This window comes from Grus americana, chromosome 4 (assembly GCF_028858705.1).
Source record: "Grus americana isolate bGruAme1 chromosome 4, bGruAme1.mat, whole genome shotgun sequence".
In the NCBI taxonomy this organism is placed as follows: domain Eukaryota; kingdom Metazoa; phylum Chordata; class Aves; order Gruiformes; family Gruidae; genus Grus; species Grus americana.
Window position 1 is genome coordinate 56,640,560 of NC_072855.1, and position 144,179 is coordinate 56,784,738.

The 144,179-nt window shown below is 40.5% G+C and overlaps 1 protein-coding gene across 3 annotated transcripts; it reads right to left on the reverse strand.

The window, feature by feature from the left end:
• Nucleotides 1-16,318: 16,318 nt before the first annotated feature.
• On the reverse strand, nucleotides 16,319-78,610 carry DKK2 (dickkopf WNT signaling pathway inhibitor 2). 3 transcript variants are annotated; one of them, XM_054824284.1, is made up of 5 exons: nucleotides 78,576-78,610; nucleotides 59,140-59,348; nucleotides 20,672-20,822; nucleotides 19,867-20,016; nucleotides 16,319-19,341 (listed from the first exon to the last, which is right to left on the reverse strand). In XM_054824284.1, exons 1-5 carry the CDS (start codon nucleotides 78,580-78,582, stop codon nucleotides 19,091-19,093), a joined length of 768 nt encoding a protein of 255 aa, XP_054680259.1. In that variant the 5' UTR covers nucleotides 78,583-78,610; the 3' UTR covers nucleotides 16,319-19,090. The 3 variants fall into 3 exon arrangements, with proteins under 3 accessions (XP_054680259.1, XP_054680260.1, XP_054680258.1); XM_054824285.1 differs by lacking the exon at nucleotides 78,576-78,610 and adding an exon at nucleotides 61,273-61,312; XM_054824283.1 differs by lacking the exon at nucleotides 78,576-78,610 and having other exon boundaries at nucleotides 59,140-59,973.
• Between the last annotated feature and the right edge of the window lie 65,569 nt (nucleotides 78,611-144,179).

The window sequence follows — 144,179 nt, forward strand, 5'->3', positions numbered from 1 at the left end:
ATCAAGCACCAAGGAGCTCTCTTTGTGTCATTCAAACCTCTCCTTGAAACAACTTGCTTCTGTGCAAAACATTCCCAGTAATACTGTTTTCCTCTATGGTATTATGCTCCTACTTCTTCAGGTGTTTTGCATGTTTATGTAGTGAGTAAGATGTGACAGTAGTTTAGATTTTAGTGTCTTTAATCATGTCTTTATCTTGGTGAAATACTAGATACAGTTACATTTCTCTACTCCTTTTATTTCTTGTTTCTTTGATTTTCCATAAAAACCCACAGTGTCAAATCATGACGAAAATGAACACATAGTCTTTGAAGAAATAGTATCCTAAGAAAGGATTTATTCCCATTGCAATCAAAGGAAGTCTTTAGTGTCATGTATAGGCACAAATCAAGATCCAAAGATTTTTATGATGCATAACCTTCATAATAGTCGTAGATGGTGTCAAAAATACTGTTTGATATGATAAGGCCTAATCCTATGTTTGACAGCTCTCTTTCTGCATTGTGTTCTTTTTTAGACACTTGATTGGGAAAAAAATAATGACCAACCAAAACAAGCTCAAGAACAAAGACCCAAAAAGCATGAGAGGAAGGAAGAAGAAATTTAGTCCCTAATAATGAGGTGAGATTAAAATACATAAATATTTAGTGATGATGAAAGAATGATGTGCCTGCAGCCTACAGATTTTGAGGTGATGTAGCACAGAGAAGTGGAAACAAGAACAAGGAAGAAAAGCTAAAAAAAAGAAGCATATTGGGTAAACTGCCTTATGGGAAGATTCATCGACTCTATTGTAGGAAAGGGTAAATGTATACTGAAGAAACAATATAAACAAGTGAGGGATTAGCTGTCTTAGAAAACTCTTATCACAAAATTGAATTGTCCTTACAGATGTTGCCTATTTCTTTGAATAAGCGATAATGCAATATTGTCTTTTTTCCAATGTCAATGCTTCAAGTTAGGTTTTGTGCAAGATAAGCTACTGGTTAGTCTAGTCATTGCAGTGCATCAATAAGATTTCTTCTCTTCCTTAATAAATTTGTTTTAGCAAACTGATTCTCCAAAGGTTATTAAAAATGGGGAAATTGTCAACGACCATGGAATTACCATTTGATTTCTTTATATAATTTCCATTTGTGTGTAAAGTTTTCTTCTCTTCTTCTCAGTACTTCTTGAAATAACATAACCATCTCAACAGAACAATGCGTGTTCCTTTCAGTGGTCAATACTACTCTTGTAATCATCTCAACCAAACACATACAATTTCTGCCTATTTATTTCGAAGTCAAATACCTTGCAAGGTTTTTCTCATCTCCGTGTCTTTCCACACTGCCAAGTAGCGCGTCCAGTAGGAGTGGACTTGTAGAACAAAATGGTGCTGAGGATCTGATGGCCACATTTTAAGGTGTGCAGAGTTACTTTGGATAAGGTCTAGTTTGCTCCTATAGACTGACTGCCCATTAGCTGTTGGGGTACATCTGCCACCTTAGTTTCGTCCAAAAGGAGTCCACGTTTTTCTCAAATGGGAACGGAAGCACGGGTAAGTGCTTCAAAAGCCCACTCCTGAGCCAGACCATGTAATGTATGACTGTATGAAGACCATACAGACTCAACCCTTTTTGCCTTAGAGAAGTCCTTTCTGGTAGGATTTCTTTACTTCTGTCTTGTCTTTTCTCATAAAATTACTGTCATCGTACTCTCCCCTCATAGTTTTCTCTTTGTGCTGTGATACCTTGTCTTTCCTGCTTCTGCATAATTCCTTCACTGGTCTTTCCTCAATCCATTTGGGTTAGAGTCTTATCCTTTATCATAAAGCAAAAAAGGAGGCATTTGTCTGTAACATATGGCAGAAGATACATGATCTGGTACATTATTGTTGATCATGCAAACAAATATTTCTAGTTTGTAAATTTGTCTTCTCAATTATAGCTATTAGAAAAGCATCTGTTTCCATTTTCACATGTTCACTGATTTTTTTTTTATGATGATCACAATTAAAGTGTACCAGAACTCGATTATATTATACTGATGAAATACAACCAATTTACATTGCACCAAAGTCTCACTGGCCCTTGTTGAGGACCAGGTTTGTTATTACGATAAAGAAGGTGGATGGGTTTTCTGGGTAGACAGATACAAATACAAGAGAGCCTAAAACTTTGTTGGATATTTATTAAAATCTGCATAGTTTGAATAGTCTAGAGTTTAACATATTTTATTAAATTACATGTAATTTATATAATCTAAATGTGAGTACAATACAGACCAAAAAGCAGATCTGCAATAAAAGGGACAAGTTAAAATGAAGGGAAACGTTATGATTTGCACATATAAAAGGGAAGTGATATGATCAATGATCAGAGAATATGAAGGACACCTTAGGAAAGAGTTGCTGCTGCTGAAAGAAAATTTAAGCATACTGATAGACCCCAGTGTCTCAAGCCTGAGACTGACAGGAGAGCTGCAGATTGTCTTCAAGTTTTCTCTGGCTGTCTCTGTCTTCTACAAGCTCTTTGTTGTCTTCTGTCCTTCCCACAAATTGGGAGTTAGTAAACGAAGTATTATCTCACTCAAGGGAGAAGCAACCTGAGATTATCTAAAATGAAGAAGAGGGGAGCCTGAATGAATTAACAGTGATGAGCTGAAGGCACGGTACTTGCAGATGAGTTTAACAGTTGAGCTACTTAACAGCGTAGATGTGTATTTATAGCAATGCAACTGGAGGCATGATCACCTGGGGATTTAATGGGTTTTTACTTACAGAAGTTTGCACTGACAATAGGTTAGTCTGGATCAAGTATTTGTTTTGCAGGTAATACAGACTGTCACGGATAACTCATTAGAGTGACAATGACCAGGCTTGCTAATTGGAGAGAAAGTTCAGAATATGGTGAAGTGCGTGAAGGCACAGGTCAGCAATCCTCCTGTCTCAGGGTACCCATCTTCATGTTTTGTGGTACCTGCTCCACCTAATAGCTAGGAAGCAGCTATTAGCTTATCATTAGAACTAAAATTAATATGGGATGAGAATAAACAATATGCTGTGGGACTCATTATTTGTCTTGCAGATGCAGGGGGTGAAGAAAATAAGGGAGTTACTGTTTACCTTACAATACTTGTATTCTGATGGCTAAAATCCAGGCCCTGACTAATGGTTTTGAAATGTTGAGGATAGAAGTTAAACAGGCATCTAGATCCTGGACCCCACCAGGGGACCCCTGATTAGCGCGTGGAGGGCGAAACGCGAGGGAAGCGCTGAAACTTGAAACCTGGCCAAGAGCATAAAACCCACAGGGCTTGTGGCTATTGCAGGTAATAACGAAGGGACGGTGTCCATAGGAGGGTAAAAGAGACGCTTCAGGGAAGGGCAAGTCAAGAAACCAGAAGGCTGAGGAGGCAGATGGAGGGGTCTGGCATGAGAGGGTTTGCTGCGCATTTTGGTTGTGGCTTAGAGAAGGCCCAGTGACTGAGTAACGGACCTGCACTGAGACCTGCCGATACAGGCGCCTTGGTCGTTGCTGCGTAGGACCATGCAGAAGAATGATGGTCGGTGCAAACGGAAGCCCTGAAAAGCCATAAGTGCCTGTTCAGAAAGCTAATGGGTAAGAACATTACAAAACCTGGCAAATGCTGCTGGGAGTTTGTTTTATAGCTTTACTGAGGGAAGTTTCCCAGGTTTCCAGAATGCTGTGCTCTTCTCATACTGTCTAATTTTTCATTATGCATCTTTCTTTTTTTACATTTTAAACTGCACATAAACCAGAGATTTCTCCAAGAATTTGGCAAACTCTGGTGACTTTGGGGCAAAAGCTCTGCAGTGTTCTAGTGATCTTTGACTTTACCCCACATATCCCAAAAAGTAAGTTATTTTTAAGTTTCTGCAGTAGAAGTATATGCTGATAAGCATATCCCTGGCACAGCTGAGATCATCTGAGGTGTTGCTCTAATTACATTACAAAGATTATCTGGATCTTGGTGCAATTATTCAGTTTAAAAACACCATTCAGCAACAACATGCAGGAGTTTGGGAGAAATGGAAGTCTGGGTTGTATTCTCTTTTTTTAGGTTTGTAAGAAACCAAGTGTTGTAGCTGTGCTATCTGAGTTCGGAGAAATTCAAAGAAGAAAAGGTAGTAAACATCAGAAATGGAAGGATCCTAATAGGCCATGAATGAAGGATTATAGCCTGTGCTAGGAGTATAGACAGCTCTCCCATTTAAGACAAATGACTAAAGGTATGAATTTTCTACATGGTGATACCATGGTGCTTTCTGTCAGAGTTCAGCTCGAGAAAATATCTCATGACTGTCAAAAGTCCTTGGAGAGGAAGTTTCCTTGCTTTTCTTCTTGCAGAGGTTTCAGTGATTGTGTTATTTATGAGACCAACCAAAGCCAGGCACAATTTTCTGGACGCTGTACAAATGGTAGGGTGAGACAGTCTCCCTGCCTTGAAGAGATAGTATATAAACAGACAAAATGAGAAGGGAAGGGAGAGGAGTAGTACATTGCTATCAATTTTGTGATGATAAATGACATGCTAATTCTCCCTTTTTGGCAGGGGAATATTATTGAGGGATTAGAAAGACAAGGAAAAGGGGAGATTTGTGCGAAACAATAGGGGAAGAGAGGAAGATAAGAAGGGCAGCTGTGGAGCACAGCAGAGGTGTAAGGGACTGAGATGAGAGTGGAACAAGCTTGGATCAAGCAGCCAGTTGTCAAGGGCAGTTTAAGAATCGAGAAAATATTTTCGGTATCAGCAGTCCCTGCTTTTTAGCCTTTTCTACAGCTGCTCTGCTGGCTTCAGTGCCTGGCTGTCGCCTCCTTGCAGTTTCTTTTGCAAAGCTTGCGTGGCTCGAGTCAGAGATCACGTCCGTGGGACACACGTTGCCTTTGACAGTGGGTTGCCCAAGCCCCCGGCATGGCACGCTGCGGGGCAGGGGAGCGCGCTGCGGCACCCGGCACTCCCACCCTCTCCTTTCCTCCCGGCTGAACCTCCAGAAGCTGTTCTCACAGCTGGAGTGACAAAGCTCGAGGCTTTCAAGTGTACAGAAAGTATCTGGCACTTGAGTAAAAAGAGTGGCGTCGTACGCAGGATTTGTAAGTGTTACAAAAGCAAATGGACTCTTTTTATATCCAGTGTATGGGGAGTTTATTGCTAGGATTTAAATTGAAATTGTAATTCTGCTAACACTATGACAGGTGCAAGTGTCACAACAGCAATGTAACAATTACAGCAGTCGTAAGAAGAATTTATTTAATGAAAACTGTTGAAAAGTTCAATTCAAAAGCCAGGAAAATTGCTAAAAAGTCAGCATCTCTGAAAATCTCACTTGATTTGTCCTCATTAGACATCTCAGTCAAATGACAACTCAAAAGTGCCCCCATTTCAGGACTGGTAGCTTCTGAATACATATTCCTAAATGAAGTGTTTTGTCTCTGCGAAGCACTTATCATGTAGAAAAGAATACTGGGAAGTTTGTTTATTTTCTTAGAACTGTAAATTCAGTTAAATCATTATAGGCATTTTAATGGGATCTCATTCAGAGGCAAGAAAATTAGTTCAACTTACTGCATATAATGCAGTAGAAATCTAGCCCTTGATCAAATTCATTTAAATACTTAAGATTTTTTATGAAGTTCAAAATATGGATATTAGATTGCTGGATCTGTATTTTTAGATTCTGGCTAAGAACATGCCTTGCTTGAGAACAGCTAAGTAGTGTAAAGATCTTTCTTCTTCCTGTGCATTATCTAGTATATTCCAAAACCTTTTTTTATGTATTATGTTAAAGTGGCTGTCTTTCCCTTCACTCCCTTCACCAGTTAAAACCAATTCCAAAATATGGTTTCACAATTTGTGAAATACAGAATACAGATTTTTGAAATTTGTCCTTGGTTTTCCTAGCTCAGATGCATTTGAAAAGCAATGAAAAGGGTTCTAAGAGACAAAACCAATACAAGTAGAACTATACTTTTTGTTGGAAAAATGATGTCAATGTTTGAAAACTTTTAAAAGCCATTGAAAATTGTTTAAATTATATAGAGCCATGATCCTTAAGACCTTTTTTTTTTTTGAGGGAAATGGGCTTGTTAACAGAAGCAAATAAAAAGGGAAAGTGGTTTTTAGGTTTTTCCATGGAAAGAGTGATATAAACAGATGTATGACGGCACAGCTGATTTAAAAAAAAAAAAAGTGAATTTTGACACAATATTTTTATCTTGAGAACTGGGTGAATTACCTCATTTCAAATCCTGAACTATGGATTTTGTCCCTCTGTATATCTCTAGTGTTTTCAGGGTCATTTTGAAGATGGTGTAAGTATTAGACATACAGCTTGGCTGCAAAGAGTAAGGGATGCTTCCAGATAAACTCTGGTAAGAGTCACTGACCTCACATTCCTCTGATACACAGACTGCTGCTAAGTGCCCTTAAAAAAAGGAAAGTTTTGTAAACTTACGAATAGGTAAAGGGTAATATGTAAAATCGTGGTCTCCTGTTACTGTCCAGGCATAGCTGGGTCCAGTATTCATTGCACAAAATCCAGACTCGGTCAGTAAATACCAGGAAACAAAAGCCGGTGCGCAGATGCAGTCTGACTTCCTGAAAAATACGTGAAAGGCCCTTCCACCCCAGCAGCGACCTACCCAGTTCATGAGTCTGAACACTCCTTCCCTTTCCACTGCAAAATCAACTAAACAGCAGGGAAAAAAACTGTCCTGAAGCAAAGCAACTTTCCAAAAACTAAAAATAAAGCAATTTCAAGGAAAAAGATCCAAGAAACTTACCCTGAGCTGAAATCTTGCCCCTTCAGGGGAAGGAGTGATGTGATAGTTCAGTGAGACTTCTCTGGTTTGAATGGTTTGGTATTGGCTAGTAAAGGAAAGACTGATAGCATTAGGAAGAAAGGAGGGAAGGAGGATGGAAGTTCTCCTTCTACTTAAAAAAAACCCAAACCATGACAGTCATATACAAAATATGTTTACATGTCCAACTCACCTTTTTGAAGACTGGCATCATTTTATGGTCAAAAGCTATATAGTGTTCACTTAATTTATGGGTGGCAAGTACTGGTTTCCTTTAGATCTCATTATATTTCATAGAATGTAATGAATTCCTGTATTACAAAGCTTATTTTGACTTATTTCCTTTTCCTGACCTGGTAGATGAATGGCTCTTAATAACTGCACGAATCAGCCTGGCGTGCAGGACATCAAATAGGTATGATGGCATCAGCCGATAGGGCCCGATGTGCCCAACCTCTGTGGGCTCGTGCAGAATCACATCCATACGGGTCTGTCAGTCTCAGAGTTGTCCCTTTGTCTGAGCAGGGAGACGCACATCCGTAACCTCTTCTAAATGTGGCAGGTGCTTGCTCTTCTCCCCCCAGGAGAAACGAGCAGCTCGGCTGGACTGCACCATTCAGCTTATCCATCATGTCTCCTTGAGGGCTGCCTTGCGTTGGCTATGAATGAAATCCCTCCGCCTTTCCACGTGGGAGGCACCGTGCTCCTGGGGGCCTGGTCGGAGTTTTTATACAACCACAGGTGCGCATGACTTCTTCCTTTCCCGAGGAGACCCCTCCTCGAGGGCCGTGCGGTGGCCAGGCTGCGTCACTTTGCTCAGCATGATGCGGCTCGAGCTGATGCCTGTGGCCCAACTCATGTGGCCACACGAGTGTGCGAGCCGCTCCTCAGAGAGGCACCTGTCAGGAGGAAAGAAAGAATGCGCTTCTCCAGCTTATTTCCACCTCGGGCCTCGTTATAACAAAACGAGGATTGCCAGTTGGACCAAAGTAGAGCCGAGCTGGGAACTCTTACTTCTCCGGGAAGAGGTCCAAGACCACCAACCACCACGTGTGCAGAGCATTTTACCATCACATCATCAGGACAAGCTGGAATCCCTGTGGTCATGGCTGGACTTGGACCAGGGCGCTTCAGGTGAGAAGTCATGGGTTTTAAAATTGGCTTGACAAAGTGCCCTGTTCTTCCCCCCGTCCTAATTAATGGTCCTGTCTAGACCCTTCTCAGAATCAACTCCTCCACCTCCTTAGCTGGCCAAAGCCTGCACCTGCCCTCACTCCCCCTAGCAGGCTGTTTTTAATTCACAGCCCTGAAGTCTCCCTTCCATCGGTCCAGGGTTAGGTTGCTGAATTTTCCAGGCAACAGATAAAAAAATAAGATTGACAAATGAGTTTAGCATATGACTGTCACGCATCATTTATTTAAAAAAAATAAAGACTGACTGAAACGTCCATCTACTGCTTGTTTGCCTTGCCCATCTGGGAAATGGAATTTAAATTACTGCTTTGCTTTAGGAGCAGTTTGTAATCCCAGTGTAGCAAAGTCATATGTTTTTCATGGGATGGGAACAGCAGATAATGAGTTTCTGCAGTTAGCGTGATATCAAGTGCGATGGCAACACACGCTTTAGAGTATAGTTGTCATAGATGGAAACATAGAGCCACAGAAACAGCAAGGTTGCAGTATGGGTTTCTACCTTCCTGGGACAGGACGCTAAAGCAGTGCCATCAGCTAGCTTGCACAGCAGTGTGTGTGCCTTCCCAGATACCCACAGCCTGATTCACATTCTTGCTGAAAAGATGGAATAACTTCCCAGAGCCTGTAACAGGCCACCCTTTATGCAGACTATGAGGGGGTTCTTTCACTCTTGGTTTAGTACAGTATTTTTCTAGCTTCTTTTTGATTTGCAAACTCCTAATTTTTTTTTTTCCAACTTAGTGGCAACAGGCGTGCTTTCTATCTTAAGCTCTCTGAACATGGGGGTTTCATGGACCACAAGTTGAAAACTGTTGTAGTGTGAGGCACAATGGTACTGTGTTTCCATTTTGCTTTAGGAATCATTAATGGAATAATCCCATCTGATATTTGTGTTTCCAATTATATAGGACAGTAGAAATAGTAAAGATGATAGACCTTTAACTGTGAACTAGGATGCTCTTGTGCTAAGTACTGTATGAATACAGAACAAAAAGTCAGTCCCAGCACCAAAGAGTTGAGACTTCAAGTACAGAGAGATGGTAAAAATGGGTAAAACAAAACAATAGGACCATGCTGGTGGTTCAGCTGCTGTTAAAGATGCATGCGGGTGTCCTGGTTGTTTACCGGGAGTCTCTTCTAGAAATGAAGGATTAATGAGAGTGAAAACTCTGCTTGAAAATTTAATGAGCAGTCAATGAAGGGAGCATCATCAGCCAGGGAGCCAGAGCCAGAGGTCCTTGGGAGGACTTCAGAGGTGTCCCTTGGGGGCCAAGGCAGCTGCATACTCTGTGTTAGAAGTATGAAGCACAGAGGACAAGTACCAGATGCAATGAAGAGGCAGTTTGTGAAATGTTAATTAGCGATACAAAAACCTGCACCATGCTAGGGTTAGCTATGGAAAGCTTAAATCATGGATTGTTACCCCACTTGATCCTTGGCTCTAAATCTTCAAATATTGATCTCAAACAGTATTTGACCCTCTCTTCCTACTGTCCATACGCTGCTTAAACCCCTTCCTTCTGTACACGAAGCGTAAAATTCATCTTCTTTGTCCTTACCAATCTGAAAGCTATGGGTCTGGTGTGAACTGAGAGTCAAAGCTCTAGCTTTACACAGTGGAGAAACAGAGGCAAGCAGCCGTCAGTCATCTACAGCCACAGGCTCTAACATGGGGCGGGTGAATTATTTTCTCAGCATCTCTTGTCTATATGACTAATTTTGTCATGACACCTAACCTTCAGACAGTTAAAATTAGCTGGAAGGGATCCTGTGCCAGGTCTCCTCTTTGACTAAATGCCTTATTAAGTACCTATAGATTTTGAAGCAATAAAAATAACAACTTTAAAAATATAGTAAACTTCAAGTTCCCAGGGATACTCAAAACTACCGTTTCTAGCGATAATATATTTTCTGACCCTTGTATGGAACAGAAGGAGGAAAGTTATGCTCCATTTCCCATTGCCAATGTTCCCCTCCTAAGAACTGGACAATATTTCTGCGATGGCAGCTTAGACAGGGAGGGCTGGAGTCTGCCGTTGCTGCTATGACCTGAGGAAGTTTTCTAAGTATCAAGGTTGCAGTATGGGTTTTGCAAAACAGATGCAGCACTGCTAATGAACTCTTTGTTAGTATAAAATGTATTTTTATCTAGAGCTGACCAAACATAAAAATCCATGATCAAAAATGTTTTGTACCCCCAAATGGAAGCAGTGAAAGAAAAAAATAAAAAAACCTTTTGCACAGGTTTTCCCACTAGCTCTAGTTCTGATGAGCTTTAAACCGCAGCATTTATTTGAGTTTCTCCACAGGTACTAATTTAAATATCAACAAAGCTGATATGAGCATTTAACTGCAGATCACTTTAGCAGTTACTGTGCTCATCCCAAAATCCCAAACAGTCTCACCAATTTCCCTAGATGCAAAAGCCTCAGATGTCCCCAGTACAGCTGTCAAAAATCTCCTGTTACCTCACTTCGGCTATTCTATGATGCGAACGTGTGCTTTCAGCAAAAAGGACCATGATACAAAGACTGTTAAGAAGATTGAAATGTGAGTGGCTTTCAGTATAGAAGTACCTTAATGAGGAGAAATTAGTAGATACTAGATGTCTCCTCCATCTGGCAGAAAAAAAAAATCCAGATAAAAACAAATAGGGATAAGCCAGGTGTATTTAAATACGGAGCAAGCGACCTCCTCTTTTGTGACTTCAAATTGAGATGACTTTGAGGGAAATATTATTTGACATCATGTGCAAGTTTTGCTTTTGGAAAATGTTCATGTCTGTTTAAAAGGGCTAAGTGGGTAAAATATAGTATTTTACTACACACAGGAATATAATGATAACCTACTGTTTCTTTTTGACGTGAGGAATTTTAAATTACTGCGTCAGGTTACTTGCTCTCAACCTCTCATTATTTTATAGCACTTAATCATCGTCTTCACAGCAATTTTCTTTCTAAAATAGCCAATAGACCCTGAACTAATCCTCCTAGTTCTCGTCTGTGAATGTCTTTTCCTGCAACTGTTTTCCATTCCTGCGATGTTCTTACTGCTGACCTCTGAAGTCTTTCCAGTTCTGCAGTGACTGTTTTCTGGGTTTGCTTTTATTTCTCAGGGAAGGTGACCTGTGCCATGGAGTGACACAAGGGCATTAGGTAACATTACCGAAGCTGCTCCCACTGACTTCTGTAGCACTTTCTGCCTATTGGATCATTGGTAAATGAGCCTCTATATACACAAATTGTTATTATTTCAGGAAATACTCAGACTGCACTAAAAGAAACAGGAATTGTAACATTTATTTTAACCTGTTCAGAAGTTCACCTCATGTTTCTTTGACAGTTTGTCTACTCGATTTGTTAGTTTAGTGCTCAGTAGATATTAGAAACAACTGTTCAGTTCTGCTTTCTTCTACATTTCATACAATGACTTTGATTTAAATTCTGCAATTGAACAGTTAGCAATGGAATATTCCTGAAAGATTCTGCAAATTCTAGTAGCCTATTTAAAAAGAGGCAGAAATGGGAATTAAATTCTAAAAATCTCTTGGATGAAACCTACTTTCCTGTGTTGTTTCTAGGGCATTAAAATTACTCTGATGACACTTGCATTTGCCAGCTAAGCAGCTCATTAAATACATTTGATCCTGTACAAGTGACCCTTTTTGTTCAGATGGAGAAGACAACATTAGGGAAGTTGGCCCTTATTAAAGGTAAGATGCAACTTAAGTAATTCCATCTTTTTAAAAATATTTGCACACAAAGCAAGGTTTCTTCGTGTGATTGTCTTCATGTTTCACCAATGGCGATTACAACCCTCGATACAGAAATTGCATGGCTACAAAGTCAGATTTATGGCATCATGATGGAAATTTCCTGTTTATAACCACTGATTTTCAAGCAGTAGTTATCAGAACACAGCCAGAGTGAAATCCTATTGCTGTAAACGCTGAAAGGTATACCGCAGTGCAGTGTGTACAGTGGATGATGATTTTACAGTCTTGGTGTCACTCCAGCATTCAGTTGAGTTGTACTAAAGACTTTACATATTTTTTAGCTGGAATCATTAAGACAGTCTCTGAACAATGCAAGTGCTAAACGATTGCACTCTGTTGTGGATAACATTTAGTCTTTAGCATTAAACTTTAGAGGGGAAAATTCCTTCTTTTTATTTCTTCTACTTTTTGAAGATGTACCTATTCTGTAAATTGCACATGGTAAGTAATTGCATGTGTATAACCATGCATTTCTACAAGAGCTTTTAGTAAGTGAATCTCAAAATGTTTGAAAGTTGGTACCTGAATAAACATAAAGAATTCTAGATTCTGCTCTTAAATATCTGCAACTTTTGAGTATAGGTTTTGAGCTGCAATTCTCATGAAAACAGGCTCTGCAATGGGAATTATTGTGGTGAGATCCTATTTGTTGTCAGGCTGGAGATACTATGAGAATTGTATTTTGGCATTTCCACATCTGACTGTGCCAGACCTAAAAATCCAGAGGTGCAAAGAAATGAAAATTAATCTGATACATTCATAATTTATGACACACTTTGAGCTCTCTCTGGATGCTGTGGTAGCAGAGGGAATGTCTCTTGCTTCACAGCTGTTTATAGTCACTCAGATGAATTTCTAACGGAGGTAATTTCTGACTTGCAGACTGTTCCTCCCATAAATATTGATCTCCACACAGGTTAGAAGGAAGCTCCAGGATAAACAGCACTAGCTTTCAAGTAACTAAAAAATTTTAATACCTTAATCCAGTAGTTCAAACTTAACACAGAATTGCCAGTTAACAGTATGCTGTGTTGGGAAAGGCATTATCACCCTCTTCTGAACTTACCTTAATAGCAGAGCTCAATGTTATTTGAAGAGTTCTTTGAGAGCACATCCATGAGGATTTTCTTTTATCATCCCCTATTATAAAGAAGCATTGCTACAATATCCATAACTGCTCAGATAGCGAAACAAACACATTGCCCAAATAATTTTGACGTGGATTTTTCTAAAGCATCGGGTGATCATTGGATTCATTAATGTGATGCATTCCAAAATTCCTGGCAAATTTCTTCCAGAACCATGTCATTCATCACTTTGTGTGTATATATATACCTTCATGGCTCCATTAAAAGTTACTGTCATTAAGGAAAGACACACTATCTGTGAGCCCCACACTTGTGATTGTACTGAATTAGTGAATGTTTGATTAATAGTTGATTTTAAAAAAAAAAGTATACAAGCCTATTGAATGAATACTGATGAATAACATACTCAGAAATAAATGATAGCTTATAAGAAATAGAAAACAGGAATACACATGCCGTAGCAATCACACCGGTATATATTTCTGATTTGTTGACTACTCTTTGGCCAGCTTGAATAACAGCAGTGGAGAATTACAGTATGAGTTTTGCCACAGACTCAAAGACTAAGATTTGTGTCAGGAAGTCTTTTTGGTGTTAATTATGTATTTTTCCTCCTCTTTTTCTAAATAGTTTTTCCTAAAAAGAAAAGAAAAAAAAAAGCCTGTGCTTCTTAAAATGCTATTTTCCTTTAAAAAAAATTATTTCCTTTGCTTCAGGAAGTTGGCATGCAGCAAACCACTTCTAAATCAAGCTGCAAGCTGATACTGTAAAAAACAAAGAGTTTATTGGTTACAGACATTTGTAAATAAGTAATTGACACTCATGCTATAACAATAAGCAATTCCAAAAAAAACAGGGAGCTGCCAGAATAAACAAGTTTTCAATGAGCTCCATCCAACGCTGTATATCCATCAGGGTCAGTCCCATCAGTGGTGGTCAAAATAATAACTCTGGGACCAGCTGGAGTTCTGCAACGCAGCAGCCGTCTCCTGCTTTTGTCTCTCCCTTCCTTCTCCGCAGTCTTCCAGTGGGATCCCTAGGCACGGGCAGGCTGCGAGCTATAGCAGTGTTGTTCCAACGTGTCTGAGGGTTGGTGAGAAATCCAAACCCTCTGGAATTAGGAGGATGTGGATACGCAGACAACCAAGGTGAGAGGCATGCTGCTGCCAGGGGGATGTAGGCTCAGCACTTCAGCTCAACAATCGCTCCATCAGGCTTCCCTCCTTTGGATCAGTGCTGTGGGGACGCGGCTCAGAAACACGCGGAGCACGTTTGCCCTTCCTCTGTTCTTGGGAATTGGGTGGGATGAGATGAACATTCACAGTTTTTGCAATAGCATCTAATGAAACTTTGAGGTAGATTCCCCCCTCTCCCCGCCATTTCAAGCTTCTGGCTGTCTCTCTCCAGTCCACCCTCACCACCACCACCACCACCATTTTCTGTGCATTCTCCCTACCTCCTGCATGCTGCCTTAAACACGTCTGCAAAAAGCTGGCAGAGCAGTAAGGTAAGAGGGGGGCTGCAGCAGACATTTGCCACACTTCAGCAACTAACAGCCATATAAAGTTGAAGGTAAAACATAAGATAAACATGGGTGTAGGGTCTCTGTTGAACTGTAAGAACTCTCTGGTAGCGGTAGGTATGTTAAAAAAACAGATAATAAGATATTTGAGCAGAAAGTTTCTGTTCATCTCAGTGAAAGCATGTGATTTAAATGAGGGCCTAACTCTGTTCCTTCACTCCTGTCTAATGCGGCGTCAGAAAGATGCCATACATCAGACTGGTAAGCTAGGCAAGAAAGCATAACTTTATTATTAGTGTGATTTAAAAACAAAATGAATGATGCCTTTGTGTGGAGTGAAACTGTGCCTAGTGCAAAAAAAAACCCAACTGCATTCGCTTTGTCAGGGAGTACAGGTGAGGTTGTTTCAACGGTGTTATTTGTGTTTCCACCGCCCACTGTGGACAGATATTTTCAGAACACTTGACTGACAAGCCAAAGAGCTAGGTTCCTTTCTTTTTTTTTTTTTTAAGAAGTGCAGTCTTATTGTATACATAACTCTCTTAGAAATGAAGTTTTTGAAAGTTAGAAGATAGATCTCAAGACTTCTAAAAGCCTTGGCTTAGAGTATCTGCTATATGAGTTTCTGCTGGCTTTGACGTTCAGGATATCTTTTTTTAAATGGCTTTCCTAGAAGGAAAGGAATCTGGAAGGGATGAAAAAATAGATATTTTTCTTTGATAGCATTTACTTTTCCTATTGGGAGTGATGATGCAGGGCTCTGAAGCAAGAGCAGAGCAAGCTGGTCAGTTGGTGACATGGAACAGTTTAGGAATGTCTCTTCTCAGCCTCTGCCCATGGTGCTCAGTTGTGGTTTTTTGCTGTTGTTGAGACAACGAGCAGGAAAGCCAGTATATGCAGAAGACGGCTTGAATTCCGGTGAATTGTGTTTTAGGTGTCAGATGCTGGACGTATGCTGTTGAAAGTGTTATACATGTAAGTGCATAAATCTGTTTTAATTGCTTTCATTAAAAAATGTTTAAAATCATAAATACTATGGGTCAGAAACAACATAAGACAAAGCAACAAATAGTACAGTGATACACACCCACATTTATACTGTAAATCAAATATATGCTGTTATAGAGTAGAAATGCATTATTTTTTAGGAAAGTTAGTAAGTATTTCCAAAGAGATGTTGCATTGCTGAGGCTATTCTAGGCTAATAGGAAGAGTATTTGAATTGTTCAGCAAGAAGCTCTTCAGTACTTGTGTCATGACAGCAGATTTCTGAAATGTTACTGAGCCAAAGTCACTCTTAATTCCCTTGATGAGTGACACAGTGAGTGAGAGCAATTATCCCCAAATTTAGCTGTTCTTTTATTCTCAAACTGATGTGTATTTCCCCAAGATATTAACTGAATGGCTTCTAAACAAAGTTCAGTCTTGCGAAACTGCTTGCATGCTATTCAGTCCAGCTATGTTGCTCAGTATTTGTGGTGTGCAATGAACCGCCTGGGCCTATTGTTTTTGTTCCCAGATCAAATCTCTGAAGACTTGGGCAGCCTCAAGCTCCGTTGAAGTCATTGTGCTCTGAAGAAGCGCAACTTTATTATGTTGTTGTTAAAAGTGTTAGAATTTTCAAAGGCCTACCCACCAAATATTGCAAATAACAGTAGCAAAACCTTTTCATTTTGTACAAACACTAGTGTGACTTGGAGACCAGTCCATCCTCCAAATGTACATCTGTTTGAGCAAAAGGTTACCAGAAACAAGTTACAGGGATATTAAGACCATTGCTCAATAACCACAGCCATTATGTTGCAATGGTTTTTTGAGCTCTGCAGGGGTTTTCCTGGGATCAGAACTCAGTTGGGCTTAGTAGCAATATTTTCAGTTGTGTCATATAGATTGTTTCATGTTGTTAGAGCTGAATGCTGCTATCGGCCATTTCAGAACTTCTAGTTATATAGATTTTGCAGCAATGTATTTGCATGCTGTAACCTATAGCAAAATGCCATGTAATTTGAATTCCAGCTTTACCCACCATGACTCTTCTGGTATGTATCACTACCCAGGGAGTGTGTCGGGGCACCGTTCCTATTTAACTTGGTTGCTTGAACATTATGCATCCAGGTGCATTATTTTCAAAACTTATTCTTGAATGTTTAGGTGTAAAGTGTCCCAAGAGAAGCATATAGATGGTTACCACTTAAACCAGTTTTGTAGAAATGACACATGGGGATTTTAAGATGAACTTCATGTGTTTTACCAAAACTCCAACTACATAGCACTTTGAGACACAAGTACAATCAGATGCTTTTTCTTGTACAGCTAAAATATATGGTTTGGTTTTTTTCAATAGATATGCATATCTTTCCAGAAAGAACTACTCTTCTTAAGCAGCAGGTAAGGAAAAGAATATGGGTAAAATAGTTGGGGAGGAATAGGAAAGGATATTTAATATATTTAATCTTATTATACATTTTTCTACATTAAAGTCAACAGGCTGCAAATATATTCTGCTACAAAGCTTTGTGTAAGAAATATCTCTATAAGAAAATACATCTCATTAAACATTTCCTGTAAATAAATTATCCCAAATAACTATGTTTTGCAAGAGGAAAAGTGAGGGTAGGCCAACGGTAAGAAGAGCTAAAAATTGCTGAGAGCACATTTCTACGCCCCCCACCCCTGCTCACGCTGGGTATCGTTTTTTTTAATATGTACTCACAATGAGAGCAATAGAGTTCCTCTGCTGAGTATGTGCTGTGTCAGTGTAAATAACACTTGCAAAATTGGTTCCTGTATTTTTTTAATATCTTGAAATTATACTATTTCTGAGCATTATTCATGTTTCAGTTACACTGGAAAAAAACCTGAAATAAACAGGGTTGCAATGATAGGACTGCAAGATAAAACTCTGACTGAGACTATTAAAAACCTGAAGACCCTGTCTCTGAGCAGTCCCTCTAGGTCAAGAAAAACTAACTCCAGTAGGGAGAGATGCACGTGAAATACTCTTCTTATTTAGACTCTTATGAAAGATAAAGGTCGATGTAGCTGAGGTCTGTGTTCTAACTGGGAAGTCTGAGTCAGGTGGCGTAGCTAAAGCTATAGCTTTAAAATAACCACTGGTGGAGATGTGTTAGTGGAAAAAGGTGACAGATATGGGTGACGTGATCTTCAAAGTTAAACTACATACTGGTGTACCCGCATTGTTCAGAACTGATTAAATAGAAAAGTCCCTTGCATTACAAAACATGAAAATGGGTAACTATAAATGGGTAATTACAACTTAGCAGTAGGTCAATTATAGAATCAGACTTCGTTGAAGAAATATCAGTCTCTTTACCAATGTCTATACAAAGGAATACTTGCAAATAAGTAAAATAAAAAAAGTTTGAAAAGACCTGGGAGACAAGTCAAGGGATAGACACTGTCCTTTTTTTTTAACCAGTACACAAACAATGTAGAGTTGTCCACAGTCCATGTACTTCCATCATTCCTGGCAGAACAGTCCAGACTGAGCGGACATCAAGTCCAGGCTGAATACGTGCTGGAGGCTGGTATGCTGTGGCATCGCATGATGTTTAACAAGTCATTTGCGGTCATACCATCTTCTTACGTCCTTTTCTGCAGGAGAGGAGGTGCTCACAAGAACCAACTCATTTTTCTTTGCTGCCGCTAAGAAACAAATCCATTATACTTCTGCAGAGTGCCATCAGTAGGCCATTGCTACTAATAAAATGTAAAAATTTGAGTTTGTAGCAGTATGCTCTAAACACCTCAACAAATGTCAACATCATCTGTTATAACAGCAACAGTGACACAACTTCACAGCTCTTTGTGCTAGGCACTTCAACACCCCTCTACTTTCGGAAATGTCTTTAATGCAAGTATGCTTAGGCAAAGAAAGTATATTTAGGACTAATGAGCAACTGCCTGTATATAATTCTGGATTCAGCATGCACATGCTTCATCTGTTCAACCCAATGTATACTAGCAGTAAACTGAGGCAAATACAAGCACTTAAGAGCCATACTATGACACTGAACTACATAAAGCATTTCAATTTACCTATGTATAGGAAACAAAACCCTGTTTAAATGCCTCCTCTTAGAGAAACTGCTGCTCTCTGGAAATTGTGAGATGGCAAGTTTTCATCTCTTTTATGAGGGCCTGCAAAACACAGCACTCTTGTCCTGCAGGAGTGCTTTCTTTGCTGGAGCGTCAGCCCTGAATGACAAGGGCGTGTGGACGTTCACAGTAACTTTATTTCCATTTCGCACACCTGCAATGTGACCAATAACGTGTTGACAGATGAGTCTTCCTGGCATGCACTGCTTCCTATAGGAGTACATGTATACAATTTATTTAGCAGTCATTACCATGCTGGAAACCCACTGTAGCCCTAACACTGAACCCTTGAAACATCACAGGACAACACAGCAAGGCAAGTGACATTAATTTCCACTGTACTTGTTTGCATACTAGCATTTCCCACAAACTGTAGAAGTTATTTACAGAAGAGCTGCACAGAAGGAGAACTCCAGCTGCACTTGCGTTTACCACCAGCTCAAAAAGAAATGCGTTTGGTGTGACTTCTACCCTAACTGTTACTTTAGCCATTCTGCTTTCATTCGCAGTCCTCATTTCCCACCATGCCGTAATGCATTAAATACATAAAGCCACAGTCACTTAATACTATCATCTTCCCAATCCTCATTCAGATTTTCTGGCACACGTGAAGTCTTGATTTAGAAGAGGAGGTCGCATCTTTCCATACTTTGCAAGACAGCCCCTTGGCACAGTCACATCGTTGGAAAATCTCCAGTCCATGGGACCCTTTCTTGCGCTGTTTGGTGCACACCTCTCCCTGATGCAATACAGGCTTGCAAATTTTGGTCCAGAAATGGCGAGCGCAGCAGTGTCCCTCAATACAGTCTGATGACCGTAGGCAGGGATCGCCTTCATGTCCTAAAAAAAGAGCAACCAAACTATTTTACCTCATGGGAAAACGTGAAAGTACAGATTCAGTGCAAACGAAGCTCAGAAAAAGGACAGATGATAATTCCATCTGTGGCTAGTTGAAGGATGTAGACCCAAGGGAAGCTATGAATTAGGAAGGGTCAAGAGGGTAATTAACGAGACCTGCCGTAAGACTTGGTAAGGAGAAATTGAGCTACAGGATTGTCAGCAGGATTACAAGTGCTTAATTACATGACTGCTACAAGAGAAGGATGTGTGCGATCTTGCACAACTGAAAAATGGATTGTCAGTCCAGCTCTGATACAGAGAAGAAAGCAGATGCTATTTCAATCACAGGAACAAACACGTTGATTTTACATCACTGTTTGAGTCATGCTGTGAATTCTCATGATAGACATTCACTCCCTGCGAAAATACTGCCTATATTTCTGGTTCACATTGCTGTATCTTAACAGCAATAACATGATTCATTACATGAAGGAACAAAGCAGTGTAGTGCAAATGTGATCTTACCTTTTATGTGCGACAGCTTGGAGCGTGGCCTCCCTAGGTTTTGCCATCCCAAATCCTTGCTAGCATAATGACCGTTCTTCTTGTTGCGTGGCCCTTCTAGAGCAGGGATGTGAGGCGTAAGGATGCTTTCAGTTACTGGTATGCAAATACCTGTGAGGAAAAGACAGTCAGTCAAAGATCTGAACAAGAGGAAGAGCAACCGAGAGACATATACAGAACAGGATCGGGACCAGGACCGTGAAAGTGCTGGGGCTTGGCCTCAGCGACACCCAGCTCTAATCACACCTCTGACCCTGATCCCTGGCACCTAACTTCACCACAGCTCTGCGGTGTCACTCTGGCTTCGTGGTCTGAGCACCTGGAGACTGCCTCGTAGACACCTCAGGTCTCCAGAGGAGAGTATGGGAATGCAAACACTATGGTTATCACTTCCCCAGGGAGAGTAGAACAAGGGTTCACTAAGTCTCTTTTGCTTCCTTAAAAATATAGATTCTGTGCAGTCTTCCAGTGAATCAAACCACATTGAATGTAGTGCTGTGATTTCAGTCAGCAGCAGCATCATTTTTGGGTTTCCCATTCCAAAATGGGAAAAGTCTGGTAGTACACAAGCCTTAAAAATAGAAATATTATTAAAGAAAATGAAGCAGAGTGGAATGAAGTAGATAATGAGGTTTTCTTGGTTTAGAAAAAGCAGCACAGTCAGCCAGAAAAAAAAAAAAATATACTGTTGCTGAGAACACTCAGAAAAATAGATGCTATCAAAATGACGATTTTATGGAGGAAACCCAAGAAACTACTGACATACCATTGTTGCACCGGTTCCCAGGGCAGCACATGCCGTCTCTGTGGCAACGCTTCTTCTTCCTCCGACACATCATACATGCAGATGTTGCTTGATGAGGACTGTGACAGTATCGCCCAACTTCGCATTCCTTATCATTGGTACAAGGATAGGCCTGGTGAGTAAAAGAAAGGTTTACAGTGAAATATGGCTTTGTATGAAGTGTGTATGCAGCCCATTAAAAAAAAAAAAAACAACCCAAAACTAAAAAAACCCACCACGGAAACCCCCAAACAACCCAACAGTTGAGATATACTGTTCACTGGGGCCAGGAGAGGCAGGTAGAGATGCTTCACTGCAGCCACAATAGCAATCTTTAAGGTTAAGCTGCTGGTGAAGATGTATCTGCTTAAAGAATCAGGGAGATACAACCAGCTCCCTGGTGGTTTCATCTTTTCTTGCCTCAAACATATGTCGGCACAAGAGAACTCATATTTTTGTGCATTCAGGCCTCTGATTCATAGATAAGAGCTTAAAACTCCACACTGAAGAATAAACAGAGCCATAAAACTCCTCTCAGCAGAAGTCCCAAAACACGCCCTGCAATAGGTAACATTTTAATTTAAACTCCAAGGAGGCATTTTCCTTTGATAGTTGTCTAACACAGTGATGGCTAATAAGTTCACTGTTCTCACAGTGAACATCTACACCACATTGGTACAGGCTCCTTTGCAATTGCACCACACCCCACTGGCCCACACTGCTTGGACTCCTTGGACGTGAACAAGCATCACTGGTCAGCATTTCACTTCGATAACCTTTACTTCACACGTGGGCTTAGTATACGCCTTAAACCGCCTGCTAAGCAACACCCTGCGGTATGCAGCATGGAATAGATTACATAGCACAAACTGTCTTGCACATACAATTCCCTGCAAGCAGTGACACATGTATATAATTCTCCTATATTCATCAAAACCAGCATTGTCTTACAGGAAAACTGACTTTTAAAAAAAGAGTGTGAAAGCACTGTATTTTCCCATAAAGAGAGAGAGAGAAATGTTTATTCCTACAAGAGGAAAAGACATGATGCTTTAAGGAGACATAACAACACACATTGCCACATTCCAGGATCCTTTCTGTTGACTCCCACACAGCTACAACTATGCTCTCTGTCTGCATCTAATTTTACTGCCTATTAAATTAATCATAGCTTTTTCTCATTCCTCAAAATTATACTTGAGGAATTTGTTTAGATAAAAAGCTGAGAATAAATTTTGGGTACTTTTCGGAAAATTATGTTTACGCTTCCTCAACTAATTTTCTCCAGCACTTTAAATAAATCAAAGTACTGCTTTTACTGTTTTCAGAATGAGTCTTGAAATTAATTATTCACCACAAACAAAAAGCTCATCTGACTAATTTTCAATGTAGGCTGATTACTTTTCTAATAATATTTTAAATCAAGGCTTGATCGTATTGTTCTCAGAAAAGAAAAACTTGGAGGCTGTTGAGAATTTGCTCTGAAAATTGTTCTTTTAAATGGGGAATTTCTTGTTTCTCTGTCTTTGTGCCATTCTGTTGAGAATCGGAGAAGAAACAAGAGGTTTGATAATAAAACTGAGCAAGTTTCTCTAGTGCCATTCGTGGGAAGGGGAACCATGCCTTTTCCCGTGTGATTTCATTAGTTGTTTTCTTTGTCAAAATTTACTTTACAGTACCAAAAGTGCTGGCTGGATATTTCCCAAGTGCTGCTGCCCCGTTACTTCTGCCCTCTGAATATGTGTCTTTGAAGAATGATTCCAGAGCGCAGCTGTTTGGAGTAACCTGACGTATGTGTAAGTCTTTCTCCCTTAAGAATAAACATTTCCTCTCGGGTTCATACTCAAGAGGATGAACATCAAAGAAAGCCAGATCTTTTAGCTAGGAGGAGCAATAAGAGACAAATGCAAGCACTCACCTGTTCGGTACTCAAGGCAGAAGTGGATTCTACCTATTCTAGCAATAGGAACTAAAGTGCTCTCCCCTCAATCTCATCACTCCTTTCCCTCATTTTTCCAGCAATAAATCATTAACATTGACTTATAATTTATGATATAGTTACCATAAAAGTAAAGTTTCCCTGACACAAATGAGACCTTACTAAAGTAAGGAGCATACAATGCAGAAAACTGATTTTACATAGACCTGTGCATGGTTATATTGAGTTAGGAGAATACTAACACTGTTAGCTAGGGGAAATGCAAATAGAAAACAGATGAACTTGCTAAAACCTGGAGATGAAGGCTTTTTAGACCCTTGTCTGTCATCAAGCCCTTCATAACCGCATCTTTTTTCCAATATGGGCATGTGGTATACACCTGCAACTTGTCAGCAAGAAGCCTACTTGCAGTTTTCTTTTGGTTCCTCAAATAGCTTTTAAAAAAAGAGTTCCCTGATCCTGAAGGGTGCTAATGAATGCTCTCACATACCGTATCTAGTGTCTGGTTTACTTTTGGCTTTTAGGCTGAGTGACATGTAAAAGATATTTTAAGATATGCATCTAATTGCCAACTCTCAGCTCTGTCTTTAAGAATGGTAAAAGTAACCAAAGACAATTTTGACATTAAAAATTGCCAAGGAAATTGACCTAACTCAGCCTTTAGTCCCACTCTAGAGTCCCACGCTAAATAAAGATGACACTTCTGAAGTGAAAAAAATAAGCCTGAACATTCACCTATCTAAGACAAATGATTGCAGCACATCAAAAAATAGTTTTGTGTTACATGTAGCTGAGACAACAACTGGCAAACCCCAAAAGACCAGCTGCCAGCCAGCTATATGAAAAACCTTCTTGCAAACGCCTGATGCCATCAATTGCCTTGATCTTTCTTCCAAAACCACCATCCATTTGATATCCTAGCTATCAATCACAGGGAGCTTGAAACAAAAATGCATACGTAGCCTTGTGTCTGTCTCCTAGTCACTAGACATTCATCCGAATAACTCCTGCTCCCAGAAAAGTAATTTCTATCGCTGCGGAGCATTCGGTATTAAAATACCAAAATAAACCAAAATAATATAGTGTGTATATAGCCTTGGCTAACAGGGGAGAAAATGTGTTCATAATCATCCCATTGTTGACAGTAGCTGAGCCAATCTATGTGTAAGTATGTATATATTTTTAAAAAATACAGAATAAAGAAAACATACTTGTAAAAATGTACATGCTAACAATTGTCTATGCATGAGTCAAGGTTTTCAAAATCTCCTACGCCACAGTGCCTGAAACACAGTCTTTACGTTTAGAGAATTGCGGAGAACATTTCCTATATACAACGCAAAGACACAAATCAGTCCCAGATGGAGAGGGAAAAAGCAAGCTGTAAACCAGCTCTACTTCCCCAGCAATGATAACTAATTCTACAAGGCACATCATCCCTTCACATTCTTCAGCTATACATATCATTTTCTGGTCGTAAATCTCTAGCCACTAAAAAAAGCTTTGATATTATGGGAAACCAGATGAAACCAAGATAAAATATGTAGCACTCCCTGAAGCTGCATTTAAACAATCTTATTTAATTTTTTTAGCCCAGATTACAGGCGAACAAGTCACCCATAGCATGACATAAACTAGATTTGCCTGTGATAATGAGTCGCATTTTCGGAATGTGTTGTCTGATTAAGAGCATTGCTCGTGGAGATGTTTTCACCTCAGTCATTTCAATTACTTTTGTATCCTTGTATAAAAGATACTATTGAATGCGTGTCCAAAAATGTACAGCAATGATGTACGGGATTTTTTGCAATGTTGGAGGATTCAGGCTAGACAGTTAAATGGGTGCTGCCCATGCTGTGCCAGGATGTCCCTGCATCAGTCCACAAAGACTAACCTTTGCCAGTCAGGTCACAGCAAGACGTAAATGTTAAATTTTTCTCTTTTTTTGAGGAGGAGAATATGAATCTCCATTCCTACCCTTCCTGAATTTATATTCAAAATGCTAAAAGCCCATATAGAAACACTCAGGGAAAACAATGCAGATGATAAAGGAAAAAAGTTAGGAGGTTTTATAGTTGAACAAGTCCTTCCAGGAGTACTACTGAGGCTCTTCCTTTTGTATCAATGCACAGGGAGGCTGAGGAAGGGCCTGACTATGTGACTAAGTGGCTAACGCCATTCCCTTGACTTGAGGAGTGTGCAGGAGTGAGGCTCATTTCTACCTTTGTCTTTGCCTATTGGCAGAGGAGATCTAACTTAGCACCTTTTCTCGGTGCAATGAGGTTTTCTTGATATTTTTGCTGGAGTCATTTACTATCCTGCGTGTTTTATACGGTCATCCTGAACCACAGAGTTTCACCGCAAGCTGGAGCAATACTAAGTGGTGGGACTGTTGTGCTATGGAGTCAGTCAGTTCGAGTCTCTCTGTCTGGCACTATAAAACGCAACGGAGAAGCACTCCGGGGGGGGGTACAGTGAGACAGATGCCGTAATGTGCTGAAGGGTGAGTGAGTAGACTGATGGGAGGCACACTTTATTGAGCTTTGGGAGATAAGGGCTTGAATTTCAGCATGGCCTCCAGCAAATATTTGAAGACAATATTCCCGGCCAGTGTCTTAGTCACCAGGCTCTCATTTGCTCATATTATGATGTCTCATTTGTTTTTAATGCTGAAGCTACTCCACGCTGTACTATGTCAGAGAAAGGCAGGAAAAGCCACTGGCATTTTTACCTAGGCTGTGTCATCACTTAGCCAGCACAAGTTGTCCTAGACACTGCTGGCTTCAGAGCCACCTTCAACACTGAGAGAAGCTGTGTCTAAATAAGTGATCTGATGGAACAGATATCAGTAGTGACTCCCCCAGAAGCAGTTAACTCTTTCCTTTTTTAAAAACACATCATAAAGTCCAAGTGCAGAGTGGGTCCTGGCAGGAGATCAGGAGATCGTGGCTACTACCACTCCCAGCAGAAGAAAGAGCATGGAGGTTATTCCTTACCCTTTTACTGTAGATGCTGAGCAGCACTCAAGAAGAGAACTAAAGTGTCATGTACCACATAAATGACAATATCACTGCCGTTACTGTACTGGACACTCAGCCAGCTTCTGTCTCATACAATCATCCTGTGATGGTACTGGGGACTGAGCTGAAGAACAGGACAAAAACCACAGCCAGTTGTACAGCAGGAAGGTAAGAGCAACGTAGAGCTATCAGGGCAATCCTTCCTCACTGTCTCTCACCTGGCAAAGAGGCAGAAGGTATTGCAGAGGTGAGACAAGTGGCTCAAGAAAACGCACACTTACATTACCCCAGAAATGGCCTTACTTCCTAGGTACCCGTGTGTCAGAAATCAAATTTAGGCTACTACTCACAGTCTTGTACGTACAGAATCCTGAGTTATTAATACCCTGTGCAAATACCTGTGCCACTATGTTGTGTTATCACATCCAGCAGAAATGTCTTTTTCTGCTGTCAAAAGACTTCTCTTTTATATCACACCTAAATAATCTTTTATATTCACACCATGCCTGTGAGACAGCTTATCACAAATGAATTGGTACCGCAACTCAGTCCATTACTTGTTACTTGAGGGAAAAAGGTTATTTTATCTATTTATTTCAATTAATTGTACTTTTATAAATTTAAAAATAATGACTGTAATGGTGGTGGAAGCTGACCTCTCTACAGCCAGTGTGCTAACTAGATGATCAAAACTGGCCTGAACTATAGGACAGAGGCCAGAGTTCCCACCCTCCACATAAAAGATGAACAATAGAGCTTGTTTGCCCTTTAGTCTTTGGGCTGCACATATTGCTTAATATTTCACAGCCATCAGGCACGATGAAGCAACCAACTGGCTCAAGCATGGTGAGGGCCTCTCCTTGCTGTCCTGCTTTGGGCAGGACGGAACTATGTTTCTAAGCAAGGACTTGGTCCCCATAGACCAAACATATGAAATAGCCACAGGGGTGCCAGGTCTGCTTTTGCTTTTCTCTCTCTCTGAAGAGTTAGTTAATCCAAAGTAAAAGCATGCCAATAAATTAGGAAATGCAAATATATGCTTTAACCAAATAGCCTGCTGTCAAGACTAATTACAAAGAATGCAAGTCATTGTTTGGCTCCTTGGTTGGGCCTGATTCTGAGATGGGATCTCAAATTTGGTTTGGTTCTTAGCAGATCAACGTTGGCGGGACAGTTGCATGCAACATGTGGCCTGTAGAGCCATCACACTTGGCAGTTGTCTCGCCTCTTTAGAGAGAGAATGAAGATCCTCTCTATGAACGTCAAGGAGAAGACCTAAGACAATCTCACAAACCTTTGTAACAATGGAAATAACAGCTCTTCATTCAGAACCACATACATGTGATAAAGCAAAAGGGGGGGGGGGGGGCGGACAGACAAAGCTTTTTAAGAAACTAACAAACAAACCAAACAAACTTCCAACTCTCCATGGTTGGGGTTTTGGGTTTTTGGTTTGGTTTTTTTTTTCCCCCTGCAAGACAATTAAACTACTTTCTGATAGCTTCTCAAGTGTATTCGGACAAATCCATGTCTAACTGACAAACTTCAGCCTAGCTTTCTCCTAGCTGCTAAGCAAACATGTACATTAAGATGTGGATGGGAAGTGACCATCAGTTACTACTATTTTGCTTTTAATCCCAAATGAGAAAAGACTTTATCAGCAGCCATCTGGAGCAATGCAGTTTTCCCACAGCACTGCTGATGTTGCTTTTTTCTATTCTTAGCTCAACACAAGCATAGATGATAGCGCGGGATCTCACTGTGCACAAGCAGAAAGCCATGGTTAATTTATCCCACAGAGGAAATCATGCTGTGCTCTCAGACAGCTCCAGACATGGATCCTGTCTTAGACTGATTTCACCAGAAACTCTCAACTCTCAGTGACTGCTGTGGCACAGACCATTCCTGAAAGCAAAACTCACAGTAGTTGCAATGAAACAGATTTCCTCCATTCAGTTGCCATAATAAGTTTAACGATTCAATTTTTCTCACTGATTCTCCTTCTTGTTAAAATAATACATATCTCTGACACACTTCCCTGCCAGACCCAGAGAGAAAAGCACCATCTTCCGCCTCTAGATTAAGCATAGGCACTTTCTTCTAGCAATAACGTATTTTTAACTCTTCAACTTAAAACAACATTGCTGTTCATGAGGTCTGATTCACAGAGTGCTACATCGTGGATATGAATACTGCAGCCTCCAAAGATCATTCCTTCAAACTGTGTGGCTAATGGCCCCAGAAGTCTGCATTATTAAGACAATAAATATTCATGTTTCAAAGTAATACTCAATCCACTGCTAGACCACCAGGGGAAGAACATTTCTAAACTGTGCAGTAGTCCAGCTCTCATGATTTGCTAGAGCCAAAGAAAACTCAGATCTTAACGACCAAAAAACAAACCTCAGTAAGGACTCATGTGGGTCCTGACTCAGGCTTTCCTCGTCCCAACAAAAATGTCACGGAAAACAACTTCCCGTTCTGCAAGCGGTAGGCAGTTGTGCGGGGAGCTGTGCGTAGGGGAAGCGCGTAGCTGCACCTCACCAGAAGAGTCAAACACCTTAAACACGGGAGCTGTGTTGCCCTGTTGCACCCAGAGCCAGCCAGCGCGAGTGGTGCCTCTTCCAGTGCAGACAGAAAACCTCCAAAGACTTTTCCCATATGAAATCTCACTCATACTCTGACCCTGTGTGATCTCCTGGCCCACATGGTGGATTTCAACGAGGAATTTAGGTCTGCAGCAGAACCTCTTATTCAACAGCTTACAATTCAACACCTTTTCTTACAGAACTACCTACATTTTGTGTACTACTGGGAGGAGGTAGTGTCAGTTTAAAGTTGGCCTTGGCTTCAGGAGGACATACAAAGAAAGTAATCTGAAAGACTGTAAGTGGATCAATTAAATTCCTGGGTAGATACTATTACCTGAATTAAATTGGCCTTAATTTAGTACATTTTACATGCATTATGAAAGTATAAATGAAAAGGTTTAAGGCACTTTAAGTAATCCACCTTACAAATTTATTCAACTTGATTCACCTTCAGTTCCTCATATAAGTAAAAACTGGACCGAGTTACTTTTCCAAATGACTTGAAGAGCAGCACACTATGCCCAAAATATGCACAGATGTGTGTTGTTTATACCACAGAACAGCCTAGAACTATCACCAGGACGCAGCATATACACTGTAGTTCCCAAGGCAGCACAGGTATGGGTCTTTCTGTTCTATCACATCTTTAAGACAAAGTGTCTACTTTAGATCCATATTGATGTCACTGTGCTGAATCATGCCATTTCAAAGGAAGCATACTATGTTTCCTGCCCCACATGACACTGTGCATACACAGGTGCTCAAGTTTTCCTACCGTGACCATGGGGTTACATAGCAGTGCTGCCTTCTCAACAGCTGGACAGACCATGAGCCTCCTATGCCACTGGATTTTGAAGAAGGTTTCCTGCTCCATAGAACCGGTACCTTACAGAGGACATGATTAAAGAAGATTCAAAAATTTTGGGAACAATCAGTTCGAACCCAAATTTTACGGACTTTCTCTCAATGCATATGATTGATATTGTCTGGTGAACTACCAGCAGCAGCATTACAACAGAAAGCATCAAAACAATGTTAGGTAATCTTTGAAGTCAACAATGTAGTACTAAATCAATGTGACAGGAAGCCTCTAGGTCTTGATTTTATGTCATTTTCGAATGCATCACCAAAGACTGCTCCAAGAATAAAGGTTTGTTAACATGCACTTTGTTCTATGTCCAGCCTTTTCAGCAGACTGTTCTTGCCTTTTTATCTCTGCCTTTTCCCCACCCCTTTGCTGATGGTTTAGCTTTTTAGTTTTGTCTCTAATTGGCTATTTATCATCTGTTCCAGAGTAAGATTCTTCTGGCTTTTTGATCAACATGTTTACTGCGATGGATGAACAGTGGGTTGCCAAAAACAGTTTTCCCTCTGGATCTATTAACTCTAGAAGTATGGAGCTTTTTTATTAATCTAAGACCACTGTCCAGATGGAAACAGCTAGCAGATCCTATGGCTCACAAAGCACCAGGAATTAAACCACAGGTAGATACTTGAATATTGCGGTTGGGAGTAGAATAACACTGCTGGGAACTGGCAGTAAGTTACTGTTCTAACACCTGGGTCTGAACATCCCCAAATCATGATGCACTTTCAAGGTGGAGCTTTTATTGGGAACCATCTCTGCAAGCACGTATTCACAGCAAGAAAAACAAGATGACAGCTTTACCTTCTGTAGTATAGCTACTAAGGAAGTAAACTTCCTTTGCTTTTAAACATTCACAAAATCTAGAAAAAGCAAGGGGGAAACCCTGTCATATTGAAGTCAGTGCTAAAACTTCTGTTGTCTGCTACAGCACCTGGAGACAGAGTGCTTCCAGGTTATAAACATTCGTGCAGCGTCTGCAGTCCTCACCCTGGAAATGACTCTTAGGTATTCCTTGCAGAAAACGATTTGCATTGCAAAATACAAAGCATTTGAGACACTAGTTTTAAAAATGCAGTTTCTCTGGCTCTCGTGTTTAAAAGGACAGCCCTGAAAACACGAGTTCGTGTCAGCTGGAGAGACAGCCAGATGCCGTATGTCTGAGAAGGATGAACCGCAGTCTCCACCTCAGAAGACTGCTGACTCCAATCTAACATTGTTACTGAATGTCAGCATTATTGCTTGTCTCCCTGATGGTCATTTATGTGAGAACACCTGGCTCATATGCCTCCTTCAATCCCCAGGTCTTTCTCTATGCATCAGAAACCACCACTGTCATCTGATATTCAAAACACCTTCCCTCTTTTCCTGCTCTACATGAGCCCCTCTGCAAGATGATGGCTGTGACTGATCCATTGCGGGGGAACTGAGTGGGACCAAGTCCTTTGAACTCCAAAGCACCTACAGAGAATTGAAATCAGACATCAAAAATAGCCCAGCTTTAATATTAGAACAAACAGACAACACCGGGGCATCTGCACCAGCTCTCACTCTCCAGTCTCATGCACCACAGAGAATTCAGAGATGTGGTCACAGAAGTTTGTGAGTTTTAAGGACGGGGAAATAAAATAATAATAATAATAATAATAATAATAATAATAATAATAATAATAAAAAAAAGGTGATATTTCTTCAGTTCTTACATTTGGTCTGCATGAGTGAGACTGAGAAACAGGACGAGTCACTAATGCAGCTTGGGGCTTTCCCCTTCATAACAACAGGAAGAATTACAATACGAGAGCATTGCTCCTCATCCTGATTCATTCTAGGAGCAGGTATGCTTGTACAAGGAGCCAGCAGTGCTCATGCAGTGGGACTACCTGCAAAAGAGCAGCTGTCCTGGGAAAGGGCTTGGTCACAGCCCCCTGAGGGCACAGGCAAGCACTGTGAAGTGGTTAGACTCATGTTGCTGTTCAGCTAACTCCTCAGTAAAAGGAAAAATTATAATATGAAGCTATTAAGGCAAATTATCACACTGTACTCAAAGGAGGCCAAAGATGAAAGAAAAGGAAAGGACCCCTAACAGCATCATTAAAAAAAATCACTGTACTCTTATTATACGATTAAGTTAGAGCTGCCAACCCAGCTTCAGGCTGTGGTAAATAACGTAGCAATCAAGGTTTCAACACTATTTACCCTTTTTTCCTTTTTCTTTTAAAATGCTCCTGGTTAGTTTTGCACAAACAGGAAAACAGGAACAACACAGCAAGGCAAGAATAACTTGTGAGTAAAACCAGATGAACACTAACATATTTACATAGTGTAATGACTTCGCTATTAATTCAAACAAACCCAGGCCCCAATCCTCAGAAGAGCGAGCTGAGCACATGCAGTCCAGGAGGCAAGAACGGGGTGGCTTCAGACTACATTTGTCTGCAGCCCCCAAGTTAGTAGGGACTGCTCTTAGTTTCAGGCTGCAATAGCCACTGAGGGACCATCTTTCATTTCAGACGTTGTACTCTGACTACACCCTCTTCTCAATCTTATGGGCCCCTTTCCATTTTCAAGGAAGACTTCCTTCAGTGCTAGGCACCATAGCACAGAAGAGAAAGGACAATAGGATTTCCAAAAATATCTAATTCATAGAAAAAAAAAACCCTAATGCCATTGAAATGAGAGAAGAAAAGGGAGGGGGGGGAGACCCAACCCAGACTCGGGTCCACTACCTACAAGGACCAGTCGTTTCTTGATAAAGGTATCCCCCCAAAAAAGTCCGAAGAAAAAGGAATAATCCTACGTAATTTCTGAATCAAGCCAAATTGGACATTCTTCTATTCTAGTCGTTGTCAGCATGCAATTACCTAGGATTCTGGCATTTAACATTGAATGAACTATAAATCTGTTCTCCACCCTCAAAATAAGCTGTTCTGCAGCTGAGACTTGTATTTACCCTCTTCCCTGCTATGTTTTACCATATCTTCTGAACTTATGTTTTCAAGCACTCTCTTCTTGTCTGAAAATAATATTCTTTATGTGGAGTTACGGAATCTCTTCTTTGTTCCTAGATGTCTTGGATGTTGATCAACAAAAAGTCATTAAAAAGTTTAATCCTCTATGCTTGGCACTACATCAGTCTGAGAGCAGTTTCTTTGTAACAGCCTTTGGAATAAATATCCATTAAAGATTTTTTTTTTCTTATACGGGTCACCCACACTTTATAGTGGGTGGCCCTTTCGTTTATCCCGTTACTATATTTCCACTTCTAAAGCTAAGCCAGATGCAGCAACCTGATACTACTTTTTAGTTCACGCAACTTTATTGTAATGAAAACTTCCGTGTATATCTGATACTTGTTAGGAAAGCCAAAGAAACAGGAACCATGGTAATATTGCACCACCTTCTTGACAACTTTTATTCTGCATGAGTTGGATTCTCCAGGGTACTGCATGCTTCGTTAGTAAGCATTTTTCACATTTAGATGCCCCAGAATGGAAACACAGTCAACCCATATCTGAAGTCCTCCTGTTGGTATGATTTGCGTAATAACCATGACCAGAGGCCATGTCTAAAAGTGCTATGTTTTCTTATAATTCTATGTGATCAGTTCTTTACCTGCTAGATAGTCTACATAAGCAAGACCAAACAAGGGCAGAAAAGATTTTAAGGTTTTTGATTGGTTTTGTTTGCCTTTTTTTTTTCTTTCTTCTCTCTTCTTTCTTTTAAACAGGTCGACCCAAGGTAGTGGAGATTAAATGGCTTGGCTATGCCAAGGCCACATAAGAAGTCCACAGTACACAAGGAATTTTCTTCAACTCTCATCCATTTAACTGTATGACTGTTTCCTTTTTCTGAACTTGTACCCTTCCTTTCAGATGTGCTAAATATAAGTGACTGTGTCTTTAACAATTATCTCCTCTTACAGGGATACAAACATAAGACATGGAGCTGTTGGAGTGAGTCCAGAGGAGGGCCACAAAGCTGATCAGAGGGATGGAGCACCTCTCCTATGAGGACAGGCTGAGAGAGTTGGGGTTGTTCAGCCTGGAGAAAAGAAGGCTCCAGGAAGATCTAATTGTGGCTTACCAGTACCTGAAGGGGCCTACAGGAAAGATGGTGAGGGACTGTTTATCAGGGAGTGTAGTGACAGGACAAGGGGTAATAGGTTTAAGCTGAAGGAGGGTCGATGTAGATTAGATGTAAGGAAGAAATTCTTCATGATGAGGGTGGTGAGGTACTGGAACAGGTTGCCCAAAGAGGTTGTGGATGCCCCATCCCTGGAAGTGTTCAAGGCCAGGTTGGATGAGGCTTTGGGCAACATGGTCTAGTGGAGGGTGTCCCTGCCCACAGCAGGGGGGTTGGAACTAGATGATCTTTGAGGTCCCTTCCAACCCAAACCATTCTATGATTCTATGATTCTATAAATCAAGGTGGCCACATTCACCAGCCAAGTATGAAAAAATGTAGTCCTGCGTTCTAGTGATACCATGGAAGCATATTTTACATAAATAAATTGATTGCCTAAATCATATTTTACAGATTAACTTAGCCTATTTAACAACTGCCAAACATTCCTTAGAGCATGGACATGTGCAGAGCTCTCCTTAAACTCCGCACTGAAACCAACTGTTGACCATGGCTGTGTGATTATGGCAAAGGAAGATTTCCTTCTTTAACTTTTTGCTAGAGTGTTTGCTGGAAGATGTAAAGGAGATGTGATTTATTCTTTTCCCTGTACTTCACATGCCACTCCAAGGAGAAGAAAAAAAAAAGAAAAAAAAAGGAAAAAAGTTTTAATTAGGCAGATAAAAATATTTATAACTAAGTCTTGGGTAGTTCAACTAGCAGCAGTGGAATTATTCAAATGCTTGATGTTATTTATATGTTTACGCTTGTGAGAACATAAGCATATTTGTAGACAAAGCGTGATTCACCTCTTAGGCAACAGATTATTTTCCTAGTTACATCGCAAGGAGGCAGAAAAGCAGACTAGAATGACATGAGGGAAAAGTACTTCATCGCAGAAAAGTAATGAAGTAACACTTAGATGGCTTTCCTCAGTCATGAGAAGGGCACTTTCCAAGTCAACCAATTCCATTTCATTTTCCTGCTCTTCTAATTCTCTAGGAGACAGGACTGCACAGAACACTTTGGACCCGAAACAAGAGAGACAGCACATTTCCCTGGCAAGGTGCCCTTTGCACCATGTCTTTAGCACTGTGCTCTGACCAGCACTCAGGCTTGAGGATTTCTCTCCCATGCACTGAACCAACAGTTACGTCAGTGGCGGTTATGTTCCTGCTCTGCAAAAATCACTAGGCAGCTCTTTGCATTATCCAAGTGCCTAAATTCACCTGTTTGCACGTTTTGTGAAAACACGCAGAAAAAAAGCAGAAAATGCGCCCTTTCCCACAGACCACTCAGTCCCAAACCAGGCACGATTCCCACTGGCTTCAGAAGTTTCTCCCAGGTAGGAAAATCAGCCCATAAAGTAACAATATCACTGTCAAAATGTTAGAAAGTCTCCTAACTTTGGTGCATTTTCCTCAAAGCCAATTCAAAGGATCATACGGGATAGGAGCAAATGGCACTTTGCCTACTAGGAGGATCTCTCAAAACTGGGACACAGCGTTGCAGCTACTTGCTGCCTTCCTGGAAGTCATGCAAAATCATCACCAGAATGCAGTGGAGAGGGGCGGAACATGAGGTTCTGCTATCGTTTCCCAAGCCCTCTGTTGCCGGCCTTCCTACATACATGGGAAGGGAAGAGGGGAGAGAGAACAAGACCTCTGTAGTGCTTTGCTGCTATGACTTTGCATTTTGACCCCTGTCCAGATGAGTATGAGTAGAAATGCCCCTGCCTGGAAACACTGAAATGCCATTTTCATTGCTATTCCTCTTCCCTGGTATCAGTGGCAGAGAAGCTATCAGCTTCTATTGCAGCCCGTTTCACAGGTGCTAATGCTCCACACGCTGAGTGTGGATGCCAAGGCTCAAGGAAGGAGGAATGACTCCCTCCACCCCCAATGCCTGCAGGGATAGGAAGAGCTACTACAGAGTCACAGTTCCCACTGTGGGAAGTCTCTGCTCTGAACACTCCCGTAAAGCCTGCTCCAAAGCCTGGACTTTTTGAGGCCATGCTAGAATTACGCTGTTACAAATTAATTTTTTTTTTTTCGACATATATAGGCATGAAGTATAGCAAACACTGAAAACTCATACTTGGTCTCTTTGGCGGTTCTCATTTTAGTCAACGGAACCTCATTTAAATGGGACACTTTGGGGCTTGGCCCAAAGGCAAGACAGTGCTCTAGCTTAAAAGGTTAACAATTAGCATATATAATGTAGAGGGGTAAGCTTTGCCACTAAAGGAAAAACATTTTTATCAGTATAATTAAAATGATCAGTCAAAATTCTTGGTTTGACGGTGTCAGGCTATCTTGAGCTGCAACAACAGGGCATATGAATTACTTAATAAAGTTTTTGTTAGCACATAGTGTACTTACAAAGATTTCATCTAATCATCCAGGTTTATTTAATAGAAGAAGCAATCATACTGAAGCCTACAGGTTGAATGTGTAAAAGAGCATTGGGATCACTGATCTCAGTGTAGCTACTGAGAGAAGTCCCTCAGTAAGCCATTATCATACCAATACAGCTCATCAGTTAGGCCTCTGTACACTTCAGAATACTACTTGACCATGCAAATGCTATTTTGACATTCTTCTAGAACATTCTGAGAGAACACAATCAATCTGCTCCAAAACATCCCTTTCCAAATCTTTTCTCATTTTTTCCTCATCTTGTATTAACAAGATTTACCATGCTTCATCATGAGATCTGGAAAAACAAAGGAAGAAGCACATGTCAATGCAGTTAGACCATTTTTCTTTAAACAGAGGACAACCTCTGTCTACACACACATCTTTGCAATCATTGGCCTCACTATTTCTCTCCTGTATTTTTAAGTCCTTGTTATAAAACTCAGTAAGGGGAAATGGAAGGCACTGACAAATATCAGCATTAGCAGCAGTGCAGCAATCTGTCACACCAAGAAAACCCAGCTGTTTGCAGAGTGATGGCCAGTAGGGACTGCATGCTAGGAGCAAAATACAACTGCCTGGATCCTCCCCAGCACCTCTTCCAGCTATTTATACGAACCTTTACCGACCTTCTTCCCGTGTTTCTTTTCAGTGTCAGCTTCTTTTCAGCCATGGCTAAGCCACAGTTGTTTACCATATATCAAAAAAAAAGTCAAGTTAATTATCTCAAAGTCTTCAAGTCTAAGTACATCTGGTTTGGAAATGAGAGTCTGTCTTAGGCCCAGCTTTCATGCACACATCTGAATGGAAAAACGCCTGCGTGTTACAGATTTGCTGAGGAACGTGCAGTAGTACCCTTATCATTCCTGTATCGGGTGTAACTCAAGAAAGACTTTTGAAAAGTTCAAAAGAAAAGCAGCAAACTGTTGTTTTAATGAGATGCCATTAGGCAGAACTCTGTTCATGACTCTCCCGGATCATTGTTTTCATTAGCAAGCTACATGAATAACAGCAAAGCTATTTGTACAGTGCTCGTTACTCGGGTGCAGGCTCCCGCTCTGCCAGAGTGCTGTCTTTAGATGTTCAATCCAGCACCGCTGTTATCTGCTCTGTGAGAAAAAAAAAAAAAAAACTGATGCAAATGAAGGGAAATTTTGTGGCTGGCCAACAAAGGGGCTTTCCCAGCCAAAATCAGAACAAAGGTTTTAATTTATTTAGGAAATCAAAAGGATTTCTCCCTAATAGCAGTAGTCCTCACTGTGATATATAATCCCACGGTTTCGCTGGGCTTCACAGTGGATTTACTCATTAAAGACTTAGCACACGAGTAAAGATTTGAAGAACAAGTCATCAATACATAACAGCATAAAAATATTACGAAATGTAAATTATGTGTTAGTTGGAAGCATTCAGTTTATTTTAGAACAACTTGGACAAACTCTTGAAAAGAGGCATACAAACGGTCTGGTTTGTTCACAGAAAAGCTAAGACTGTGTGTGTCAATTTTTCTGGAATACCACATCCACTCATCTATGCACAGACTAATGTCATGGTCTGACAATGTCCTCAAAAATCCATTTTGTACATCTGAAATGAAACTCTTTCAAAGCTGAAATAATCTGCTTTTGTAAACTAACCAAGTCTATAAATATTCAAGTCATTTGACACATTTGCAAATCTAAAAATACTTTAAAAACCATTACTGCCTTCAGAAAAAGCAGCTGTAGAGCACTCCATAAATCTACTTTTTCTGCTTCCTCTGAGCAAAACCTGTTCCAGTTTCAGAGTTGAGACTCCAGTTCAATCCTACGGAACAAACACATCGGAAAGAATAAACCAGATTAGTTTTTGACCCTAAGTCTTTGTCCATTGGTAATTATGGCTACGACAGCACTTACATTTAGGCTGCTCCACACAGCCATCAAACCTACTCTAGACAATTCCCTAAGCACCTACAAAGTGTCCAGTACACGCACGGCCCCATCGATTCTGATGGAATTACTGACTGAAGGTTTTGCCCTAAATAAGGGAATACAGGAGCTCTGTACTTTGAATATCAGGCTGCTTGTGCTGAAATAAAAAAGACCCGCAGGTTTGTAGTCAAGCCCCAGCTGAGAAGGGTGGTGGATCTCTACCGTCTACTGTCAGCTCTAACTTCAGCGTGTGGGGTTGCTCCTCCGCAGGTCCCTGCTGGATGCCTTCCCACGGATCACACAGCAAGTCGGGACTACAAACCTTTTAGTTCTCCAGATTCTACCTAAGTTTTGTCCAAAAAAAAAAAGAGGGGGGCATAAAATGACTGGTAAAACTTTTACCATTGTTTGGGAGGAGTTAAACCTATCCTTGTCCCCCAGCAGGATGCCCGCCACCAAGGGAGCGCTGGAGCTGCTCCAGAGCAGGGTGCCAGGGCGCAAGGCTACACGCACGGGGCTCGCGCCGGCAGGCGGCACCTCCTCAGCGTGCTGCAGCAAACACACGCTGCTAACACCACCTCATCTCCCCAAAAGTGCACAGCTGTGGGTAAAGTACCGTGACCCTTTGCTGCCTTTCAGTTGACTGCTGAACCTTATTTTCAAAAGTCAGGAATTAACACACTTCAGAAAACACATGGTATTTCAAAAAACCCCACCGCTTTTTACCGAAGAGTTTGCAAGAAGCAGTACTACTGAGAGGCTACCAACAGTCCGATGTGGACTCTCAGAGGAGAATCACCAAGCAGCACAAGCAGGAAAAAACTTTGTAAAAAGAAAGTAACGTGCTTTTTTGTAACAGCCTTGGGAAGAATATATTGGCAAAAGGAAAAAATGCAACAAAAAGTGCTAAGAAGCAGATTTGGGTACCATTTAGAGACTGGTCTGCGTCCATAACCAGGACTAGTGATTACCATGAGCCAGGCTATCACAGATTCTATATGAATTCTACCATGTTCAGGATTTCAAGAGGAGGAGACAAACATATGCTTTCACGTTTGAAAAATGTACCTATACCACGTGCACATGCTAAAACCTATACAGCGATGCACTGATGATTTCATTTTTAAAATTTCTTCACTTAGCTAGATGTATGTCACTAAATGTATAGTAGAGATACAACATGGGACCATGCTGGCATATGGCAAATGATAACACAATATAACAAACAACTACATCATTTGCAAGTATTGTTATAACAATGTTATACATAATTTTTTTCTACTGATAGGCAGCAGAGGAACCTCAGTTACAGACAAGACCTGCATTGTTCTAAGCAAAGTAGAAATAGGAATTCCAGTGTAAATGCCAGAAGGGTTCAAATCTAGCTCTGTAGTGGATTTACAAAGAGCTGAATGAGGTCCAAAGTCTTTTAGGATATGTCAACAAATGAAATTGAAAACACAGCTATTCCAACAAGGGATCTGTATGTACTTACATACTGCATATTGGTATACCTGCCATGTAAGAATCGGGTTTAGTTAATGTAGTTAGGAAACTCTTAAGTTTTATTTGCTTCTCCCTTTTGAAAACAGCTTACTATTTTCTTTTTTTCTTTTATGGGCCACCAAATTACATGTGACCAAATGTACCTATTTAGTGAAAATGGGTTCCATTAGTATGTAATCTTATCCTTGCATTGTTTTCTTCTGAAGGAAAATAATGGAGAACAGGTGGTGATGCTTAGCATCAGGCTCCTGTTTCTAGAATTACAATCTACTGGGAGCCACCAGCAATCTCTGAAAGCTGTCATAAGCGCTCAGGAACTAGTATGATCCAGAGCACACTCAATACATTAAAGCGTCTTTTTGAAAATTTAAGTAGGTGTGACAGGAGAAAACTGGCTGAATGGCGCAGGGATTCTAACGTGTCCCTGCAAAGGGTCGTGATTTCCTTCTGCATCCCACAATAAATAACTCAAGCTGGCCTCCATTTCCACAGCAGAAATTAGACATTTAAAAAATTCAAATAGGTACCATATGTACTATAAACCTTGCTGGTTTAGCATTCAAATGTAGCCGCATTCACGTTGTTGGAAAATATGGGATTTAAATTCTCCTAGAAGAACATTAAAAAGCTGTTCCGTTACATTTATTTATTCTTTTCTCAGTGTCACAAAAAACCAGCAGTGTTGATAAATATCTTCTTGATGTACTTTGAAAATCTACTGACGTCACAGCGCACAAATAGTTTTACCTGGTGAGTCACAACACTGAATGTCGAACGGACGTTTCTTTGTTTTATCATCGCATCCTTACCTTACCAAGTAGGCAAGTAGATATTTAGAAATAATTCTATATAACTGACAACTGTGTTTCCCAATGCATTCTCATGATGAACATGAGACAGAAACAAAAGAAGCTAACAGACCTATACAAGCAAACAAGCATTATAGCCTTGTTTTAACATTTGGCTCCAAAGCTGAAGAGTAGGACAAAGACAACACATATTTGCGTGGCAATTTCAACCGACATACAATTTTACAAAACCAGACAATGAAGGCTGGCTGATATGCCTGACTACAGTTCTGTGTCAGATATGCCAAGATACACACTTACATGAGGAAATAGTTAATGCAGGTTTGCTTTGTGGCATTATAGTTCAAGAATGATAGGAATTAAAAGAAGATAAAGTTATTTGCAGGGCCAGATTCTCTGTTGGTGGAAGTTGGCAATCCCCCACTGATTTCCACAGGAATATGTCAAGTTGCACCAAGCAGTTAGATTGTACTTCACATTCCAGATTTCCTGCATAGATACATGAAAGCAATGTTACATTTATTGTTACTGTGGTTATTTCTTTTGGGAGACCTTAGTCACAGTCAAAGCAGGCCCTGCAAGTTGAGATCAGTTGACACTAGGCTAACTTCACCAAGCTTTGGGGCAGAGTATGTATATTTTAGCCATCTTCAGTCTCACCTGTGTTAGCTCTCCTCTAAAACAGCAGGCAGTGTGTTGAGCTGCAATTCTATAGAAATCATATTCTGATTCAACAGTGCTCAGGAAATTCTTTTACTGCTTCTGGTTTTCCTCAGAATCTTAATGCAGAGGATGCCCTGTTCTCCAACAAGTCCCATGTAAGTGTCTCTCCACTTGAAGCCCTGGGGCTATGACAAAAGAAAATTAAAATGTGCCTATTGCTTTAGAGATAGAACAGAAGGAACTCCACCTTACAGAAGCAAGACGTGCCCAGCCCACAAAACTGGGAGAGAGGGCAAGATGACAGCGTTAGGGAAAGGAGAATGGCAAATACTGTTTTTTTCTTCTTAGCATCGTGCTACCACATTTTTCCAAGATGAAAAACACAACTGTTGTCACAGGGTTGTTATTTTTTTTTAACCTAAGAAACACTAGGCTTTGCACTACAAAGACTCTCAGTTTTATTTAGTCTTTCCACCTGAAATCAGGTCGCTGAAGTAAGGGATTATGTTAAATTGTCCCATCAGATCCATCTAGAACCAGGTGTTTTTGAATTTTCTTCATACAGTAAATATTTTCCCCCATTTATCAGTCCCGTTAACCCGGATCTAACTATAGTAACTGAATACTCTTCTAGTGTGTGCATCACCAGCAAAATTCTTTACCAAAAGAATTTTGGTGATGCGTGAACCAGAAAAAGTGCACAGCCTGATCCCAGGAAAGGTTTCATCTCCAACAGATATAATCATCCTCACCCTGTTTGTGAACTGACTAAATTTAAACATTGGAAAACAATACACATGAAAATACATTATGCCATTTTTGAAGAAACCCGTTTCACAATAAATACACATCGCTGCTTCAAGAGGCAGCAGAGTTATAACACTGCATTTTAATAGGATAACTAGCCATTAAGTCCGTACACTACTTTTCTTTCTTCCATGCTTGGATAACATACTACTACTACTAAACTTAGCTCCATGGTAGAAGCGAATTCTTTTCCTCATGAAAGGAGACTATAAAGGCAATAATGATGAATTTAACCAAGGAACAACCATGTTAGAACAAAAGATAAACAGGGAACTGAATGCTTGATTTTACTAAAAGTCCTATTTTGTGCTCTATTTTTGTTGCCTTTCAGATATAATGATTCTTTACCGTCTTTCTTCAAAGAACAGAAAGCTTAGTTTTCAAAATCTGTCCTGAATTGTGTCATTCTGAACTAGCTGGGAGATGGGAGATGGTAGATGTATGTGAATTGTATATATTACATAAGGGATAGCGTTCATGGTACTGCGATTTCTACAGTTTGATGGTAAACAAACTGCGTACTTTTTGCCCAGATTGCACTTCTCCATAAGCAGAACATTAGTATCTTGTGGCAACACACTCCGTAGACAAACTGCATTGCCCTGCATTTGACACAGTTGTTCACCCTTCTCATTTTGTCAAATCTGGATCCAATTTTCAAATGAAAGATCACTTTGCTGAACATTTATTTTTCCTGTGGAATTACTTTACCAATGTTTGGTGAATAGGCTCTTTTCAACCTTGGGGGTTATTTATTTAGATTTTTATTCTCTTCAAAATGTTGGTGGAAAATGTTTGTCCGCTGAAGGGGCACCACATGCTTCTGATCTGAAGGCTGACTGACTTCTACTGCCTAAAAAGCAACGAGTCAGCAAGTACAAATACAGACAGGAGGTTAAATGATCGTGAAGTATCTAAACAAACTGGGAACTACAGTCCCAGTTTCAAAAGTCTGTCAGATGAATTGAGTTCCAGTCTAATTCAGAGTCCTGGGAACTTAGATTTCTATACACTCAAGAGTTTACTAAACTGAACAATATAATATCGCAAAGAGATGGATGAGCAAGCATGAAAACCGAGAAGGATGGAAAATGAATGCAGCAGGAACCTGACAATTCAAGAGCAAATGCAGGTTCCCAAAGCAGATACTTTTCCTATCTGCAATAAATTGTGATATTCTTCTGCTTAGAATCTGTACAAATTGTGAATACAGCACATTTTTTTTCACTGAAGGATTAAAAAGAAAAAAGCAGGTTTTTATTCCAAGAATTTTTATGGGAAAATGGAGCAGTCCCTGTGAAATCTTGCAGTTTCCATTACATTTTTTTCTGTTTCCTCTCAAGCACCAAAAGCACTCACTAAGTTCTGTTGTTTCCAGGAATTCTGTAACCAGAATATTTTGTCAAAAAATGGAGTTCGAAAAGTAGAAAGAGTGCTAGGTATGCATATTTTAAAAACAAATATTTCTAAGGCAAGTTTAGAATACCTACTGTTTAAAGGAATATTGATTTAAACAGTATCATTTTCAACCTGTGTACTTCCTAATAAACTTAATGATATTTAACACCATTCTGTGTTAATCTCATCTGTGTCTGTCTTCTCTGAAAATACTCTACTTCCCATTGTGTAAACATTTGGATTTAAGTTATCATCTTCCAAATGTTTTGAGTTCCTTAAAACGTCATATAGTTGTTTCAGAGAGGAGCATTTCCACATAATGGAGAAATTCAGATGGCATACAATGACAAATTTTTGGAACCACTGCCATAAAAGTTTAGCATAACTGATGACTCAACAGACTAAACATTAGACTAGAAAGGTTAGGCTTCCACCCATGCGTGAATCTAAGGAGGGTTTTTAATTTTTTTTTTAACACTAACAATATTCATTAAATCAGAGCTGGTAAATGGAGACCGCAGTTGGGGGAGCAGCGGAGGGAACACAATATTTTTAGACTCTGCAAATTCCCACTTTTGCCTGATGCGGAGGGAGATCTGGTGAAAGCGTGGAAAGACACCCCCCAGCGCTTGTAACACCATGACTTTTACTTAGGCTCCCTAAAATCTCTTGTCAAATAGATTTGAAAGACAAAGTAAGAGATTCTTGGATTTGACTGTAATCCTGAGTTGCTCCTTCTCCTCATTTGTCCGTATCTGTTTGTAGATGGAGCCAACCAACCCAACCTGTACTTCCCTGGCGTGAGAGTAGTTCCCCTCAAATCTGTAGAAACTTTGGAAACATTAAGACTTTTCAGAAAGCTGTAAGGTCATTCTAACAGCAGAAGTGATAAATATAATTTGCACTAATAAAGTGTTCTATTAATGCATCACTGAAATACAGAGTATATTTAAAGGAGAAAAATCTCACTTTTGTCTTCCCGAGTTGCGTATTTTCATCAGCTTGGAAAACACTTCACCAAGAGGCAGGAGGAAGCATTGACTGCTTCTGCCGTGAGCTCGTGAGGAAGTGACACTTACTCAGCTGTCGGCTCCAAGTTTGCTGACCTTGTCTATGGCAAACTCTGCCTTCAAAGATAACTGTGTATAGAGAAGGGCTGAGAGGTCTGAGCAGAAAAAAGAAGGTGGATTCTGAAAGCAAATTTAAGTCAACTCACTGAGTTATACGGAATTTACCATAGAAGCTTACTACAAAAATATAGGATGTATTTATGAAGTTTCTATACAGTATGAAGATATTCAGCCCGATGTATAATGATAATTTGGGAGGGAAGAATTTACTCATGACCACAAAAGAGCTTGAGGAAGTAACAAAAGAAAGCAAAGAGCCCCAAACCCCTTCATTCTGAGTGATGAATGACTTCAAAATCTGACCCTTTTATGAAAGCATTTACTTCCATAGCTAACTAAATGGTAGCAAAATTCTTTGAAAAGTCTCCCCTAACTTGTGCGTGCTACATACTTTGTAAATCTGTCCTAAGCCTCTGTCTATTTCTTCATTTTTCCATTTCCTTTCCAGTATAGTCATGTTTTCCATTCGCCACAGCAATCTCTTTGGAATATTTAACATGTAGGCTAGAAGTCTCTCTGGGTAACAAACCCACGCTGAAGTTCATGGGAGTATTCACACTGATTTCAACGGGTATTGGAGAGGATATGAAAATCAGTGCCTAGTGTCATAGACCCAAACATCGAGTCCAGCAAAGTATTTAAATATTTGCCTAATATTTATATACACACATCCTAACTGAGGGAAACAAGACAACATGAATGCTTACATTGAACCACATGTGCTTAAGCTTCCTGATAAACTGAGGTAACAATCTGGGTTATTTATGATACTGATAAAATATAAATTGATATTTATTTATTATGTTGATAAAAATAATAAATTATTGATAAACTACGTAAGTACGTAAAAGTTGCCATAACGTATCAGAGCAAAGTGGTCAGGCCAGTGTCCTGCTAGTTGCAAATACTACAAGGAGTGAAAAAATAGGCAAGTACAGAAGGATTTCTCCCCGATACATTCTCCCAGCTTCAGCCAACAGCAGCTTAGACACATCTGAAGCTGGAAGTTTTACCACCGTGTTTAGTACCTACCAGGGCAATCTCTCGTGTCTGCGTCTGTCGCATCTCTGTTTGAGCAGTTCCCTGTGGCTCCCACAGCATCACGTGGCAGTGAGCTATATAATATGAAAACGCAGTTCCCGGCTGTCTGATAATTTCACACTGTCTGCTCTTGGCTCTTCTTCTAGGGCAAATACTGAGTGATTGCTCCCCAGTCACCTTTTCCTCACCCTTCATTGTTTTATATCTCTCTCTCTCTTGTTCTCCCATGGGCATCCCTTTTCCCACAAGCTGGGGTGTTGTGTCTTATTTAATTTCTCCCGTGCTAAAGGGGTTCTGCTGCTCTGATCATCCCTGCTGTCCTCCTCCTCCATCTAATCCTGAGTGCTTCCATATCCTTTTAAGAGTTATTCAGCACCATGAACTTAGAACTAGCGTGAAAATGCCCTCTGTTTTGTTCTCCATTCCTGGTATTATCTTTGGCGCTTTTTTTTAGTATTTAATTTTTGTCTCTCTCTGCTGCTGCTTCCCCATTAACCAAAAGCTAGTGACTCTAGAAGCTATCACTGTATGTGCCATCACATTATGCCATATACATTGCTTTATACCTCTAGAAATGGAATTTTACATGCGGGTTTTCTCAGATGCTCAGTATACTGACATTTACTGCAACTCTTTGTGGGCCACCTAAGTTCTTACAGTTCTGAATACATTTAATTAAAAACTTCTGTGCCTCACTAATCCCCTGTTTTCCAGACAATTTACCAATAAGTTGAACAGCATCAGTCTCTAAAAGATTTGTGTGAAACTTTGCTTATAGCCTCTCCGCATTGTGAAAGCCGGCCATTTAGTCCTGCTTATTTTTTCCTGCCTACTGATCAGTTATTAGTCATTCTAATCAGTTATGAAATGGGTTATCCCTTGGCAATTCAGTTTCTTTAAAGTTTTTGTACTGGAGCTATAGCTCCGTTCACACAAATATTTGAAGAGCAGTGGTAACTTAGTTGCCAGAAATGGTGGCGTTTGATTTTGATCTGTCATTAGCCTGGTAAGAGAGTGCTGTTTTGAAACATTAACCTTAATATTATCTTTACAAATACAATTAAGGCTGAGTATTAAAAGAGTGTTTTGTGAGGCAGGCTGGAAGGAAGAGGGAAGCCTCAGCCTTGCACGTGTTATCAGGACAGCAGGGCATTAGAGGTTTTTTGTTCTGGAAGATATTCAGGTGAAACATACTGTGAAAAATAAACTTTAGAAGAAGCAAGTGTTCACACAATATCTTCTAGTAGCTACCGTTAAAATTAATTTCCTGCCAATCGGGTCATTTAGGACAGAAGGGGATCAAAAGTAAAAGCAGCATGAAATTTTACTAACAAGTGGTCAAAGCATACACGCACAAAGACTTCCAGTGAAGCCAGCACCAGGAGCGGCAGAGCTCCCCGTCCTGCAGTAACGCAGACACGTGTTGTGCTACCGACAGCGCACGAACCATGGTCATGGCTGGTCTTGTCTACTCATGCTATTTCAGCAGCAGGGATCGCCCTGGCTGAAATCCAGCCCTGAGCCACCTAAGCAGCCCTTCAAGCCCTCCAGCTGGTATCTCACCGAAACTGGTCTGCCCTTCAGTCAATGGGTAAAACTCACATTTAAAGAGCTACATCACAAAAGTCTTGCATTTAAAAAACAACAACAACAAAAAAAACCCACCAGAAACCCCCACGAATACAACCCCCAAAACCCCCAAACAACCTCTCCCCCTACAAACAAACTCTCCAACTTGAGACCTGAATACTGACCAACAGCCAGAAGGAGCACTGGAGGTCATACCAGGGAAAGAGAGGAAATCAAATCCAGAAACTGAGTGTCAGTCTCTCTTGTGCAATCTGTTTTCACAGAATCAGCTAAATCTGAATTAGTGAATTCCACTTCAGCTTTTGCTCCTGCTGCTGCTATATCCATGGTATCTGGGAAAAGACTTAGACACATCTCTGGAGAACAGCATGGGTCCGGTGCTTCCAAAAGGCCGAAGTCAATACGTTCATGTGTCAGATACATGTGCCAGGGTAGCCGCCCCAGCTGCACAACACATGATGTGTGCTTTACATAGGGTGGGTCAGGAAGAAGCTCATTAAAGAGAAACGCTACAGCTCTGCTTGCAAAATCTCTGCATCCTTGTCCAGTTTTACACCAAAAAAATAAATAAATTTGGAGACCAAAACCTGTACAGAAGGGCCAGAGGAACTGTCTGGTACGTTAGGTACAGGTCCGTCACCAATCTTCCATATTATTATTTCATCATTGAGGGGACAATGTAAATTATTATGATTTATCTTTTTCTGTAATAATAATTATAACAAACTATTCTGATGACCAAATTCTGACTGTCTTACACAGGTGATGAAAGACAAGAGAGCTCCTTCTCGCTGAGCATGCTTTGCAGCGAGGGAGTCTCAGCCGGATGATTTCCTCTGAGCTGAATTTCTCTCCTGCATGGAAAAGGCCACGACCGCGCTCCCTAAAGGCATGCAGAACCTAATTCCCACTGAAAACATTCAGGGAGTTAGGCACATAAATACCTTTCAAATTCATCCTAGCTATAAAGAGGGCCTAACCTTTGGGGTGGCTTTCTGCACAGAAACGTGTTGCACCTCTTGGATAAGATGGGCAATGAGCAGAGTAAGGAGCCGAAGTGTGGCATTTCTGGGCAGCATAAGCGTGAGTCTGTGGCCACGTTTTTTTGGTGCATCTGCTGGGAAACAGTGCTGGAGGGAAGTGAGTTACATCACTTCTTTGGGTACTGAATTGTCACCACCATTATGGACATTCCCCTCGATGGACCTGAAAGCTGTTCCTGAACAAGTGAAGGTATCATCACGTGGCTGTTATAGAATTTAACAGGTTTTGTCTCATTTTCCCCATCCTTGACCCTTCCATTCTGACCCTTAGCTGTAAAATAGGTTTAAGTCCCACCAAATTCAAGAGTGACAACTGCACCCCAGACCCGGAATGATACGCTGCTATCATACCTGCTTGTACAACATAGACACTGGCTTCTTCTCACCTAAAACCCTTAAAGCAGAGTTGAGACAGGGTTATCCTACTCTTTGCCTGTTTGTTCCTATCGGAGGAGGATTTTGTAGGTAACCCACCGAGACAAGATCCTGCAAGTGGATACCCCCTCCAGCGTCAAATGTTATCTCAGCTAGCCAGGCCTGTCTGTGGTACGTTTTCGTTCAGAAAAATGAAAGGTTTTCACAGTGCTAATCCCTGTTACACAGACAATCTGCAGCCCATTTGCTATTCCTTTTTGGCTTTATTTTTAACAGGGCCTTAAAACATATTTTTCCTTAAAATGACAACATTCTTTTCTGCCCTCTTTGTTCGTGGGGCTTTGTGTGCTCATAAACAGTTTAAGAGCTCCCTTCACACCTGCGGTGCACATGTGTGCCTGTAATAAAGACTCTCTTATCTATCCTTCGCTGATAACTTAAGAGGACAGTGTTTAAGAAAAGGCACCATCCTTGCGACTGTGATGAACAAAACCAAACCCAAATCCCAAACCTACAGCAGTGACAGTAAGGTCAGCACGCCTGGGGAAGGCTCGTTAGAAATCTGCTTTCCCAGGGACTGAGGGGTGTCTCTAGTTTTGCTCTCTGGTATTTAAACCCTCCATAATCTAAGTCCATTGAAGCGCACCAATAAAAAATCCCCACTTGCATTTTAAATGAACATCTTCTGCCTATCGGGCATCTCCATGCACGAAGGTCTTTAAAAATTTTACAAATATTTTTTAATCAAGCCATCCAAAATCCCTCTCAAGCACAGGGCTAAATACGTGCTTCCCAGTTTGGCAAATCAGGAAAGCAAGCAGGGGAAAACTAAACATGAAACTTTGACTTCTAAACTCATTCTTCCAACCACCTGATAACTGTTCCCCTTCAGCAGTCCAGCCAGTTGTTTCTTCTATGCTTTCAGATAAAAAAAATTCTTGCATTTATAATAATAACCATAATAATACCACCACCTTTTAATGTATAATTTATCCCTGTCTACCACTGTTGTTCAGATAATAATTAAACCAAGATTTTTACATGCATATAGACAAACATGTAAGCTAAGAAAGCCTGAGTTCCTACATCTGAAATCCTTAGAAAATCTTGCACCACCTAGCACATTTTATATATCTGTGCAACACCAAAACTTAGTATTTCCCACGTAATAAAAGATGCATCTTCTTTCCCACTCTAGTCAATTCTCTAGAGGAATGAAGGGACAGAGTCTTCCTTATCCTTCCTACTGGCCCCAAAGCTGGAGCAGAGGGTCTCAGGGGAAGGCAAGCAGACCTGCGACTCCTTTCCAGCTGGCAAACCCTGCTCAAAGACACAAGGAAGCAGCCTGTACCATCCCAAGGTTTTGCTCCATCCTTCCGTGACCTCCCTGGACTCCACATTGCTTATTTGGATAATCACGCCAAAAATACTTCTCAAGTAGCATAATCTGAGCTATGCTAAAGCTATGCTGCTACTCAAAAACAACTTGCTCAGAAAATGCCCCCCAGAGACTTGTTTACACAGCGGGGAGCGGATCAGCACGCATTAGACTGCCGTGCTGTGACTTCTCTTTTCGGCTGCCTCGTGCCGGTTAGACTCTGCTTGCGCTGCCATCGCTGGCCGGGCCCCGGCCCCGGCGCAGAGCTCTCCGTGGAAGGAAAACCCAAAATCAGCCTAACCACAGGACAGTTTGGGATCAGCAAGACTTTCCCAGCCTCTTTCAGCTTAAGCACTGCTACAAAGTCTGACAGAAATTTCCCTCCACAGAGAAAACCTTAATCTTCTGGTTAGACGACACCACACACTACAATTTGATACTTAATAAATTGTCGCAAAGCTATAATACAAGTATTCACTTGGTCACTTATCCTTTTAGCAATAAAAAACAACTGAAGTTCAGTTGCAATTTGTTGCAGCTGCTGTGGCAAGGACCCCCTCAGAAAGTAATTTCCAGAGGATTCTTCTTGTTAAAAAGCCATTTCCTTGGCGAGGAGTGGGATGTCTGGAAGATAGCAACGGGGACAAAACCAAGCACAGAAGTTTACAAGCATTCCTGAAGAGCATTTTAGAAACCCTGTATTTATTCAAACAATTACAAAAACATTTTATGCAGCTAAGCAGCTTAGGCCCTCTACCAAAATATAAAGTAGACTTTCAAGCCTAACTTTCGACAGGTAGTTGTGCTCACTACCCCTAAGATGACACGTGAGGCACCATCAAAACTTGGCTTCTCCCTGGAGAAGGTGTGGAGAGAGGATGGCAACCTTCTGGTTTCCCGGTCCTTCCACGGCTTGCAGGATTTCCATTCTTCAGTTCTGACGCACACCCATTCTCTCTCCCCACCACAGGAGTTGGTTGAACTACTTGGTTATGAATAATATACGTTGCAAATCTAGCTTTGTTGGGAGCAACAGGAGATGAGAGGGTCTGGAAGAACAACTTCCAGTCTCGCTGGGCGACCCCATAGTGTTCAGCTCACATGTTATGGCATGCGGTCGGTTATGTGGGTTGAGATGGTATCGTTATTACTACCTGAGTGGATGACAAACTGTAATTTAAGAATGACACATCTGGTAAAACTTTCAGGCTATGCTAAATACATGAAACAATCTTCATATTTACTTGGGTAACATCCCAGGAAGTTAATGAGATAATCCCCCGCAAAGAGAAGACTAATGATGCCAGGCTGGTTATCTCCATAAATGCTCATGAATTTATCATCAGACAACACTCCAGCCATGACACCTTCTCTAGCCTGCCAAACGGTCACCCCGTTTCCTGATGCAAACACAGGATAGTGGCCTTCTGCTTCTGCCATTATTGTTATTATTATCCCTTCATGTTACTCACCATACGGTCTCTCTCTCTATGTAAAACCTGTATGTTAACTATTTAATCACAATTTGTAACTCTTTCTTTGGTAAGGAATGCCATTGTTCTGTGTACCTCTAAAAGAGGAAGTGGCCATTTGACATCTCTTCTCTCCTTCCCTCCCACCTGAAGAATGACGGGGAGATGATGTTTGAAAAAGAAAGCAAGTATCCACCCAGTACCCGTCTTACCAAAGAGGAGAAGTAGGAGACTCACCACTCAGTCTCTGTGTCCTGGAGAACCTGATGCCCCACAAGATAAACACCAACTTTTCTTTTTTAAGATAGACAACAGGATCCTGACTCTCCCAGGAAATTCACAATGAACTGGATGGGAAGCAGGCTCTGCTCTCTCATTTTCAAGCCAAAAGAGAAGAAACAAAGAAATAGAAGTTCTGCAGTCTGCACTAGCCCTGCCAGGTCAGGCCATCAGAAGCTTCATTTGGCCATTTTTCACTCAGCTGCTACTGAAGACACGCTGCGAAGACAAACTGTCTGCCAAGCCCAAGGCTCCTTAACACCACCTCTTGCTTGCAGCTCTATGTCATATTGGACAGAGGTTTTTCTCCTTTTAAACCCATGCTCTATAAAAACTCAGCCTGAACAGAGACCATACGAGCCAAAGCACCTCTGTGTTATACTCCACGTGAACACACCCACGGTAAGAAAATCAGGGACAGCACTCAGGCACACCAGTAAATCCAGCCATAGGAGCGGGGTGCAGGTCGAGTCTTCCTTAGCACTTGCAGTACTGGGAAGCCCAAAATCTATTTTCAGGAGTGACTTCAGAAAACAACCTAAGCTATTTGAGATTGGACGCAAGCCCCAGTTAAACACAGGACCTAGATTTCTATGGCTTCTTTTGAGTTGACATGAATACTTGACACTGGCCATCCAGAGTACCGTAGCTGTACTTGATGAAACACTAGAGTTTTGTTGTTAAAAAAAAAAAAAAAAACAACAAAACAACCAAAACCCAAAACTAAAAGGAGGGGAGAAAGTCATATGAAAGCAAAAGGGTTAAGTACAAGATGGTAGCACATCTGTCAGTACCTCTTTTTTTGTCTCTTTTTTTTTTGACACGGTCTAAGATCTTTATGATACTTCTGAAAATTAACTGAACTAAGTTAACGCCAACTAGATTAGTTAGGCTTAGCATTTTGCATTTCTGTTCATGGTTTTACATACAGTTCTCTCCTCCCCTTCCAGAGACTTTGTTTTACAGCAAAATGTCCAGCTTTAGGATCTTTGCAGTCTGTCAAGAATAGGTATACCATTTTCTGTAGGAACACATAGCAAAAGAAACAATTGTGGAAACTACCCTGCTCTATGCAAAAGGAAAAGTAAAGATGCTTTTCCCCCATCAGATGCATTACTTTCCCTGATGCTGTTCTAGTTAAAGAATGAAATTCCCAGAATAAAAGTTTTCTGCTGCAACATAAACCTATTCTGTTTGCAGTTGCTTTTAAGAGATCTCCGCTTCAGGCCTTTCAGACTTGCAAGAGAGAGCTCGCACTGACAGCAAGTCACTGCTTCACTCAACACAAGCTGCCAAAAGCCGCAGAACTGAACCCTGTCCTCTCATTCACTGGACCGATAAATATGCTTTTAAAAGCATGCACAGCCTGCTTCACACTTACATGATGCACAGAGAATGAGGCAGAGGGCTTGCAGAGGGAAGCAACACCTCATTCCCGAGCATGTGCAGAACAGCCCACCTTCGCTTACTGCTGAAAATGTGAAACCAGTGCCATTTGCACTACATATGTGCAACATGCATGTCTCCGAGATTCATTACTGTGCATAGGAAAATTCAATCATATCAAAGCTTAGCTTTAAGAAAGTCCCAAGAGGCTGAACCATGTGCTTATGCACTTTGAGGGAGAAAAAACCAACAACTCCTAAACTTTTTTTTTCTTATTTGTAGCATTGCTCCGGTCTTTCCTTTAGTAAGAACAAAACAGCTGCTACATGAGTGAACCCCACATTCCCACTGTGTGTTTATAGCCACTCATTTTCATAACTCAAGTTCTGTTTGTGTGAATGCAAATGTATAGGGCATAGAGGGATTTAGAGCCGATTCCAAGAAAACTCTGATGAACAAAACTATTTTATTTGAAAACTGATGTGGTTTGGTCATTTAGCATGACCATATGTATCCTTTTATGCCATCTCTCTCTCTAACACTACTTTCTGTAGTTCATTCTAGAGCAAATGAGCTTGGAAGTACAAATTCACCTATTTTCACATTTCATTGCAATTTGAAAATTGCTTTGTGTTCATGAAATTTTCCATGAAAATAAATCTGCCCTTCAATCAAAAAGGGAAAAATTATACTGAAGAAAAGTGGCGGTTTGGGGACACATATGGTCATTGCACATCCTATACTTGATCAAAAAACAAGAGATGAATGTTCGTGTTCTCTAAAGTTTTGCAGGCAAAATTAATTTTTAAAAAGTAACAAAACAAACCTTCTGATCTTCTTGGCTTTTGTATGGGCCTTTCACATCCATGGATATGAAGCTCATAGAAGCTGTTTTCAACCTAAAGGTAGCAGAAACACAGCCTAGAACATAGCACTGAAGGACAACAACTTCCAAAGAATTATCCTCAGTTCTCTAAAAAAAAAAAAAAATTAAAAAAATCTAAATACACTTGGAGTTTTACCAATGCAGGAAAAGCAGAGAGGCAGGTTCTCGTTTTCTTCCCCATTTCTGTAGCGTCATACAAATTTCAGCTCCTCAAATCTGTCATAAATTTCTAACGACTGCAGCGCCGGCACCAACATGAAGTCCTGCGGTGGGACATGGTGACAAGCCGCGTGCCAACGGTGGGCCAAGTGGGGACTGCCGGCTCCAAGCCACGACGAGTGTGTGCGTGTGTGCGTGTGTGCACGTGTGTGTGGGGCACGGGTAGCATGAGCTTGGCAGGGACTTCTGCAGGTCTCTGCTTTGAAGATGTCCTCCAAATTAAAGTTTTTACATATACATAAAACTTGTTTGGACTTACTTAAAAAAATTCTCAGATACACAAAACCTGACGAGGAAAGCAATGCTCAAAAACCAAACAGAAGCAGGAGCTTCATGGGACTCCTCCTCTGCAGAGTTAAATTCCCCCTAGACAGACGTCTCCAGGGTGAGGCATTTGTAAGTACAACTGTAAAAGGACCAAAGGCTCAACTGACAAACCGTGAGATATGAAGTGCTTGCAAGATACATCCGGTGTTGAGATAATTAAAATCAAAATTAAACTTGTGCTATATTTGCATCTGCAAACCATCAGTTAATCAAATGTAATGAGTTAATCAGACTCATTTTTCTGAGGGCAAAATGTAATCATGGTTCATCATCTTTTGTGTTGTCCTTAAACTCTGACAGACTTCCCAGACAGAAACTAACTCTTCCTAAGTATTTGCACACCCAATAGCACATCAGAGTCCTGGAGGTTTTCTAGGCATTGTTGCAACATTAATAGGAAATAGTTGTAGCAAAGCCACTTTATAGCAGCTTTTGCTCTATATTAAGAAGTCAAATAATAACAACAAATTGAAGGGGACACCAAGCATTACCCAGGAAGGACACAATACTCTGCATCCCATTTTTGCAATCAAGAGACAAGCCACTCGGCTATTTAGCAAGACTGCTGCCAGTAAACCAGTATGTCTCCCAGATTCCTAACAGCAAACAGCAAGAGCAAAGAATACATTCTCTGGTGACCTCTGCAGATTTAGCAATTCTGTATTTATTTTTTCACCAAAAAAAAGTGCTAAAAGCTGTTGCTGGATGTAATTTCTAGGTACTGTAATTCATTTATTTTTAATCCCATGGAGAAATAATTTATACTGTCTTGGTTGCTAGCTATTCAAGATATTGTGGTTACATTTTTGGTGTCTTTGGTACATTTTATTGTAACATTCTCAGGGCACTGCAGTCAATTACTACATCTCATGCTGTTTTACTTGCTACAAAGCATCATCCAAGCATTTTCTAGCAAGTCCTTGTGGGTAACTACGTCCTGTTCAAGAAACACATGTATGTCCATGCACTGATAGGTATGAGATCAGTGTCAACTTAGCTATTTGGATTAATGCCTTTTTTGGTTTGGCTTCTGTGGTCTCAAGCCTCTTAGCTCAAGCTGTGATAATGTTTAAAAAAAAAAAAGGCATTTTAAATTAAACGAAGTACATTTGGAATACAAAGGTTTAGCTGTTATCTGTCTATTGTGCCTCTGCAGCGTTAAAACTTGTCCCAGCTTTTTGCTCCTCTCTCCCTTTTCCAGACCTCTTTATCTCTTATTCAACCCCACAGTTGTGCCAGTCCCCTCTCTTGGCCATCCCAGTTCTTCCCTTCATTGCTGCTGCTCCCGTCACGCACGTGGGGGAAGTGGGGAAGTGGGAGGGACAGTCCCAGCACGAAGCACAAACCCAACCCTCTGTGCAGCAGCAAAGGGAACAAGAGACACATCTTGCTGGGCAAAGAGCCCAAACAATGGCTTGTGGCCAGGACTTGGAAAGGGCAGAAGATAACAGTGCCCATGTATTAAAGAAGGAAAACATCTGGAAATAAAGCTTGGTAGGTCTCAGCTTACCAGATCATTAAAGGCGGTTGAGTGTGGAGGAGTGCAAACCCCAGCGCTGACGGAGGGGACAAGCCTCAGAGGAGAGAGGGGACTATAACCCAGAGGCAAAAAGTCAAAAAGATGGTGAAGTGAATTAGAGAGGGTAGAGAGCCATCGTTCAGGAATCTGTGGAACGGCTATGCCTTTCAATCACAGCTTGATTATCCCTTTCCCACATGGGATTTTCTCTTTCAAGTTGCATCGCTATAATTGAGCGAGAGCGCTCACGTGGGAGAGCTTGCCCTAACACAGTGGAAGCTGTATCTAACATGCAGAAAAAATCATCCATCATTGTTGCTAATCTGCAATGTTGCCTTTTTCATTTATGACTCTATTCACTGTATTGTATTTATTTAGAGAGGTGGTATGTCCAGAACAATTTCCTAGAGAGACTACAGTACTGAGGTGTCGGCTGTTCCTAGAAGCCATTTCTCTAAATCAAGTTTTGAAAGGAAACTGATGGCAGACAGTATGTAGTGCTGACCCCCAAAAAAGTAACGTTGTCTAACATGCACTGTACGGTCCTATTTCTGAGCATATTTTTCCCTTGGGCAAATGCTGTAGATACTTTCTGATTCTCTGTGAAATTGGGAAAACATTAACAGTTTGCAGAAAAGGGAAAACAGGAGTGACATTGAAGAACAGTGAAGACAGTGAAATCTCACCGATTTAGCACATCAGTGCTTCTCATTCTCTGCTGATCCAAGGCAGTAAAGGGAATAAGAACAGAAAATAAATAATATTCCTCAGAAAGACATAAAAATGTACCTCTTACTAAAATTCACATTTGCCCCACCAGTCCCTCCAGCAAGCCGGATCAGCTTGCTTTGCTCATGTGAGTATTTTCATTAATTTGAACTGGAACTTTGCCTGACGAAGGAGCGCAAGATCTTCCCTTTCTGGGCAGAAGCACTGTAACTACCAGCTGAAATACATCAACACTCCAGATAAGCCATGAACTATTGTATCCGTTGATTTATTGCTGATTAAAGACTCTCAAGTTGCTCCTGGTCCTGAGAATTAATGTAACTGAAAATTTATATGAACATATTAAAGAAACATTCTGAAAGCGTGTTAGTCTACCAAGCTGAATAAGGAAATAGGTTGCTGGCTGATGGTCCTTTCCTCAGTTTTGGTGAGAGTCCTCTGATTTCCACTACACATACCTGCAGAAAGTTGAATGCGCAGCTCAGAGCTGTCACGACAGCCAAATTCTATTAATTTTCCTGTAAGTTGCATATCCTTGGTCCTTACTAAAACTAGTTCCTAGATGTAAACAAGAAACTCAACTCACCATCTAATGTTACCAAGATATAAAAGGTATTCCCACTTTTGATCCATTATAAATTCCACACTAATGCAACAGACTGTTTTAGAAAGAAAAGCATAGGCCTGTTCTTTCAGCAAATGACATGCAAAACTTCAGTACAAAGTCCCATAATCTAAACAAATCAAGTACTAACCTAATAAGAGAGTACTTTAAACAAAATTATGAAAATGTCATGTCTAAATTGGTTGCAATGTGTGACACCGCTGTTAAAAAACGCAGCGGCTTACCAACCCTGCAGCTGGAAGTATCACTAAAGATAAAGCATTATCGCAAAAGTTAGTACTTTCTCTTTTCTTTGCAATTCTAGGTTAATTGTGTCGCTTCAGGCAGACAGCTGGAAGTAACATTTACAATTACTGGTAGCAAATCTGCGTCATTTTCATGAACTACATTTGCGTGAGACCACGCAGGAGCCAGGGACAGAGTCGCAGACAGAGAGGGTGAAATCAGCACTGACAGCCCTTGACGGGAGGTCAGGCTTTGCTCCCCGGGAGCCAAAGTCACTGATTCTCCAGGGGTCTTTGCATATGCTACGAACACGACATCTTAACGTGCATGCCATCTCTTCTACCATCACAGATAATTCCTGTGTTGTCTCTGACTTTAAGTCTACCTTGCGAGTTCATGCCAGTAACTAGAAGTCCCCAGCAAACAATCCAGGTTGGCAAGAAGGGGGTAAATCTTGCGAACGCAACCGGTAGGCAGTGCAACTTGTTTTCCAGGAACTGGGTGAATTATAATCAATCATTCTCTACATTGCACTGGATACACATTGAAGTGCTAAAGATGTTGTACGCAGGGAAAGGTGGCAAGACTTCCCCAAAAGGCAAAATTATAGATCGTGTTTGGGGCTGTACAAGGCAGCCCCACAAATCCCACAGCCCGTGCTGAGACTGAGATAACACTCAGTGGGAAAATAGGTTCTATATAGTGATTTTTTTGTGAATTCACTGAAAACAAAAGAAAACCCAAGGAAAACTTATAAGAAAGTGTATCATGCTCCTGTATTTCCTCAAGGTGATTCAACATAGTAATTATTACAATGTGCACTAGGAAAGAGCACAGTACTTTAGTAATATGAAACTTCAGCACAGCATCTGTTACTAAACTTTGCTTAGAGGTAAGGAGAGGCGACCAAATTCTGAGTAAATTATAAAACAATTGAGTGGCTAGGGAAAGAAAGCTTGGAGGAGTTTAAAACCAAATTTCTCACACGCAAAACCCAAAACTACCGCCACTGTTGTTATGCCTGCATGCAAACCCAAACGATAACATTCAATTATTAGGAAGTTGATGTGAAACACTTCAGCAAATTCAGTGGATTGCTTGAATTTGCAGCTTCTCTGCTGCTTTAAGGAAAACAGGCAAGACACAGACCCTTCAGGCATTGAGAATTTTGCCTTTTTAGTGCTGAATGTTGGCAGCTCCCTTGCTGCTATGCTGTTTGTTGCTTATGAAAAGCAGCTGTATTTGGAGGTATTAATAATACCCAATAGTATAAAATCTATATTTTCTGAAGAAGTCTACCTCCTTCGACACCACAATGCACAACATTCATACCATCCCAGTTGAGACTTGATAGGGAAGTAGAGGACTGATGGCTTAAAATGCTGCTTTATAGTTTACCAGAAAGATAGTTGAATGCAGATAATTTTCTATCATCAGACTTCCAAGTTTCCAAGCAGGGTAGAGAGGAAAGAAGACTACATAAGCAAGTCAGGGTCTTTCTTTCATAAAGTTTCTATAATTTTTTTTTTTCTTCCTAACACTAACCTTCATATTCAGGGCTGATGCTCCCCACTTATCTCAACTGGACATAACCAAATAAAACTTCCACAACCACTAGAGTGTATTTTGGACAAGAAACCCAGAATTTATTTTCTGTCATATTAAGCAAATGAATGTGCCTTAAACTATACCACTGGGACAGCATGCTTTTTTATTCTCACCATGGAGAAAGATATCAGAGATCTAATTGCTAGGTGTGTTTTGTAAAACCAAGTTTGTTTCACCACTCTAAATGCAGTTTTCACTTCATGCTCAAATTTTCCTCACCTGTTCAAATTCAATTCATTTAGTGTCTGAGAGTTAACAAGAAATTTCTTCCTTTACTTCTAGCAGCCCTGTGAAGGAGTCAAAGAAATGCTGAAGATGGTATTTTTTTAATTACTCTTTCTTCCATCAGTTATTAACCCTACAGAGAAAAATGAAAGGTTTAAAACCTTCCAACTCCAACTTACACAGTTCTTAACACCAGTTATGACATGATATTGTCCCAGACAACCCTGATGAAGTAAATTAGTTCATTTAACACAGTAAGGCTTTGAAAACAATGTGAGGGGAGCAATTATTTGCATATAGCACACAGACGGACAGACACTCGAGCAATGAAGCGATGTCCTACCTCTCCTTGCCGGTGATAGTGCTTGGGGGGTTTTCCCATCTGCTCTAGCATTTTGCCCTTCTTACTGCTAGCAAGCGTCAGTCCCTGGTGGATGCCTGCAGATCTGTTGGTTGCCTGAGTTGGAGCCTCCCCCATCAGGGTGGACTTGATGGAGTTCACCTTGGAGCTGGAGCTGTCTAGCTGGGAGCTCTCCACGATCAGGACCGCGGCTAGTAAGAGGAGACAGGAGGAGCACTTATTCCACATCAGCACGATCATCTCCCCTCCCCCCAAAAGGATTATCTTTTTTTTTCTTTTTTTTTTTTTTAAGACAAAGAAAGCAAAAGAGAGGGAAAAAAAGTTTTTAAAAATATCTCCCAAAGTTGTTAACAAAGCAATGGATTTCAATGCCACACACTCAAGGAACTGCTGTTCGCAGAGACGCGGGAGAAAAATAATTAAAAAAAAAGAATCCCCTAGGAAAAAAACGCGTCAAGTCTATAGGCACTGAGCAACTATCGGGTCTGTGAAGTGATGGCTTTTTCCTCCAGGTCCTCGAAAAGTCCACGCAATTCTTTAGTAACTGAGAGCAATAAGCTACGAGGCAACTGCACCCAGGGCAGCTTCCCGCCAGTGCAGTCACTAGCACGTTTGCTTAAGCTTCAGAGGAAGAGTGAGTGAGTTGCTTCCCCCCACTCCTCCTCTCTTGCTGCACAAGCCAGCAGAGAGGAAACTCAAACCAGATCCAATCCAAGCAGCACCGGCAAAAACTGGGCTTAGTTTTCTTTCACTCTCTCTCCCCCTCTCTTTACTTTTTATTCCCCTCCTCTTTCTGTCTTTTGCCTCAGCCTCAGCAGCCAGCAGGAGTGAAAGCGCCCGGTCTCCTCCTCCTTCTTCTCCTCCTCCTCCTCCTCCAGCCCAGCCGGTGCGGGGCGAGGGGCTCCGGGCATCCGGCGGCGGGGCGGGCAGGGCACGGCAGGGCAGGGCGAGCGCCGGGGCTGGCCCCCACCCGCGGCGGGAGCGCCAGGACACGGCCAGAGGGGCAGACCCGTCCCCCCGCCCCCCCCGGCGGGCTTCCTGCGCTGCTCCCCCTCGCACTCGGGGGGCTCCGGCGGCCTCTCGCTGCCCCCTGTTATTACAGCCGCCGGCAGCGGGTGTCCCCTCCCCGCCCAGCCCCAGCCCAGCGGAGGGACGCGCCGCGCAGGGACTCTCGCCCCCCCGTCTTCCCCCCCGCTGCGGAGGCCGCTCTCTCTCCCCAGCCTGGCGGGTTCCCCCCTCTCTCCGGCCGGGTTCTGCCCGCAGCGCACAGCCCCGGACACCCCGCTCCGGTACCCAGCCCGGACGCGGAGGTGAAGTCTCGCCGAAAGGGACGGCTGCCGGCAGGTTTTCCACACGGGCTCCCCGAAGCGCGCTGCCGAACTGAAGCATGTGTCGAGGTGCTTCAGCTGCCCGAAATGCTCAGAGGTGCAAAGCACGTTAGTCCTGCGGTGCTCAGAGTGCTGGGTGGCAGGCAAATCCTGCCCGAGCCTGCCAAGTCCACTGCCTGGGTACAGAGCACGTCCAGCCACTAACGGTGCACAGCACATCTCCTAAACGGGACCCTTCACAGTGCCACTAGCAACCCAAGGTATTTATTTCATATTCATCTTCTCCGTTTCCTTGGCGTGAGCACACATCTGTCTGCTGTGAAACGTCCAGGTGCTACTAACTACACCCACACGCTCCAAGGCACTTGGATCTCCCTGCCGCAGCGCCAAAACACCGTTTTTCAGGAAAAGGAAGGTAAACACGGACACAGAGTGCAAAATTAGCAGAACTGTGGTAATCCCAGTTCTTAACTTTTCCCTGTTACCTGCAAAAGACTTTGTGTGGAGAACATCACCGTGGGGCACTTGTGTACTGCTGCGGAGCAGCTACAAGCCCTTGTCTTTCCCCTGGACATGTGAGAGTGAGGTGGAGGGAACAAAAGGTGGTGAGAGGAGCAGCCCTCTTGCTACCCCACATGTTCCCGTACAAACTCTGCCACATCTGGGAACAGTACAGAGAATTTTTGTGTTTTCCCCCTCTTCTGAGGGGTCCCTCCTCAAAGCTATCAATCCTTTCCAGTTACTCTACCTCTTTACACAGCAGAAGGGGTGAAGAAGTAAAACATACCTGAAATTTCATTTCTTCTAAATTACCAGCTGTGCAAAAGGAAGTTGCTAAGGCAAGGAGTACCAGGGAGGAGTGGAGCACTCTTTTGGCCCCAGCACTCCTGCTCCCTCCTGGGGGTTTAGGAGGTCTCTGCAGGAATACTCAGTGCACCACACCTCCTTGGGTAAGTTTCTTAAAATGTTGTCTATCGACATGTGACTGCTAGCAGTGTGTCCTAATGTCAGGGCTTGTGTTCTGTTAAACAAAGTATCTCGTAAACAGTGGATTAATTTATATCTTTTTCCACAGCTCAAACCTTAGAATATTTTGGGTGGATTTAATCCCATCTCACAGAGCAGATTTTTTTTTTTTTAATCTTTCTTATCTAATGATCTTTGACCTTAGGGGATTATTAATGATTTTTTTTTTTTTAAGTAACAACTGAAATGATATACTGACCCTCAAGACTGGATTTTAAACTGTTCTACAGAGCATGGCATTTGCTCTGACTTGGGCTTCAGATGAGCTCATGTTTACTGGTTTTTGAAGTTGGAAGCAGTTTTATTAGCACTTGATTTCAGAAAACTAGGTTCAGGAAAAAACCACAAACACCCCTCTTCCCCCCAAATGTTTGCCACCTTCACAGAATTTCCTTTTTCCATCTTTATGCAGCCTTAAATAAATTAAAATTACACTTCTATCTTCATCCTTGATAATTCCTGAAGACATTTGTAAGGAAATGTTTCTAAAAGATCAGAAAGCAATCTGCAATTTCACAAGAAATTGATAAAAGCCAGTCCTTTTTGATTGTTTTTGACACCCAGCCCTCCTGGTGTTTCACTCCTCCCAAACCCAAAAGCAACCAGGAAAAGCTGGAACAGATAATTTCATTGAAAGCTGGCAGCGAGTCGTATAAACACCACACACACGCACAAAATGGGTAAAATCACAGCCACAGAGAAACACGCAATCCACTCAGACATACGTACGCTGGGTATATACACACAGGCACAGGCAACCTCATGATGTCCACCCACCCATTCATACAGGATCAAGCTGAGATGGAGAAACACAAACTGGTAACAGCTCCCTGATTTCTAATAATGCAATCCTGTGTTTTCTCTTCCTATTACCATGGACAGCCCTAGTCACATCTTGTTTTCTTGCTGGGGATAAATACACTGCAGAGGACACTAGAGTTACAATTCACATCTCTCTTCCTGGTATTCCCGATATATGCCACCGTGGAGCCTTAGCCCTGCTCTGTCCTGCTTCATGCATGGTACCAAATTTGTAAAAATATCAAGTCGGCAGGTTCTGCAAGATTACCACAAAAACTGGACAAGCAAACTGTCATTTTCTCACCCCCTAAGACATTTCCTAAAATTATAGCTGGGCCTAGACTGTTGATAAAAATATATGGGACACTGTGTTAATTCACCCTTCAAACAACCTTCTTCTCCAACATGCTTTATACAACTTGGAATTTATGGTATATTTAACTAGGCTCTGAATCTGTTAACTGACTTGTTTGTTAACTTCGGGGGTTGCTATTGCTGTCACCTTCAAATTATAATTTTTTTTGGATGTTATCTCTTGCGTGCACTCAAGAAATACCTCCACCCAGTTGCCTTTTGCTTCACTGAGAGATATAAGATGGCATATCGCGTTAGTATTCAGATGTAACAGATACGGTTTAAAAAAACCCCAACCCCTTCCCCCCCCCCCCAAAAAAAAAAATACCCACCTGTGTTTCTCTTGCACAGGAAGGAACAGAAATTTCTAAGTCATTGGTGGAGTATTCTCCACCAGAGTTGCTTTGAATAAGGGAAGATTACAAAGAACAAAATAAACTGATGAGACACGCAAAGAGAATCCATGACAATAAAAAACACAATATGATGACCTCATGCGAGTATCATTCAGCTCTTCCTAAAATAAATAGGATATGTGGTATTAAAGAGAGGCACACAGCACCTAAAGGACCAGACTGTAAGTAGACTCTAAATTAAATATCTATGAATATATTATTAAAGTTATTGCTTAAGTTAATAAATGTCAAAAGCAAGCCACATTCCAATTCCTTTCATGTAAATAACAAAGTCCCCACATATTCATAACCTCTAGAAATTTGAAGAAAACTAGGGAGGAATGCTCAAAGCTTTTCAGATGTTTAACAACAGGTGCCCAAACTCTTTTTTTTTTTTTTTTTTTCCCAAATCATTCCAGATTTAGTTAAGTATGAAGTCCATCAGTCAGCTGGATTCAACTAAGTTTCCAGACATTAATTTACATTTAGTGGGAACGGAAGTAGGTATCTTTCCAACAGGGCAAGACCTGTCTTGTAACTCCCTGCTCTGAAGAGAAGACAGCTTGCCACATCTCTGAGGAAACGGGTTATGCTTTGCTACCCTGCCAGATGGTTCCCTCCAAAGGAAGCAACGACCCACGTCACTGCAGGGCAACTGCTGCCAGACCAACGTGCTGCTCAACCAAAAAATCAGAAATAGATGGACAGAACACTAAACCTGTGTTGGGGAAGATTTGTTTGGGGTTTTTTTCCCCCCTCAACAAAAGCATGATATATAGATATACCTGTAGAGAAACAAGCTAGTTGGTATTTTGTGGGGGTTTTTCCCTTTTAGCTAGCCCACGCCTTGTGTACTCCAAACTGATCAAATACAGGCTTCCAAGCCTAGGTGTGGATTTCCTATGTTTCTCATTGCAGCAACTCTTATGTCCTTTAAACACACAGATTTACGTCACAATACCTACTCAAATAAGATGGTATGGAGGCAAAAATACCAAGAAGCATCTCTGTTTTTCAGATTTATGACTGTGCCACTACAACCTAGATTTTGAGAGACACCAAGAACTTCTAAAACACTTAAGTGCCATAGGGCATCTAACAGAGGAACCAGATACAAAACCCAGTGGTTGTTAAGTACATGAAGTTCACTAGGCAGAGGCTGTCACACTTCTGAAGATCAGGCAGGAAGAGGGTTCACCACTAAGTTCACCAGTAAGTTTGGGTGCCCAGTTTGGAGAAGCTAAGGCTCACATTCTTTCCTTTTTTTGTGTGTGCGTGTAGTCAAACATTTCAGAGCAATACAGTTTTTTGCCCTAAATGGTGTTTTGCAGTTAGGCATACAGAATAACGGAAGAAGCATCACCCCAAAAACCACGGTCAGTGGCAAATGCTGCATAACACACGGGATGGTCACTAGAAATCTCTCATCACGTACCATATTGCAGAGACTGAACCTGCTCCTGACCATTGCGTACGTAACCGCAGATCTTCCTGGGGTCCTCCAGAGGTGGCCCTTATGGGAGGCAGATTGTGTGGAGACCCCCATGCCCATCTTTAACTGCTGATCTCCCCTGCAGGTTGCCAGTAGGCAGAAGGAGAGGCCGTGCTGGTTACAACCCAGGCGCACGGAGCTCAACAGCCAAGAGGGCAAACGCTCACTGAGCACGAGTGAGACCTCCAGCTGCAAACACGGAGAACTACAGCAGTGAGCCACAAGTACTCGCTTCTCATTTAATGTTTAAAATATACTCATATTTCAATGCAGAAATATGCGTTTGTATCTCTTTGGGTCTAAATTAGTGTGCCTTGTGTAAGAAAAGTAGGTTTCTCTTTTGTCTTATTTTCACCCACAAAGAGGAGACACACAACAGAGTAAAGCTTGTATTTATTTCTAAATCAGGTATTCGTACCCTAAATAAATGTTGGAGGTTTATGTGTTCCAAACACATATTTCTGTTTTACAAAGGCTTTGGTATTTCTTTAAATTAAACTTGTTTATAAATGTAATGGGGAAAAAAAAAAGTTAAATGGCCTTAAACAAAGGTTTTTGTAGAATTTTTCCAGTTTCACTACTTATCCTTGCCAAAATAAAAAAGGCAAAAAAAAAAAAAATCAATTTGTTAGTATTTTAATTGAAAAATATCAATGTTTTAATTGCTTTTCTACTATCTCGTAATTTTTCTGGATGAACTCCCCCCTTATATTCTTTGCCAGGGAGTTCCATTAAATTCATTGTAGCCCTTTTTTCATTTTTCTTGTAGGGAGGGAATTTTATGGGGGGGCAGGAAAGGCATGGAAGAGTAACCTTTTTTTTCTCTTGCCTTTTTTTCCCCTTGCCTTTTTTTCCCCTTTTGTCTCTGAAATTTTTTTAAAGAGGAAATGTTTGGAAAAACCAGAGTCTAGCAGAAATCAAGACAAAAGCAAGAAATAAAGGAACACAAGAAATCAGTATGTTCAATTTAAGGACAAAAAGGAAATACAATGAAAATGGGGAGATCCTTTACCTGACCTCCTCCAAAGGGCCAAAATTACATGCTGTAAATGCAAAATATTATGTGCCAGATTATAATCCTGTGTATTTTACAGCATCTATATTTTAAGCCACTTGTCTTCAGTTGAACCATTTTTTATTTATACCAGCTTTAGTCCAGTCTAATGTCCTATGTTTTTCTTTCCCTTAAATAAACAAAATTACCTGTTCTTCAAATTAAATCTGTTTTTAATTCTATATAAAGCATTTTGGGATACTTGTTGTATGAAAGACATTCTATAGCACAGAGGTGTATTGGTTTTTGTTATTATTTTTTAAGTTCACCACCTGTGCTGAATTTCCATTGCCCCTTACAGCAAGTCTCACAACTTGGATATGGCTAAATCTCCCTTAGCACTGCCCCTAGGGCCTACTCTTTTATCTAACTTCTGACTTAAAAATTCAATTGGGACCATCAAGCAACATCTAGCTTAGCGATACAACATTTTCTTTAAAAAAGCATATTTAAGGAGGTCCTTCCTCCCTTCTGTCCTCTAGCTCTTTATGGGGACATGTTTTGGGTTCGTTTCTTTCCTTTTTCACCATTTTTGTGTTCACCTTACAACCAATCCCCCTCCCCAAGAAGGCTTTGCATAGCAAGCAGTACAGGAGCAAGGCAGCACAGGCACTGGTTGTAGGACGGGGACAAAGGGGTCCTCTTGCTCCAGCGTTTCCACCAAATGCTTCGTATCCTGGGACTGTGGCCCCAGCAAAGCACCCAGAGGACTGGTGGTGGCATGCAATACCTGAAAGCATAACAGGTGAGCGTCAGCTCCAGAAATCCACCCTAATGCAGGCTATGGCCACCACAAAACCCTTCTCCACAGGTAATATTTCTATATTAGCATCAGGGGAACCGCTCATTAGAGCTTATGCCAGGTTTCCACCAGTCCACAGGTGTGACCACTGCCCCAAGAGCTGGCCACTCCTTCTTCTCTTTCCTTCTTGACAGAGGACGGGTGAAAGCCGCAGCCCTACCCCACAATCCAAAAGTGCCAGGGAGCCCCTTCTGCAGCTGCCGGGACCGGCTGCCAGGCGGGTGAAGCTTTTCCTCATCCTCATCCTTCATGCCCGACCACTCTGTGCTGCGGGACGTGCTGCCAGCACAGTGCAGGGATGGCGTAGCGAGGTGCTGGCAGCGGTGGCTCAGCGTCGCTCCTTGGGACTGCCGGAACACCCAGTAACCAGAGCAAGCCAGCGCAGCGCTTGCTGGGCTGCTGCCACAAACAACCCCTGGCAGGGCTTTGACGCCGACTGCAGAACATCCCCGTGCTGACGTCGCGCCTGCGTAGCCCGGCCACATCAAGAGGTCCCAGCTCACCTCTCCTTCTAAAGGTTACCCTCTCCCCCAAAACCGTCTGCAAGCGCAGCCGCTGGTGTAATTGCTGCCTGGCCCAGCTGAGCCACGACGGGTGGCCCCGGCTGCAGCCGGAGCAGGAGGCACAACCGCAGCCCAGAGAGAGGCAGGCTCGCAGCGTGCAACCCCGGTCACGGAAACAGGAGAAGAAATATCGCATCCTTTGATTTCTGTATTTTTGGGTCTAATTCCTAATGCCATGCTCCTCATGAGCAGGAAGGCAAATGATGCAATAAAACTGTTTTGAAATCCATATTTATGATTTTTCTCCTGCTGATTTTTTTTTCAAGACAGCAAGTACTGAATGTTACTGTTGTTCCTCATAAATAACTTCTTTTCCTGATTAAAACAGTCCAGGATGGTGTCATAGTTAATTAATGACACTGTGCTGCCACTAACTTAGTTGCTCACAGTTCAGGTTTTGAATCAGCCCGCCCCTCTGACAACCATTAACCCTTCAGAGCTGGAATCACTGATTTCTTGGGAGGACAACAAAAGCAAAGGGAAACACTCCCAGCCCACTAAAATTAATAACCATCAATAAGCATTGCTTCAAAAGCCACGTGGAATAACCAGTCAATCTAAATTATTTTAAGCCATTTCATTTTTTTCTCCAAAACATCTTCACTGTGTCACTGAACTGAACTCAGCCTGACCACGCTCCCAAAGCGGTATACGTTGCAGAGAAAGAAGTACTTTCCAAAAGGAAAGGTTTCAGCAAAACGCAGCAAAGGTGGGGGTCTCGTGCCGGGGAGGCCAGAAGTTAAACCCTCTGGTCTGCTCGACGGGAGCGAGCTGCACGTGCAGAGCGAGAGGAGCAGCAATGGTCAGGCAGCGTTTTTTCCTCCTCCTCCTCCCGTGTCCACGTGCAGGACTGCTGCTGGCCCCACCACAGCGCTCCCCGGCACGAAGCGCCGCGAGGAAGACGTATGAGAGCTGTGCTGTGCATGCACAGCACGTGGCTTTCCAGAGGATCACAACACGCAAACCAAAACGCAAATTTGCGGTAGCCCAGAAAGATGGCTGGCTTGATACGGAAATAGCTGAAATTTCAGCCTCCCTTCCCCAGCTGCATATGTTGAAGAGTTGTTAAAACAATAAAAATACTTCTAATTAGCAAGTCTACATACACCCATTTTCTTTGCAATATTCTTGGCAATATTGGAGCCAAGTTACTCAAACTTTCCAAAGAAAAATAACCGTAAGGAAAATTCCCTTCTCAGGAATGAAAGCAGCAGAAAATTATGAGGCTGAAAAGGGAGTTAGAATGGAAACCATTGTGCAACCTTAGCTATAATAAGTACTGAAAAAGCTGATTGCTGTTTATTACATTTATCTTGTGTTTTCTGATAAATGGAGTCACATCTGAAGACTGTATAAAACAGCAAATGTAAAAATATTTTCAAACTTTTGCTTTGGCTTGCAAACCTACCTTAAACAAATGTTTTTGGAGCTAGGATGGTGTATCTACAGGCTGTAACAAATATCCCACTCTCAGAGAAAGAGTAGAGCCTCTGCTTTGCAAAGAAGGAGTTAGGGAGGTTTCTTCTTTCTCAGTGTGATTGCTCAATTCTACTCCCCATCTTTATTTAAGAAAAAACCTAAACGATAAAGAGAGAAGTCTTCTAGAACAGAAACCCCCACGCAGGGGTTTTTAGCACAAGTATATTGCTGTAGATTCAGGAGATAATATGACATGGCAAAATTCCTTATCTGCAATAGAAGAATTTATGCTGAATGGTTAGTTCATTAGAGTCCAAATCTGTCCTAGTAACAGGCTAATATGACTGCATTTGATAAAATAAGAATCTGGTATTGATCACTTATGAGCTGCCTCTCCAATTGGGTTGTGCTCTAAAAAAAATGTAGACTTTATAAATAATTGTCCAAATAAGGGACATCTTACTTCTTAATGAAATAATGTTTTAAATGTCATTCCTGACCAACTTAGTCCTTTCATTCCAATATGCTTGCAATGATTAGCAATATATGAATAAAGTAAATGTCTAAATAAAAAGTAATTTAAAAAAAAAAAAAGGAACATTTCGTTTTGCAAATAGATTTCATTTCTGGGTTTTTTTTTTAAATTCTGGTGTGTTTCAGATGAAACAGTTTTGCCATGGAAAAGCCAATTTAATGACTTCTTTCTGACCACCTACAAAGATGTGCTTTGCAGGGAACATTACGTTTGTTGTGAAAGAAAAAAAATAACATTCCATATGCAATTTTCACAAAAGTGGGAGAAGAACAAATTAGTATCCCACTCTTGCATAGCAGAGAAAAAGAACCTCAAGCTAGCACCGAAGATACCCCATCTCTTTGGTCTATCTGTTGTTGAAAGTGGACAGAAAAAAAAGAGGTTCAATCCATATCATTTTAAAGACACTGCCTATACAGCTGCTAAATAAAGTAGCAGCAAAATCCGGAATTATGGACTTTTTTTCCCCTCTAAAATCTTCAAAAAGAGGGTAACATTAGGATAGCCATTCAACAAACTATACAGGCTGCATTCCTGGCTTCTTGCACAGGCAATGGAGAGCAACTGTGAAGCTCAATAGTTACAGGTATGAACAACGTGTTGCGGTTTTCCTCTCGTGCGTGTGTGTTTACACCCGTTCCTCGGTTGCAGTTGTTTCCTCATTTTTCTCTCGGCATAAGACAATGACAAAAATGGTCATAAGGGGAAGGAAGGGGAGCCTCTTCTCTTCGGTGTGCAGCCAGTGCGATAGAGAGAAGGGAGCTTGCTTCACTGCTCGAAACCCAAATATCCCAGGGAGCGTGTAAATTCATGCCCATTGTGGCAATTGGTAACTCAGCCCCACTCTGGCCTTTGGTAATTCAAAGGCAATAACTATGTAAACCTCAGCCTAAGCTTCCCAAAGCTTGGCTTTTCCTAGCAGTGTGCTCCAGGGCCTGCTCTGTCCCAGATTTTTCCAGCTGAAAGAGTTAATCGGTCCTTTTTGCCAGCCTTACTCAGCATAATTTTTCTGGGAAGAAGTTAGCACTTGAACCTCAAGTGGTGACTCGGAGACCCCTGCCAAATGAATTCCTGGTGTAAGTCCATTGACACCGATGGAGTTACAAGAGGAGCAGAACCGGTCCTTTGCCTTTTCTGCTATTATCCACAATAGGCAGCTCTATTTTTCTACATAACAAGTACCAGAATACTGAATGTACTGGCTGCCAAGAAATGCAGAACAAACAGACTTACATGTTTTTCCCTTTATTTCCATCATCTGACCTTTGCTTTTTTATGTCTTAGGAGCAAGCTGCAACTTTATTTACATGTATAATCTAGATGAAATGCTAGTTTGTGTGTAGAAAGCTATGTGGACTTTGATCTTTGAATTTGATTTTCCATTTTTTTTTCAAAGCAAAACATAATGAATTAATGGAAACATGGAAATGTTAGGTTTTAGAATGAGTCCCATTTCATGTTTCTGATTCTTTCAGCCCAGGCTAGATCTTTTAGGCTTCCCTAGAGGCTTGAAGCATTAGTTCATAGTCCAAAATACTAACTTGTATCCTGCCATAGCATGTACTGAACTCACTCACATTGCCCATTTCGATAATGACAGATTTTGAAACCCCACAGAAGTACTGGACTCTGACAAAAGGTGCTACTAGCCACCTCAAAATTGTATAAAGTACCACGAGTGAGAGAATGAATGATTAAATTATTAAAACAGTGGCATTCAAATTATGAGAAAGAGAGCAAAAACTAATAGGGAAAGAGAACGAGTATTAAGAGAGTCAACAGGAAGAAGTAAAACAGATAATAATCTAGGAATGTTTTATGGTTATTTTTTTTAATGGGCTTTAACCCAAGGTTTCAAGCCTGCAATTTACTACATTGACTCTTCTTTCATTCACCAGTCTCACCAATTTTGGCATTTCATTTATATTTTAAAAATCTCAAATTTTTTTACTTCTATGTGTGTGCCTAGACTTGACTCTGATTTCCAATGTGCAAAGAATACCTCAATTCTACCTCATACTTTATGTTTGGGCCACGCAGTCTTCCTAATTTTACATACCAAACGAAACCAAGTTGTTACTGATGCTTGCTAAATCTTAATCTTTCTTGGTCAGGAATTTTTCACAAAATCACAGTAAATAGTCTGCAATTTTGAAATGGGGGGGAATGAAGAGGAAAGAAAAATAAAGTGCAAACATCTATATATGGCTTCTTATTAAAGCAAAGCATCAATTCTGATATTAATTTTTAAATTCTATATAGATTTACTGAAAAGATGTTTTATATCCATATCTCCATGCATCACAAGCACACTATTGTGATAAAACCATAATACTTTATCTAAAACTCTGAGCAAGTTCTTCACAGAGATTCTAGAACTAATCAAAGGGAAATTAACATGGGTTTACTGTTACAATATCTGTTTAATTTTTTTTTTTAACATACGTATTGTCTAGCTACACATGGTTTTTGTTATCTCTGTCCCCACTGGGTTACAGATGATCATCAACAGCATCACTGGGGCAGGAGCATCGAGTATCTTTGTGGAAACAACCCCCTCCCAAATTGCATGGTACTATTTTGTGACCCAGTTAAAGGCTAAGTGGCTATTCTTTTTATTCGCTACCACACATTGGTAGTAACAAACCATCAAAGGAATCCAGATGGTTACTATCGGAGCTAGGTATGCTTCAGGAAAAAAAAAAAAAAAAGAAAAAAAGGAGCGAAAATCTATGGCATTTTTCAGAGGACACCATCTACAACTCAAGAGTTTCTCACCGGAGCAATGGTGAAGCTAACTGTAAGGCAAGTGCCCAACCCAAAGCAGCTGGGAGGTGGAGCTCTGCTGCTTCAGGGGAAGCCACTGCCTGTTACCATACAGTCATTAGCAAAGAGAGAAAATTTGCTAAAAAAAAAAAAAAAAAATCAAGACAATTAGCTCACTCATGCAAACACACACAGTCCCTCACTCTGACTTATAAAAATTATAAAAATTACTGCTCAGTTACTAAACATTGTATTTACAGATGACCAGCCAATTGCAGCAGCATTTGATAGCTTTTCCATTCTGCAGCAACGTGGACACCATGCCTGGTTTCGACTTGGAGGTTGTATTATTTTTTGATTGCATTGATTAAACTGAGAATATACTTAATGTACTCTAGTTCTAATTCTTTATATGATCTATGACTAGTTTGTCAATACTATGTTTAAAACTAGCCCTAGAGGGCATACATTCCTATAGGTCCATTGTTCTTTTCAAGGTGGGGAAGGGGACTAATGCTTCCGAAAGACGAGCGTGGTAGCTGGAGATGTTGGAGCAAACTCTGTTAAACTCGGTTAATCTCTGCAGTTCAGAAATTAACTTGTTTTTCAAAATGCTCCTGGGAAGAGGACAGCGATCTCAAAAAGCAGCTCCCTCTCAAAACTGAGGGAGAGGAGCATATGTCCCCGCATCTTTTAAAACCTCTCAGAATTGTTGAATAGGTCACCTGTCAGTCTGTCAGATACCGCCCTTTCCAAGACAAATGAAACTATCTCAGTTTCACAGGACTTGTAAAGCAAGAATGTATGTAACCTGCTTTCTCAAAACACGCGTGCTGCAAATAAAGCTATCAAGTGTATTGACGTTTCTGCATTACAGCTTAAAATAACACCCTGTGTGATGCCTATATGCTGTGCTGTTAGCTCAGTTTGGGATTTTCTAAATGCTGGGTTTGCTTTCAAAGAATAACGCTCCGGTTCCTGTACAATACATGAGTATATTGGCTCTTCAGCTGGGAAAAAAAGTTAAGAATGTGTGGGCTTTGGCTTCAAAATTAACCATGCTTTAGTAATCTAGTATACTAAACTGTTTCTTATTAATGTATCATGCAAATACTCTCCAGTCCTCCCGCAAGTCTGACACTTTCCCAACATATCAATAGCAAATGTTCTGTGAAATGCAACTTTTCTGATGTAGGCCACCCTGACTTTCAGTGTAATCTCAACCCACCATCCAAATCTTCATGGCAGATGCAGAGTGGGGTTCTTCTTTATTAAGGGAAACAATATTAAAAAAAAAAAAAATTCTTGCTAGTTTGATACATCGAGTTTGTTTTTCTTCAGTAAAGAGCTGGCTGCTTTTTTTAATTTTTTTTTCCTTTTTTCTCCTAACTATGGCTAAACAGAGTTAAGTTTTTTGTGTTTACCAAGTTAGAAAGTAATTTAGGGGGATGGTTGGTATCAGTCCCTCATTAATGTAACTATTTGACTTAAAATACAATTTTGAAGTGCGTCAGCTTAACCCCAGCTGTTTTCCGTCTTAATGCAGATGAGACAGAGAACCTACCCAGGGACTTTTGTTACATGACAAAGGAGCTTCGCAGAGGCCCTGCGGCAACTGTCCCCATCTCCCAGAGCAGATCTTTATTTAATGTTGCTGTTGCTATGTCACCTGGCAGCACCGGCCAGGTTCACCTCCCTTGTCCAGACGGTGGATGTGACTAAGCGAACACACGGTAGTGTCGTATCGAGCTACAAGAGCTATTTTTAAGCAAGTTGGCTGGGTGCTGGCTGCAGAAGACAGCAGGTTAATCTGCCCGGCTGTTCAAGTGGTTTTGTGGTTTGCCCTGGGCTGACAGCTGCCCCACCTGGATTGCCACCTGCACCAGGCTGATGCTCGCGCTCGCCGTTTCCAAGCCACCTCTGCTCGCTGGACTGCAGCCTGCAGTGCAGACATCGCCATAGGTTCTGGCCCAAACAGGAGATTGTTTAAAACTATGTATGAAGGGTAAGGGAGGAGTATATAGCCATTTAGGTTTAGTTTTCATGTACTTATGTTTTACATCTTTTGCACTTAATTAAAGCCATAGTGTTATCTAGTCTCCTCTGTGCCTCAGCCATATCGTCCTTCAGAGGCTTTTTATAGGCACAGTTGCAAAAGAGAACCTCGAGGAATGATTAAAGAGGATAACTTATTCTAACTTTTGGCTATTACGTGTCCAAAGTGCAGCTTTTTATCTCCCCTCTGTTTTTAAAATTATCCGCACAGATGCACTATGGTTTTTTCCCCCCATAAAACGTACAGTTATCAGTTCACAAAGGGAATACTAAAAGGGCAGGAGAGAAAAGCCATGTGAGCTGTGCGAAGGCAGAACCAGGGTGACTCAGTGGCTGAGCAGAGGAGTATGCTCAGAGAAATAAGAGTGCACACATCAGGGGTGGGAAGCGAAGTGAAGAGCTTTGGAAGCTTAGGTGGGGCTGGATGCTGACCAGACACCGGTACCTGGAACACACAAATGAAAAACAGAGAGCGAGCAATGCCATGATCAGTGACATGGGTCAGGGAGAAAAATTTAACAGATGTGTTTCAACTGAATTGCGTGCCAGAGAGGAGCTGGCAGGTTTCAGCGGCCACTCACGGACCACGCAAACATTAACACCTCTTTCTCTTTTCTTTAGGTATGGATGGGAGATGCAGCAAACAAAGCTCAGCAAACAATGAAGTTAGAGTCCCTCTGCAGGGCTCTTCACTGCGAAGCCCAAGAGAATTGCTGGACTTTTTCATTTGCTGTCTTTTAGATGTAGCTCTTGGAGCTAGGAGATGAAGAAGAAAGATGCTTGGAAAAAACAGGGGCTACTGCTCAACCAAATTCTGTTTGTACCAGTAAGAGTTTGAACTAAAACAAAACCTAAGTGAAGAAGTCTGGAATTTGGCCCGGGACTCCCAGAGCAACGTCTTCTGCCATATTTCATTCATCATCTATTCTTAACCAATCTGTACTGTACCTGTGTCCTCTCACTTCAGCAAATACAAAGTTGTTACAGTTGTAGAAGACATAAATGGCTTTGCACTCAGGCATAATACGAGACACGACAGAAAAATGAGGGGGAAACCAGTTTTGCTAGACTTATTTGGATTATGCCTTTTTTTTAACCCCAAAATTGAAAGCAACTGGAAATACTTAGGAAATTCAGGAGATTTAGGGGTTGTTTATACAGCAGATGAAAACAACTGACCTGAATGCCTCTATATTTTAAAGCTCCAAGGTAGGGGAATAGTTTATATATTAAAAATAACTAGGTCCTCTAGGTTCTATTGCCTACAGAAAACTTAAATCTCAAATAATTGTTTTTAAAAATTGATTTCCTTTAACATGTGTACAAGATTAAGTGGTTACAAATAGAAATGCTAGATATTCTGAAATATTTATAGTGAATATCTGATTTGCTTATTCTGGCAGCTTCCATAAGAAGGGATCAATATGGTATCTACATTTTTTGCAGAGAAACATTAAGAAAAAAAAGTAAGAATGAAGAAGTGGATAAAATGAATTCAGGGTAAATTGCAGAGCATACCTCTGCCTTGGTTCCCTGGTAAAGAAAAGGCATTATATGCACACTACAAGACTCATCTAAACTTCCTTTCCAAACAAGGTAGTCGAATGAGCAATTTAAATAAGTGGGCTGCAAGACTACTTTTTTTTTTTTTCCCCCCCTTTTCTCTCCCCCCCCAAATCAGAGTTTCTTTATCTGTGGGATTATAAAGTACGGTCACATGCCCTCTAGTGAGCTGCGCAGCAACTGCATCTTGCTAGTTGAACTGTCATCTCATTTAAGAGATGCTTCTTTGCACTACCGTGTGCTATTTTTCTCTCAAAGGTATTCAACGTGTTTTGAGCTCAAGCCTTCTGAATCACGTAGTTCTCTGTGAGTCCCTGTTTTGGGGAAAGGAAACAAAATGCCCTGAATTAGGGAACACAAATTCTTAGTCCTGTGAGCAACATGTAAAGCAAAGCTGGACTTTGGAACAACAGAAGTCCTGTTGCTCCAGCTAAGTATCAAAGGAACAGTTTATCAAGAACATTTTCATAAGAGTTTTCATATCGCTTGGGGGGGAAAAATATCCTAACCTGAGAAATAAGTGCACAGGATGTTACTGATTCAGAAGCTCTAATAAGTGTAATAAATAACTAATACAGTACTGTTAAGGCTTGGATGTGCTTTCCTGTGTCTTGGAAATAAGTTCTCTGTACCTACACACCACTGAGTGAAGCGCACTGAGGCACATCTCTGAACATCTCCTAGCATGAGGTACTGGGAAAGGATCCTCCGTATCATAACCCTTTGGAGTGGATCATCTGTCCACTTCTATGCTGTGGCCATTTGGAAATGGAGCCCTGCTGGTGCTGAGAAAACAGTGCTTGCAGCAGGTTTATACCATGCCAACGCTTGGCTGGTGGATATTTAGCCTTCCTCTTCAGTGAGCTCAAATATAGTGAGATGTTTCATGGGCCACACATGCCTTCTATGCTACATGTTGGCAGCTCCCACTTTAAGGCAACACTCGATAATTCAAGTCTCAGTCAACAGCTTCACCATTCACACGAGTAAAATTTAACATATACTTAAAGCTTTACAGGACTGGATTCAAACACAAGATTACTCAAAGCTTGCTACAGTTCCTTTTCGCTCATTTGTGCCTGCTCCCACCCCCCCCCCGCACAGTGCGTCTTTACCCACATCCTTAAAGAGACTTACTCTGTCATAATACATAGTATTTGGCCTGATACTAATAAAGCCTGATTCATATGAAAAGAATAATAATTGCTATTGCCAATGGTAATAATGAAGTGTCCTATTCACTTTATACAAGTTACAGATGCACAGAACATGTGATTCTATTTTATTATAATGATTATCATTCTCTATTGTTAATAAAAATTGCACTATAATTATTCTGAAAGCAACAACAAAAAAAATAGAAGTTTAGTATTAATCCCATTTCTCTAGATATGCTCAGAAAATGACATAATACATCAGGAAAATTAGCTGCTGACATACAGATTATATATTACATTTGAAATGTCAGTCTCATCTGAAAAGTACAAAATGCCTTTTTGAAATGTTAATTGATTTTTTTTATGACAAATGAGGAACTGTTGTATCCAAGTTACACAGTACAAGTGACTGTCACTCACTACTTTGTCATACTACCAGCTTTAAAACCAAAAAGCAGTATTTTCCAATCATTTGGCTTTGGAATATTTTCCAGATAATAACTCTTGACCTGTATGCTTCCCTGAAGTCCTTCTTCAGCTATGCTAGGTTCAGCTGTGCACTTAGCTGGTGGCTTAAACGTATTTCAGCCTGATTTTATGGGCTCGCCTACCTAAAGAGATGCACCAGTCCTAAAATCCCCTTTCCATAGGGAGCAGCTTCAGCTTATAAATATGTTTTTAATGTAAGTCTATCTCCTCTACGTAGGAGTTTATGTAGGAATTACTACTGCTGTCTAAAAACCTTGTCATCCCAACTGGAATAGTAGTTGGAATTTGTCCATGTTGGGCAACAAAAAATGACATTCATATGAAGACGGTTATCTGGGTGCAGCAAGGTAGTTATTCCGGGGGAAATTATGGCTGGTTAGTAATCCAAGGGACATCTTGGAATATGTAAAAGATTAAGTAACAATGCCTGAAGTGGACCAGATCAAGACAAATCAGATTCCAGTGGGAACTTTAGTGGCTAAAAGAGCACTAAATAATCACAGGAATCCATCTACAGATTCAAGATGGAAAAAAAAAAAAATCTATTTCTTTGCTTATATCCCCTTGGTCTGGTTCACAGTTTTATCATTGGTGGATGCCAATGTCTAGCCTGTCTCTTTATGTCTCTTTAGCCAATGTCTAGCCTGGGTCTTTAGCCAATAGTTTATAGCAATAAAATACATTCTTTATATGAATAAAACCTATTTGTTAGCAACAAATCCTGATTTTTACCAAATATGGTTTCCTTTCTTTGAGTAGCCCATCATGGGTCATAACCAAAGGAAAAAACCCACGAAGTTTTACTATTCACATCAGAAGTTTTCATAATGGATGAATGTTTATTTCCAAAGCTTTCACCCAGAAGTAGAGATCAGAACGCGTGTGGGGAGGTACAACTACATTTATACTTGGGAGCAATGAAGACCATCTCTTCTGGACTGACAGTGGTCTGCTGAATTTCCCTACCCACCAGGTATCCCTACCAAACTAGAAAGTTGACAATCCTAAGATACCTCAGTGCATTTGGAAATCTTGCCAAGAAACCCTTGACCTGGTGTACGCACACATCATTTTTACAAATATGTATTTATTTTTAAAATCAGCCTTGCTGTGTCACCTTCCCCGCTAAGCAGCTAATCAGGCAACATAATATGGCAAAATAATTATGAAATTTTATGAACTGCTAAATAAAAGAGCACAGCAACTACCATTCATCTCTCCACCCTCTGAAACCTTGTACCCAGCCCTTCTCATCAATTTAATGCTTAGTAATCTGCTGGCACCACCTCCCCACTTGTTGTAAAACACTTTTAGGGATGATAATTATCAAAATACCCTGAGCCCAGTAAGCATAATCATCTTGGTAACTAAGATAACTTGGACTCAACTTTCAAAAAAATCAAGCCAGGCAGTTTTCTCTGAATGACTGTGGTATTTTTGTCCATGCCTCAACTTAAAGAATTGTGCATGTAGGTTTCAGAGCTACTGCGGCCCTGCAGCTCACCCTGCCTTCAAGAAGGTCTTTCCATAGCTCTGACAAACACATTGGAGGAGAGCAATAACAATAGCAGGCCAGAGTTAAGGTTACATTTGGAATCCCGGAAGAAGACATAACTTACAGGTCATCCTCTCCTCCTGAGATGACTAAATCGTCACCCACTGCGGTCAAGTCTGTGTGTATTTTAACTGCTTGAAGGTAGATAGGGTGATCCAATCCACGAAAGAGACATTTTCTGAAAAATTAAGAGCAATGTTAGAACCTTTGTCCCCTCCATCAACTCTTTCAGGAACTGTTGTGCTCATTAGCGATGGTGCTGGCACACGCTGCCCTCTAGATAAGAGAGATGATAAGGGCAGATCCTATGCATCTCCGTATTAGGTCTCAATAGCAGTCCTACCTAAGTCTTAGGGTGTAGGACAGGAAAGCCTCTGAAAACACCCTCCCAGGCAATAAATGCTAATCAAACATGTTTCAAAAGAAGCTAAGCAGAGCTCTGAAGACAGAACAAGAAAGCAGTCTACATACACAAAACTTGTACTGTGTCATAAATTGAATCTATGTCTCTCATTCAGAATTAACTGCCCTGCTTTTGCTCTAATGAAGTACAAGGCCAACATATTCTACCCACCTTCACTGAAAGCCAGTAATAAAGCTGTATGTGTCTCTGTGCAGCATCAAAACAGATTTCACATGATTGTTTTAAATAGCAAGAGGACTGCATGGAAAGATGTCTGTATTTTCTTAATAGCTGTAACCACACTACATAGCGCATGTCAAAATTCTGAAAAGAGAACAGATTCCCAATGCTTTGTACAATGTATATAGTTTCTTTGCTTTGATGTCTCTGCTTCTTTATTGTATTAAATTATCCGGATTAAAAGAGACAAAAAAAAAAAGGTTGTCTTTTGTCTTATTACTGAACTGTCAAACATTATTTGAGCTAAGAGAACAGCCAGGGCCTCCAGAACAATTTGGGGAGTGGAGGATGGAAGAAGGAAAGCTGTTAAGTATCCTGCCTATTTGCACGGTTAGGTTCTTCAGCCAGAGAGATGCAGGGGGACCACATTGTTCTAAAAGTTGCTGTAAGTGACTTTTAAAACATACATAAAAAGAGATCTACCCTGTCACTCCTTAGGGGAGTCCTGCATCCCTCTCCCACTACTTTTTTCTGCAGTTCTCCTTCCTTTCCTACATTCCCCAGAGGGGCTTTTGCACTGCGGGATGGAGCAGTGATGGCAAGTGTCACTGGTCATTGCTCTGGGGTCTGGGGTGAGATTTCTTGCATTCTTTTTCTTCTAACAAACAAGCATGACAGAGAGGGAAAAAAAAATCATTTTCTCTTTTTTTAATATCTAGGGGAAAATGCCTGCCAACAGGAATTATATTCCTTCCACTGATTTTTTTTTCTTTACCTGAAGCATCTTTAAAATCAATACCAGCTGTTGCAGAGAAGGATTTTGGTGCCCTAAACAGAGATTTATGACTTCAGGAGAAGGAATAAGCAAGAGGAGCACAGAAATCTCATAGAGAAAAGATTGTCCTGCCATGGCAGAGAGCTATACATCAAATAGACCTGGGTCTGCAGAGGAGCTGAAAAAGTGCTCCTTCAAATCACTCGTGCAATTGTAGACCTGGATGGATAAAAAGTGTGGCCCTTTGAAGTCAAAGGCAAAACTCCAGATGACTTTAGCCTGGCCACAGTTTCAACTTTCAACTCAAATTTGAATGCAAATTTAACAAATCACCAGGCATAATATGGTTCAGGTTATTACAAAATAGGCACAGGCGAGAGAGCTGACTGTGCCAGAGCAGCATCCTGTGTGTGGGTCTGGAGGCCTCCTTTGCGCTTCGCTCTGGCTTATTCAGTGGGAGTTTCCACACGCTCTGCTTGCTGTGTAGCTCAATAAAAGCACAAATCCCAGCCTGTAACCCTGAAAATAGAGTCGGCTCTCACTGAACTAAACGGTGCCTTCTGTAAAAATAATACCTAAAGTTCACATTCAAGGATCTGGAAGACTGAGATCTGCTAACCTGGCTTGAGATCATCTAGCCCCTGGACATTCACAGATCTCTGTCTCTAACATCAGAAATGTTCAAATGCTAGCAGATTGCAATAAATTACAATTTTGAGGTCACAAGAGGGAGAATTAAGAGTTTAAATGGAAAAATGTTAGTGGAAGTGCCATGAACTTACAGGTCTGCAGTTGATCATATTTAATAAATGTTGCTCACATATTTCTTGATCTAGAGCCAATGGCTAATACAAGCATGAAGAAATGTAAGCGCCTCCACCCTCCCCATGCTGCTTCTGAGCCACAAACAAAGCCTGACAAAGAGCGGAAATGGACGTGGTCAATATTTAGTCCTGTAGTACAAGCTAAGTGTAGGGTGTAGGCAGGAGAGTGCAAATTTTTGGGGGCAGTGCAGGGTAAACCAGTTCCTGGAGGGCTCCACGCAGCAATGGCTAGACCGCTTCTTATAGCTCAGGTTGTTCTGCTGCTCTCCTTAGCGCAGACAAAGCATACATTCGTTTTCTAGTAAAAATCATTGATATGTAAAATAAATAGAGCTAGAAAGATGACTGATAGAAACAATATCCAGGAAGCTCTAGTATGTTCCCATTTGAATTCCAATGCTTAGAAGAGTTTCATTTAAGACAGGGAATTCACATATAAAAAGCCATAAGAATGTAGACCAATTTTATATCTTTTATATGCTCTACTTTAAGTCTACAAGCACAGTAGCAACATCATTAGTAACACTAGGGAATAAGCTCAGATTGCACGTGAGTTAGGGGAAGTCACTGAACACTGCAGGGGACAAAGCAGGAACAAGGAAATTGGCTTTGCCACCAAAGCCAACATGCTATACACTATACACCCTATATACACCTATACACTGAAGCTCCAGTTCCAGCCTTTCATGTGTTAGCATCAGAAACAGCTTAGGCAGCTCTTTCCTCTTGCTCCCTTCTTCCCATGTTACCTCTCAGCTGAGGTGGTTCAGCTATCCATAGCACCATGTTCTGGAAAACCAGAAGAAGGGATTAATCTTACACAAACATAAATATGCACAAATGTTTACAAAAATAACTTTACACAAATGAAAGCAAAAAGGGTTATTTTAACCCAGAGCAAGCCAGTGATCTCATTTGCCATGCTACATGACAGGAGCAACAGCAGTTCTGTGGGCCAGCATGGGACCGGAACAAACTGCTGGAGTCAGAGCAGGACAAGCAATGGATGGCACAGGGAAGGCAATCACAGGCTCTCAGCAAGATTAATACTTGTTTCCCATTGATAAATCAAGTCCCATGAATGCCACTGAAAGTAGAGCTGGGACTGCTGTGAAGGTCTGATGTTTAGCACTGCTCAGGAATCACTAAAGATACCTGGAAAGATGAAAATTCATAGCTCTAAGAGGTGATGCTCAGTGATGGTTCCTCACCCTGGTAGCAACTCTGATTGCACCTGATTACACGCTTTGCTATATCAGATCCTAGTCATAGCTGCATCTGTAGACTAATACTGCATTTAATCCATTACAGAAAAAAAAAAAATCGAGACAGGAAAAAGGTTTAAATGCATTTCTTAAGGTGTGTTAGACTCGCACGAGAACTGACCATACCCGAGTGCTATCATTTCCCAGGTTGGCATTGTAAACAATTTTGGAGCCTGCTGCAGTGTAGGAACAATTTCACCAACAGTAAGTGCATTATTTAAATACTGAGCATTAACTATACTGAGCATTAACTTTTTTCTTTTTTTTTTTTTAACTTGGTTACTAAAATAGCATGAGTTGACTTGACTTGACTTCCTTCTAATGAGGCTGAGAATTATATAATTTCTCTTAGTAGGAAGCCTACTTAAACAGAGGCTGGAAAAAAGGTGCAAGTTTTATCTCATTTTGTTTAAAATGCTTTTGCCTTCTTACCTGCAAAAATTTAACACTGAAGCCTCGACCATCTAATGTAAAAAGGTCTGTTTCTATACAAAGACTAACATTTGAGAGGTCTTGACTTTATTTGGTACTAGTATAAAGCCACCAACAGATTCATACACATTTAAAAGTCATGTAAATACCACCTCATAACTCCACGTGTAACTTCATTCTAGGAGGCACTTGTAGTTTAACAAGCACTTTATTTGCCATGGAAAATTGAAGGATAGTGTACAGCAGCTCACACAGAGTGCTTAGTTTTCTGAAGACATGAGTGACAAAAAAAACCCCCAACCAACCTCTCAGCAAAAGCAAAGCAGTAAGAGGTTGCTCAGCAATCAAATCATGGTGCATCATTTCAATGACATGAAGCTGAGTTTACAGCAGCAGTGTCCACCACTTAAAATCAGCCCTTAGCAAAAGCAATTGCTGAGACAAACACTTTTCTTCTGCTATACTTAGGAGATGGACACAATAGCCATGGGGAAATTCCAAGCTGCAAAAATCACCCTTAGTGGTTTTGGCCTCAGCCACATCCTGCTCCAAGGTACAGGATGGGAGCTGAGTGCTCTTGCAGAGAGGAAAGCAGGAGACAGCTGGGGAACATACCATCTTTCCTAACAGGGAGGACGAAAACCAGAAGTAATACCACACGGTATGTTCTATCATGCATGTAGGTAAACTTTTTTTTTTTTTAAAATCTAGAAACAGAAAAACAGCACAGCAACTGCCTCTGTAATTTCAAATATCATGAAACAAACAAAAAACTAATTATATTTGTCTCATGATTTGTGAAATTGCAACATAGCAATACCAGCAATTTTGCCCAGAGCTTAGCCCCAGCTTATGTCAGGATGTTCACAACTGTGGGAACTCATCTCTTCAGGAGTTGGAGGTAAAATGCACAAGCCATCTCTTTAACCAAACGAAGTAATACATGGCACATTTCCTTCCTACTATCCCTCCCCCAAACTCAGTAACCTCAAAATCTAACTCTAGCATAACGGGGAGAGAAACAAGGAACACATTTGTTTACTTTTTGAAATATCTTGGATATCGAGTGATGCCTCAGTGCTTAATGCCTGAGAGGATTACTCTCAGCTGTAAACTGGAGAACTGACAAGGGAAAATTTGAATTCCATTCACTAAAGTGATGAATTAAAATCTTATTAAATGTTGACTATTAATCCTCACCAAATCTGATGTCTACAGGAGCTCCCTCTTCCTGGCAGAATACACCAATGAACACTTTCTGCCTACCTCAGTGACCTTTCAGGAAAGGGGTTTTGCCTTTTTAACTGACTTGTTTTTTTCCCCTACTACTTGGTGATGAGTTCAGCATGGAAAACCATAACTGAGGCAACATTATTACATCTCTTACTTGAAATCTCCTTTCTTTACAGAAAACACCTAGCCTGCTCTGCAGTAAGGATCTCCAGATGATGTCTGTCCTATTACTGCTCAATCATTTCCATTCCCATTGATCATACTCTATCCTCTTAAATACCTCCATCAGATATGGATAAAATGTATATGTTCTTTTTTGAAGGGAAGTGAGAACAGAGATGATCATATAAAGAGTGCACATTGAAGTCTTTCTTACCTATTAAGATCTTCCCAGATTTTTTTTTTAGTTTTATGCTTTGCCTTTTCTTATCTATTTGATTCTGCATGCAGTTGTACTCTTTGAAACAATGTTAGTGTCCTCACTTGTTTGTGTTCCTTCTACTCCATCACATCTCATCTGCAAAACATGTCTCTTTGGGATAGATTTATCATAGCATCGTAGAATGGTTAGGGTTGGAAGGGACCTTAAAGATCATCTAGTTCCAACCCCCCTGCTGTGGGCAGGGACACCCTCCACTAGACCACATTGCCCAAAGCCTCATCCAACCTGGCCTTGAACACTTCCAGGGATGGGGCATCCACAACCTCTCTGGGCAACCTGTTCCAGTACCTCACCACCCTCACAGTAAAGAATTTCTTCCTTATGTCTAATCTAAATCGACCCTCCTTCAGCTTAAACCCATTACCCCTTGTGCTGTCACTACACTCCCTGATAACCAGTCCCTCACCATCTTTCCTGTAGGCCCCTTCAGGTACTGGAAGGCTGCTATAAAGGTGTGCCCGGAGCCTTCTTTTCTCCAGGCTGAACAACCCCAACTCTCTCAGCCTGTCCTCATAGGAGAGGTGCTCCAGCCCTCTGATCAGCTTTGTGGCCCTCCTCTGGACTCTCTCCAACAGCTCCATGTCTCTCCTGCACTGGGGCCCCCAGAGCTGGACGCAGTACTCCAGGTGGGGTCTCACAAGAGCGGAGTAGGGGGGCAGGATCACCTCCCTCAACCTGCTGGTCACGCCTCTCTTGATGCAGCCCAGGCCACGGTTGGCTTTCTGGGCTGCAAGCGCACACTGCCGGCTCATGTTGAGCTTTTTCAGCCGCCAACACCCTCAAGTCTTTCTCCCAAGGGCTGCTCTCAGCCCAACTCTCTTTTAGAGCACTCATAGAGCTACCTTACCCCCAACATTTTCCTGTATCTTGCGCTGAGCTTCCATCTCTTATTGTGACTGTGTTTTCATGCAGCATAATGGAGAAATATGACCTGAAATATGAATGCCAATGTGACAAATTTTCCTTCAGAAAGAAAAAGTAGTCTTAATTATGCCATGTAGATAAAAATCTATTTCTTGGGACTATGCGCAGGTCCCTACATAGGAGCTACACAGAAGCCATGCCCCAAAAAGAGGGCATGCATTGCTAGCATTAAACCCTGTATTGCATGCATTTCTCAGATTTATGTGGCAGGTTTCATTTGATGACAAAAATGCAAACATACTCCTCAGGTTTAGCTCAACACACTTTCAGAACTGCCTGGGAATGTTACATTCTGAAACCAAGGTATTTCTATAAAGTTAGGACTCAACAGCTGAGCGTTGGTAGAGCTGTTTTCAATTATAACATTAAGTCCAACAGTTTAAATCCAAGACTCCTAATTTACAACAGTACTTGTTAATTTACAACACTGAGCTTGTATAACGTTTAAGTAAACACTGCACTTCTGGATGACAGAAAGCTAAACAATGAAATAAAACTTCAGAAACATATCTACTCCTGCAGTTTTCAAAGAGCTTCCAGTTCTCCAAAAACAAACAGCTCCCAGCTGCTGCCCAGCATTTACACTCATGCATCCTGTACCGCTAAATGTGTAGAGAGAAAGGGACCAACAGCCTTAACGTTTTTCAGTCAGAAGATCCTTCCATCAAATCAGATTTTAAGGTAAATTCTACTTTTGTCCACTGTATTTAGTTTTGTTTTGTAAAGGGAGGGAAATGCGGAGGAGAAAATAAACACTAAGGATAAACATGAAACGTACTCTATTTTTACCACTGAAGAGCTAATGCAGTCTGCAAGTCTTTCTTCCAATTAAGCTAAACCCTAGTCTTTTTAACAAGCGCTCCAGCTGAAGACAGCTCCCTCACGTTTCAGCCTTCTGTGGCTGCAACAAGTCAAATTGCAAGCTCTTCTTCCTAACCATCCATTGCCTCACCTCCTTTCTCACAAAAAGAAGTTTCGGCTACCCAATGTTATTTTTCTCTCTAAAACGCCACTCTGCTTTTCTCACTCTTTACAAGACCTCAGTACTAGGGGGTTGATCAAATAAGTAGAAGCTGTGCAAAATGTCAATTTTTCACAAAAATGTCTTCAATATATTTGTCTAAAAACCCAAAATAAGATGGCACTGGAAACACTGTTTTTTGATGAATTTTTGCAATTGTCACAAGAGGCATACACTTCATATAAAACAACCATTTAACTGAAAATCTAGGTTTTTACTAAACCATCCCAAAAGCCTGCTGTTTCAAAAACTCTGCAGAGGATGATCCCCTTTAAGGTCCTACTTGGTTTTCCCCTCAGGTCTATAAAAGCAGAGCTTTCAGAAGTTTTCAGCTTTATACTCAAATAAAGCTGTTTGGAGAACATTTCAATATGGAAGCCCTCGAAGGGGCAAGAATGCAGAAAATGTGTTTCACAACAGTCTTCCACGGTACAGAGTATGAAGAAAGGACTCGGAGACTGGAAAAGCTGAGGCATGTTCAAAGAAGTTGAGAGCCTGAGGGCAGGTTTTGCAAAGCCTAAATAATGACTTGAATAACACTGGTGAGCCACGGAATAGGACCAAGAGCATCAAAGGCCTCTTAGGGAGAGATGGGATAGGACAGTGGCTTCACAACGGTTTTCTGAATATGCACTATTCAGGATCTATAATACCATAACAAATTAAAAAGAGTTTAATAGACATTATTCTTTGGGGGTGGGTGGGAGGGCGGGTCATGTTACCAACAACATTTAGTCCTTTGGGAATATTCTGCATATTTGTGAGTGAAACTTTGTGTAACAGCCTAGGAAAATGCCCTCTGGACTCTTTGCCAGGTCTCTGGAGCAATCCAGCTAGAAGCATATACAGCTTAGTCCAGAGAAAGGCCGAGAGCGACAATTCCCTCTCAAATTAATGGGATTTTTGAGTGTTCGGCATCCCACAGTTGGCCAAGCCCTTTATGTAGCAGTAATTGCAGACAGCTCTCTGACTTGGGCAGGGAGAGAAACTTGGGGTTGACAACCTGAATAGCACTCTGCCTGAGTGGCCATTCAGCTACTGTCTTAAGACAGAAATCCTGACATTAATTGCTTGTGCATTTTTGAAGGCAAAAGTCCCAAGGACACTAGTGGGATTCTGCCTGTGTTAGCAAGGACTTCAGGCTTTGAATTATTACTGATTATTACTGATAAAGACATTAAAAAAATAACACAGTCTCCAGCAAGATCAAATATCACATGTATAGCTTTAAATTTTGAGAGTTTTGTCTTTTTTTAAGGTCTAGAACAAAGACTAAGATATATAACATTGAGGTCCCCTCACAAAGAGCTGAAACTCATATTCCAGTATAACTCTCCAAGTAATAAATGCTTTCAAAATACTAACATGAGAAGAAGTCAATCCTTATCAAAAAAACAACCCCCTCCCAACCCAGAAACATGATAAGAAGAATATTCTCACAATACTTGAACAGGAATTAAAAGCAAACACAGAGTTAGAACGAATACTGAGAGATGGGAAGTTTGAAGCAGAAAGCTTAACATGAACTGGAGAAAGGAGGGGTATTTTTCTACTAAATGGAAAGGTGAGTATTTTGCAGAAATAAACTAAATGAGACTAAAAGATAAGTACAAGTCACATCAATCTGCTCTCCTGTAACAGGATACATGCCTAGTGGATAGTAGAAGTGCAATAAATGTCATTCAGTTTGAGCAGAGCAAGCCTTTTAATACTATCTCCCTTGATATTTTAATAAGCCACCAATAGAGGCACAGACTAGATAAAACACTGTATTCAAGGAGTTCTTATTAATGGCTAACTGGAAATACATACATACATACATACATACATATGTGTGTGTATATATATACATTCTCAAGGAGCCTGTCCTCAGGTATTTCCAGTATTTTTAATAATGGCTTGAATTATAACACTATCCAGGGAATTAAATAAATGCTGTAAGTGGAAAAGGGCTACAAGGACAATGAAGACAACAATTATTTTTCATAACAATACTGATAACATTTAGAAATAATCCATGTTTAAAAGAAAAAGAACAGCAGCCAACAGAAATAGAAGGCACATGAATGACCATACAGCTGATAAAGTCTACTCACAGTTAAACCACACAATGTAAGGAGCCTAAAAAGAATTGCCAGAAAAATATATCTTACTTTTAATTAGTGAGAACTTGTAACAATCCTTGGGGCTTCAAGCAGGATTAGAGAAATAAATGTGAAAGCATAAATCACAGCTAAAATTGTATAAATAAACCAAGAATAAAACAGATATGTGTTCTCTTTCTCGTCTCCTCGTTTTTAAGCTTGTTTTTATATCTTGCAAGTTTAGGAAGAAACCGTATTATCCATTTCCAGTTACATTTCACCCAGGATTGCCCCAAGGTCACATGAAAGAGAGCGGTGTTGGCAAAGGGTTGGGAACAGATGATATAACATTGTGTATGGATGCCACTGGCAAAACAAAGAGGCTCGGTATGAAAGTGTGGCACAGCAAGTTCCACCACTCCTAACTCCTGCAGAGAGGAGGGTTTCCATCTGCCCAGCCTCTCTCCTCACTTGCCCTCCCCACCAGGCTCCAAATGTCCTGTCAGTATGCACATTCTACGTTCCTCTGGCCTATTAAAGATATATTGATACATTCCTAGCATGACATTCAAGGGAAAAAGTATGCCCAAGAGACGTAACCATACTCCCAACTCTCTCAAAGTGAAATACGGATCATCGCTATCAGGAGATACAGGCAACACGTAGGAAGAAACATATTTACAGGCAATAAAGACGAGGTTTGGCTCATGAAACTGGAATTGAGCATAGTTTGCCTGAATGGCTGGTTTTAATTTACACCTCCTGAAAGCACCAATAAGCTTTGGAGATATGCACCACTGCCGAGTCTCAGGGACGTCAATGGGGCTGCAAGCGAGTATGGGGCTCAGCCAGGCTGCACGCTCAGAGATAAAAGCATGTCTAAGTATCTGGCTAGATCAAGCACCTATGGACCTTTAACTTATACTAATTGACAGAAGAATGTCCTCTTGCAGTAAATCAAAATGGGTTTTGTATCACTTTGTGGATAACTTGGTTATCAAGTATTGGACACAGGCCCAGATGTTTCACTGAGAGCAAAGTAGTGCAAGGGTATGTCATCACAGTTTTCAGTGAAGCCATAAATCTGCTGAATTGCTGTGTGACTCATAACACCAAACTGAAGTGAACTGCATATCCTAGCAAAATAAAACATTTCACATAGATTACTCTCACAGTGTGTTGCCTTATATTGCCATTTGCACAATAAATACCATTTTCTGCTGTTCTATAAAGTCATGTATGAAGGCTTGAGGTCATACACAGAAATGTGTAAAAACTGGTTTAAGGAAGAGGGTTCATCCCCACAGGCTATGAAATAAGGCTCTGATACGGTACCTTCAAAACCTGTAGGAATTTTGCTATTGAACACAATACAAATAGGATTTGGACTCAAATGAGGGGATTTTCTACAACACCTGTGGATGTTTTTAATTTCTGCAATACATGTTAGGTCCCAAGACTACATCTGGCAGTGGTCAGAAGGATTCTTCCTTTCCTGTCTCTCTAGTTTCTTTGGTAGTAACTGCTGGATCACACTGACTTTCCATTCGTATTTCCAGATAACACAGTATGCTAGAGGTTCCCACACCAGACACCTCAGGCATCTTTCCCTTTTGATCTAAAAGAGGTTTCTTCCAGACTGCAGTAACAGCCTTTTCTTAATATAATCTGTTTCTTACAAAACACAGAAACAGAAAATGACTTGAAAAGTGTAGTATAAAAAAAATCTTATAAGACTTAATCAAACTAGAGAACAGAAGGCTCCGGGGAGACCTAATTGCGGCCTTCCAGTACCTGAAGGGGACCTACAGGAAAGATGGTGAGGGACTGTTTATCAGGGAGTGTAGTGACAGGACAAGGGGTAATGGGTTTAAGCTGAAGGAGGGTCGATTTAGATTAGATGTTAGAAAGAAATTCTTTACTGTGAGGGTGGTGAGGCACTGGAACAGGTTGCCCAGAGAGGTTGTGGAGGCCCCATCCCTGGAAGTGTTCAAGGCCAGGCTGGATGAGGCTTTGGGCAATGTGGTCTAGTGGAGGGTGTCCCTGCCCGCAGCAGGGGGGTTGGAACTAGATGATCTTTGAGGTCCCTTCCAACCCAAACCATTCTATGATGCTATGATGCAACTACACTGTATTTTTCACATTTCAATATTCTATTCATAACTGATTGGAAAAGCCTGCTCATTAACAGCAGTTGTTCTAAAAAACACGCAGTACTTGAGAGTTCCAAGAGGACGAGTAAAAGAACTAGAGATCTTTACAAGCAAGCTTTTGACTTTTTGGATTCCTTAGTGGGTTTCCAATATTAAAAAAAAAAAAAATCTACTGCACACTTGTTAACTCTTTAAAGTAATAGTATTCAAACCACATAAAAACAATATTTGTCTCATCTATCAAAACATACTCCAGATATATTCCATATCAAAATATACTCTACTATATACTCCAACACGCACTGTATGAAGTGGCACAGCTGCTTATGCCACTTTATGAATTTTGAGTAAATGTTAAGAAAATAATGGGGAAAAGGGAAAAAAAAGGCCCAGACAGCCAATGGAGAAAGTAGGCATGTATGATACGACACTAGTCCACTTATTTCTTTAACGTAGCCCAGCCTGCATGAGAAAAGCCTTCTGAGGCTCCGCAATCAAAACTTTGTGTGATTTCTCACTTGGAAAACCCTAGCGCAACAAAATGAGCCTTGCAATGAGACCCAAAGGAGAACAAAGAAAGTTCTTGGCAAAACGATAAAAGATTCAATTTCCATAGCTATGGTCCTCTAGCAGAGTATGTCCCTTTTTGATTAAACCAACTATGAGATCATCTCCAGCACAGAGCAAACGACTGCTATATTGTCATGCCAGGAGTATGTTGCTATTTGCACTAAGGCAGGAAGACTTTCTACTTAACACTTAATTTATTTTTATTTAAACATGACATAGCTGTAACATAAAACAACAAGAACCTGGTGCTGACGGGTGTGATCATCTCTGCACTCCTGCGCTCCACATCCAAAATGGCTTTTGGTCTTTTCAGACAGACGTAACAAACATGGTCACTCCACTGAAGGAATGAGGTGATTTCTGAGGTAACATATTCCCAAAGTATTCAAAACTAGTTGCAGACAAAATTTGCACTTAGTTCCAGAAATCAATTTCTCTTCATGCTTTTTGCTATCTTGATTAAAATCTCCCTGGGGATAGATATTTCTGAATAAAAGTGTCTTATTTCTTAATAAAGGGGTTTATATAGCATATTTGTTGAGGTTTTCTTGCTTTCTGCTAAGAGACTGGCATAGAAGGTAGTATAACAGTCATTAAGGAAGTCACCAATCAAAGCTAGTTTTATAGATGTAAGGAAGAATGTGCTTCACAATCAAAAATATGGCTAGGTGAGTAGGGAAAAGCTAAACAAAATCTTGAAGTCTTCAACTGACTAGAAGATATAATGTAAATGTACCTGGACTGACTTGTTCTCCTATATTCTTCCAGTGCTGCGTACAGATTAACAAATCAGGTATGGTATGATTTAAGAAACATAACCATTTTTCCTACTGTTTATTTCCAAGAAATAGTGCCACTGGTTCATAAAACGAGGCAGCAATAATCTGAAGGCATAGTTTTACATTTAAAACCGTATCATTTCTTAACTTGGTATCTACTATTAGATTCAAATTTTACAAAAGGGCTAGAGAATCTCTGTTTTTGTTTTTTCAACAATTTTCATCTCAGGTCTTCAAAAAATATTCTTGTCCAGCTCAAAGTATGTTTGAAGTGAAGGCAGACGCATCTATGAGAGGTAGTGTAATATGTTTCCAGTGAATATCATCAGAGTCCCTACCCACTCACCCTATTGCAAACTTGTGTGAATGGAAATGGATTTCAGAAACAATTTGCTTTGACAGACATCTGCACCCTTGTAATGGATCAAGGGATCCAAAGGATATTTGTCTCCTTCTGTAATGTTTTTCTTATAGTTGCTGTAATCATCACCTTTCCCTCTACTGTGCAAGAAATGCAACTTCGTTAAGAGCAAAGTGCAGGTGAGAACCTGGAGGAGTACCCAAATCGCTGACCGTCTTATTACCTCAGCTTCTACAAGATTTATATTTGGAAACTTAAAGTCACGGCACTCTTCACTTTGAAGAACACACCAATATTAAGATTCTGTTCAGGCACACAAAGTGTCCTCCAGCTGTAAAAACCCAGTTCACAATCCAACTATGAGAGGGGAAGAAAAGATATTGCAACTTGCCCAACTCCACAGAGCAGGAATTGAAATAGCTTCCAGGCTGTGATCAGGCACCATATCGCGAGCAGTTAACGTCAGGTACCCCAAAGAAAAGTTTGACTGCCTAAGAGTGACTGAAAGGGCTTTGATGACTTGAAATATATGCTGCCTCATCAGCATTTAATATCATTCCCAAATAATAAAGCAAAGGAGGAGAATCAAAGCTGACAGAGGAATTGAAAGGGGACCAATGATATCATCAGCATTGCTAACTGCAGTATCTATATTCTTTTTATTTGATCCCCTTCCCATAAGTAATCCTGGCTGGCACAGAAAAGCTTCGTGGTATTTCAAGTTGTGATACTTCAAAGCTCTGTGCGGTAGCAACAGGAGAGCATAAAAACAGTAACTTGGATCAGTAGCTTCAGCTGAGGATGACAAAGCCAGTTGCTAGCAACGTGCATCAGCAGGGACTGACCCCAGCAACTGCCTTCACCCTTGCAAGAAAAGCCCTTTCCCAACCGCTTGACTGCCTGCAGAAGATATCCTTTCAAAATCTCCACCAGGATGAAAATTGTTCCTAATTCTTGTTCTAACGGTGCTTTTTCTTGCAGATTACCTGGTCTCTGTGAAGAGACATTAATCTAACTGTTCTACTTCGCACTCTCCTTTGGATCGACCACTGTATTAATCACATATAAATGTTAATTGCCATTACTAAAGCAAAAAGCAAGAGATGGAAGTCTTCAATCAAAGCCCCACAAATCAGTAAAAGAAATGAGAAAACAAAAAAAGTTCAGTTGCAAATGTTCTTCTTCCAAGTGTGAGCTGTAACTAATTTAAAGTGCATGTTAGAAAGGAATGTATCATCTTGTTTACTAAGAGCTCAAAGACCAGGGCAAATACGTGGCTCCTGAGAGGGTGGTACTCAGGGAAGCCAGTAATTTCCTGTTTTAATCCATCACAATCAATGACAAGAAATGTATTGGAATAGTCAGCTCTCCTTTTTACTCATTACTTTTCATTAAATGAATTAAGCAGCTTAAACCAAACATTGTGCTGGTTCACATTAGCAAACTGAAAGCATACCTAAGGATGTTCTCTGCACAAGATTTTATGGCTAATTACAATTGATTCGGTATAATAGTTAAAAAGTATCTTTGAGTTTTGAAATTAGGCCTATTTTGCTTTCAGAAAAAGACTGTAAGACAAATATTCAGTATGTCCTTAGGCCAGACCTGTAAATCAATGAATAACAATTTGGAGCTGTTTTTGAAAGCCCAGCGGACATTTGTTCTGAAGGGCAGCGCATGTCAGGAGACTGCCTTTGTAAAATTCCTGTGTGATAACGCTCCCACCCGGCTGCGGCTACTGCTCCAAGCTATGATTTCCATCCTATACCATTCCTACATGAACAACTTTGAAGCATCACAACATGAAATATCATGTAACATTTTATACCACCCTGGATTACTTACGGGAAAGGAACCAAATAAAATTGGCTCTTCTACACATAGTCCACGTGCTTTCTACGAGTGTTTTATAACCATAGCTGTCTTTTTTTTTTTTTTTTTCCCCCTGCTGATGAGAGTGATTTGTTGCAGAGGCACCTAGCCTGAGCTGGGACTTTGCACATTTCATAGTGTTAGTCTTCCGGGAGAATGAAGAAGAAAATCCCTTCTTTGCCTGCTTTGTGCTGCAACAATGCAACTATATTCTGATTTTTTTAATCTATATTATTCCCAGTAACAATATTAACCAAAAAGACAGTTGGGTTTGTTGTGGGGTTTTTCTTGTTCTGTGGGGTCTTTTTGTGGTGCGTGGGGTTTTTTTGTTGTTTGTTGTTGTGGTGGTTTTTTCTAAGCGCCCCAAGGTTCATATGCAAACAAGCTGTACAATTTTGCATCTAACTTTGCATAGAATATGCCTATCAAAAAATACAAGAATGGATCAAGGGTTAAAAAGATGGATGAAAACCTTTGAGAAAAATGCATGCCCGCAGGCTACTACACTTAAAATGTGAAAGGTATTTCTTCTCAATAGAAATAGATTTTTGCTAGGTTGCAATGCAAACCAGGTATTAGTGTATTTTTCTAAAACAAATAGTAAGTTAACCACCTTCATGTTAAGTTCTGGTGCTTATTCTTTCTTGATTAGAAGTACAAGCCATCACAAATTACATTTTATTAATAAAAAGATTCCTAGGGCAAGGATTTTGCTGAAACAATGCTAAGAATTTTTGCACAGTGTGAATAATTTTTCGACTATAAAATAAAGGAAATGCGAAAGTCCAAACTTCACCTGTTGGCTCCACATATGTTGAAATTCAATGTACACATTCCCAAACTGGCTTGAGGGAGCAGAGCCGTGCAAAACCAGACACATACACTCCTCATGGATAAAAAACATAACACATTTCAAGTGCACAGGCTAAAGGTAATTGACATTTACTACATTCATACCTTTTTTCCCATAAATACTTATTTGTACACCAAATTTACAATTTTACTTCACTCAAAGAAAGCAAACACCTCTATCTTATGGGCAACTGACCCTTAATTTCCCTGGTAGTGTCTTCATTCTTCAATTTTATTTTATTGGTTTTTAGCTCTTTAAATAGAAGTGCATTATACAAGCCAGGGGGGTGGTTTGAATTTTGGCACTTCTAGGACTGCAAAGCTCTCTTACAGCTCTTGCATGTCTCTCACTGGGTCCAGATTACCTTACTTTGGCCTATCCGCCAAGGGATCAGCATGCCAGACACCTCCTCCGATTCTCCCCAAACCTTTTCCTGCATTGGGGAAGCAGCCAGGATCCTGATGTTACCAGTGGCTCTCATTGATTTTTATTTGACAAGGTTGCAGCTCTCCAATAGTTCCACTCTGCAGAAGGGCAGAGGGACACTACCTGCTTTAAACACATCAGAGGGAAGCTATTCTTATTCCGTGTATTATCAGAAGATCTCAGCTTGATCACCACAATAGGTCCAAATCCTCAGCCAAAACAAGAGGAAACCAACTTTTTAACACCATGAAGCTCCTGTGAGAGCCTGGGTGTCTTACGGCCACGCTGCTGGCCTGGGTGCGCTAGGACTTGTGTGCAGTAAACACTGGCATCTGGTGGCAGCTGGGCGAATCACAGTTCTACCTTTCTAGAGGCATAGCAGGGAACAAATACAATTATTTCTTGAAAGATAGTAGCATCTGCATGAATTGGTACCCAGTGAAAAGATGATCAAACCTCTGATTGTGACCATCAGCTACATCAACAGCCTTGCAAGCCCCTTGTGATAACATGTTTATATTCCTGGCAGGAAACTTGATTCAGTTCATCAAGTTTCTAGTGCAAATCTGATATGAATGGTTGACCTGAACTCCGGGGGAAAAGCTCTAAAGATAGTACAGGTGGACGGGGCTTCTGCATGTGGAAAACTAGTTGCTGGAATTTGGATGATGCTCCAATTTGTCCTAGATTAGTATTAGTCCAAAGCCAAGTCATTTGACTGACTTCATATCATCTGTATAAAGATATTTTGTTGACACAGATTTAGGCTGCAACAAGTGCTCACAGATTAGTATGTGCCTTTTCAATGAATTCTTAGCTAGCACTTAAAACAACTCTTCGTTTCTATTCCAATCTTCTGTCAGCACAGGGACCAGCCTTGCAAGACGTTATGTGGTCTCAAATGCCGTTAGTGAACACAGACATCAACAGGACTTAAACCTTGCACTATAGGGCCACCTCTCCTCATTAGAAAAAGGAAGAGGGTTTGTGTGTGCAACTATTGTCATTCTCATCTATTCTTCTGTTCATTTCAGTATCTTCTGTTGCATCTCTGCTGGAACATCAGGGAGTTTTTCTCATGCAGAGTCTAGACAGATACAGCATATTTGAAATAGCTTGAGTAGTTTGGAATGAGGTTTGTTTATGAATCTGGAGTTTTATGTCCTTATCTGAACCAAACTGCTCATGCTTCTGAGCATCATGCATTGCTGCTCATCATAAAGTTGTCTCTCCAGACAAGGCACATTGCTCCCAATTTAGAAGAGTGAGCAAACACATTTGAAGTGCAACAAAATTGGAAGGGGCTAACAAAACAAGTACAAGAATGGTTCAAGGTCTCACTTAAATTCAGTTCGTTTGCTTTCTTCAAAAGGAAGATTAGAGAGTAGATTGATGTCCTTGCATGGCTATCTGAGGAGAAAAGGACGACACTGATAAAGGCTACTGAAACCAGATAAAATACAAGATCCAGTGACTGAATCTGTAAAAACTCTGATTAGAAATCAGAAGTGTATGTTTTCTGAGTGAAGGTTAACCATTCAACCAGCCAACACACAACTACACAGCTATCATTACTGTCCGTCACTTGAAGCCTTTAATTTAAGATTGGATATTCTTCAAAAATACATATTCTGTCCCAGACAGCTCCTGAAGCACTGTAGAAAACAGGGATTAATGATTTACAAGCCAGAATTGTGCAAAGAGCCTGAGTAGGTGGTTTTAACTACTTTTGGCCTTCAAAATTTATGAATACTTGGTATCAAATTGAGCACGTGAATAATTCCTTCTGCATTTGCTAATTTCAGTGACTTCAGCAGGACTGAATGGCTTAAATTTGTGCATGGGATGATGTGTAATACTGACAAGACCATGATCAGAATCTGTAGGAGGTTACAGATGTCTCTCTAAGTAAAGTTGATCTTACAGCAGCTAAAAATCCTATAGCATTCTCAAGAAGAATAGGGAACGTTGCCCAGTTCTCAGTGACCTTTTTTTTTTATCTCTCAGGAAAACCTCTTTAGAGATTTGGATCTGCTTAACAGCTGAGAATCAACTACTCTTTCAGAACCTGTTATAATCAGACATTTTAAATACTTTGAAAGTAAAAGAAACTTGGAAGGTTAAATTATGTTTCCATTCATCTGACTTCATTCCAAGTCTGTAATGCTTATTACACATCAGCTGGATTATATTTGAGGCTCATTTTAAGCAGTAAGCAATGTTCTGAAGGGCAATATAATTTTTTTACCTGATGCACCACAAAAGGTAGATTTATAAACAATATTGACTAGCTCATACCTAAGACATCACATCAAAACTATGCCATGCTGTTTCTCAAATTCTTTCTTCCTTTCTTCAAGTCTTTAAAAGAGTACGTCATTTTATGCTACATAAGTCTCTCATTAAGGGCCTTAGAGCCTTTTATAGGTTTTTTGGATTCTCCACAAATTTCACCATAAGTAGGAACTAATCTGCCAAGTAGAGGAGTCCAAGTACCACGTTTTATAGCCCATGCCTCGCAGGTGAGTCCCACAGTTGCCACAATGACTTTCCTCATATGGTACCAAAATCTGAATTCTGTGTCCTTTTAGGACACCGCACACTGTATGAAATGACCTGCTACTGCAAAAAAAAGCTACTGCAAAGCTAAACAAATACAAGCACATTCTTAGAAGTCACTTCATCAAGAAAACATAGTTTTCAAACCTGTGGTTTTCTTATTTTACAGGAACAGCAGGAAGGCAAGACAGTGAATATGGTGGGTGTGTTCATGTGCATGTATTTAAATACATAAAAGCTCCACACCAAAAATCTCAGGAAGGCTGAGAAGGAAGGCCTTCTAGTCTTCCTTGTAAAAGAAGCATGAAGAAAAGACTCCAGTCACCTCATAGAAAGATCCTGCCTAATAGTGCAGTATCTGAGGTAGATTTCACATACAAAGCAAGAATTCAAATTCTTTGCTTTATATATATATATATGTATGTGTATATAGGCATGTGTGTGCATGTACATCACATATGTGCTTCGGTTGCATTCACGGTGTGTTCTGCGTGGATTTTCTGCTGTCCTTGCCTGAAAGCTGATGAGATACCTGGGACACTCTACACTGACCTCAGCAAACTTTGCTCGGGCCTCTCAAAAACACCAGGAGACAATCTGAATTCCAAAATTCCACTGCTTCGAGGGGTTTCCAAGAAGGCAAACAAGAAACCGTGGGGGTTTTTTTCCTGATCACAGAGCCTTCTGAACCTTTTGGGTAAGCCTTTGAACTTCCATTAAAATGTGATCTGTTTAATGTTCAGATCTGTCGAAAGAGAGGCGGTCAGATAAAACCAGGCAACATTGAAATTACTTGCTTCCAACACCTCTACAGTTTAATCACATCTCCCCAAGTACCTCTGTAGATAATTATTGAATTATCTACATTATTGAAATTATTGAAATAATTATTGAAATAATTATTCAAAAAGAGATGACTGACAAATAGAAATAAAGATAATCTATCCTTTTTCTAGACATCCAAAGGGATGCAGACCTACAACAAAGGGAGCTTTATGTGTTCCACTGCCTACTGTAAGCATTAAACTCTTCATGGCTGGCATGTCTTTGGAGCTGAAAACTGTTGGCAAAACATTTCTTGTTTTTGTCTCAGTCTAGGAAAATGAGATATTGTTTCTATATTAGAGTACTCTGAAATGAGTCACCTACAGCAGCGTAACCTGCCATATCCATTTAGTAACAATAGAACAGACAGCAATTTTCAATCTTATCAGAAGTCACCAGTCTGTAAGTATTAGTGGCGCCTACTGAATTTTATCCAGGGACCTAACAGAAAACATCTGTTCTTTTACTTCACAGCAAATCAATAGATTAAATCAACGTTCTCTTTTCTCCTTTATTCTGTTCATTAAAGGCATAGGTTTTCTTTCATTTTTCTTCTATTTCTTTTAATAACTCACTTCTCCTTGCAAGTCAAATCCTAGTATATTATAGAGATTTCTATGTCTCTTTCTGGGCTTACTTGGGGAGACATATATCTATACTCTAGCAAAAGACAAGCAGAAGTAATTATTTTTGAGGCACATATTTACAAAGAGCTTGGTAAAAGTATACCTAGACTTTGGACCAGAGCCCAGCAATTAAGAAAAAAAAAAAAAAAAGAATAGGTACTAAAACAAAAACATACCAGGACAAATAATGTTTATTGCCTTTTTTCAAGTCTACAATTCACGCTACAAAATGTGATGCTATTACTAAAAAAATCTGTAAACAGCAGAATTAGTAGTAAAAATTATCACCAAGATAGCCAAACTGATCTTTTCTCTACTTGCACTGATGTTAAATATGTCTAAATATAGCCCGAGTATTACATTTTTTCCCCTGAAATGACAGCTCCAGATAGATATCTTTAACATTAAACTGAGAACAAATGTTTCTCAGTCGCACTTTTGTGCACACAAGTGTCGCACTTTTTCTCTTACCTGTGGGGATTCCACATTGTTTATGCAGTCTCACACGAAGCCAAAATATGATGAAGTGTAAGTTAACATACCTACTTTTCCCCCCAATAGGTAGATGTAAATAAAACACAGGAGGGGCATCTTTAACTCAAGCTGAAATTATGTTATATTCATGATATACATTGCAGAGGTGTTAGGAGAAGTATTTGATAGTTTTATTTCCTTACATATGAGAAGTTGATAAATATAAACAGAACTAGTCCATAATAAGGCAATATATACAAGTATATAAAGTGCTTTAAATCATCCAGCAAAGATAAATCACTGCCTGATCTAGATAACAAGAGTTCTGCTAGAACGCTTCATCGTACATTGCATATGTACTACAACTTGGCAGAAGCTTCTACATAAAACCAGTAACACTGGAACAGGGTAGTGTAGCATCCACTGCATTCCAATGATTTGGATCGAGGCTTTTGCCCCACATCATGACTGACTTAAGTCACAGTAAATCAAAACCCATTTTTGGCTCTGTGACTTTGAAACAAATCATATAGTGACCCCAGACCCACGTCATCTGAGATTTTTCCATCAATTTAGTGCAGCACCGTGACAGCCTTGCCACTGGGACTATTATCTGTCAGTGAGATAAAGCTTGAGGAAACTTCTTGCAGCTTGAGGTGAGGATTAAGAGCATGTTGATTGGGGAAAAGAAAGTTATTACTAGAAATTATTTGAATATGGTGTCAAGGCAAAAAGAGACGGAAATAAAGAAACATCTCTTAGGACAAGAGAAGAAGCAGAGAGAAGCAGAAGCAGGAAAAAAATTTAGAGAAGTGGCAATCCACAGCCAAGCAAATATTAGTCTCTGAGGGTGCAATGCTGAGCACACCAGACTTGGGATATCTTGTCAGCCAGGAAGGGAACTGATTTAACCATCATCTGATGAATGACAGAACAGCAAAGTCCGTCCAAAAGTGGGATATTGTCGCTTTCTATCTCAGTTCCCATGAACAAAGCAGATTTTTTTCATTTCAGATTTCTCTTTGTTAGCTAATAAAACAATAATGCCTCACTTGCTACTGAATAAAAACAATAAGAAACGGGAGGACCCAAAATCACTGAAACAAAACTCCATAAAATAATTAAACCTCAGACCTACCCAAATGCTGACATCAAATGTGTAAAAGCCATTGATAGTTCTCTGTCTCATTATGGGAAACAGAGATTGATGAAACACAGCTGTGTTCACAGCAATTGATGGTATACATCATCATTTCCACAGCATTCACATTAAATTACTTAGCAGCTATAGTGCCAGTATAGATTATGGGATAACCCAGCCCTTTCTTTTAATCTCAGGCATCTGGAATTTCAGGGTCAGATGAACATTTTTTCCTTTTTTTTTTTTAGGCAAGACAGACGAAGTAGTAATACCAAAAGTATGAGAGTACCAAGTCTCTTCTAGGAACATGTATTCACATCACACTCAAAAATAACTTTAAAAGTAGTTCCTAAATTTTAATATATATTAATATCCAACTGCAGGAGCACAGGAAAAGAGAGAGCCTTACACTAGCAAGAAGTTCAAAAAACGTCCTGTAAAAGTATTGGCAATGCAGCATCCTTCTATATGAACCACAGCTGTGTGACTTGCCTATTTTCATTGCATTATATATTATATATAATATTGCACTAGGATCATCATACCATCAGAAAAGCAGCTGAAGTGTCAGAAGGTTCAAATGATCCCTTCTAACCAAAACTAGATGGTACTTAAATGCAAAACCATTCTGGACCACATGAAGTTCATCCTGGAATCACAACCACGATGCTTAAAAACAGGAACTTTAAGCACTGAGAGATTCAACTGAAATCCATCTGATATGATTAAAACTGAGCACGTGCTTTACTTGCCAGTTCAAGGATTCAAAGGCAGGTTCTGTATGTAAAGTAACTTATTCTGAAAGCAGACAGCACAACTAATAAGTACCGTGATTCTACTGTCGTGTTAAAAAATAAAAAAAGGCAGCAACTGAACGTGTGTTTAAACAGGAGGCCAGACTGATAAAAATAAACCCCTGTATTTGCAGGTTATTGTTCTCAAAAATTAAACTCACCATGATATCTAATAGAGTAATAACATAAGGAAGCAGCAACACAGTAAAGAGAATGTTTTCTAAAACTGGCAAGGGGTAGTTTAAGCTAAACCACAGTGTAAAGTGTGAATATTAAAAACAGGAAACTTGGGACGTCCGGTGGACTAATCTCTATAAAATAGCAATAGCCCCAGGAAACCATAAGAGTAAAGCCACTTGACCATGGTATTGATTTTATGAAAATATGTTCCAGAAAAAACCCAACTCAGACATGTACACATTTCCATGCCATAAAGATCCTTTATGTTCTAGAAATTTTGAGTTTCCCACCATTTCATTTTACTACACTTTGAGGTGATTGTTACATTACAGCTTTCTTCCCCAGTGTGGGTTGATGGGGGTTTTTTGCTTGTTATCAGCTCCGTTTACAATCCCATTTTTGTAAACTTTTTAGGAAAGGTCATAAAAAACCTATTTTAACTACTAGCAGGTTCAGTAATAAAGTAAACAACTTCACCTAAAGTGAGTGAAAATTATCGAGGTCATTAGAAAGGTGCTTAGCACTCAAAGCAGATTCTGGTTTGTTCTTTGGTCACTGCATTTGTGTAAAGGGAGTTCACATTTATGAGGTTCATCACAATATCTTAATAAACTACAGCTCAGCTGTCCTAGCACTTTTAAAACATTTTATATGAACTAGGTAAATACTTTGAAGTTCCATTCAGCATCATGTGTTTAATACCCTCAGTCACTAGAACAAAAAACCCCAGTTTCTTGAAAACTTTCCACTATTATTGAGGATACCAAATGGCTGTGGCCTAACTGGTTACAGGTTGTGTTATATTTATTTCCACAAAAAGCAAACAACTGTGCATACTGCAGCTACAATTTTAACCTAAGATCTGACAGCACACTGCCAGCCTGCTCTGCCTGCACAACATCCGACCCCAATATTCATTCTGAACTGAGTGCACTTTGGTGCTCTAATACATCAGTTAGGAAGCTGCAATAATTAATCCAACACAGGAGGATGATATTCCACCTCAAAGCATATCCCAACAAACACCCCTTCCAGCCTGCTGGAAAGAGATGTCCAGAGTGTACCTACTTTGCAAAGTTGGCACCTCCCACAGTAACTCTGCTTGTAAGAAGACAGAACCAGGTAGCAGAGAAGCCTAGAAGTAGAGGAGCAAGTATCCATCATTGCCTTCTGGGATATCTCAGAGACAAATGAATACAATAATCAAGCACATGTCATTTATTCTCCTTAGTCAACATTACATAGAGAAACAACAAGCAATTCTTTCAAGCCGGCTGAGATATTCTCCACATAGGAAGACATTGCCTACCTGGGAAGGACTCTGAATGATTCCCCCCGCCCCAGTCTGAAACACCTAAGCAAAATCATATGCTGCAACTAATAAATTCAAGGCAAGGATTCATTCGCCTTAGCCTACGTCTCAGTTGTCCTAGGACATTCACGAACCCTAATGATCTAGGGGAGCCAAAACACACTATTGAACAGATCATTCCATCATTTCTTGAGAACAAAAGAGACTCATTAACCTATTGTATATATTTGTACACATACAAAAATACAGCTGTGCACAGCTTTCCTCAGAGAGAAGAGAGGCAGCCTGGACCATTTTCCAGGCTGGGTGGTAAGGTTTCACACTCTGCAGTTTTGGCAGGTTGCTACATGTCACAATGACATTTCTGTTTTCTGTCAAGGCCAGATGCTTTTTTTTTTTTTTTTTTTTAATTTTTTTTTCTCCTTTATTTTCTATGTTTAGGGAAACACCTCACAGTCCTGGGAACTTTGTCTGCAAATATTTCCCTACCTGAAATATTTGTCCTACCTGAAAAGGTTCTTTGCAAGTCCCTAAATCCCCATTCTAATTGAGGGTCCCAAAGTTTGATTTATGCAAGCAGTAACTGAGCCATATTGCACTGTGATAAAGCCATTCAAGCAGTCATACAACTGTAGCAGCCTAGCATACGGCTGCTTTTAAGTGTGATTACTTGTTCCATTGGTCAGATGCAATTGCAGAGCCTGAGGAACAGAGATGTATAGCAGTGGACTATATTTCCATTTTTACTTCATTTTTGATCCTCTGGTGAGCTGTAGCAGAATGTGTATTTGTTGCTTTAGCTAGGCTAGGCTGGAATCTAACATTACACATATTGATTAGGAAGGGCAATTTCTGTCCTGCGTCCATTTTTGCTGTGTTCCCATGTGCTGCTGAAAACAGAATAAAAATGCAGCATAATTGGCTGATGTTTTACGCCTCAGAGTAATTTCTCCATGCCTTGCATCTTCACTGCTGTTATTCCAAGGACTGAAGTCACTGCAACCAATACAACCTATGTTTGACCACCCTGGCAGAAAACTCATTTAAAGATCTGCACGAAAGGCACCAGGCACACTACAAAGATCATTTGCCTTTCCTCCCTCGTAGCATCAATCACAGTGCTTTTCCATGCTCCCTAGCATCAAGTATTTCCCTAAGAGGTTACTGTATTTCTTAAATAGCTATATTTTTAGCTCCATCTGCCTACATTATATACCTACTGTAAAGGTAGGTATATAAAAGGTATATAAACTACCTATACCTACTGTATAGGTAGGTATATAATGCCTCAGATGAGTTGATTCATAATACATCCTTACCTCCCGCTGTCCACAACTTGCTCAACCACGGGGCATGAAAAAGGGATGCCTGCCTGTTTGTGTCACCATTGCTATGAGTGACCACAAGTGGCAGGTATTCTCTCCTGACCCCATACTCCTGCATACCCTGAGCTGTGTCTTTGAGAAGCAAGCCATTCAGCATTTCAATCTATTTTACTTCTTAAAAAGTGCGCGCTCAGTGCGGAAGTAGGTGACACCCTACAAGCGTATTTCTGATATGCAAATGTCTGCAAGGGCAGCTCTCTGGGTGGGCTGTCTCCAAGATGGGAAAATCCCCAAGACTAGCTCCGCAGAGGCCAGCAGCGCTTACACAGGGAGCAAGACAGCAGCAATGGATATTACAGTAACTGTGCTGGAAAATTCCCCCCTCCTCCCCTGAGCATCTGTTCTACATGTGTTGAACAGATCTTCTTTGTCTCTTGTCCAGCAACATGCGAGTGAACCCGAGTTCCCCCAGGGAATGGAGGGATACGAGAGAAGTCAGCATAAAGATTTGTGCTGGAAGGATAAAAGATAACAGCCTGTCAAACTGCAGACCTTTAAAGCTTAACACTTTCTTTCAAATTTGCTCTCACACTGTTATCCACTGCCAAAATATAACAAGTTTGCGACCCCGACTTACGTTTACTGCTTATCAAGACATTTCAGATAAAAAAAATGGAGAAAGAGTACAGTGTATAAACAGAAAAATCTAATTGGTAACTATTTGTATCAAAATTATGGTGAGATCTGTTCAACTTTTAGCAATCACAACTGTGCAAGGCAGCCTACAGACTCAGGCAAACATTTTCTTTGGTTGTTTCTTTGCAGCAGTGACATTATTACTTCATACATACACACGCCTTCCTTCAGCCCCATCAAAAAACTTCATTTTGCAGTTTAATCCTGATAAAATCAAAATGCCAAGATACCAGATCTTGTGTAGTTGAATGTCCAAGCCACCTAATCACGTGAATTTAATACAATTTCATGTAGAATCACAACGTAATCCAAGATCACTCAAAAAAAAGCATGAACTAGAATGTTGGTGGTGTTTGCTGTGGGTTTTTTTAGCTTAGGGTGTCCCCATGAAAGCACTGTGCAAAGGTTCCCAAACTCCCTGCAACAGAGTTGGCTTCAGAAAAGTACAGTTAAATCAGAGCAGGACAGTCCTTGTGGGAGGAAAAAAGTTCTACTGACAACTAAAACATATTAGCACGGTATGATAACAAGACCATGTTGTTTTCAGGTCCCAAGTCCCAAGTAAGATACTTAATTGGTAGCATTTGTTTATACAGGTCCTTCTGGAGGCAACCCCGTGCTTCAAATTCACAGTGTAGACAAATTTACCTCAGTTTTCAAACTGTAGCACATATTAAAGCATTTGTATTTCAGACTTTGCTTTGAGTAATTCACACAGTTTTTGTAAGTAATTTTCATTAGAGGAAGAAAAAATGGCCTGAAAACCATTCTTTTGCTGGTCTCTGAACAGAAAGACTGCAAATGCATGTCCTGAGGGATATAAACCATGTACTCAGGTGAAAATCTTCAGCTACTTCACAAAAGAATTGGGAAAACTAATACACACGTATGACATGTAAAAATGGTGGCCCAAATTTTTAACGTTATCAACTAATCGAATTAATGAATATTTTGAATTTTACTCTGTAGCACTGCTGTATTAAAGTGTCAGCCTACTCCCTTCTCAGGAGGCAACTTAAACAACCATGAGACAGGACAAACATTATTTCAGAGCCCAGGCATCTGGGCTTCTCACTTCGATATTTTGAAACGGTATTTACTGAGAGGTAAAGTAAATTATCAGTACAGGAAGTACTTATGAGAAAAGAAAAAAAAAAAAAAAGGAAGAGCAGTAGAGACAAAGGGGTAATTAGGGACAAAGATCATTTGGAGAGCTGAGATGGCAGGCTCTGCTTCCACAGAGAGGCAGGTTCTACCTGTGTTATGCATGCGGCATCCCCCCCAGGATTTCCAGGGCACGGCATAGGCAAATAAGACATAATGGAGTTGCTGGAAGTCACCCTTCTGCTTGCATTATCTGCACCTGGAGCCAGCCCTGCACAAGCTGTCGAGGGACAAGAAGGTTGGCTGCTTCCTCGCACACCCATTTCTGTCAGAGGGGTGTAGTACAGTAGTACCAGTTCCTACAAAACCACCTTTGGCCCCAAAGGTCCACCTATGGAAGAGCATGCAGCATGTGTCTGAGATCACCTGGATCCTCCATCCCTCAACCAGGGTGTTTGCTCATTGCAACTCTCTTCTCACAAAGGCCACCCAGGAGCTGACTAACAGGAAAATCTGTTAGCTGCTGCTCACCTGGTCTAAATTTTAAAAGGTGAACAAGAGGGTCCATATCCTATTATGAATCCCCCATGAGATCCAGTCCCACAGACTATTCCATTATTGCATTTCTTGTTGAGTACAGATCCACATTTTGATATTGTGCATGATGGAAATTCTCTTGGTTTTCTGGAATTCATTACAACCTTGATCCACTCCAAGCATACTGGAAAGCATGAAACAATAGAAAGAGCCTTCCAACTGTCACCTTGGATTTGTCATCAAATGTGGAATATTATGGGAAAACTTTCAAGAGGTGAAATATATGCCTTCCAAACTGGCAAAATAAGCAAAACAACACTTCATCATGTTTAACTGGCTCTCAGGTGTCTCCCTATAACATTTAGCAGTCACTGACTTGAAGTTAGCTACAGTAATCCTGTCAGATGGGTTTTAAGCATTATCAAGGGTCAAAACCATGCAAACAAATATTCCAATCATTTCAATATTTTTACAGTGTGATAAAAATATATAATTTAGCAGTAAGACTCTACTGCCTGTGTATATGCCACATACTTAGCCCACAGTGCATCTTTTAATAAAGTGTGGACAGTTAAAGTTACTGAACTGTATCAGCTCATTTCTAAGATACAAATTCGCTGCAAGCCATCGATGAAATCTGTACAACGGAACTTCTCAGTTCTGTTATGGCATCTATGCAAAAAACCTAATATATTTCATCTACAGTACTATCAAGACTGCTCTCTGAAAACTTGAAACACAGCCATTGGCTTCTGGTCTGAAGTAAAACATAGGCATTGCTGTAATTTAAAACGTGTTAGTTATGATATTTTCTTCTATGTTTTAATGCAGTGGAGTGTGAGTTGGCTGAAACCCAACAGGGAATTTTTGACAACTTCTGCACATCTAAAATCACCAAAATAATTTTAAGTGACCTGTATGGTCAGTTGGATAAAATTTGTAATACAGTAGCTATATAAAAATAGTCAATAATTGATTCAGCAACTATTCCTGATGTAGTCATTTTTGTTTGGTTTTTTTTTTTTTTAAATAACATAAAAAAATAATGCTGCAAGCCTTCTGCTGTTGGCTATTTTTCTTCAATATAGAAGCACTAAAAATCAGCAGCCTCTACCTCTCAGTGATAAAAGCATAGGCCTATGTGTCCACATATCAATACTATAACATTTGAAGATTCTGAGTCTTGGCTAAAATGAGTCCATCTGTTGTGCTCTTAGTAAGATATTCCCATAAAATACAGATGCAATAAGAGATGTACACTTGCAGTCTCATGCTTTGGAGTTTAGGGAAAAAAGCTAAACCTTCTGTCTCGAAGAAAAAAATATCTAAGCCAAACCAACTAAGCACAAATGGCTTCATCTTTTGATGTTGCTGGATCAAGCATTCTTTGCTGGCATGTTCAGAATCAAAAGAAACATCCTGATAATGAGACATAGTGTTTTTGTGATCTTTTTTGATTTCCTGTATTAACATTAATGAAATAAAGAAGGCAACATCTGAAGTCTAAGGTCTTCATTCTTGCATAGCACATGAAAAAAAAAGGTCCTTTGTGGCCAAAAAAGAATAAAAAAAAAAGAAGTTACTTATACATCCCTTAGACAAAAACCATATAAACTTGTTTCATGAGATGCAAACCTATTTCTCATTAAGTTTAATGTTCTCTACTTACTTCCCTCATCTGTTTGCTCATGCTCCATTTATGTGAAAAATCACATAAACTTTCAGGTCATTTACATTGCTCATATCCCCAAAACAGGGTTTACCTTAAGCTAATGTGACACATAGGAACATAATGGCCTATACATAATGTGAAATTTCACCTGTTGCTTGTGTGTTTATGATCCTTCTATAGAAGGACATCTTCCTCACAACCTTTCACTCCCTGACCTCCCAGAAAAATCTAATTAGGTATCTATAAACATATATGTTATTCTTTTCCTGAGTATCAACAGTGACAATCATCTTCCCTCAAGTAAAATAGAGTTGGAATACAACTTTGGCAAGTCCCACTGCTCTGCGTAATACATCTGAACTAATTTCAGAGGAGTCTCTATTTCTGGCTATTGTTCATTCCTGCCATGATGAAAATACAACAGTTCCAATTTTAAGTACAAAAACTAAAACCCAACAATTTGAAAACTATTCCAACTCAACGTTTTTAGAAATATTGGAAGTTTTTGGATCATTGAGGCACTTAAACCCGTGCAAAACTTCGAGGATATGAGTTGATTGCATTGGCTTCAAACAAGATTATTCCCAAACTGAAGTTTTAGGCGTATATATAGCTTTCCTCTTCTGTCAGTCAGAAAAGCACCTTCTTTGACTCTGATTTAATAAGGTACAACATATATGTGCTTAATGATGACACCTTCTCAGTCAGCCAAAGAAGGTCAAGTCATCCATAGCACAGAAGCGTTCCTCATTTTCTAAGTTTTTCTATGCTGCAGAAAGAAATCACTGTTTTCTATGGGGCTTTGAGAACAAGAGTCTTGAGTGTTACCACATACTGGAGAAGGGTGTTTGTGAGCCTCCCGTTAGACATCCAGGACACCGCAGCAAAAATGGGGCCGTGGGCAGTTTTCTCTCTCTCTCTGAACACGCAAGTAGGACTCAAAGAGTCAGTAATAACAGGCCCAAAGAACCTGCGATCTCTGCGCTTCCCCATAGAGCATCCTAACGGTTATATGCAGAAGACGTGTCCTAGTCATGTACCTTCAAGACCAGATCGGCAAAATAACATTTGATACAACAGTACAAACTTGATCTACCACCAACGTGGACACAAAAATTGCATTTCTCTCAAGTTAGCCAGAGCCTGAGTTAAACACACTTCAAGATGGCTACTGAAGGACAGAGGATACTTATTCTGCCAGGAGACGAAATCCACCAGGGCAAAGTTACCCTCTCCTAACACATTTCAACTAGCAAAATTATTCTGGATCAGTTTGATCCTTTATAATGCTTACCCATGACATAGCTGAGCCGGTACTGGGCACCCTAAAATGGGATTTGCCATCTTATTTAACCACTCCTCATTTTCACTCCTCCTTGGTCTCCTATCTATCTCAATTTTGCAGCCAGCTATGATTCTGAGCCGAGTACAGTCTCTGTAAAGTTCAAATTGGGGAAAAAAAATTCCTCTTGCATTTGTTTTACAATTATACAAAGAGTTACCCCCACATAGATTTTTATATTGAAGCATTAAAGAAATGAGGTATGAGAATAGATGTTAGTTACAATTACTTCACTGAACTTAAAAAATAAGACAAAGCATCATTCTTCGGACTTCCAGTTTAGTTACTTCATCATTCCCATTAAAGCCTTATTTTTGAGTATCTAATTTCTCAAAGCTTAAGCCTGCATAAACATTTAAGCTTCTTATTAATATAGCTGAGCTTATTTCTTTTTATCTTAATATATTCAGTACCTCAGAAGGCGCCACAGCTGGAATGCAGCTCTTGGATATGATCATAAGTGCTTCAAAGGGAACGGGAGAGGTCAGCATGCCTGAAAGAAAAGATATTGCCACTGCCAGGGACCAAAGAGATTGTGACAAGATGGGAATGCAGAAGTTAATATAGAAAAGGAAAGACAGCTAAGAAAACCAGGGACAGAACCAGGTTCTAGTGGTAGGAAAGTTAAAATTCTTTGCTTTCTGAAAAAACACCATGGACCAAATACAACAAACAGAAAAATCCTTCACAAGACGCAAGTGAAAGCTGATAACCCAGTGCAGGGCTACAACAAAGAGATTCCTTACAGAAACGTGAATCAACTTAGGTAAAACAAAAGCACTTTATAAATTTATATTATTTCTGAGAAATAGCCCACACTGTTTTTGTCAAGCTAAAACATTGTGAGGTTCTGACATATTTGAACAGTTAATTGGTCTCTGTGTGTGCATACACACACATCTTTAATCTTTGGCTTTCAGCCATACTGGAAGTAGTGAAGTACCATAGGAAAATGCTTCTTGCAAAAGAAACATAATGTATCGGTTTTGTTCAAAGTAATATTAGTAAATCAGTGTAAATGAAATCAGCATTTGCCCCCAATTGGCTCAGAGGGAACAAAGTTCTAAACTTATTAAGAAACTTCAAAGGAAATATGAAAAGGAAAAGGTCTAATGAAAAGGAACATTTATATGGAGTTTCAAGTAGTTTGTGCCCATATACAAATATTTGTTCAGGGATTATTGTTAATGAAAATTCTTCTTATTGAGTTCAGCCTTTGTAACATCTTTCAATTTTCCTAAAGTTAGCCACATCCAGCAAAACAAGCACTCCAGATGTTGTAGCGGTTTTATGATGCAGACAGATGTTTTGTAGGTAAGGTCACCTCCGCCATTTCTGTTGTGTATGTTTCAAGCCATTTTGTTCTTGTCCCAGTTGTTTCCTACATACAAGAAGTTGAGCTCCTTTCAGGTAAACAGTAAAAAGCAATGAAGAAAAATCCAGATTTCACACATTCATACTTTACATGGTCCAAATACCCAAGCACTCCCACATTAACTCACCATCCCCAGCACATGCAACAACTCCTCTCATACCTCTGTGAAAGCTTCACCTAAAAAATGCTACATTTGATAGCCAAGTGCAATGACAAGCTGACAAAGATTGGTGAAGGACAGACTAGATGGGAGAGTCATTTTATCCACTGAACAAGTCAAGATAACATCTTGTCAGCCAAAAAGGCTTAGCACATGCAGGAACCTGGAATTGATACCCTCAATGGCCCAGAGTCAACAATAAATTTAATTGTTTTTATAGTAAAACATTAAGCTTTGGGAGAAATAGAGCAGAGACTACAATTCTGGAAGACCAAATATTCTACTTTCCCCATTGTTCCACTAGTATAGTCTTTAAATGGATTCAGGGTATGTCATCCTCCAACTACAGGTATATATCCCTCAGTCCTTGTGCTCAGACCCATCCAAGTTTATTCATTACGGATGCAATCCATATCCGCTGCACCTGGACACTAGACTGAGTATGTCATTCTTCTGCTTGTCGGCATCCTCCAAAGTACAGGTATGTTTGATATTATAAATGGAGACAGATTAATATTGAAAATGGATCTTCCAAAAGCCTATATAAGTACAATTACTGTATTAATTTCAGACACTTGGAAATTTGACAAGATTACATTAAAAATATCAAAAAGCCTGTTTCTAGTCAGAAATTGTGCTAGCAACTAAAGTTATGCTAGCAATATTAAAGAAATATACGTAAGACCAATACACAAAACAAGTTGCTAAGCATACATTATTAAATATGAAAACAAAATCATGTAATTTTAAAAAGAAACCACACACACAAAAACTTGTTATTTAAAAAAAGTTTCACTCTTGTTCTACATGAATTTTTCCATTCATTTCATCCAGACTAGCAATTGCAGCTACAGATTCCTTGAGTTAGAGACCCTCAATAGTAACATAAAAATCTATACACTCAAAACACCTCTTTTACAACAGGTCCTAATAGCTGTCAAATACCATTTACTTTGGGATGTCCATCTCCAATAGCAATTCATTTGTCGAAAAGTAGTCCAACCCATAATCCACATTCAGGACAAATCCAAAGTTTCTGGCAAAGTTCTTTGCCTTATGACAAATCAATACTTGCTACTCACATCATGACTCCAGAGATACTGAATGGACGTACTTGTTTACCCTTTACCAGGCTCAGAGAGAGTAACTGAAATCTGAGCAAATCCTAGACATAGCCAAGTGGTAAATGAAAACCACAAAGCATCGCATCATAGATGTACCATATTACCAGCAATGGTTACTCGTGCCTCATTGCGCCTTGTAGAGGATGGTAACTATTGGAACTGGCACTGAACCATCAGAATAGATGAAGCCTGGAAACAGCTCCATCCATAAGCTTTGTGAGCCCGTGCAGATCCCTCTCCTGCAAACAATTTCTGTGGGCGGAATTTTCCAAGGGCTGCAAGTTCATGGGCCAAATCCCTCTGAACTCTGTGACTGGTAAAATGAGTCTGATTTTTTAGCATAGCACATTTAATTTCTCTTTCTCAGTTTTGAACCTGAAGATAACTGGAAAATGTAAGTGGTGATTTTTATTTATGCCATAGACTGAACTTTTCCTACAACATATCTTGAATTGTCCTTTTAAAAAAACAACTCTAAAGAGTCAGGGTTAAAAACCAGTATCACTAAATGTCACAGAATTTAGCATAAAAATTACTAGGGTTACCAGTCCTTGTTTTGAATGAATTTGGACAAAGTCATTTAGGTTTGGTGTTACAGTTTTTACGTGCTCTTATACAAAAATTTGCAAAGCAACAGTTTTGGTTGATTTTATTTTTCAATTAATTGCAACCTAAAAGTCTATATTAATTTGGGAGGTCCCACAAACAGCAAACCCCCTCCAAGCCTCTGACTCTCACACTGAGAATCAATGGATCTATGCTTTTTCCTGACTTCTGTCAGAACTGTCTTGCTATCATATTACAATTACTATCATAGTTTTGAAGCCAGCTTTAGTAAATAAGAAAGGCTGCTGCAAACAAACTTGTATCCTCTAATTACAAACACTACAATTGCTTCATGAATGGAAGTGTCCTTGACAGCAGAGTGCCTGCTAGCACAACAGTGGAGCAAAGGATTAGTAACAGTCTAATGTCCTCTACTGATTCATTAGAAACATTTTTTTTGTAGCATTTGAGTTTTCCTTGATGACTTTTCACCTGAGTACTAATCACAGTTGACTCTACTTAGTTCATAAGAGGTTGATCATATCATGCACTTAAACTCTACTGGTCTGCAGTGGAACATACAGAACGATAATCTGTTTGAATTGATGATTCCTTTGTAAATGAAGCCAAACCACAAGATCAGAACACTGTGATTGCATAGCAAGGCAATAAGTGACATGGGTTATTTACTGATTGATACCTCCCTATGATAATAACACAAGCTTCTATTGGAGAACATCTGGAAACATTACAGTGCTATAGTTCTTTAAAAATAATGAGGTCTATCAATCATTCGTATGACCACTGAGTATGAAAGAGCTTCATGTTGTCTATAAAACAACCAGACTTGATGCTACTCACTCATGACTGGTGATTTCACTTTGGCCAGGACAAATAGGTATCTGCAGAGCAGCTGCTGTAGTCATGATATAGAGTATCTTCTTTGAATGGATTCATGTGCCAAGACGAGGGAGTGCGTGATGTAGAAAATAGCTCACCAAAAAAAAGAACAAAGCCACAACTACAAAGGTAAATAAGTCAAAGAGACTTAGCTCAATAAGATTTATAGGAGTTATCAAATCTTGAGCATGACTTAAACCATCCAAATGGTAAGAAAAATCAGAGCCATTGGCTGTTGGTTTGGGGTTTTTTTTAATTATGCCACTTCAAGGAACACAAGTAGGTCATGGTATTATTAATTCTCTCTCAGTATAAACTGGATAAGACTAATGTGTAAGGAGATGTTACCATATAGGGTAAGCAAAGACAGACCTGGAAATACAGAGGTGGAATTCAGTTTTGTTAGAACTTACTGCTCACTAGTGACAGCGCGATTTCAGGAAAGCAACCCCAAACGCTTACATGAGTGACTTGCACTATTCATTATAATACCGCTTAGTTCTGCAAAGACAAGCAAACTGAACTGTCAAGTCATCCCAGCTGTTTCCGCTCTCCAGTGTTGCAGAACTGGTCAATCCCACATCTCCTGCTCACTCCACATTTTTTTTAGAATTGCAGTGCATTCTGGTGAGCATGAGCAGTGTGTGAATGACAAACTAGAGAAAGGGAAGAGAGGAAGAAACAGTGCAGATAAGGGGGAGAAAATGACAGTGCGGAATTCTTGAAGTTGCAGAGAAGGACAGAAAGATAAGAGTTTGATGTGATGGCTTAAGAGGCTCTGCATTGCTTCGGGCAAGTAGAATACACTTGGGGTTTTTAGTTTGAGAATTTTCTAATGTCTGCCAAAAAAATGGGATTCAATCTCAGATTTCACAAATCAAATCCTTGATCCAAAATTTTCAGACTTGGTCAACTAACATTAGATACCTCTATCTGCATGAAGGCATCAAATCAAAGGTCTGAGTTTCCTTTGCAGCTCTTATCAAGCGGAATTATTTTAAATTGCAGGGATTTAATGTATATGGAAAAGCAGTTACTTGGATCCAAAATATCACTTACCACCTGTTTCGATACATTTTTCCAGGAAACCTGAAATAAGGCGAGTAATTCTCATTTACTATCCAAAATGCCATTTCAGGAGGACCTTTTGTCTGGAGTTCAGGCAACTTTCAAGTTTGGTGTAAAGTCCTTTACTATTTCAATAGTATTTCCTCTACTGTTCAGCCTCTACTTTTCTCACTAGCTTTTCCTTTCTTTGTTTTCATCTTGTTGTCTAGGTGGGGAGGAAAGAATTGACTAGCCAGTTACATTTCCAAAATAAAGGTAACAGAAGCAACTTTGGAACAGAGAAAATCAAGGCTAGGGGAGAAATGCACTGACTTCTATCAGGCACCAATCTACCCTTTCAGCAACATTGCTGTAAGACTACTTCCCTTGCTATCCCAATCCCCCTTCTTTTAAAAAGTTATTCTGAGAGGGGCATAGAAGAAAGCAAAAGAGCTATATAGAACAGTGCAAAGTAGAAGTACTCAATAAAAATGTGGAGAAGACGGAAACCCTCCAGGCATGCAGAAGGCCAATGAATTACTCAGCTCACTAGAAGTAAACAAAGCCTGATTGTCAATTTGTCTATTTTTTTTCATGCAATTTTTGGGTGAAAAAGATCAGCTATCATCCATTTATACCAATAATATGCAATACTATTGCATCACCTTAGGGAAACACCCAGTCAGAAACATGACATGATGTACCTTCTAACACAGAACACACAGCGCTTTGTGAGGCATGGCCTGGTTTGCACAAACGCCAGCTCGGACAAGGTACAGAAATCACAGAGCAAGCGCAGCCCAGACGGCAGAGTTTCCTGGCTACTGTCAAGCAACACAAGGATTCATTGCCTTATCCAAACCCTATGCTTTCTGAAGCCTTCAGCTCTGAGAGGCTCTTCATGGGAAACCTTGATGTAATATATGCTCTCTTGCATTGGCTGGAGCATGTTCACTCTCTCCTTTTACCTCAGAGCAGAAGTGGAACTAAAAGGACTCTTATTTGACACCAGCTGAACTTGCATCAAGACCCATGCTCACACTACCGTGTGGAAGACACAGCTACCCTAATGTCGAGCATAACCAGCAAACAAGGGCAACAAGAGTTTGCAAAAGAAGAGCTGGTAATAAATCTGTTTCTCAAGCAAGTACCTGCTATACAAGTACATGCACTACAACTCAGTACTTGGAAAGTAGCTATTTATAACAGAGAGATGAATTAGGCTCATTTTTCACATTCAGTACAAGACAGTTTCTCAAGACCAGACTGATGAAAGGGGTGAACGCCGAGTCTGAGGCCAGATGGAATATTGCCCTTTCAGATCAATGCAGAAAAATGGTCTTTTGCCAAACAAACAAACAGAGGGGAAAAAAGAAAGCAAGCCTAATTATACCAACCTTTCTAAGAAACATTTCCAAAAATACTTATTGGCCTTATCCGGAGTGGAAAGTTTCAGAAGGAGCACCAGAGGTGTTTTATTTTAGCTTGGCATGAGTAGGGAAATTATAGGAATGATTTCTAAGTGTGGCAAATGCAGCTGCTTCTCAAAGACACAGTTTAAGGGTTCTACGTAAAGCCATAAAACCCTTGAGAGACTTGTAAAGAGCTGGCATGGTTTCATTTGAATTTAAGAACTTTTTTTTTTTTAAAGAGCCAGTTGGATTCTGTTTAAGAGAGCTCAAGGCAACACCATTAAGACAATAGTGGGAATACAGTGATCAATTGCTCCAAAGCATCACCATGTTCAAGGCTAGGCCCTCTAAAACTCCTATTAAAATGACACCAATCCAAAAATTTCAAATAACAAGAGGAGAAAACTTGCCAAGGATTATAACCTCCCTTAGTTTTAGCAAATCACAGTTACTGTACAGAAACAGGCAGAAACAATTCAGAAGAAAAAAGTTAAATGCCTCATTAAAGCTCGCCAGACTCGTGTTATGACTACAGGAAACATTCCTGTTGTGTGTGAACTTTGGGTGGGGAGAGGTACAAAGCTTGGTGATTAGTCACAAAGAGAACTTTGGACTAGGCAGAGGTAACTTTTCCCTTTAGAGAGGTCATACCAGCCATTGCAGATATGGGAGAAAAGGCTAATACACAAGAAAAAAGTTTCTCAGTTTTCAGCATGAAATTCTTCATAAAATATAAACAAGGAGGAATGAAAAAATTGATAACTCCATTGCTGAAAATATTATGGTCATTTGTGATGCTGACGCAACGAAAGACTGCTCCAGGCAGTAATGTACCAGTTTCCTATGAAAGCTGGGTTTTGACTGGATAAACCACAAACTTGCGTCCTTTAGGTGGAAAGCTTTACATGTTTGTCCTCTGCATTTTTGAAAGGCAGAGGTTTTCTAGAAAAAAAAGATGATTTGACCAAAATACTTTCACAAAACAAGACCCAGATTTGAAGGCAGCAGTAGGGTTACAGGTCTGGCTTTGGGGATAGGCGCTGAGGGCATTGGCTGACCAGACACCAAGTTCATTTTAGACTCCACGCTGAGGAAGTCCAAGCTCCTTTGGACTCTTCGGTTCACCTCATGGCTCACACCAAACATTCACACCACTTCTCCTACTTTCTCCTTCATACATTTTCTTTCCACTGCCTCACAGGAAAGCAGAAAGACTGTTACGAGTTTGTTCAGGTCTGTTCTGCAGATCTACAGAGAACTTGCACTTAGGGTAACAGTTGAGTATTTAACATTTGAGAGACTGCTGATGAAGATGGGACTTCCCCAGGCTTCATTCAGCATTCATCTCAGATGCCTCAAAAATCCCAATTCCTCTGCTTTAAAATTTCCAGTATATATTTTAAATTTCATTTCCAGTGCACACACACCTACCATTTTTATGATTTACTAGGAAAATTCCAACATGGCATTCAGTAAGAATACCAATTTTTGTTGTATTTAGCATCGTTTTAAAACCTTGCTGTAATTGCAGTTTCCAAGACCACAGGAACTATTGACAGATGAAGTGGCCAGGCCACTCTCCATCATATTTGAGAAGTCCTGGCAGTCCGGCAAAGTTCCCACCGACTGGAAGAGGGGGAACATAACCCCCATTTTTAAGAAGGCTAAAAAGGAAGACCTAGGGAACTACAGGCCAGTCAGTCTCACCTCCATGCCTGGCAAGATTATGGAGCAGACCCTCCTGGAGACTATGCTCAGGCACATGAAAAACAAGGAGGTGATTGGTGACAGCCAACACGGCTTCACTAGGGGCAAATCGTGCCTGACAAACTTGGTGGCCTTCTGTGACGGGGTTACAGCATTGGTGGATAAGGGAAGGGCAACTGACATCATCTACCTGGACTTGTGCAAGGCATTTGACACAGTCCCGCATGACATCCTTGTCTCTAAATTGGAGAGACATGGATTTGATGGATGGACCACTCGCTAGATAGGGAATTGGCTGGATGGTCGCACTCAAAGAGTTGTGGTCAACGGCTCAATGTCCAAGTGGAGAACGGTGACGAGTGGCCTTCCTCAGGGGTCGGTACTGGGACTGGCACTGTTCAACATCTTTGTCAGTGACATGGACAATGGGATCGAGTGCACCCTCAGCGAGTTTGCTGACAACACCAAGCTGTGTGGTGTGGTCGACACGCTGGAGGGAAGGGATGCCATCCAGAGGGACCCTGACAGGCTGGAGAGGTGGGCCCGTGCGAACCGCATGAAGTTCAACAAGGCCAAGTGCAAGGTCATGCACGTGGGTTGGCGCAATCCCAAGCACAACTATAGGCTGGGCGAGGAACGGATTGAAAGCAGCCCCGAGGAGAAGGACTTGGGGGTATTGACTGATGGGAAGCTGAACATGAGCCGGCAGTGTGCGCTTGCAGCCCAGAAAGCCAACCGTGGCCTGGGCTGCATCAAGAGAGGTGTGACCAGCAGGTCGAGGGAGGTGATCCTGCCCCTCTACTCCGCTCTTGTGAGACCCCACCTGGAGTACTACGTCCAGCTCTGGGGGCCCCAGTGCAGGAGAGACATGGAGCTGTTGGAGAGAGTCCAGAGGAGGGCCATGAAGCTGATTGGAGGGCTGGAGCACCTCTCCTGTGAGGACAGGCTGAGAGAGTTGGGGTTGTTCAGCCTGGAGAAAAGAAGGCTCCGGGCACACCTTTATAGCAGCCTTCCAGTACCTGAAGGGGCCTACAGGAAAGATGGTGAGGGACTGGTTATCAGGGAGTGTAGTGACAGCACAAGGGGTAATGGGTTTAAGCTGAAGGAGGGTCGATTTAGATTAGATGTTAGAAAGAAATTCTTTACTGTGAGGGTGGTGAGGCACTGGAACAGGTTGCCCAGAGAGGTTGTGGATGCCCCATCCCTGGAAGTGTTCAAGGCCAGGTTGGATGAGGCTTTGGGCAACGTGGTCCAGTGGAGGGTGTCCCTGCCCGCAGCAAGGGGGTTGGAACTAGATAATCTTTGAGGTCCCTTCCAACCCAAACCATTCTATGATTCTATTTAATGCAGTGCTAACCTAAAGCTACAAATACAGCTCATCAAGAAAACATAAAAGGAGGTTCCATATATTTCAGAAATTTATCCCAAACCAGCACTCCTGCATAATGCGGTAGAACCATTCATCCTAGTATTTCACAGAAAGATAAAAGATTGCGGTTTCCGCAAAGTGTAAATATCAATGAATGTCATCCTTGGCAAGCAGGACAGAAATCATAGGTCCTGGACATAAGATATTTACTGAAAATAATCTCTCCTATATAAAGCAAAGATATTTTAGTTCAAATATGTCAAACAAGCACTAAAATTGTTGCTTTTTTGCACAAGGTGTGTGAAATGACCAATAAAATCAAGCCACTTTCATCCAGTATAGATTAAAAGAAGCAGGACAGACAAGATCACATTCGGAAACTAGTTATAAAATAAGCACAGCATGTGGAAGTGGAGCTTTTATCACTAGCAAATGTCATCAAGATGAAGAATTAATATTTTACAGCTATATTTTCAGGTACATTTCAAGTGTGCCTCACTTTGCATCAGGTCTTTAGGAAACAAACTTGCTGTTCTAACATATTCACAACATTGCTCTTCAGCTGATTTTGAATATAAACAGTTTGAATCTTCACATGTGAGAACAGAAAGTAAATATTGTTAGAGTACTATAACTCAGCCACATCCCACTATTTGCAGTTCTTCCTTTGGTTTCAGCAAGCACTGGAGGTGGCTCGAAGTTATGGGGAGTCAATGACTAGCCTTTATTTTTGACAAAGTCTAGAATTTCCTTACTCTACAGCAACACAACGCTATATAGTAATCAAAAGAATAACCTGCATATCACCTTTTTTTTTCTTGAAAGCAGAGAAAACAAGAGAAATTAATTAACCATTAATAAATGTAAAAGCATATATTTCATTCTGAGTGGCTCTTCAGTGGTAAGGATGATGACTAACTAGGATTATGCATATCAACTGCTAAACTTGTCTACTGTAACCCCAATGGGCATGCTGAGCCTTCTACTTCTAATAACAAGTATGTGATTTTCCCTTTAAATTTATTTTTCTTCAGATAGAGGACAAGCAGTCTAGCTATATTTTATGCTAACACTCAATCCCCAAGTCACTGGTTTTCACTGGTTTTATTTTCAGCCTATTGGTTAGAGAATTAACCCTCTCCTGTTTTTCTTCAGGATGGATAATAAGTAACTGTTCATACAATGGTGGTAATGATATCCAATTTCTCAGGGTCTGCCAAAATGAAATATGTCTGCAATTTCCTATTTTCTAGGTCCTCTTCTCCTGTCTATCTGAAGCATCAGCTTTCTTCACCGCTTTGTTTCACAGTTGAGACTCTGCCAAGATTCATCATTTCCTGCTTACACAGCAATCCAAACCAGACCTTTTAATCGGATTCTCTATTGTGAATCTTTTTCCTTTTCACTTTTACCTAAGGCTCACGAGCCCTGAGAATTAGAGACATGATGGTTTGTTTCCATCTTCTCCTCTCATTTCCTTTCTTTTATCACATATTCAAACATGATTTAAAGGTGAACATACACAAAAGTATAGAGATTGTATCTGAACTCATACCATTTTTTGTGCTAGCTGAGGGCACTGACTAAATTTAAGTCAGTTTCTATCCACCAATTTCTAGGCAAGGATCAAGCCACCAGTTTAATATAGAACCTATCAGCTACAAATCCCGAACCAAAAGACCAATATTTCATGTAAAAGTATTTTAAAAACTAGGCCCCTACTTTTCAGAGAGCATTTTGCCCAAAGTGTTATTCCTTTGCTATTAAAAAAAGACTGAGGAATATAATTTCCCCATAATTTCATTGTTACAAGAATTATCAAGAAAGATAGGAAATTAAATTTAGTTATTCGAAGCCCCAAGCAGCAGATTTTCTTATAATATTAATTCTTGGGCATGGGAGAGAATGAAAGAAGTTTTCTGTATTCAACATACAACAGTTTTAATACAAACAAAATAATAAAAAAAATAATTGGAATAAACCCCCCTATTTCCTATGTAGGTTCATGTTATTCTCAGTAAAACATGGTAACAGTTTTACTGACAGTCTATGTCTTATGTTACTGGTTAATAAACATATACTAAAATAAGCTTGTTAACACTACACATATCAGAGTAGTGGATTCCTTAATAAGCACAAAGAGGTATACCTGTTATTAGCCCAACAGGAATGGTAGATGTGATTTTTTTTTTTTTACTGCTAGGATTAGTCCACCAGTTTATAAGCAGTCATTTTGTTAACTGCAGGCAGCATGGGGTTAACAGGAGTCCTCTAACACTCTTCATCTGCTACAGTTACATGTTGGCAACTCCATCCCTATTAACTTCCAAAACTTAGCAGTAATTTCAAACCTTCTTCCATTATATGATGTTAGCGACTGAATGGCTTAGTGAATTGGCTAGACCTCAGTGTATAGCCCCTTCAATTCATAACAGCCCTGCCTTGTCACTCATAGTAATAGCTATTTGAAGGTTAACTTCCTTGTGGCATAGTTTGGTGGACTCAAAGACCTAGCACGAAACGGGCCGAGAGCAAATTCATACTGCATTCCAGATCAGATTACATTCCTTATACAAATTACCAAACTCACTCATACACGTTCTTAGAGCTACATAGTCAGGAGCAGGATGCTAGACCCAACCAACAACCTGGACAAACAGTTTGGAGATACATCTCAGACTGCTACATCAGTAAATTATGAGCTCACAGGTTGTTATTGCCTTCATCCTTTGTCATGAAGCAAAACTATTAAATTCCTTACATATTTTATTCTTGTTGATACAATTGCTGCTCTTCCTACTAACTGTATAAATGTTTCACACTTCTCTTATTATTATTTTTAAGAAGATGATGTCACTATCCTTCACTTGTGAGTTTCATAGATTTTTTTTCAACTTTGCTATTAAAGGAACTCCACAGTCAGAAGACTAGCATTTGAAAGGGGCTGGAGCCTAAATGATTTGTATGCCTCTCACAGCTCAGGTTGCTGGAGGAAGCTTGGAAGAGGTGGTGCTGGTTAAATGCTAAATGCTACAGAGAAGGCTTTTAGGACTCCCTCTCACTGGCACCACAGTAATTTCTAAACACAGAAAATCCTTCTGTATCACAGACTCAATTCCCTATTTTCATAGTTCGCTCTCTAGCTCACCAGAGAAAGAAAACAAGATAATAACCACACATTTTCAAAACCAATTTTGCTGAATACCTTCATTGTGCATGTATGAATAAGCAATAGTTTTTGCATTGAAAGATCCCAAGCTTATGTTCTACATCTACTGAATGCTCTTTAAACTATGGCCTTCTTGTTCGTAATCATTTTGGAAAAGCACAAAAATACTAACCTTGGGTTTTCTCCTCACCCCTTCCCCCACAGATTATAAGCAATTAGTATTTTAAACAATTCACATTTCTATAGCATGTTGTAGATGCGTTCTGCATCTGACCCCATAATACAATGCACAGTAGGCAGTATGTTACCAGGGGCCTGGGAGGGACATGAGACCAGTCGGTCACTGGAAGGCTGATAAATATACAAGCCAGCATCATAAAAATACACAAACTATACTGATTTACAGTTCTTCTCAAGAGTGCATAATCCCTTGCTCTTTTAAAAACACCCCAACTCCTCAAGACCTGCTTACAAGAGAGAAAAGAAATTAGTCCTTTTCTAAAAAATCTGGCTTTCCCAGCTGTTTGAATTGAATTGTTAGATTCTGCTGCTCATTGCCCCCAGGGTATCTTGTGTTCCTTCAATACTCTTTGGTCATCACAAATGGAAAAGTACTACTTTGAAGGAAACAATAAAGCGATAGGACATAAGCAGTTAAACCAGAAGTTCTTACCTACATCTAAATATGAATTTTGTAAGAGAAAGGAGATTTCAAAATATTATTGCCAAACTGATTTCTTTTTCCAGATTTCCTTTTAAGTGACAGAGAGCTTTTTAAGGTGGTTAGAGTATTAAATAGTTCAACACATAAGATTAGCATCAGGATGTATTGTTTATTATAAAAAGTATCACATAGCAAATATACCCAATTGGTATAAAAAGGTGAATGGTTCTTAAAGGTGTCTTTTCTTTTTCACATCAAAGTCCAAATAAATGCCTGAAAAAACATTTGCATCTTCTGCAAGGTACATGAGAAAATGATTCATAGATTAAAAAACAATTCTCACATGTAAAAAGTAGAGTATTCGCACAGTTCGATGCACTAATTCCCACAGCTCAATACATTAATAACAGCTGGAAAAAACTGTTTTCACATTGCAATCTGTATAAATCCACAGAAGTCCCACAGACACTACAACTTTAACAGGGAACAATTTAGCCCAGATTCATCTGCTTGCTAAATACAGTACAATTATGTCTGCGAGATGGTAAATACATGCCATTATATTGGTATTTTAGTCTTCATTAAGCATTCTTACAGCTGTTATTGAATTTGAAAAATTTTACTGGGTTAATCTCAGAAGTTTCTGAAGCCATCTTATTTTAGAAATTTCTAGAAAATACAAATTAGTCGCAAGTTAATTATACAAGCAAATTTTAACCATCTGATGAAAAGGTTTGGCCTATAAACATGGATTACTCTGACAGGATTAGTTTAATATGTCAAAGTAAAATTTCTTGCAAGATCTGCAGGGCCTAGAGTAGATGTTATCTGCTTCCAATTCCAAAACTACACTGTCATCCCTACAGAATTATCTAAAATGTATACTCTGTTCAGTGATTAAACAGTTTCATTTTGCTCAAGTAGACAATAGCTTAAAAAAACTCTCTTCCACAGTTCTAGCCCTGTTGTCAGCTTGGGCTAGAGGTGGAAAATCATCACACTGTGCTGACCTCTTGCTATGTCCTGAATGTAAGCATTTTTCTGTAAAAAGTGATGTAGAATTGATAATGTTACAGCCTACATGATGTTAGACAGATCACCAGGTTGCATACAGCTCCCAAAGAGACTCACGCAGGTCACAGATTGGTCATACAACTGCATTTTCTTTAGCTGACAAGAAGCCCCATAAAAGACGTGATAAGGAAGGCTGACCAGAATTTGCCTGCAAATAAACTGGATAAATCATTCAATTAGGTAATAACTGCTAAAGGAAAGTACAGAAAGCCAAAGAGAGTTCAGTACCTCTCGGAAAAGCACAACCTGAATCTCTCCTATCTTTCTGAATGGAGGTCATAGGCTTACAGAATTACGACTTCTTAGTCATAATATAAATAGCTTAATATGAACATATTGCACATATGAACAGCAGCAATTACAAAGGAAGCTGATACTTGAATTCCTTAAAAAAAATAAGGCATTAAAGAAATAAGGCTGCAAGAGTACCTAGGCTTTGACAGACTCCCATATTGCAGCCTTCCTCTACCTCCTGTGGGCACGATACACATTCAAAGCAATGTTCTCGACCACAAGTGATTCAAATTAGGAAAGATGAAAGAGCAAGTGGAAGATCTAGAAATGTATTTGTGATATTAAGCAGTATGGCAAAGCTAAGCTGTAGGCAAAACTCTAGTCCTTATTAAATGACAAGCATTTGTGTGGCACTGATTCTCTTCTGAGATCTCATCCAAGGATGGTCCTTGAAATAACCTCATAATTTTAGCAAATTTTCTTCCAGAACCCTCTGCCTGCAGGACAACATGAATTATTTTCCTCTGGGCCATTTAGTTCTTTGGAGGGTGTTGAATGCATAACCAGTCAGACATACAAACTGGCTTCATGCGGGATGCAAACACCATTTGTCTTTACTCACTATGCTGCAGTATTTTTGAGAAAGTCTCTAGAAGATGTGAAACTGTCTCAAATACTTTGGGATTTGTTCTCAGAAAGAGAGAATAGTTTCAGCCCGGCTCAGGTCACTGTCTTTGACCTTGGTCAACAAAAATCATCTCTCATCATATAAGCATGCCCGTATCTTCTCGCCTCCTGCTGAAAGTATTTTTTTAATCTCCTCTAGTCCTTCTTACAACTTTTGCCTTCTTTGTTCTGCCTTTATTAATTTTCCACTACTTCAAACCTCCTACCTGCAGACAGGAAGAAAAAAACCTTGGCTTTCACAGCCCATTGCACAAGCTATTTCCATCTCAACAACTAACTTCCACAAAGTAGCCCTGGTCTGCAAGGAATGCAGTGAAGCCCTCATCAGCAGCATCAGAAATGCATTTGAAAGAGATTTTTAAAAATTAAAAAGCCTCATAACTCCATTAAGTCAACCAGAATACAACTGCTACACACAGATTCTGTAAAGTTATCAAAATCATAAATACACGTTTGTGGGAAAGTTCAGCCCAGAAATGCTTGCAGACCCATGGGAAATGGCATTGATTTCTCTCACAAAGTTTATGGAAGCTTTATCCATGTGGGCATGAATTAACACTAATTCATAAATAATGAATAGTGAAAGACAATTTAAATAAATTATTTGCAAACAACTTACAAGCCAAAAGCTTTTGTTTGAAATGTTCCCTCAGCAATTTCATAACAAGGAACAAATTCATAAAAATGTAAGTCTTGCACTTAAATAGACCACAAACTGAAAAAGAGCAACATTTGCATATATTACTTACTACAAATGGACCACCCTTCTCTTGATGAAACTCTTAAAAGTCTTAGGCTAAACTGACCTATTGAGCCTTTTCAACTTCTTCCTCCATTTTACAGAACAAGGGAACATTTGTATGTGCTTTGAGCAAAAATTACTAAGGACCAAATTCCAAAAGGAACCGTGAAAAATCAGGCTGTGTGCATACAGACAAAATACATACATGCAGAATGTTTTTAAGGTGGACTGCACAACAGTCTGCTAAGTAGAAACAAATACATGTCTGCAGGTACCTACCTGTGTTAATGCCAGTGTGACATCAAACTAGATGTAGATGCACCTCAGTTTCAGCGTAGTATAGCTATAGGAAACCGCCAAATCAGGCACAGGTGCCTGGCTGTGACACTGGAATGTAGACAGTGATGAATCCTGATGTGTAGAGTATCCATTCAGCTCCTCAAATATGCATGTGGAAGAAATGTATTTTTCATGTAATATTAAAAACATATTTCCAGCATTTATAATATATTGTAACTATAATGAACCTGCCACTTTTAAATAACAGGAAGAATGTATGGATGGACAATGCTGTATGGCACATGTCCCTTCTATAGCTGAAAATAAAATATATCTGACAAATGGTCTTATCTGTCTTCTTATTCTCTCAATCCCAGTTAAGTAATGACTGAAATTGGTAGAACAGGACTGGGTCAAAAATAGCAGTATGTAGGTAATGGTATGTAGGTATATGTAGGTAATATCATGAAAAAAAATGGAGCAACACTTACACCCCTTGGTGCCAGTTAAGAATTACATGGCTATTCAATAATATTAATGTAGTTGTTAAAATGAATGACTACATACATATATTCTCACCGTCTCTAGAGTGCTTCAGTATTGACAGTGCACAAATTTTAGCAAAAGGAGACTCTGAAACAAAAATTTCTGTGCTTTTCCAAAAAATGCCCTAAAAATACAAATCTGTAGAAATGTGATATTTTTTCTTCTTAGGGGAGAAAAACAACCCCAGGAAAAAAAAAAAAAGTTTTATATTTTTTTCTGGAACAGTAGGAAAACTATTTGGGGCAGAGCCCACTTTTATAGAGATTAATGAAAGAGTGGAGAATAAAGTTTAAAATAGATTAAATATTTTATAAGGAACATAAGGCAAAGGAATATGCTCTGAATGATAAAGACCATACAGTCCACCACCACTTCTTTTGGTGTTGAGAGAGTATTTGAAGGAGGAAAGACTGGGAATCATATGATTGGAGTGGCAAACTACACCTCATAATCCACATTATGAAGTAATGATTAAAAATAAATGAGAAGAGTGAGAGCTGAACACCAGTTATGGTGCACTATTTACACCTACATCTTCATAAGCTCCATGTCTTGCTGTTTGTAAAGGAACTGGTTCCTTTTAGGAGCCAGCTGCAGCTGGTTGCTTAAAAAAAAAAAAAACCCAATAAAAATAAATTGCTAAATAACTCTTGTCCTTCCTCCTTCTGAAAAGAAATTATTTTCTAATTGTCAGCATTCTTATTACATGCCAAGTTTTATATAATTTTATCTCACTGAGATTTCTGAAGGTTTTTTGCCTTGCTACATACTCGATCTAAAGCGCCAATATTAAAAAAAAAAAAGGCACCAGAAAAAGCACTGAAGTGGATGAAAACTGGAATACAGACAAAAAGTGAAAAACAGCTGATTTTCTTCTTCATCTCCCCCCCGCCCAAAAAAAAAAAAAAAAAAAAGAAAAAGAGGACCGTTGGTCATACATGACTAAATAAATACAACCCCTGCTCCACTTTTCCCATCTTGGAACATACCACTTTCTTCATTAACATTTAAATTTGAAAAACAAAGCCAAAATGAAGTGGATAATAAGCTCATCAAAAAGAAAGCATTACTTTCAGAATATCCTGTACCAAAGAGCAAAATTTTGGCATGGGCTTCCCCCCACAGATTTGATTTCCCATTGAGCTGGTGAAGAATTAGAAACTCTGAAAGCTGACTACAAGTCTTGGACACAAGCTCACCCACACTGCTCTTGAAGAATCTACAACATGCTCTTTACCAGCCAAATTGCAGAGACTGACAACATATGGGTGAGCACAGACAGACACACCAGTCTATATGAAAAAATTTGACGTAGAATGTGCAATAGGATTGTCCAAATAAAATACCTTAAGTTTTGCATTTCATTTCTTCACAGGAATATGGTCCTAAGATTAAGTGTTATCATACACAACTGTGTAACTGCTACATTGTTGTACCAATTACACTATGTCGATGCTATTTTTCACATAAACAGGGTTGACAGAAATGTATACTGCAGCCCTGAGGCTGTAGAAATGTTTAAACTACCAAATGGAGCTTTTATTTTATCCACATTGCTGTTTGATAAACCTGCTATTTGGTTCTTTTTGTTCTCTGTCTGTAGTCTGTACAGACCTCTAGTCTGTATTCGTGCTTAAAGTACACCCCTGGTCATTAAGGAATACTGTTATAGGAGAAAATTATCAGCTCAGGGAAGAAGGTGATTATATAAAAGACATCATTGTTGTAAACTGAAGTGTTTGATTGGAGGTATTTTATAGCTAGGAGTTGTAATTTTCATAGCTGAAAGCTAACTTTAAAAAAATAAACAATTCTTCTAAAATGTAATAAGAAAACAGAATCGCAATTAATTTTCTTTTCGCTGTTGCCTGGTCCATGATGCAGGAAGCCTAACGAGCAAGTGTCTATTGAACTTGTTCAGCTCTATAATCACTTTTGTGTTTCCGTGAGACTGAATAATGTTAAAATAGGGATTTTATTTTCTTTTTAGTTTGGAAAAAGTTAGTGTTATTTTTTCTTAGTCCTGTAGACTTAGGTCCTGCAACTATCTCCGAAATCAATGAAAGACTGCCTGTTGAAAAGTTGGATCAGATCCCATATCAATGACTTCACCTTATTTTGATTTAGATGAAGAGGAAACAATTGGTTTATGACTTTGGTTTCATATGCAGTTTTAGTGTCATAGTATATGAACATCAAACCACTAAATTCATGTATATTGCAGTATATACTTAGCAGGTGACTTTGGAATGAAAGATCAGTTCCAAAATCCAGCAGATCAGTATTTACAGTCACCAGCACCGGATAGAGCAGAGTGGTCCAAAGCCCTGAGGAAAGTACATATGGGACCACTGTCTGCCCACGAGACGGACCAGCTCAGATGAAGGCTCTGGACACCCACATGTATCATACTGCAGCATCTGCTCCTTTCTGTCTCATCCCTAAGACAGAATCCAAACTTAGGAGTTATGCAGGACAGATTGTTTATGCTCTACATTTTTTTCCCCTCATCTCTTGGACTCAGAGATCTGAATCAAGATTAGAGAGGCCATTCATCCACAAAACCTAAAGCCCACTCCTGCTGCAAAAGATACTGTTTTAGAGAATTTAACAGATTAAAAATAATTTCTATCAAAGAGGAGTGTTATCTGCCTACTGTAAAAGAGTAAAGAGGTTAAAGCAGTTACCAAAAGACTGGGGAAACCTTCCTTAAATCCACTCACTAGACTAAGAGGATTCAAACTTACACTTCCCACCTCCCAGCAAAGTGTCATAATGCCTGAGTTGGGAGCCACTGGGAGAAAAATTGTCTTCCAGCCATCCTTTTGAAGCTGAACCTCTGTCTAGTAAAGAGTGCAGCCAGAAGTTTGGCATGCAAAAAGAAAAAACAATAACTGGACATGTCAGTTCAGATAATTCTAAGTGGTTTTGTTATATAAAACATCCTGTTCCTTTTTGACTCAATTTCTGCCTTCCACAACTTATTATGGTGGAGTTCCCAGTCCAACCAACCACACATTCTGTTGGTATTTCTTTTCATCAGTTTTGAATTTGCTTCCTTGAAATGTCATGAATGTGCCCTTGTTCCACTCCCCTCTCTGAAACCTTTTATTGTTTTATTGCAGCTCTTTCCCTCTTGTCTAAGGGAAACAATTCTAGCTTTTTCATTTTCATTTCTTTTATTTGCATGAGTAATTTTCCACAGGATAATTAGCACAAAGCATTATTCTAAATGATGCAGCATAGTAGGTTTCTATAAAGGCATTTAATATTTTCCATATGATCCTTCACCCTTACACATTCTAGTGTATAGCTTACATTTTCTAACACAGCTGCACACTAAACTGTCTGTAGTGGCTACTGGTGTCCCCAGATCAATCAACACAAGCTATTAATACATACAGTGAATGCGGCTACACCATGTTATAATTCTTCAGAGAATATGAAATACTCAGTATTTTATCAGATTCATCAATTAATCCATTCATACCTAAATTTCTTACATTTCAGATTTTCTTCATCTCTTCAGAAATTAATTTTTACCACTCTATATGGTACCACTACACTCTGCTTGCTAATGTCTGTCATCAAGTTCAATTGGAGAAACATACCATCAGCTTACTATATTGAATATAAACCTATTAGGAGGTGTAAATGGAAAGGGAAGGACAGTCAATTAATCCTCTTTATGTTTAGGTTGCAAATTTCTGATTAAAAGCAAATATTTGCTATGGAATAAAGTTGCTCCAGAAAACAGAATAGCTGAATAGCAGAAGTAATAGAACTGTATTCCTTTTGCACTGGAAACACACAGACTAGGAGCACTCAAGGGATGAAAGAGAATGGTTTGTGTCATTCAGGAATTATTCCATTGTCAAAGAAATTCCTCAGGAGTCATTGCCACTGTGTTTGCAGACCCTCTGTGACAGGGCAACTAAACAAAGACTCAGGCTAATAAATTATGTAAAACACATTCAGCTGAAATTGCATGGTCAAAGATACAGGAAAAACACAGACTCACACATTTGATGGAAAATGGTGAATGACATGAAATCCAGTACCAACAGGGAAGACCTGCTTGTTCCTCAGCTGCTGTTACCTGACAAAACTCCTTGAAAAGGGGGTTCTGATCTAATATCTGGGAGGTGTAAAATAAGGATATATTCTTAGAGTTCAGAAAAAAGAAACAGAAGGAACTAGTGCTGAGTCTACCCTTCAGAGACATGGACCACCATGCAATAAATGCCTTGTACAAAAATCAAAATGTTCGTAGGTGGTGATCAAAGAGTTCTGGGCTGAATTTGATGACTGTGAAATAACCGCGTGTGTATTATTGCAACAGCTAGTTTTACAAACGCTTGAGGAAAAGCTTAGAAGAGTGAGGGAACTGTATGTCTCACTCCAGCTGCTAACACCAGTTCTCACAAAATACTGGCTGGACCCAGAATTTTACAGGATGTACCAATTCTGGCTGGAGCCAGAATTTTGTGGAGTGATCTTTAGGGATCACTCCTACAACCAGGCATACTATTTCAATATGCTCTCAAAAACAGAAATAAACTTTGTTTGCAACTAGTTTTTACCACTATACTGCAGTAAAGACAGTGCCCAAAAATATTTGAATAATTAGAACAGCCATCATACATGAGAATTTTCTAAACTCTCAGTGCAGGATAAAGTCCCTGATACATTCCTGACCTGCCAGAAGAATTGTCAACTCTCTGAAAATTTATGGAAAGACGTATAAAAGATAACTGTACAGTCAACTGGTAGAATTTACAGAGCCATAAATGCTATTGAACTCAGTAAAATAAAAACCTCAAGTAGCTACACTTCAGAACAGGTTTTGGATCCTAAAGTCAATGGTACAGAATTAGATTAACAGTGAGAACTTTTGGAAACACATTACTTAGAAAGTAACACAGGTAGAATCTGGTTTTAGTAATCTACCTATGTGAAGTGGTTAGTCATCTGACATACAGATAAGCTATTCTACAAAATAATTAATGAAACTACTGAAAAATATAAATATAAAAAAACCAAGCCGAAGGCACCCAAGAAGATAAGTTGAAGAGAATGCAGTCAGACAAATGTCTGGACATGATGCAAGACCACATCCAGTTTTACCTGAGCTACTCAATAACAATCTGGACTAGTCTAAAATCGTAATTAGGCAAGACAACAGGTTTAGGTTTACAAGCTATGCTGATGCTTTAGTCCTGAGCTCCATTTTATCAAGCCACCATAATTATGGGAATATCAGTAAAGTCTCAATTTTCTACTGTTTCCTAGAGCTCACCCAACTGGGCTTGTGATGGCCTGTGACTGCTGCTTCTTGTGCCATGTCCTGTTTCTGCCCTCCTCCTAACTGCTTGCTTGCCAATTTCTCCCCCGTTGTTCCTCATTAACAGACTAAGCAGCTCTAGTTCAAGGAAACGTTACTTCTACCGGCACAGCACTGTCCAAAATAAGGACATTTATTTCAGAACTTAAATCTGAACAAATCATAAAGTTTAGCTTTACAATAATTTTTTCCAATACATTTGACCAGATGTGGGCCTAAGCGGCAAAAGCCAATGATCAGTTTGTAGTTTCTCTAACACTTAGGAATATACACAATATTTTGATTTTCAGATCCATCTCTAATAAATTATTTGTCACAGAATGTTCAGACATCTTGAAATTAAATGATTGTCAGGATTTCTTTTGTAAAGCAGCTGAGGTTTTTGTAGCCTTAGACAACTTCCCTAAAATATGGACATTTCAATGAATACTAGCAATCCATAAAGCACACCATACTGTCACTACTTTTCCTATTATGAAACATAGGAATAGTAATTTCACACACTAAAAGTCACAGAAAAAAGTCATGGTGCTTCATCAGAACAGAAAAAAAATTATTCCCTAACAGATGTACTTATTAATGCAATACAAAAACCGTGACAGCAGAAGCTATCAGGGAGACCCTGAGGCTTGAAAATTGTTCAAGTGCCATGCATATAGGTTTGTAACCCTATAATTTCTCTCCAAGGCAAATTTCCCACTGACTTCAGCGCCAGATTTGCCGTGAATAAGAGGGAGAACCTCCTCTAAGAAAAATGCTGCAATACAGAGCTTTGTTGAAGAACTTCTCCGGGGTCCTAGATGCTAGCACAGGTGCTCCTAGAGATCTCACCCAGCTAACTTGTGTCTGGTATTTTAGCTTTAAATAGATACCATACTTTTTTGAGAAATGTGATATTATTGACTTTTTTAATTTTTTGAACGAATTTTACTGAATATTCAAAAATTATGGCTACTTATATTGCATGGCTAGTGTGAACATATCCATATGTGTTAGTGTAACAACAGATTCAATTCATTAGAAGATACTGTTTGAAGTCATAACTTTCAAAGATGGTAAATTATCGAAAAGTGTTTTCTCTGACATACTTAAAGCATTCATAAGAAATCAAGCAAGAAAAAACCCCTGAATATCCACACCCCTCCCTGAAAATAGCATCAAACCAGTTTGCCAAGCAAGAATCTCCAAAAGCAGAGTAACACCCCAAATTATTTCTGAAAGTCTTTGCCTGAGTGGGCTTCCTCTGCCAGAATTAAAGAAAAATCTTCATCACATCAGAATCTGTGCTAAAAGATGCCAGACACCGACACTCAAGCTCTTTTAGCAGGAAGAGAGGTGACAGCATCTGACAGGAGGAGCAAAATCCATTGCTGCTTTGGGATATTTGATATGCATATACTTTCCCAAAAAGGTGGGAAAGTAGCCCTGGACAGTTTGTATACTCAAGCCACATTCATTCTTGTCTCTTCTGTTTTCAACCTGATCACCTCCTTACGGACCTTTCAGCTGGTCACACATTTTATATTTAACACAGCCTGGACTGCTCCTTTGTTGTGCAATTTAGCAAAATATTGTGCACTACACTGCTAGAAGATGTCAGAGATTATACCACCTGCTCATGCTTTTTAAACATAATGGATGTCAATCTGGTGGAAGAGGCTCCTATCTTATAGAATATCCTGAGTTGGAAGGGGCCCATAAGGATCATCGAGTCCAACTCCTGGCTCCACACAGGACCAGCTGAAACAGAGCATATGACTGAGAGCATTATCTCGAATTATATCCTTGATGAAATTGTTTTAAAATCAATTTCAATGCAAAATTCATGTCAAAGAAGCAAAAAGGCAAAGAAAAACTGTCATTACAGACAAAAAAAAGGTAACTTACCACCATCAATCACTTGGTTTCAAGGTGTTGTTTCCTTTTCATGGTGAAATAAAAATGTCACTGTATCAGAAACCTGATTTGACTCTGCTACACAAAGCATTCAATGCCAAATACATCTTGATATCGATCTGTTTCCGATTTATTGTAGAGCTTCCCTCCAGATTATTCTAAAACGGCTACAGAAGCATGTTGTTATCTGCGGCCAAACATTGCCATGCCGGACAAAGCTAATACAGCTAAAGATATGATTGACCAATATCCTCAGATAAGCATTTCCAGTTCCATCTCTTTCATTTTGTCTTCACATGGAGTACCCTCAGATCTTTCTTGTAAAAACAGTTGTTCCTCAGTACTACACTGTTGACAGAATGACAGAGCATAATAAATTTTTATAATGATCTGAACATTTTCGCCTAATGAATTCTGTGCAGCACCACATAAGACTGGCGGTGCCATGTCTTGTTGTTTTTCTGCCATATTATATAATACAGAAGACCAACAAGCCAGAAAAAATAAAAAACTATAAAATTATAGATCTTTTACATGCTATAGGACTCTAGTTCACTGTCATATCTGTGGCCACAGAAAGGAAAGTTTTTGGGTTTTTTTTTACCCTGACACATGTTTTGCATAAAATAAAAATTCTTTGTAGTAACATGCTGGTAGAGTAATTCCTGTAGTTTTGGTTAAACACCAACTATTCAAACCCAAACGCAGATCAGCACAACCCACTGTACAAACTATCAAGCTTTTTACATTGTTTTACATTTCCTTCATAGTTTTCTATCATTATTTGTACCAATACTACAATCCTTAATTATCCTATTTTTCATAAGCATCTCAACAGAATATTCTGAGGGAAACATATACTGAGCTATATAGCTGGAGATCCAGGTTCATAGAGTGGATGCGATGCCATTGAAATTTTTGGTCACAAACATGACTGAAAGCTGAATTGGAGAGGAGAATATAGGTGTTAGTAACAAGCAAGTTCATCAAAGCTAAATTTAGCTCAGCATTATCTGTGCTGCAATTGCATAAATACCTTTCAAGGTATGGGAACATTTTCCAATGGAAAAATTCATGCCTAAAAAGACAAATCGGGCTCTACACTGTGATTTACCAGAACAATTGAAATTTGAATGCTCATGTGTAGAGGCCAGAATACAAAAGCTCATCTATAGTTGCAAATACTACCTGACCCCTGAGGTTTTTTTTGCATGAGCCAGGAAGATAGTACATTGTCCTGGTTTTCAGCAAGGACAGTGTTAATTTTCACAAGAAGCTGGGACAGGACACAGACAGGATAGCTGACCCAAACTAGCCAAAGGGGTATTCTATACCATGATGGCATGCTCCAGACATAAGGGGAGGACAGGCCGGGGAGGAGGGATCGCTGCTTGGGGACAGGCTAGGCATCAGATTCTGGGCAGTGAGCAAATTGCTTTGTGTATCATCTGCTTTGTATGTTCTTTTATTAGTATTGTTGTTATTTTCCTCTTCCTTAGCTGGCCCAGTAAACTGTCCTTACCCCAACCCATGAGTTTTACCTTTTTTCCCACATCTCCTCCCCAGTCCACTGGGGAGGGAGGAACAGGTGAGTGAGCGGCCACAGGGTGCTCAGCTGCCCCGGGGCTAAACCATGACATACATACAACTGAAACAGACTGTTTGAAACAGTTGTACAATTTCCATCCCTGGAGGTTTTTAAAGAACTGGCTGAATCTGTAACAAATGTCTTAGGTATAGCTAACCTTAGAATCATAGAATTGTTTAGGTTGGAAAAGATCTTTAAGATCATCAAGTCCAACTGTTAACCTAACACTGCCAAGTCAAGCACTAAACCATGTCCCTAAGCGCCACATCTACACGTTTTTTAAACACCTCCAGAGTAGAGGGGCAGGATCACCTCCCTCGACCTGCTGGTCACACCTCTTTTGATGCAGCCCAGGACACGGTTGGCTTTCTGGGCTGCAAGCGCACACTGCCGGCTCATGTTGAGCTTCCCATCAGTCAATACCCCCAAGTCCTTCTCCTTGGGGCTGCTTTCAATCCATTCCTCGCCCAGCCTATAGTCGTGCTTGGGATTGCACCGACCCACGTGCATGACCTTGCACTTGGCCTTGTTGAACTTCATGCGGTTCGCACGGGCCCACCTCTCCAGCCTGTCAGGGTCCCTCTGGATGGCATCCCTTCCCTCCAGCGTGTCGACCACACCACACAGCTTGGTGTTGTCAGCAAACTCGCTGAGGGTGCACTCGATCCCATTGTCCATGTCGCCGTTGAACAGTGCCAGTCCCAGTACCGACCCCTGAGGAAGGCCACTCGTCACCGTTCTCCACTTGGACATTGAGCCGTTGACCACAACTCTTTGAGTGCGACCATCCAGCCAATTCCCTATCTAGCGAGTGGTCCATCCATCAAATCCATGTCTCTCCAATTTAGAGACAAGGATGTCATGCGGGACAGTGCCAAATGCCTTGCACAAGTCCAGGTAGATGATGTCAGTTGCCCTTCCCTTATCCACCAATGCTGTAACCCCATCATAGAAGGCCACCAAGCTTGTCAGGCACGATTTGCCCTTAGTGAAGCCGTGTTGTCTGTCACCAATCACCTCCTTATCTTCCATGTGCCTGAGCATAGTCTCCAGGAGGGTCTGCTCCATAATCTTGCCAGGCACTGAGGTGAGACTGACCAGCCTGTAGTTCCCTGGGTCTTCCTTTTTAGCCTTCTTAAAAATGGGGGTTATGTTCCCCCTCTTCCAGTCGGCGGGAACTTTGCCGGACTGCCAGGACTTCTCAAATATGATGGAGAGTGGCCTGGCCACTTCATCCGCCAGTTCCCTCAAGATCCGTGGATGCATCTCATCGGGTCCCATGGACTTGTGCACCTTCAGGTTCCTTAGATATTCTCGAACCTGATCTTCTCCTACAGTGGGCGGTTCTGCATTCTCCCAGTCCCTGCCTTCTGTGACCTGGGCAGTGTGGCTCAAGCATTTGCCAGTGAAGACTGAGGCAAAGAAGTCATTGAGAACCTCAGCCTTCTCCATATCCTGGGTAACCAGGTCATCCGTTTCATTCTGGAGGGGACCCACATTTTCCCTTGTCCTCCTTTTATCACTATAGAAGCTTTTCTTGTTGTCCTTGACATCCCTGGCCAGACTAATTTCTATCAGGGCTTTGGCTTTCCTAACCTGATCCCTGGCTGCTCGGACAGTTTCTCTGTATTCCTCCCAGGCTACCTGCCCTTGCTTCCACCCTCTGTAGGCTTCCTTTTTTTGTTTGACTTTGCCCAGGAGCTCCTTGTTCATCCACAGGGACCTCTTGGTGGTTTTGCTTGACTTCCTCTTTGTTGGGATGCATCGCTCCTAAGCTTGGAGAAGGCGACCCTTGAATATTAGCCAGCTGTCTTGGGCCCCTCTTCCTTCTAGGGCTTTGTCCCATGGTATTCTATCAAGCAGATCTCTGAAGAGGCCAAAGTCTGCTCTCCTGAAGCCCAGTTCCCTCAGCTGCTCCTCATAAGACTTGTGCTCTAGACCCTTCACCAGCTTCGTTGCTCTTCTCTGGACACATTCCAGCACCTCAAATTCCTTCTTGTAGTGAGGGGCCCAAAACTGAACACAGCACTCGACGTGTGGCCTCACCAGTGCCGAGTACAGGGGGACAATCACTTTCCTAGTCCTGCTGGCCACGCTATTCCTGACACAAGCCAGGATGCTGTTGGCCGCCTTGGCCACCTTGGCACATTGCTGGCTCATACTCAGTTGGCTGTCGACCAGCACCCCCAGGTCCTTTTCTGCTGGGCAGCTTTCCAGACCCTCTTCCCCAAGCATTGCCTGGGGTTGTTGTGACTCAGGTGCAGGACCTGGCCTTGAGCCTTGTTGAGTGTCATACAGCTGACCTTGGCCCATCAATCCAGCCTGTCCAGATTCTTCTGTAGAGCTTTTCTACCCTCAAACAGATCAACACTCCTGCTTAACTGCAAACTTACTGAGGGTGCACTCAATCCCCTTGTCCAGATCATTGATAAAGATATTAAACTGAACTGGCCCCAGTACTGAGCCCTGGGGAACACTTGTGGCCGGCTGCCAACTGGAATTAACTCTGTTTACCACAACTCTTTGGGCCTGGACAGCCCGTCAGTTTTTTACCCAGTAAAGAGCATGCCCATCCAAGTCATAAACAGCCAGATTCTCCAGGAGAATCTTGTAAGAAATTATGTCAAAGGCTTTACTAAGTCCAGGTGGAGAACATCCACAGCCTTTCCCTCATCCACTAAGTGGGTCGCCTTATCATAGAAGGAGATCAGGTTGGTCAAGCAGGACCTGCCTTTCATAAACCCATGCTGACTGGGCATGATCACCTGGTTGTCCTGTATGTGCCACATGATGACACTCAAGATGATCTGCTCCATAACTTTCCTGGGCACCAAGGTCAGACTGACAGGCCTGTAGTTCCCCAGATCTTCCTTCTTGTAGATAGGCATCATATTTGCTAACCTCCAGTCAACTGGGACATCCCCAGTTAGCCAGGACTGCTGGTAAATGATGGAAAGTGGCTTGGTGAGCACTTCTGCCAGGTGTCTTAGTACCCTTGGGTGGATTCTGTCCCGTCCCATAGACTTGCATGTGTCTGAGTGGCGTAGCAGGTCACTAACCATTTCCCTTGGGATTATGGGGCCTTCATTCTGCTCCCTGTCCCTGTCTTGCAGCACAGAGGCTGGGTACCCCAGTTGGTCTTACTATTAAAGACTGAGGCAAAGAAGGTATTAAGTGCCTCAGCCTTTCCCTAATCCTTTGTCACTATGTTTCCTCCCGCATCCAGTAAAGGATGAAGATTCTCCTTGGCCGTCGTTTTGTTACTAATATATTTATAGAAACATTTTTATTCTCTTTTATGGCAGTAGCCAGATGAAGTTCTAGTTGGGCTTTGGCCCTTCTAATTTTCTCCCTGCATAACCTCATGACATCTTTGTAGTCCTCCTGAGTGGCCTGCTCCTTCTTCCAAAGGCCATAAACTTTCTTTTTTTTTCCCTGAGTTCCAGCCAAAGTTCTCTCTTCAGCCAGGCTGGTCATCTTCTCTGCCAGCTCATCTTTCAGCACATGGGGACAGCCTCCTCCTGTGCCTTTAAGGTTTTCTTCTTCAAGAATGTCCAGCCTTTGTGTATTCCTTTGCCCTTCAGAACTGCCTCCCAAGGGACTCTGTCAACCCATCTCCTAAACAGGCCAAAGTCTGCAAGGTAGCAGTTCTGCTGACCTCCCTCCTTACTTCTCCAAGAATCAAAAACTCTATCATTTCATGATTGCTGTGCCAAAGGCAGCCTCCAACTGTCACATCACCCACAAGTCCTTTTCTGTTTGCAAACAACAGGTCTAGTGGGGCACCTTCCTTAGTTGGCTCCCTCACCAGCAGTGTCAGGAAGTTGTCTTCCATGTGTTCTACGAAGCTCCTGGAATATTTCCTCTCTGCTGAATTGTATTTCCAGCAGACATATGGTAAGTTGAAGTCCCCCATGACAACAAGGGCTAGCAATTGTGAGACTTCTCCCAGCTGCTTATAGAATATTTCATCTGCCTCTTCATCCTGGTTGGGTGGTCTATAACAAACTCCCACTGTGATATCTATCTTGTTGGCCTTCCTCCCGATTCACACCCATAAACACTCAATCCTATTGTCACCATCATTAAGCTCTTGATAATCAAAACACTCCCTATCCCTTCTGAAGAGTTTATAGTCATCCATTACAGCACTCCAGTTGTGGGAGTCATCCCACCATGTTTCTGTGATGGCAACTATTATCATAGTTTTCCTGCTGCACAATGGTTTCCAGCTCCTCCCATTTGTTGCCCATGCTGTGTGCATTGGTGTAGATGAACTTCAGTTGGGCTATTGATCCCACCACCTTTTGCAGGGGGAGGAGAAGCCTTCATTCCTACATGAGCATTCTCAGGCACTTTCGTGGTTTCTAACCCATTAATAACTCTTGCATCTTTGCTGCTGCATGGATCTCCATCCCCTACCTCCACTGAGACAGCAGACCAGAGGACCTTACTAGCACATCGTCCCTCAAACATTGGTGTGCCGTCCCCAGGCTTACCTCTAGCAAGTCTGGTTTTATCCCTTTCCCCCTTCAAATCTAGTTTAAAGCTCTTTCAATGAGCCCTGCTAACTCCTGTGCAAAGAACGTTTTTGCCCTTTGAGACAGGTGTACCTTGTCTGTCTCCAGCAAGCCTCATGTCATGTAGACTGACCCATGATCAAAAACCACAACATTCTGCTGGTGACACCAGGCTCAGAGCCAGGTATTGATCCCTTGTTTCAGGATACAGGAATAAATGGATTACAGCTCAAGATGCTTTCTAGCCCTACTTTCTATGATGCTGTGATCCAGAAAACGTTTCAATGTAAATACTTGAGCATGGATTTCATTATGGACAGTACAGCCTAAACAAGTAATACAGTCTGAAGCATGCCAATTCTAATATTAACATATAAGTAATATTTCTTTTATTAGCATTGACAGTGATGGAACTACAGAAAGACCAACAATAAAACCTGAGCCCCTTGCTTGTCCATCAGTAGCATGGACCAGCTGGTACTCCCAAGACCCTCATGGCAAACCCAGACTAGGTTCTTGCCTAAACTTGATATTTCTCTGTCACCACCACGTCGTGTTTTCCCCAAACACATCGTACTTCAATACCTACAAGACTACTAGAAAGAAGTGGTTCTGCTATCACTAGTCAAGCCTTCCTACCCAGTTAAGCCTCTTCTGTGCAGAGCCTGGCACCCCAGAAGCAATCCTGCCCCACTGAAGAGATCTAGCTGGAGTCCTTGGGCATCTGGAGCCCATTCACAGGATTATTCCCAGAATCACGAGGAGACTAGAAAACCCACAACACTTTTAACAAGTCTCCTGGGAGTAATTATAAACAACCCAGCCATGCACAAGATAAACAATCCCCAGTTCAATTGCTGAACAATTACTGTTGCAATAACCAAATAGAAGAACAGAGATTTGTGAACAATAATATTTGAGTCCCTGGAGATAAAGAGGAGGAAAACATCAGATATGTGTGTTAGACTCATTCCCCACACTCAGGGGAGCACCCACATTTGTTCTTGGCTTTTCATTAATCATATGCTCTGATGTATACTAATCCAAACAGATTTTGTTCTGAAGATATTATAACATTTATTAACAAAAAAGCAGAGACATTCTTACTAAGTGAGGTGTCACTTCTTCCTGAATCTTTAAGTGTCATATTTGCAGATAGAATGTTCTTTGATAAAAGGAAATGGAGCAAAACAATGGCTGCAAGGACAATGAATACTTTTGGAGTTAAGCCATTGTAATGTCTTTATTTTGCTAAAAATCTTTTGATGAATCATTACTAATTTTAATTGCCAGTGGCACTGATAAAAAATATGTACTTTGAACAGCAAAGCGGATCTACAGTCTTTCATCAGAGACCAGATGTTTTAAAATATAAATAAGGTATATCCTGTACATGAGCTCTTTGCTGTATGGGAAAGCATTCGAGGAATAAAGGTGGGCAAGCATCATGATGCTAAGAGATTGTTTCAAAAAAAGTGAGATATTGCCATTTCCACACATTTGGAGTGGTATTCAAACTGGAACATCTGTTTAATCCAACATAATAACATGAATTAGCCAAAGGAATAAAACAAATAATTAGAGGTAGTTATGGATCTAGTCACTTGAGTAATCTAGGTCATTTGACAGGGAGCCTTAGAACAAGAAAAATATGAAATGATTACTTTTTTCAACTAAAAAGACACTAAACATGGTCATCTTCTGTATTGCAGATTAAAATAGTTTCTTAAAAATGCAAATGGACTCTTTTTATTTCATGAAATTATTTACTACTAATATTATTTTTTTTTAAACAAAGGATAAGTGATTTAATCAAACTATAGAAGACAAGATTCTGGTAAGACCTTATTATAAAATCTCATGTGGGCACTGTTTTGATTTCATTTTCCATGTCATTGCACATGAGCATTGACAGATAGGAAATTTCATCTACAAAAATATTCTTAGTTACCTTTTCTACCTAGGAAATTTGTTTGTAGGCTTATATAACTGCCCAAAGTTATCCAAGCAAAATGTCATCTCATTAATTTTAAAATTCAAATCAAGAAAATCACACTCTGATCAGAGAAAATCCACAAGGAGAAACAAGAGCTAAATATAACGGTGGGAAAGACATGCTTAGATCTAGCTTTTAGACATGTGACCACTTATCTTTCCAAAACTTCTCAAAGAACACCAGCAGTCTCTTAAATTACCTGAAGCACTACTTCCATGTCTTTCACTTGGACTCCTTACAGAGTGTAACACCAAATATGCAGAGTTTCATGTACGCAACCACAGAACAAAAATGTCATCCCAAAACTGTCTGCACTCATATTTGAAAGTTCTGATGTAGGCAGCTACAATAAGAACAAAATTAAAAAGCCAACAAGTTGTCCTTTTTTACAAATTCAAGATTCCTCCCATTGAGTATTCAAGCTCTTTTTTCTGCTACAGCTTCAGTTCCAGCAGAGAGGAGGGAATCGGAAGGAAGAGGACAGACCACCACCCTGAAAACTGGAATGAGATGAAAGGGATGTGAAATTGGAAATGGGGAGGGGAGCAGAGCAGCTCCTGAGTCAATGGCTACAGCAGCAGACATTTACACTCTTAATTTTCATCTCACAGACATAAAATCTTCACTTCCTTCCTTAAGTCCATGCTTTAGACAATTGTTTTCAAAGGGTACAACTAACACTGCTATATTTTATGCAAGTGGAAACAGTGCCTAGAAGAGAATCCAAGAAGCAGAAAAGGTCTTCTCCCGGCTCTGAAGCTGAATAGCTTTTGCATCACTGTGCTACAATACTTTGACCTTCCTTCCCTTTGGATGAAGAAGCCTTAATGTGCCTCTACGAAGGCTGCAGGTATTAATTTGGTATTTGACATTTAAAGTTTATTGTGCACAACTTTCAGAGTTTATTTTTAAAGCCATATTGCTTCCTGCATTATCAGAGCTACCATAGAATACTACAGGAGCCAAGCTATACCAGGAGAGAGAGCTTCTGCAAATATCTACCCTAAGGTACCACACGTAACACTGCTATCAGTTCACAGGGCTACACCATCCTAGAAACAGGCCCATTATTCCACACACTGCAGGTTCATTTTTCTAGTTGGGGATTACACAAATCTTCGGCTTCGCCTAAGTGTAGGGTAGCCAAGTCCCCACATCATCTGTGCTGTCACTTTCTTTTACAGGGAGAAAGAGAAGACAGCCAAAGAATAAAACTGATATGGCTCTGAGCTACCACCCCTGGAATTGCTTTGGTCCCATTCCCTGCTCTCCTAGTCTCTTATGACCTCTCTGCTCCTCATCACCCTCTTAATCAGGTGAAGTATGAAAAATAGCACTTCATTACTTCTAGTCATGCTTGGGAGGATAAACACACAAAGGCTGCATGTTAATTAATAAAGTATCGAGAACTAAAAAATTCCAGGCTGGCATGCTTTGCATTTCATAACAGCGGGCTAAATGTTGTAAGGATTATTTCTTACCCTAAGCAGGTAGTTTCAAATAACTATGCCCTACAACAGGCATCAGAGAGGATGTCTCTGCTTGTGTTCCTAATTGCACTTGTGCGTTCTGGAGAATGGCTGGGAAATGTTTTCTTAGTAATTGTCCTGGTTCTGGCAAGGATAGAGTTAACTTCACAAAGAGCCAGGACAGGTGACCCAAGCTGGCCGGGGGCTATTCCATACCATGTGACATCATGCTCACCATAAAAGGGGGCCAGTCGGGCAGGGGTGGGTTCGGTGTGGCTCCGGGACAGGCTGAGCGACCGGTCTGGTCGGATCGGTAAATTGTTCTTTGTTATCACCCATAGTTAATATCTGTTATCAGTACTGTTGTTGATTGTTTCCCTCTCCCTTGCTGTCCCAGTAACCTGCCCTTATCCCAACCCTCGAGGCTTTGCCGTTGTTTTTCCGTTCTCCTCCCCAGCCCGCCGGGGGAGGGGTGAGTGAGTGGTGCGTGGCACCCAGCTACCGGCTGGGGCTAAACCACGTCAGTCCTTTTTGGCGCCCAACGTGGGGCACGAAGGGTTGTGATAACGACAAGTTTGAAAAAACAAAGTTGTTATAAGCATCTATAATGTTATTGAAACAGTTGCTGGTCATATT

What these genes read in the sequence shown, in the direction of transcription:
- DKK2 (XM_054824283.1), bottom strand. Translation starts at nt 59,397, where the DNA reads ATGATCGTGCTGATGTGGAATAAGTGCTCCTCCTGTCTCCTCTTACTA. An exon ending in ACTATCACCGGCAAGGAGAG is followed by an intron (nt 20,823 to 59,139) that starts GTAGGACATCGC and finishes TTTACTCACCAG; the next exon opens with GCCTATCCTTGTACCAATGA. An exon ending in CAAGCTGTCGCACATAAAAG is followed by an intron (nt 19,342 to 19,866) that starts GTAAGATCACAT and finishes CTCTTTTTTTAG; the next exon opens with GACATGAAGGCGATCCCTGC.